Below are 144,179 nucleotides of genomic sequence, written 5' to 3'. Positions count from 1 at the left end.
TTTAGGCAGTTAGCCAATTAGCTTCTGATAGGCTAAATGGAGTCAATTGGAGGTGTATGTGGATGTATTTTAAAGCCTACCATCAAACTCAGTGCCTCTTTGCTTGACATCATGGGAAAATCAAAAGAAATCAGCCAAAACCTCAGAAACAAAAAAACAAAACAATTGTGGATCTCCACAAGTAGGAACATCCTTAGGAACAATTTCCAAATGCCTGAAGGTACCACATTAATCTGTACAAACAATAGTACGCAAGTATAAACACCATGGTACCACGCAGCCATCATACCGATCAGGAAGGAGACGTTTTCTGTCTCCTAGAGATGAGTGTAATTTGCAAAAAGTGCAAATCAATCCCAGAACAACAGCAAAGGTTGTGAAGATGCTGGAGGAAACAAGTAGACAAGTATCTATATCCACAGTAAAACGAGTCCTATATCGACATAACCTGAAAGGCTGCTCAGCAAGGAAGAAGCCACTGCTCCAAAACTGCCATAAAAAAGCCACACTACAATTTGCAAGTGCACATGGGGACAAAGATCTTACTTTTTGGAGAAATGTCCTCTGGTCTGATGAAACAAAATAGATGGCATCATGAGGAAGGAAAATTATGTGGATGTATTGAAGCAACATCTCAAGACATCAGCCAAAAAGTTAAAGCTTGGTCGCAAATGGGTCTTCCAAATGGACAATGACCCCAAGGATTCCTCCAAAGTTGTGGCAAAATGGCTTAAAGACAACAAAGTCAAGGTATTAGAGTGGCCATCACAAAGCCCTGACTCAGTCCGATAGAAAATGTGTGGGCAGAACTGAAAAAGCGTGTGCGAGTAAGGAGGCCTACAAACCTAACTCAGTTACACCAGTTCTGTCTGGAGGAATGGGCCAAAAGTCCAGCAACTTATTGTGACAAGCTTGTAGAAGGCTACCCAAAACGTTTGATCCAAGCTGAACAATTTAAAGACAATGCCACCAAATACTAACAAAGTGTATGTAAACTTCTGACCCACTGGGAATGTGTTGAAAGAAATAAAAGCTGAAATAAATCATTATCTCTTCTATTATTCTAACATTTCACAGTCTTAAAATATAGTGATCCTAACTGACCTAAGACAGGGAATGTTTTCTACGATTAAATGTCAGAACTTGTGAAAAACTGAGTTTAAATGTATTTGGCTAAGGTGTATGTAAACTTCTGACTTCAACGAGATATATATATATATATATATATATATATATATATATATATATATATATATATACGTAAATGTATTGCATTTAATAAATGAATAAAATTAAATATGTCTGCCAATACACATTAATTTGTCCACAAATTCAGTGTATTCCTTCATGTCTTCGAGTCTGAAGTGACTTTCTTTGTGCAGCAGCTGCATCAAGTTGTTGAAGTTCAGACTTCAATGAAATGAGAGGGAGGGGCGGTATTTGTTCAGTGCACATCGCTCGGGAACGCGCATCAGCAGCCGCTGAGCTCAGGACGCGCGCTTTCCGTTGCCGCTCGTTCTTTGTCCTCCATTGCAGCTGGTATTCGCAGCTCCGCCGCACAGCGCAGGCCCGAAGTAGCGCAGCCGCTCTGAGGTTAGTGCCCTACCGCGCAATCTCCAGCCATTTCAGCCCCGGCGCAGCCGCACCAAACAACCCGGCAGCGTTTGCATTTCACACACTCGCACGCACGGATGCAGATCGCGACGACGCGAAGCATAACATGGTCTGCTATCGCCGGCATTTGCCTGGATGGCATTTATTTATTTACCCGGTTCGACTTGGGGCAAAAAGAATAATGGCGCAGATGCAGGCCTTTGGCCTAGAGAAATTAAATGTGCATTCATTGCAACAGAATCGCTGTAGGTTTGTTCAGATGCTAAATAGCATTGCAGAGCTTGATAGCTTCTGTTTATGTGTTTAATTGAGAAATTAAAGTGAATGTATGCCTAATATCACATAGAAACGTTAGTGTTATCGATCGGTCGTAATCGGAAAATAATGTCGTGTTAATATGGCTTTATACACACAACGGTTCCACTTAAAATGAACCGGTTTTCATTTGAGCTAAAAGATAATATTTTTGCACATTATCAGCGTTTAATACCGTGGCGTGTATGAAAGAGTAATTTAACAGTTTGTGGGCATGTTTAATATTTGTATTGCCCGCTCTTTACACACATATTTTACACAGTTTGAAAATAACCGCCATTTGCGTGTCTGTTATTTATGCTGGACTATACTGCTCTATATAGACTGTTTGGTGTTGCATGGGATTCATACTTAACTTTATGACGGGTTTAGTAATCGTGAAGATAGCTTTTTCGTGTTTGTGAGTGGTTTTGGTGAACATTATATCAAATGTACCTCAGTGTCAGCCGTCGAACTGAAATGATGATGCGCGAGCTGGGTTATTTATCCTTACAGATGATGTACAGTGCGACATCAACCTCCATATTTCTTTTTCTTTTTTCCAGCGTGGGACAATTTCAAAAGTCTGTCTTCATTTAATGTCAAACACTCTGAAGTAAATGTAATCCACTCACTGCTTGCTGTCTGATACAGTTATTACAGTGTCTTTTTATTCAGTAAAAGTTAAAAAGGCCCTCCTTTTTGTGTCATTTAGTTTTTTTGTTTGTTTGTTCAAGATTTCATTGTCTGCGTTAAATCTTGTAAATACATTTTCTACATTATTGCACATTGCAAAATGACTAATCTGTGTAGGCCTACCAAATGCATATGCTGTCACTTAAAGAAATATTCTGGGTTCAGTACAAGTACAGGTTCAATTGACTGTAATTGTGGCATAATATTGATCACCACAAAATTCATTTTGACTCGTCCCTCCTTTTATTAAAAAAAAAAAAAAAAAAGCACTAATCTGGGTTACAGTGTAACACATGCAATGGAAGTGAATGGGGCCAATATGTAAACGTTAAAATACTGTTTCACAAGTATAGCCACAAGACATAAACAGTATGTATGCCTATGTGTGTTAACATGAGTTCAGTGTGATAGAAATTGCTTACAAACCTTTTCTATTTAAAGTTACAGTACTGTGTAGAAGTTTTAGGCACTTAAGGTGTTTCACAAAAACATTTGTCTTAAAATTTGGTTATTCATATCTTCAGCTTTAGTGTGTCAATAGGAAATATAAATGTAAGACTCGCAAACATTACTTTTGCAAATAGAAAAGGTTAGAATAGAAGAACAGGGAGCTCTGCAATAGATGTCATGGCCCCCACAAAACCCCCCAGTGAACACCGTGTCAGTCTGAGATAAAGAGACAGAATCAATTGAGACAGCCTAAATATATAGAAGAACTGTGGCAAATTCTCCAAGAAGCTTGGAACATCCTATCTGCCAACAACCAAGAAAAACTGTGTCCATGTTTACCTAGGAGAATTGGTGCTGTTTTGAAGGCAAAGGTGGTCACACCAAATATTGATTTAGCTTGTTTGTTTACTGGACTTTGTATGATGTTAATTGATAAATGAAAACTATTTATGGCATTATTTTTGAAGACATCCTCACTATGCAACATTTTTCACAAGTGCCTAAAACTTTAGCACAGGACTGTATATCCAGTTTTACAACTTTGTTGCCATGATCACGTGACACCATAAACCCTAAAATTATTATTTTAAAAAACTACATCTAGAAAAATACATCTGTTTTAATAATTAATGTAAGGGATTTTTATAAAATTATACGCTTTACGTTTCTTCCTTTAATCCCTCCAAAAATTGGCCCCATTCACTTCCATTGTAAGTGCTTCACTGTAACCTTGATTTTTGCTTTTTACAAAGAAATGGAGGGACAAGTTGAAATGAATTTTTGTGGTATACAATATTATGCCACAAATGCTGTCGATTGAGCTCAGCTTGAATAAAACCCGGAATATTGCTTTAATGAATATTTATTATTTACATGTCATGTTCCGTGAAAACTGAAACACTCAAAAAGGTTCAGTACAGTACTATAATTGTTAGTGGCCTCTAGTGGAGAGATGTTATAATATGAACTTTACAAAAAAACCAAAAAAAAATACATGAAGTGCAATTTTGAAAACAGGTCACATAGGAACACAAGTACACTAATTTCTAAGTTTTGCACCATATTAATAAGTTGGCCCATCTATAAGCCCTTTTCCAGTTTTTTACCGTTTGAAATGATAGCAGATGTTTTGTGCAATTAACTACCAACACATTACACTGTACTAATAGATTACCTTGTTTGACTCATTGACTGTCATTCAGGTTTAATAGCAAGCTGTTTGTCACTTTTAGACATCTTTTTAACCCTTTAAATAGAATTAGGAGACACTTGGAGGACTGTTTGCTAGTAAAAGCTAAATAAGGCTGGTATAATAAGACAGTTATTGTTATGTCAACTTTTTAAACGACTCTTCAGGTGTTTTCAAAATATGTGACTCTCATTTACATGATTTTAAATATATGAGCTACTTGCTTGTCAAGTATGTGCGTGCTATTGTATTTGTGTGTGTTTCAGTGTGTTGGGGAGAAACTGTACTGGATGATGGAAGACCACACGGTGCATCAAACAGAGCACATGACCACCATCGAGGCCCACGCCGTCTCTCAGCAGGTCGGGCAGGTGCACGTTGCCACGTACACGGAGCACGGCATGCTAAGCGCTGATGAGGATTCGCCCTCCTCACCCGATGACGATGCTTATGATGACTCTGACATCCTCAATTCAACTGGGACAGACGAGGTCACCGCACACCTGGCAGCTGCAGGTAGGTTCCTAACCAAACTGTAGTTGTATACTCACCTTCTTCCAAAATTTTCGACAGATAGTTATCAAATTGACCACCAGATGGCACACTTAAACCATGTAAATACTTGGGTTGGTTGTGAATGTTTGTACATTTCCAATGAGAACTGTGGTCCTTTGATTCATCCTAAACAGCTGATTTGATGCCCTTCATTCTTTTTCAGGACCTGTTGGCATGGCAGCAGCCGCTGCCGTGGCAACTGGGAAGAAACGTAAACGGCCGCACATCTTTGAGTCAAACCCCTCAATCCGTAAAAGACAACAAACTCGCCTGCTTAGGTGAGCCATATTCTTAGTATTGTTAACTGGTCTCTTTGTATTGACCTTATTATGGATTGTATAACTCTGTGAATATTATTGGCAGCTTTGGTCAATCTAGGTCTATGTCTTTGTATTTTATTAAAAAAAAAAATATCCTTGCTGTGTTTGCAGGAAGCTGAGAGCTACTCTAGATGAGTACACAACACGAGTTGGCCAGCAGGCTATTGTTTTGTGCATCTCTCCCTCTAAACCAAACCCTGTATTTAGAGTGTTTGGAGCCGCTCCACTCGAGAATGTGGTGAGTATTTGTGAGTTTATGTTTTTCTTTACATTTATATCTCTAATTCTCATTTAAAGGGACAGTTCACCCAAAAGTAAAAATTCTGCCATCTTTTACACACCCTCATGTGGTTCCAAACCTGTATGACTTTCTTTCCTCTGTGGAACACAGAAAATACATTTTAGACAGGAGGTTAGCCTCTGTCATTATTCACTTTCATTAAATAAAAAAAAAAATTAAAAAAAAAGATACAATGAAAGTAAATGGTGACTGAGGCTAACATTCTGTCATCTTTAAAGGCCCCTGCACACTTGTGGAGAAGTAGTTCATTGTTCAGGCACGGTCACACATACCTTCTCATGGCGAAATTCTGCGGGCGAAGATGCTGTGGGCGGACGTTAAGCGCATACGACATTAGGGATGCACAATATATCGCCGACCATATCGGTATCTGCCTATAAATGTGAATTTTAAAGTTATTGGTTATCGGTCCGATAAGAAAATTTGCCTGATTTATTAAAGCCGATAAATTATGGATTTTTTAGGCACATGCTACTCACCATGTGAGTTTTGATTGGTGCCTTCTGGCTTTGCTTTAGAGGATCATAGTGGATCTGAGTAAACAATCCATTATACAGTATTTATTTATGTCACATGCCTTTTGTTTCTTTTTTTATGTTGAAACATATTGTGTTTACAGTGAGTTTGAGACTTGTTTGCACTCCTTAGATTTGCCTTTTCACAGGTTTGAATCAAGTGCAATGCACTGTACAGTATTTATAAAAGTAGCTCACTCATCAAATTAATTTTAAATTGCAGAGTCTTTATGCTTAAAAAAAAAAAAAGAAAAAAGTTGGCCAAAGGAATGTAAAATTTCTTTATTTAACTTGTTCAAAGTAGGCTACATTTGGTTTCCTTGTTTTCTGCAATTGAAGTTGATATAAAATAAAAACAGTAATCCAGTTTACATGATTGAAGTGCTCCAGATATGGCTTTACAAGGTGAGCCTTTTGTTTTTGTAATCAGAGACACAAAATGTAGATTTATTTCCAGATATAGATTTATCTGCAAATATATCGGTTATCGGCCTCCAAATACACATATCGCATTGGCCAAAATTTCCATTTTGGTGCATCCCCATGTGAAACCAGCAAAAATATAATTGTCAAGCAGCCTTTTTTAATGCTGCACTTTATACTCAGTGAGACTTAAGAAACTAAAATGAAATCCTTGTCCATTGTGGATATTCAGTGTAGCTGTGCACGAAGGACACAGAGGTCACCCGCCAAACCAAGCAACTTCTTATTGGTCAACGCGGTGATTTCGCCTGTCAAAGTTCACCTGTCAAAGTTCACCAAACTTGAACTTGAGGTGAAATCACCCACCATGCTTCATGGGGAGGCGTTTAGGTACATTTAAATATGAGGACGTTCAAGACTACATGTAAAACATAAGCTTATATGACATTAAAATGTGTTATCAGTGACTTCATGCCTCATTCTATGAGTAGAATTCACATGAGATCAGTAAAAGTAGCTGTTTTAACTACTCAGTGATAATTTAAAGTAATGTATATGCACTAGATAATGTGTAATTTGTTTACATTTTGAATTCATGGAGCGAATGCGCTAACACACTATATGCGGCTAATATATGTGCCGGTGTTCTGATGAAGTCTGTTCCCCCTATGTTTCCCCTTAGGTTAGTGTTCCCCATAGCACCGTTAAACATAGGGGGAAGAGACTCTGACACTAACCTTAAGGGGAAACATAGGGGGAACAGATTTCAACAGTGCAGTTGAACATTAAACATAGGGGGAACAGACTTCGACACTAACCTTAAGGGGAAACATAGGGGGAAAAGACTTCGACACTAACCTTAATGGGAAACATAGGGGGAACAGACTTTGACACTAACCTTAAGGGGAACAGAGTTTGACAGCGCCATTAACATTAAACATGGGCCTGGGTAGCTCAGTGGTAAAAGACGCTGGCTACCACCCCTGGAGTTCGCTAGTTCAAATCCTAGGGCATACTGAGTGACTCCTGCCAGGTCTCCTAAGCAACCAAATTGGCCCGGTTGCTAGGGAGGGTAGAGTCACATGGGGTAACCTCCTTACGGTCGCTATAATGTGGTTCGTTCTCGGTGGGGCACGTGGTGAGTTGAGCGCAGATTGCGTGAAGCCTCCACACGGCTATGTCTCCGTGGCAACACGCTCAATAAGCCACGTGATAAGATGCGCGGGTTGATTGTCTCAGACGCGGAGGCAACTGGGATTCATCCTCCACCACCCGGATTGAGGCAAATCACTACGTGACCACAAGGACTTAAAAAAAAAAAGCACTGGGAATTGGGCATTCCAAATTGGGTGAAAAAAAAAAAACATTAAATATGGGGGAACGGACTTCGACACTAACCTTAAGGGGAAACATAGAGGGAACAGATTTCGACACTAACCTTAAGGGGAAACATAGGGGGAACTGACTTCGACAGTGCCGTTAAATATTAAACATAGGGGGAACAGACTTCGACACTAACCTTAATGGGAAACATAGGGGGAACAGACTTTGACCCTAACCTTAAGGGGAAACATAGGGGGAACAGACTTCGACACTAACATAAGGGGAAACATAGGGGGAGCAGAGTTCGACAGCACCGTTGAACATTAAACATAGGGGGACGGACTTTGACACTAACCTTAAGGGGAAACATAGGGGGAACAAACTTTGACACTAACCATGAAGGGAAACATAGTGGGAGTAGTGTTCGACAGCACCATTAAACATAGAGGGAACAGATTTCGACACTAACCTTAAGAGGAAACATAGGGGGAACAGAATTCGACAGCGCCGTTAAACATTAAACATAAGGGGAACAGACTTCGACACTAACCTTCATGGGAAACATAGGGGAAACAGACTTTGACACTAACCTTAAGGGGAAACAGACTTCGACACTAACCTTAAGGGGAAACATAGGGGAAACAGACTTCGACACTAACCTTAAGGGGAAACATAGGGGAACAGAATTCAACAGCGCCGTTAAACTTTAAACATAGGGGGAACAGACTTCGACACTAACCATAAGGGGAAACATGGGGGAACAGATTTCGCAATTAACCTTAATGGGAAACATAGGGAGAACAGACTTCGACATTAACCTTAATGGGAAACATAGGGGGAACAGAGTTCGACACTAACCATGAAGGGAAACATAGAGGGAACAGATTTTGACGCTATCCTTAAGGGGAAACATAGGGGGAACAGACTTCGAAACTAACATAAGGGGAACTGAATTCGACAGCGCCATTAAACATTAAACATAGCGGGAACAGACTTCGACATTAACCTTAATGGGAAACATAGGGGAAACAGACTTCGACATTAACCTTGAAGGGAAACATAGGGGGAGCAGTGTTCGACAGCGCCATTAAACATAGAGGGAACAGACTTCGACACTAACCTTAAGGGGAAACATAGGAGGAACAGACTTTGGCATAGGGGAAACATAGGGGGAACTGACTTCGATACTAACCTTAAGGGGAAACATGGGGGAACAGACTTTGGCATAGGGGGAGCAGACTTTCGACACAACACCTGTTACACTCTGTTATTGTAATTTATTTATGAAGACAGTGATACTACTGTAAAAAGAGTGTTAATGGGTAGAATAAAGACAAAAGAATGATAATGGGCATCTTACTATGGGCAGATGTGTGAATAGCTTTCGGTTGCAGATGGCGTATAGTGAAGCAGCATATTAAACAACAGTGAGAATGAGCACTTGAGTAGATTTGATTTCCTTTGTAGACTAATTAAGCAAAAAAAAATAAAACATTTGCATGTGATTGTCTTGGGAAAAGTTTTTTTGCGAACAATCGTACAGATGTAGGTAAATTTGCACCAGCTCACTAAAAAGTGCATATTGGTGTGTTCATGTCACCTGCATATAACTGTATATCTGTATATAAACTATTCTAACAACATTATTGCTCTATTGTATATTTCTCTTTTTTCATTTGTTATTTCTTTTTTATAATTTTTATGTCACTATATATAAATGTTTAAATGTGATATGTTTGTATGCATGTATATACGGTTGCATTTGCACTGGAAGCTTCTGTCACCATGACAAATTCCTTGTGTGTGTATGCATACTTGGCAATAAATCTCATTCTGATCCTGATCTAAACTGCTGAATGGGAATTAGCTGTTGCCTCAAAGTAGGTGGAGCTCCAGGTCACACCTACCAATGACGTGGACAAATGGCAGTAAGAAGGTGTTTAGCAGCGGGGAAAACGTTTTCCTGAAAGTTCGCCCTGGCAAGCTGTCACAAACCACTGAAACGAATGCAAAAATGCCTTCTTTTTGGACAGATTTTGTTCTAATTGATGTCAAACCCGTACGTTCTTCGATTTCGTAGAAGTGTTCAGGGGCATCGAGGCTAACAGTCTCCCTAACAATCTTTTGTGTTCTACAGAAGAAAGGAAGTCTGGTTTAAAACAACATGAGTGAATGATGACAGAATTGTCATTTTGTGGTGAACTATCCCTTTAAGTGCAGTGTCTCTAATATTTAAACACTGTTTTGGCCTGTCCTTTTTTCTGTCATGTGATTAGGTGAGGAAATACAAGAGCATGATTCTGGAGGATTTAGAGAATGCTCTGGCTGAACATGCACCCCCTGGTGGTGGAGAACTTGGCTCTGAACTTCCTCCACTCACCATTGATGGCATACCAGTGTCTGTGGACAAGATGACACAGGTAGGCACCAGGTGGCACTATGAGGCAAGGATGCATTATTTGATGTTTTTGTATCTTTTCCGTTGTTAAAACAATGCTTGTGGTGCAGTACTAAACAGAAATAAAAGTAATCAAACTGTAATCCGACCTATTCTTTTTACATCAAAAGCTGAAATATGCTACTTCTGCTTCATGTGAATAGAACTGGAGGGCGAGGGGGATAGAAAATTATTTTATTCTTATTATTTAAATTAACATTGAAAATAATTTAGTGCAAGAAGTCAGTAAATTAAGCTGCCATAAGGTTTCTGTGTTGGAGAATTTAAGAATCATGCAAGTTGAACTGTTAATAATAGCTTAAAGGGTAATAGTGGACATGTGCAAGATTTCGGAAATTGTTAAAGAGAATTTTAAAATAGTGTTTTCCAGGCCTTAAAAGTAGTGGAAATTTAAATAGTAAAAATAGGTTTTTACTTGTATAATTTTTCTAGTTACATTCTGCTCTGAAACATTTCAACACTTGAATATTGCTCTTGATTAGAGATTGTGTCAAGAAAAACAATTATGTCAAATTTTTTTTTCAGTTAAATGAAATAAATATGTTCAAATAATATGCCCTCATTTAAATAAAATTGCACCTTGAAAACAACTCCAAGGCCCCTTAACTGATAAGTTCATTTCTGACACTACCCACTAGGATAGCTTATTGTAACTTGGAGAAGTTCTTCTTTATTTTTTTTTTTGAAGTTATATGGCACTATAACCAATGTATTTACCATCTCACCCATTGCTCATCGCCCCTCATGGTGTTTGGGGGCGGATTGCAGATAGCTGATGTCCCTCAGGATAGACACCTTGCTTAGTTTGTGGCAGCTGCAGGCAGGTTTGTGCAGGGATCATCAGGTGAGGCTTGTGCGTGCAAGTAATTATCCGGCACATCGTGGCCGAGCACAGAGCTTTCTGATTGGCTCCCAGGTGGATTAAGAGCAGAGCAGGGGGAGGGAACGGGCGGCTGAGCGGTGTGTTTGAGGCGTGAGATTCCTCTTAATACCTTTGCTGCATAATTAGGCCATCTGCATAAACACAAGGAAGAGCCTGCTTCGCATGATGCTGTTGTAGGCAGTCTGTTGCATGGACTTTAAACAGAGTACTTAACATCAGTATTTATTTAGTTTAGTCATTTTACGTTTAAGCAGTTGCCATTAATTATTTTTGTACAATTATGTTTTAAATTTTAATTAATTGGATAAATAATATAATTGTATAGATATATTATAAAAAGGTAATTATAAATACTTTGATTAAATTATGGAAATTAATATCTTGAAGTTGTGTAAAGTCAGGAAAATTTCTATAGTAAATATATTTTTTATAGTTGTCCGGATTTTTATTTTTTTATTTTTTTGGGGCAAAAATATTTTTTTGGCTAAAAATTGCTCTTTGTGAGTGCAATCTCAATTCAGAGGATTAAAAAAAAAAAAGTATCCAGTAATAATGAACAACAATCTTTTTTTATTTTTTTATTTGACATTTGATCATGTTAAAAGTTCATTGACAAAAAGGTTTTGGATCCCGCTAATTGTGTTTTATGTTTTAATTAATTGTCATTTGGTTATATCAAAACTTTTTTTATCCCTTGCGCTAAAATCCTTCTTCACTGGCCCTCTGCCATGTTGTCGTCTGTTACTGTCCAATACCAGACTGACAGGAAGTTTGTTAATATGTTTGTGACAGAGAGATTGGGAGGGAGGTGCTCTTTTGGGAACTGATTTATTCCTCCCAAGCCAAATTTTGCTTGTGATGTCGAGGTGAACAGACGTTGCTACAGTGCACTGGGAAGTACAATCCCTGGCTTGGCCATGGAATTATCAAGGGCACCGAGTACACTGTACTAAACTCCACCCTCAACCTGAGGATGGGCCTGTCTCTGGGCTAGTGGTCTGCCCCATACAACTCAACTTGGGTCTAAAACCTGATATTAAAAAGATAAACACAAAATGATTACAGTGCTTTTAAGGCAGAACTGCATTGAAATTCATCAAACATTCTATTTTAATTCTAATTGTTTTTCTTCCCCACAATTTTCAGCAATTTATTCAGCTAGAATCTCTTATAGACTCCTTTCAGACTTTGTTTTGTATGTATTTTCGGTATTAGGAACACTATATTTAGTTATGTAAAGTAACACTAAAAATATCTGATTGACTTGCATTGTTATAATGTACCCCATTTAAAAACGAACCGAAACCAACATGACCTCATTGTAATGTTTGTGTTCTTTATTGCTGTTATATCAAAGATAGGTGCTCAGTGATTATGGACCAACCAGCATAAAAGTAAACTATTTTTTTCTGCATAAACTACTGTATATTTTAGAGTTAGACTGTCTGATGGGTTTGTTTTATTAGAGATTAGGAAATCTTATAGAGTCCTTCCTCAGTCCTCTCCATCTATTGCAGTCAGACTGCACTGGAGCCTTACCCATAGATTGGTCTTCAAATAGAAATCTAATAGACTACTTTTAGAAGCTATATGTGTGTTCAAGGAAGAGTAAAAAATCAGTGGCTTGCTGTTTTTAAACTCATTTTCACATGCATTTTTCCAGAGGGCACAGTGCTCTCTACCACTCCCAGTCTAAAATCACCTGCAGTTATTGTTTGTGTATTCACTCTTTGTTCCTTTGTAGGCCCAGCTCAGAGCGTTCATTCCAGAAATGCTGAAGTATTCTACAGGCCGTGGGAAGCCTGGCTGGGGGAAAGAGAGCTGTAAACCCATCTGGTGGCCAGAGGACATTCCCTGGGCCAACGTGCGTAGTGACGTCCGGACAGAGGAGCAAAAACAGAGGGTAATGTTGACAGAAAGGGTGCTCTCACTAAGGCTTGTTGATACATTTCAGATTTATTTTTCAGGGTTTGACAATAATAAATTTTTATTGATATATTTACAATTGAAGTCAGAAGTTTATATACACTTAGGTTGAAGTCATTAAAACTCATTTTTACCACTCCACAGATTTCATATTAGCAAACTATAGTTTTGGCAAGTTGTTTAGGACATCTACTTTGTGTATGGCATGAGTAATTTTTCTAGCAATTGTTTACAGACAGATTGTTTCACTTTTAATTGACTATCACAATCCCAGTGGATCAGAAGTTTACATACACTAAGTTAACTGTGCCTTTAAGCAGCTTGGAAAATTCCAGAAAATTATGTCAAGCCTTTAGGCAATTAGCAAATTATCTTCTGATATGCTAATTGGAGTCAATTGGAGGTGTACCTTTGGATGTATTTTAAGGCCTACCTTCAAACTCAGTGCCTCTTTGCTTGACATCATGGTCAAATCAAAAGAAATCAGCCAAGACCTCAGAAAAACAATTGTGGACCTCCAGAAGTCTGGTTCATCCTTGGGAGCAATTTCCAAACACCTGAAGGTACTACGTTCATCTGTAAAAACAATAGTATGCAATTATAAACACCATGGGACCATGCAGCCATCACACCGCACAGGAAGGAGACACATTCTGTCTCCTAAAGATGAACATTGTTTTATGCGAAAAGTGCAAATCAATCCCAGAACAACACCAAAGGACCTTGTTAAGATGCTGGAGGAAACAGGTAGGCAAGTATCTATATCCACAGTAAAACGAGTCCTATATCGACATAATCTGAAAGGCTGCTCAGCAAGGAAGAAGCCACTGCTCCAAATCTGCCATAAAAAAAGCCAGATTACAGTTTGCAAGTGCACATGAGGACAAAGATCTTACTTTCTGGAGAAATGTCCTCTGGTCTGATGAAACAAAATTGGAACTTTTTGGCCATAATGACCATCGTTATGTTTGGAGGAAAAAGGGTGAGGCTTGCAAGCCGAAGAACACCATCCCAACTGTGAAGCATGGGGGTGGCAGCATCATGCTGTGGGGGTGCTTTGCTGCCAGAGGGACTGGTGTACTTCACAAAATAGATGGCATCATGAGAAAGTTTGGTCACAAATGGGTCTTCCAAATGGACAATGACCAAAATGGCTTAAGGACAACAAAGTCAAGGTATTGGAGTGGCCATCACAAAGCCCTGACCTCAATCCGATAGAAAATATGTGGGCAGAACTGAAAAAGTGTGTGCGGGCAAGGAGGCCTACAAACCTGACTCAGTTACACCAGTTCTGTCAGGAGAAATGGGCCAAAAGTCCAGCAACTTATTGTGAGAAGCTTGTGGAAGGCTACCCAAAATGTTTGACCCAAGTTAAACAATTTACAGGCAATGCTACCAAATACTAACAAAGTGTATGTAAACTTCTGACCCACTGGGAATGTGATGAAGGAAATAAAAGCTGAAATCATTCTCTACTATTATTCTGACATTTCACATTCTTAAATTAAAGTAGTGATCCTAACTGACCTTAGAGGGAATGTTTTCTACGATTAAATGTCAGGAATTGTGAAAAACTGAGTTTAAATGTATTTGGCCAAGGTGTATGTAAACTTCTGACTTTAACTGTATGTATTTGCTCTGAAATGGCTTAAAAGAATGTTTTCTTTTCCCAATAAAAACCATCATCAACCAAACAACTATTAGAACCAAGTAGGTCAGATTTTTAATGCAAGAAGTAATTTACAGGATCAAATTTAGTTAAAATAATAAAGGCATGTTTTTCACTAAATTAACACAAGAAAGAATGATTTTTAATATGTAATATTTAATATAAATTTAAATGAATTTATATAATAAAACTTAATGAACAGCAATATTTAGCTACATATATATTTACTAAAACATTAATATATTAAATAAAAAAAACTTTATTTTGAGTGATGGCTCTAATGAATCGTCAAATCACAGTTTTCAAGGATTTTGAAATGGACGGTTTGAACTGAATCATGGAAATTGAAATGAAGTATGTATAACCCAGAGACATACTGAAACATCTTTCTTAACATTCATTCTAAGACAAGGAATGTGAGATGTTAATGCAAGCGCAAAAATCACTGCAATATTCGAAACGTTGTTTAAAGGTGCACTAAGTACGTTTTTTACATGTTAAGACACGAATAGCATTTTTTTAGAAAATGATGTATAATTATACTTGCAACAAAACCCGAGTCAACAGTGTAGTCCAGAGTGATTGTATGGTATTGATAAAGAGGAATGTAATCAACCAGACAGTCTGAGCAGAATGAGTGCAAGTGGACAGATAAAATGTCCAAATAAGAGGTCCCTGCTGGAGTCATGAAACAAACCGCTTTGACCTGCAGCTCTCACAGATAAGCGGCGCGACATCGAACAGCAAGCGTCAGCACAAGGCAGTTTTCAGCCAGGGCAGAGAGCTCGCGAGTCGCGGCTGCACAGTCTAGCGTGCAACAACATGTGAAAATTTGTTTGGATTGGATACGAGAATGTCCATTATAGGGATGTGTGTATTATGAGACGGATAAAAACACAGACAAAAAATAACAAAACAGAGGATAAACAAATTGTGTGTAAAGCAGCAGCATTTGGTAAACAAACTTCTAGTATTCAGGACGAGGGGTGTCAGTAGAGAGTCCAAAACCACAAGTACTACTGGGACTGACAGGACGAGTAAGAGCCAGCAAAAATCTTACTTAGTGCACCTTTCATTTTTAATTGACAGCTACATCACTACAAATATACATGAATATTTAATTTCGCCCAGCCCTTTCACATATGTAGTAAGAATGCAGATTTGGACCACGATTAAGTCACACCATAATTTTGCCTATTATTCACAAAATTGCAGCTGAATTGAAACAAATGAGCTAAAGATTGCATTATATTGACTTATTTAGGGTTTATTTCCATTGGAAACAGGTGTCATGGACGCAAGCCCTGAGGACTATCGTGAAGAACTGCTACAAGCAGCATGGGAGAGAGGACCTGCTCTATGCCTTTGAGGACCAGGTCACCACACAACAAGTTGCAACACACAGCATTGCGCACCTGGTGCCATCACAGACCGTGGTGCAGACGATCAGCAATCCTGATGGAACTGTCTCGCTCATACAGGTGAGCTCAGATCCCTGCTGTGGAAACAGCTACACAGTTGTTTTATTGCATACTACCATTCTACTCATACTATTTCTGCCATAGACACATATGTAGTATGTGTAGTATGCCATTCCGAATTCAGCCTCAGACAACTCAAACTATACCGTAAGCTTTAAAAATCAAGTTTATTGGGTATAGTTTGTATTTATTAATCAAGTGTTTTATCTAATATCTAAAAGCACATTTTAAACAATATATATAGATTTTCTTGAAAAAAATAAATGTAAAATAAATGTTGACTCTATTTGCTTTAATGCACAATCCTGGTCTTAATGTGCATAATTGTTGCGCAATTGTTGCATATAATTCCAAAGAGCAAGGTTTGTCGTCTTAATCTTCTATCAAAATGTAATTTTTCAACTCTGCCCTGTCATATAAAGACCAATCAAATATTATATCCAATCAATTCCTGATAGATAAAATCATGTACTGTTCTACTTTTGTTTATCTCATTTTAAAGGGATAGTTCACACAAAAATAAAAATTCCCTCATCATTTACTCATTCTCATGCTATCTCAGATGTGTATGACTTTTTCTTATGCAGAACAAAGATTTTTTGAAAAATATCTCAGTTCTGTTGGTCCTTACAATGTAAGTGAATCGTGACCAGACCTTTGAAGCTCCAAAAGTCACTTAAAGGCAGTATAAAAGTAATTCATATGACTCTAGTGGTTAAATCCATGTCTACAGATGCAATATAATAGGTGTGAGGGAGAAACAGATCAATATTTAAGTCCTTTTTAAGTCCAGATTGTGAAAGTGAAGATTTATAATAAAAGTAAAAGATTTTGTCAATCAATTAAATTTTTTTAATCAAATTAATTACATGGTGTCCCGATTAATTAATCGCAATTAATCACATATATAATTATTTGCTGAGAAAGCCCCTCAAATAACAATAATTAAAATGATGAAATAATTATAAATAGTTATCTTTAAATATTTACAAATAATGAATATATATATATATATATATATATATATATATATATATATATATATATATATTCTAAAAAAAATCAGATAATTAAAATGCATTACATTATTGTGGCAGAGGAGTTAAGCATTGATAAGACAATACCAAAAGCGGCTTTAGAATCCAATGTATTGTTTATTTGCATATTATTGAACATAAGCCAATCATTGGCATACAGTTCACAGAAATCCATTTTGCATGTGAATTTGTCAGTCAGAGATTTATTATGAGGGCTTGTCTAAGGACCCATCAATGTACACTTGCATCAGATGGATGCTTTTGGAATGTCTCACTTTGGTTGCGTCGTGTCATAAACATACAATTTTTAGGTCGCTGTGTCAAGTTAAACTTAGTTTAATACTTAGAAGAACACGTCTCAAGATCCCTTAGTTTGGATTTGCGCTCCATCAAGATGTGTTTTGAATGCAAGAATGCACCCTCGTGTTGTACTGTCTGCTGCAGGGTTGTTTTGTTCTCTGTATAAGCTGTGCGTTGCCTTTACAGCTGAAGTTTCGCCTACTGCACCCTGAAGAAAACAGGTGGTACTTCAAGCTTGAATTTCACAGGAATCTTCCTTATTACAGTCCAGGGACATGATTAATTGCATTAATTTTTTTAACGCATTATTTTTTATCAAATTTATCTCACTGAATTAACGTGTTAAATCGACAGCCCTAGTAAATATTGATCTGTTTCTCACCCACATATATCATATCACTTCTGAAGAGTCATATAGATTACTTTTATGCTGCCTTTATGTGATTTTTGGAGCTTCAAGTTCTGGTCACAATTCAGTTGCATAGTGTGGCTCTACAGAGCTGAGATATTCTTTTAAAAATCTTTGTTTGTGTTCCACAACAGAAAGAAAGTCATACACATCTGGGATGGCATGTGAGTGAGTAAATAATGAGAGAATTTTAACTTTTGGGTGAACTATCGCTTTAAATCCTATTGCACAGAAAAGTCACATTATGGAATTAAAAGGGGTTGTGAATGTGTTTGATCCATGTAAAAGTGTTTTTGTTGAATCTCTTTATATCCCTGTGATGAAATGCTTTATTAATCAACAGGTTGGCACTGGAGCCACAGTAGCAACACTGGCAGATGCATCAGAGCTGCCAGGTACCGTGACAGTCGCCCAGGTGAATTACTCCACAGTGACGGATGGAGAGGTAACATCAACACACAGGGAAACACATAAACTGAGTGTACACTTTCTAGTCTGAATATTCAATCGACATACATACAGCATGATCACTAGATAGTGTGCTGTACTACGGGTCATAACTCTGTTCATATCCATTCTTCTTTTTCTCTTTGAGGTGGAGCAAAATTGGGCCACAATACAGGGTGGTGAGATGACCATCCAGTCCACGCAAGCATCCGAGGCCACACAGGCTGTGGCCTCCTTAGCCGAAGCTGCAGTTGCTGCATCGCAAGAGATCCAGCCTGGGGCAACGGTTACCATGGCGCTCAACAGGTACTCATGGGAAGTAATTGGGTTGGAGAAAGAGTGAGAGAGAGAAAATACTGAAGCACAGCAGCCTTTAGTTCAGTCCCAGACACAGGTACATGTCCCTGGGGTCTTGTTAAGAGGCTCACCTAAGTCCACTCTCCTGTTTATCACAAGCTGGTAGCAGCAGCAGCAGCCTAGAAACACAGCACTGTGGGAACAATTGGTTTATGCAACATTCCCACAACAATTAGGCAGTGGAGGCATTGTTTTGTGCTCACAGCAGCAGTGTTCATAAAGCATTAAATCTACTGTCAGTTTGCTGAGCACAGTAAGAACTAGGAACGTGCAAAACTACATTTTCAAAATCGATTAGTCGGTGGGTTGCCTGAATGACTAGTTGGCTGGTTTTGGGTTAACCTGACCCAGATCGAATGCATATTCTTGCATTCAGAAAACAACTACTGTAGACAGAACGCAATGGAATGGGACAATTGTACACTGAAAAAGCAGAGTGAGATGCGATGGAATGGCCAGACATGTTCATCTGTATGCATAGATCATTTAAAAAATATCTGTAACGTTTTAGTGCAAAAAATGGGGACCTACAGACTATGCATTATAACCTGCAATTTGAAGTCTGACAGTCATTTTCTTGACAGTTTTGGTTAAAGATGGTGAAATAAGGCACTATTACAAAAGCAGTGTTTTTATGACTGTAGCATCAATGCTTTAAGGGGGATGAATTTATAGAGGTAACATCTCAGACGGTTTTGGCATGCTAAAGCCCTCTCAGAGAAGTCTTGTCTCTTAATTGATCCCCTTTAAGAGGTCATGACATGCCTTTTTTATTATTTTAATATGGTTCACTTATAATATTAGTTTTTTTGCACAAATAAAGCAGTAATATATTTTAAAAAATGACCATTTTCCACCCTTATTCTGACCCTCTGTCAGAAACACTCGGTTTTGGTGTTGCTTCTCCTTTAAGACTTGACATAAAACGCCTACTGTTATGATTGGCTCTGCTCTTGACTGACCTGTTCTCCCCTTGCCATCTCACTGCTCACCACTACTGGGCAGGGCTAAGTAATAAGGTAAAGTAGGCGTTGATGTGTTGTGGAGGCGGTCAGATGCAACCACAGTGTCTACCACAGTGTGACATCAAAATGTGTAGGAAGTAGGGAACGAGTCGTTTTGGCAGCTTGGTTTCAACAAATTTTCTTTTTGCAGTGAGGAAGGCGTTTTGAGTTCTGAAACTTTCAGTATGTTTTTATAGTACAATGACCTCTTATATGTTAAAAGATCAAGATAAATGTGAATCCTCATGTCATGACCCCTTTAAAGTGCCCCTGCATAAAATATCATCGGTAACACTTTACAATAAGGTTCAGTTTGTTATCATTTGTTAACAACATTAGTAAACATGAATTAACAATACTTTTAACAAAGATTAATGAATGTTGTAATGTTCATTTCAACATATACTAATACATATTTTTATATTCAAAAGCTGTATTTGTTAACAGAGTTGTTTTATTAGGACCATCATTTGTAGGCCATGTACCCATTATCATTCCTTAATTTACTGATTTCCTGCACTAGGGGGCAATAAACACCAGTCTGTCTATCAAATGCTGGATAAAACCTTTGTAAAGTATTGTGTGATTATGCAACCTGTGCTAATATAAGATGTGTTTATTGCCTCAGGCTAATGTGTTTGTGTGTTTGTGTTGCAGTGAAGCAGCAGCTCACGCAGTGGCGACATTAGCAGAAGCGACTCTTCAGGGCGGAGGGCAGATCGTGCTAGCAGGAGAGACAGCGGCGGCAGTCGGAGCTTTAACGGGAGTTCAGGATGCCAGTGGTACAAAATCTTGCTCTATCACACACATACACTCTACATTCACAGTGGTGTTCCACCAATGCATTCACACACTAGCAAACAAGCGCAACCTATTCATCCTATATAACCATGCCATTATCTCTCTATCAAAAACACACATGCACACACCTGACTTATGTATAATACCAAACCTGTGGAGGTATTTTGTACACAGTTAAAGCACGCCCATACTTGATGATATATTATGAAATCGTTTTATTCTGTAAACAATAAACAGGAAAGTTTGACGTATTTATGACGAAACATCCCTTTCGTCATCATGAATGTCACGTCTCGTATAGGTGTGTGCACATATGTGTAAGGTAATGTGTGAGGAAGTCTGTGGAGGTCTTCTGTAATCCCCAGGGTGTTTGTGGGACAGATGGTGTGTGTGTGTGTGACCCATGTCAGCCTCTACACTTTTCTCTAATCCTCACTTTGCCTCAACCACTAAGCGCTCTGCATATGCACAGCACACTCTAGTACTCTATATCTCTATGTCACACTGTAGGACGTCAACTTCCCAGAAGTATTTTTACCATATTTTAACCCATCGATCTACGCACGTAACAACTTATACATTTTTTGTTTTGTGCTAATTGCATTCAGTAATGGTAGAATTCAAAATTGATCTGCTACAGGCTGGTCTGATAATATGTCACCTTTTCCCAGTTATATATCCTACCTAGTGTCCTGGCTTTCCCCGGTGACCAAACCGAAGCCCCTCCCCCTCTTAACCCCCAAGGAACCCTCTTGAAGGGCTTTGATCCTCTCTATTATCAGTGCAGAGTCTAATCACTGAGCCAGCTGTCAGCACCGGGAAGCCCTGTGTATGAAACACACACACACTCGCATGAACTTAATAGAATAGACAGGAGCGCGGGGTGTATTTTAAACATAAAAGCTGATTAGCAAGCATTAAAACTACATTTAAAGAAATGGACATCAGCTTTCCACCATCTTGGTAAAACAAAATGAGCACTGCTACTTCACCACCAAAATACTAGTGATACTTTGAAACAAAATTATATTGCGATATTATAAGCAATATAATAATATTACAATGTTTGTTTTGTTTAGTGTGTTACGATCTTTTGTGTTTTACGCATTAAGTGCTTACTGTCCTGCATTTAGCCCTAGAATTTGTGTAGATAGAACATAGTTATGTCAGTGTTTCTAAAAAACGTCATGAGGGAATAGCGTACCTTGGTTGAAGTGTGTAATCATACAAAAACACTTGCAGTCTAGCTGTACGGAGGATCTGTACGTACATCTTTACAAATGAAACAAGTTATAGCTTGTATTCTTTTCTCATTCTATGTTTGCACTTTGGTCAAATAATATAACACTGTACTGACTTCATCTAGAAAGGTTACTAGAGGATGCTGGGATTGAGTACGCTCTGTTTCCCTCATACGTAAACAAGCAGGCTGCGCAATTAAACCTAATTTATGCTTCAGCTCGGGGAGCCTGGTTAGAGCGTAGTCAACAAAAGACACTTGATAGGTTGCCAGCGTTTATTGACCTTATTCAATCAGTGAAGTGGCAGTGCAGGCGCAGCTTTGAAGTGGGTAGTCTGAGGTTGTCGTGACTTATTTACGTTTCCTGGTCCAGTGCCCCTCTTTCCCTCCGTAAGCCTGGTAGAAACCCTCGATGTCAGAGTGATAGAGGGTTAGTAGGCACTTCACCCAAAAAGCAATGCTTCAGGTGCTCCCCGTCAATTATTGAGACAAGATGTGATTGCAAGAAATCAAAGCATTTAGACAGATTCACTTGTACCTGCCAGGCAGGCTCACGATGTGGAGTGTGTGTAGGAACTGTTTTTTATTTGTTCTTTTTAAGGGGTAAGTCTCGGTAGTCACTGTTCACCCCAAAACGAAAAAATAAATAAATAAACAAAATATATATATATATATATATATATATATATATATATATATATATATATATATATGTTTATAATATATATAAAAACACTTTATAAAAAGGTTGTATTTATTAACATTAGTTAACATGAACTAACAATGAACAATTCTTTTTCAGCATATATTAATCCTGGTTAATGTTAATTTCAACATTTACTTTAAATTAATATAATTTAAATTTAAAATTGTACACAGTATATGTTAACATTAGTTAATGCATTATGAACTAACAATAACAATTCAATCAACATTAATAAAGATAAATGCATGCTGTAAAAATAGTTAATTTTAGTTCATGATGCCAAATGCATTTACTAATGTTAACAAATAGAATCTTATTGTAAAGTGTAAAAAAAAAGAAAAATCTGAAACCCATCCAAATGAATACCTTCAACAACTTGTTTCCATCACACACACACCAATATATATAGACGGATCAAAGTCTGGAGATCATGTGTCGACTGCATATGTGATCAATCACCAAAAAAGTGGAATAAGGATCCCCAATCAGAGTTAAATTTTTACAGCAGAGGCCAACGCTATTATTCTAGCACTGGGTCACATTAAGACAACACAACAGAGAAATTTCTTAATAATAACAGATTCAAAATCATGTCTTCAAGCACTTGCATCACTCAAAAATGACCACCCAGCCCTTGTAAATATTCTAACCAAATTGTCAGCTCTGGAGGCACAGCATTTTAAAATTTACTTTTGCTGGGTACCTGGCCATTGTGGAATCCTAGGAAATGAACGAGCAGACTCTGCTGCTAAAGAAGCACTTTCTACAGATCTTAAAAAATGCTCCATACCACCTCAGATCTGAAACCTACCATACTCTCTTACATCAACAAATGGCAGACTGAATGGGATCAATGCACTACAGACAAAATGCATGAAATCAACCCTGTAGTGGGCAAAAGATGTATCTTTAATTTCAGGAATCGCTGGGATCAGATCATTTACACCAGGTGCCGAATAGGACATTCCAGACTCGCATATAAGTTTTTAATATCAAGATCCACCATTATCCACCACATGTCAGAATTCAATATCTTTTAAGCATATTTTAGTGGATTGTGCTAGTTTTATTTCTTTTAGAAATTTATTTTACTCAGCAAAAACTTTTGAAGAGATTTTTAACCAAGTCAACCCTGAGTCAGTTTTAGAGTTCTTATCGAAAATATATTTTAAAAACCTTATTTAGGTTTTTAATTACCTTTTAACATATTTTTACATGTTTTACGCCATGAAAATAGCCATGGAAGCTGGCATGGCATAAAATCACTAACTATTGTAAAGCGTTACTGATTTATTCATTTCATTTATTTATACATTTTTGCATTAAGAAAATGAAGCCTGTTTTTTGTACCATTTTTGCATTTAGACATAATCAAGACAATTATGACAACTAAGCACAACCACACTGCCACATCCCCCCTCCCCATCACCCCCCCCCCCCAATCTCACTGCTTTTATACATTTATTTTTTTATTATTAAAATTAGCAACAAGAAAAAAAATATTTAATACAGTAAATACTATAATAATGGATAAATACTTTTAATTGTTTTTACTTATTTTAATTTTATTTTTTTTTTGCATTACAGTAATGAGAATGATTTCGCATTATATAAGGCTACTGTGAATTGGGCGAAGGGAGTTTAAATGTGCTTAATTGTCATGAAAAGAATTTCATAATGCAAAAAATCATAATGGTCTCTAAAAAGTAGCTTTTTTGTTTTTATTTATTCTGATTTTGGTTTGAAAGAGGACCCTGCCATGATCTTGACAGGTTTCATAAGATTCCCCCTTAAGTTGATGTAAGAGTTCTGGGGCTATCGGATAAAATGTTTAACATTTTCCCATGCCCATTTAAGTCAAAACTGATCTATTTCTGTGTTACGCTGAGATTAAAGGGAAAATTTTGCTTGGGGGGGTAGGTTGTGTCTGCACAGGGAGGAGAAACAAAGCATCTGACTGGCAAAACGGTGGATTTGGTTGAAATATGAGACATTGCTTTGGACTTTGGGACAGAGTTGTACCATTGTGACTCGAAGACTCTTCAGTAGTTTTGGAGCCCTTACGAAAATAAAGTTTTCTGGCAAATCCCTATGGCAAAGTCTGGTGAACATTTCCAGGGAGTTTGGCAGGAGCTTACTACTGTATGAAGGCACCATTTCTTTTCAATAAGTATTAATAAACATGTAATTATTGTGGCCTGTGGAAACACACCAATAGTCATAAGACTAACTTCATGGGTTAACCTACCTTCCACTTTGACCATATGAGTTTGTGGCCAGGACAGATTGGCCACCCCCAATACACTCCATGTGACTGCAGCAGTAATCCAGGCTGCCCTGCTCACAGCTGGGCATGGAAAGACAGAGAGATAGAATGAGAAAGAGACAGGGGTACACTTAGAGAGAGAGAGAGCGAAACAGAAGCTGGGAGCGGTCGCCTCAATCACTCCATTGTTCCGCATTGCAGTGTGATGCAGTAGCCCTGCCCTTGGCCTCTATCTAGAGCCAGCCCTCTCTATTTAGTGCACAGACTCGAAACACGCAGTCTACATGGCCACTCGGCTCAACGTCCAGCCCACAGTCTTGTCTGACTACAAAAGTGTCCTACGCTCCCCTTCCTCCAGCTGTCTCAGATGACAAGCTGTGTGCTGCTAATCACGGCTGATGTGTGTCCCAAACCACTAGAACATCTTCAGGGGGTGCCTTGTATGCTGGTGACATCACGATTGTAACTGCTTTGATTTGGGTGTATGATGCATGTTAAGCATCCCCAACGATTGGAATAGGAAAAGAAATTCAAGCCCCAAAGCAAAAATGCTACCTAAAGTGACAAGGTTGCCCCAGATGTGTATAATGGGGAGACAAAAGATGCCCCAATAGTAAATTCTCTATTTAAAAAAAAATATTTTATCTAACATTTGATGTATTTCATAATATTCTGTCTACCCTGACTAGTTATTGATTAAAAATGGCTGAAAAGAAAACGCTCTCAATAACTTAAAAAAAAAAAAATTAAACTGTGATTCTTATGTTCTGTAAATATTATATATTATAAATATAATTTGTAAATATATTTAAAATTATTATTATTATTATTTTATAATATTATTCTATATTTGTGTATCAGTTGACATAAGTGGGTGACATACTGTGTGTTTTTATATGGTTAGAATATAAATATGTTATGAATGTAAAAAAATGCCCCCTGAAATCAATTCCAGGGGTCAAATATTGGCTGTTAAAATACACTGGTTTGGACCAATAGAAGAAAACACATATTTCTCAACATCTGATTTCTCATTGCAGGTCTCGTCCAGATTCCAGTCAGCATGTATCAGACTGTCGTCACCAGTTTGGCGCAGGGAAATCGACCTGTTCAGGTCGCAATGGCTCCCGTAGCCACACGCATTGACAATACGGTAACGCTTGACGGACAGGCAGTGGAGGTGGTGACCCTAGAACAGTGACATACACTGCCCCTGCAGATGTATGGGACAGGAAGTTCTACAAATACATAAAGGAATTAGCTGCTGGAATATATTGTAAAAAATTATATTTTAACCTGTTAACACATCTGCAGGGGTCAGAAGGTTTTTTTCTGGCTGGGGCGGGGCGGGGGGGGGGGGTTAACCTTGTAAAAAAATGCATTGTCTTGTTTATTTTTTTGCTATAGTGTTGTTAAATTTATTAAAATTAGTTCATTTTTAGCTGAAGTTTGATAAATGTTCTATTGTAAAAGATACTTAGAATAATGGACTAATTATTCCTCTACAATTACAGCAAAAAACATCTACATTTTCGCCTTCAAGATCTTAGTGGCATAATTTGTTTTCTGCCTCCATTGTGGTTCTTTTCTCCCCATTTCTCCCCATATAAGGCATTAGTTAAGTGTGCTCTACCTTTCTCTCACAATGTCACTGACACATTTTTTCAGTTTTCATCTAGGTGTATATATTGTGACCCATCTTGTGCCACAATTTTAGTATTAGCCCTTGACTACTGAGATAGAAATGCATGGTTTTTGATTTGTCTTTTTTGTCAGACTGTATAATGTAGAATTTTCATTGAATGCAATTCACTTTAACTATCAGTATAAAAAATAAAATTCTATGATCTTGACTGATTATGTGGATGAGAGCACCGTTTCCTGTCAGTACAGAATTGCTCTGAAATGTGAACTCTGTCACTCAGCGCAATCTATTGTCTTTCATTGAATTGTACTATTAATAGTGGACTATAAATGTTGACTTACCAATGACAAGGCGGAAGATGTAGCTCTCCATATCGTACTTTTTATACTTCGGAAAATAAACACAACTTTACATTTTCAAGGCATATAAGCATTTTGTAAACTTATCCTACATATTATTGAACTGCTTGGGAACGTGTTTTATTTATTTGTATTTATTTTTTCATTAATGTTTTTGTTTAGACGTGCTCATATCCTTGATATCACACACACAAAGGACATATTGTAAGTTATGTCAAGATTTTGAAGTCGACAGAGAGAGATTTCTGGTGGCATTGCATATGCTGCAAATTAACAACTAAAAACTCTTTCTCTGTTTTTGTTATATTGTATCTACAATGCAACCAAATATAAATTTTATGGTACTGTTTGGCAAAAACAGAGTTTTCATGTCAGATCACCTGTATGTAAATGTAATTGTTTCCTGCTCTTGGACAGTTACAATTTTTATATGCCTGTAAGATCACATCAAAAGTCAACCTTTTTATGTAAAAGTTGTAAAATAAGGTTTGATGAAACCAAACTTTCCTATGTTGCTTGTGAAAATGGTGGTGACATTGTTTGGCACTACATGTCAGCGTTTGTCTTTCCCTTTTTATCCACTCTTTGAAATAAAATGGTAACTTCACAAACTGTAATGGAAATTCTGTCCTCATTCAACTATGAATGTAAGCTTTAAAAGAATATTCCAGATTCAATACAAGTTAAGCTCAATCAACAGCATTTGTGGCATGATGTTGATTACCACACAAATTAATTTCAACTCATCCCTCCTTTTCTTAAAAAAAAAATCAGGGTTACAGTGAGGCACTTACAATGGGAGTGAATGGGGCCAATCTGTAAACAATAAATACTCGCTGTTTCAAAAGATAGTCACAAGATGTAAATAATATGCATGTTAACATATTATTTAACGACTATTTCTTTTGGTTGGTCAAATTGAGAATCTTATCTTTTAAAAACTATTACAGAAAAACAATTACTATTGATATATGAAGAATAATAAAGGTAATTAAAGCAATGAACTAAATAAAGGCCAGGTTGATCAAAATCGCTAAGAAGATTGTAATTGTAGTATTCAGATGCCACCCGTCTTCTGTCAAGGTCACTAGTCTTTGGCCACTTGTTTTTATGAAGTTTAGTAATCCCATCATGAAAACTCACTGACCTCTTTATAAAACACATGGTCATATCCGCACCCCACCTCCAGCCTGACGATGGATGGGCTCTTGTTGCATCATAAGCCCTGATCCCTCCCTCCTGGCTAAAACCTGGATTTAAGGCCTGTGTCCTTCTGCTGGGGGAGGAGGAGGGACACACACTAATCCATCAGGCATCCCACATATCCCAGCATCCACTTCCAGATTATCAGTGCCGAACAGCCCGATCAGAGAGAAATATCAAGCATGCAACTGTCTAATCTCCCACAGCAGAACACTTCCTTTCTTAACTGGCCACAGCGAGAGGGCTGTGGAGATGTTAAGGGAAGCGTGAGAGAGTGAGCTACTGAGTCAATTTGTGAAAATAATGTGTGTTTGAGGGCCAAAGTTTTGACAATATCCTCAGAAATATAATGAAACTTTTAATAACTGACTTGTGATTTGAAGTGGCCCTCACTATTTGAAAAGCTCATAATTGGGCCATTTCATGTTTTGCTTCAAATCTAATAATGTCAAGGTTTCTGTAAGAGGTTTAGGGGTAGGGTATGTTATGGTGAATATCATTATTTTAGGTCCTTACTAATAAAGCTTCTCAGGACTGTGTGTGTTGATGGTTTCCAGGTCATAGTGGCAGCTGGCAGGAGATGCTCAGAGCACGCGTGCGTCACTCGTGAGCTCCAGATTAAGGGACTCTTTATTAGCACGCTTTCTGAGAATCTCCCCGCGCCCCGCCCTCATCCTGGCCAAGTGCTCGGCCAATCTGTTCCTCTCTCTGTGTTCACAGGACAGTGTTCAGACTGAGCTCTAATCCAAACACATAACCACAATTCTAACTCAACATTTCAGTGTTACGTACCCAGTTTAAGAGTGATGTAATTTGTAAAACCACTGGCAAGTTTATGCTGACCTTATACATTTATGCTTTTATCCCAAAATGACTTCTAGTGCGTTCATCGAACCCATGAGCTTTGCATTGCTAGCCTAGCACCATGCTCCACCAATTGTTGCATATAATATACAATTAATTAGTAATTACTATACCTTAATGAATTCAAACCAACCAGGCCAAAGTTACCTGTAAAGTTAACTTTTATTATTTATGAGGGTTGCCATCAGCTCAGACAACAGTAAATGGCCGTCTGTTGGTGTTGCGTCATCCGGGAAGTATGGGGCAGAGGTATTGATTGTGTTAAGGAGAGGATATGGCTCTGACAGGGCTGAAGTCTCCAGTCTCTGCGGGGGGCTCGTTCCTCCAGCCTGGAGCTGCACAAACTCTGACTGGGGCAGAGCTTTAATCTCTACTAATCGTATCTTAATACACACTACATCCCTCTGGCCCTCTCTCTTACACACACACATATGCGTGCAAGCAAGCAGTTGCTCTGAACTAATGGATTATCTCCTCTCCTATACCCAGCACCCTACCTAATAGCCAAGATGCTATTTGTATAAGTCTATCTATCTATACATCCATCCATCCATCAAGGGCGTAACCAAATATTCAATATCCAAACCTATCTTGCTCAAAAACTATTCTGAATTTTAGGGTTACATGTCCTTTAGATAAATAGATTTACATTTATTCGTTTAACAGATGCTTTTAAATGAGGAACATAAGCAATTTGTTATACAAAAGTCAACAATATCTTCAGTATCACACTGCTAAGTTCTCACAGTGGCTGGAGTAGTAAATAAGCTAGTGCAGAAGAAAGAGACAGACAAGGATTTATTTTTTATTTTTATTATTGTTAAATAGTAAGTGCATTTAGTGTGTATTGGTTAAGTGCTCGTGGAACAGATGTGTTTTCAGCTGGTTCTTGCTGAGATGTGGAGGTTGAAAGCTCATTCCACCACAGAGGAACAAAGAGAGTGAATGATTGTGAAATGGATTTTTTGCAACTGGACCACCAGGCACCGCTCGTTCATTGACCACAGAGAGCGAGTTGGGACATAGACCTGGAGGAGTGAATTGAAGTAAGAGGGTGCTGTTCCATTGGCTGTCCTGAAGGCCAGAGTCAAAGCCTTGAATTTGATGAAGGCAGCTACTGGCAGCCAGTGGAATGAAATCAAGAGTGGGGTGACGTGAGCCCTCTCTAGTTGACTGAAGACCAGGCGTGCTGCAGCGTTCTGGACCATCTGCAGTGGTTTAATCATGCTAGTTGGGAGACCAGCTAAGAGGGCATTACAGTAGTCCAGTCTTGAAATGACCAGAGCTTGGATCAGGAGATGTGTAGCATATTCAGACAGGAAAGGTCTGATTTGTAAAGCACGAAACTGCAAGACCGGGCATTTAGAGAGGTTGTGTTTAACAGACAATAGATACACACGTATATATTCTATACACAGATACTTAAGCAGGTGATGTATTGTTATTAGTCACCATCGACATTATCACTTTTGTACGTTGATGATGTTCTCATCATCACATGCACCTCGATTCTCCTCGGCACCAGACAGTGCGCAAGAGAGATGGACCTTAATCTCATTCCACTAATGCTCTCTTTATATTAGAGTACAGACCAACCTCTGTCTCAGCTATGCTTGCGCTCTCTCTCTCTCGCCCTCCTAACCAGGGATTACTCACTGAATGGGAGAGAGAGGTAGAGAGGTGTAGTTGGTACAGAGGAGGGGGCCTGAAAAATGCTGTGTAACCCGACCCATCCAGCCCACCTGGAGAAGGCCCACATGGACAGAGATTTCCCACAAAGCAATTACTGCAGCCGAAGTTTCGGCAGGAATCTGACACAATGTGCCTTTCTTCTCCCGCTCGCGTATTTACATTGGATTTTCTGAAACAGTCAGGTAAACACATGAAAACCCAGGTGAAGAGCAGAGTGTGAGTTACTAAAGATCCCATGTTGGTTCAATGGTTCTAACATTTTTTCCCATCCTGTTTCCTGTCTCCACTCTTAATGTTTCCTTAAATACTACTTATAAAAAGAAATAAAAATGAATATAAAGGTTAATTTCCTCAAAGTGATTCGGTTACTGTGAATGTCGGGGAGTTTAGAGAAAGGTTTGATCCAGGTAAAATGAACCATGGTTTTACTAAAGTAATATTGTAGTAACAATTTTTTTTTTTTTTTTTTTGGAAGAAACCATAGTTTTATTGCAATTAACCATGGTGTTACTACAGTTATATGGTGTTAATATAGTAACCATGGTGTAATTATGTGGTTACCATGGTGATATTATGGTTACTGTAGTAAAATCATGGTTTATTGTATGTAAGGGAAGTTTAGGGTTAGGTTTAGGGGTAGGAGTTGGTTGTCTGTGGGACTCTAAATAAACACAATAAACATGTTATAGTGATGCCCCTGTACTGTATGTTAGTATTCAATTAGATGTACAAATATTATCTGTCACTATTGGCACTGGGGTGCAAATAGCATCTAACACTATTTGCACTTAGTGAAAAGAAGATGCTTTTGGTTGCTATTTACACTTTTTTTCACTTCGCATATTTTTTATGTCATTGAATCTTCTGCCCAGGTTCAAATTCAGAAGCCATGTTCATGCCATAACAGTACCATTCATTCATCAATCATTCAATAACAGATGTAAAGAGAATGAATGGCACTAGGAAAAACATAGTACTTCAATGATGGCCAGTGTTTTCATATTGTCATTCATTCTGTATGAATAGATTGATGCAAAAGGAGATAAAGAGGACTTAATCCACCAATCTGCTCCTCAACTACATTAGCAGCCCCTGACCCAGATACAGGGCTGGCTTCTCCATTTACCATAAAAAACACAAGCTGTTTCACACAAATACCACACCACTGAGTTCTCTCTGGTTTTCAAACAAATATTTTTATTCATTCACTGTAAAAATAAATATGGACATGTTGGCCTCATGAAACGTTGATGGCTTATAATACACATTCAATGCTTCATTTTGGAAAAAACAGCTTGCATGCTGAATAAAGGGAGATAAAGCTTCCTTGACTTTACATTACAGCTCCCTTACCAAAATACACCGACTGACCTCATATTGTGAGGTTGGGGGAAATGCAAAAATATTATGAGATTCAAAGTGGCACTAAAATCAAAACCAAACATGGCAGACCATTGTCATTCAACAGCTCATATCCAAGATTGAAGCATCAGGAGCTTTGAGACTGTGGTGTGCAGGGGGAATATTTAAATTTCAGCCCGACCTGCACTACTCTCAGTCACTCACTCAAGGGTGGAACATCGTGGCGGAGTCTGCGGCATCACTGAAACGCAGTCAGCGTTCTAAATGTGTTCTGAATCCTTCTTCTTATCAACCATGACTGTATTATGAACCAATTCATAGCTTAGAGTTGCTTCACAGTGGAGATTTTCTCAGGTAGTAGTTGGCAAGTCTAGAACCACCGGATCTGTCTACCTCACCAGTGTGAGTTCTACCATTGCCAAATACCGTCGGAGAATGTTCGAGTCTGTCCTTGTACTCCCAAGAAGAGGAGACAAGGGCCTTTTCCTTGTCAGATGCCACAATAATATGTTGCATTTTGTATTACAGTCCAAAGAGATTTAAAAGAGTGATTTAATGTGAAATTTTGTGAATTCTGAAGGAATTAAGAAAATAATAAACATCTTAATTAGGTCAGAAAAATACAATAAAGCTCAAGCAAACAGCTCATACTAAGGGAATAAATAGGCATAAAATTAGGCCTCTAGAAAGAAGAAAACCCAATGGCACACCATTTTAGCCTCCAGTATAGCATTACATAAAAAGATAGCAAACTGTTTGTGGAAAAAAAAAACATTTGAAAGCACATATGATTTATTGATCGATGAAGATGCAGTTGCGTCTAAGAGACACAGCTAGATACTTTTCTTTATGTCCTCTACTATGATGCTTCACGGTGTCTGATGCAGACAAACCATTTTAGTGTCATAATGTGTCCATGTTTATATGCACAAATCGTCTTTGTGCAAAAACCACATCAGATTACTATGGGATTCCACTGCAGTGATAGGAAGATTTCCAAACAAAGAACTCCAAGATTATTAAATTTTTGGCTTCCCACAGCAAAGGTCACTTCTTATGCTACATGGCAGAAGAACTGAAAATAGATCATGACTTGCCAAAGCTGTCTGATTAGAATCAATCAAGCTGACGGTCTGCTGTATGTCCTTTAGCTACATGTACAGGGTTGAATTTAGCGGCATTTCTATCTTGTCCCATATTGGCACTACACATAATTGCTCAAAGTATATATAAAAAAGCAAAAATGTGCTAGTGCCAAAACAGGCAAAGAAGAGGGATAAAAGAGCATCAGAGGGTTTTGAGTCTGTGCCTACTTCCACCAGAGAAAGAAACATTGGCCTAAGTGATCGATAGAGAGAGGGAGGAGGGACATGTGTCCTCATGTGGTTCTTTCTCTGCTCTGTTTATGGCCCTTTGGTAATTCACTGATAGTGTGCTTTCACAGTGAATTCTACCAGTGCCATACACAGAACAGGAGTCTGTTAGTTTCAACCCAATGATCTCCAAGGCCAGAAAGCTGAAGACATCAGCCAGCTCAAGACTACCTGCAACCTCCAGCAACACCATTGACAGAGCAAGAGAGTATTGGGGGGGGGGGGGGGGAGGTCAAGGAGGTTGAGAATAACCATTATTCCTACAGGGACAGAGAGGGAGAGAAAAAGACAGAGAATGTGAAAAAGAAAGGAAACACAAAAGTGCATCACAGGAGAATCAAAGAGACAGCGTGCCAAGTAGGATGTGATGCAGTACATCAAAACCCTATTTAATGATGAAAAATGTTGAATCAGTAGAGGGAAAGATTGGATAACAGAGCATCATTGTGAGTCCACTTCATTGTCAATAAAAGCGCTCCTAATTCTTCTTAACTCATATAATTTCTTCTTTTCTGTGGAACTCTGTGGATTTTATTGTAAAGTCCATTGCTAATGCAAAGAATAAAGATTAAAAAAATCAATTACAGTGAAGGACTTTCAAGGCCTTTGATGTCTTTGGATGTTTTTCCAAGCTATTTCTTCTGCTGGGTCGTCGAGGAAGCACATTTGGTTCTATGGTTATCGCAAGATACGTTTACAGAATCTCCATTATCCCAATGGCTTGATCAAACTTGGTCAAACGCTGGTAAAGAAATTGGTTCTGGAAATATCAGTGGTTTCTTCACAGTAAATTTTGGATCACTACAGCCCCTTACAAATACACAAAAATGCTGACATTATCCTGATTTGTGTGCTCAACCAGACATTTTAATTAGCCGATGAGGAGATTATCCAAAGTTATAATAATACGTAATAATGTGCTTTATGCTGAGGGTGGCACAGCATGGGCAATCATATGAGCTTACATCTCTTTAAGAACTGAACAGCCTCTTCTTAGATTATCTTTTCAGATTATGAAAAAAGCAAAAGCTTTCACAAAAGTTCTGGATTTATAAAAAAAATAAAAAAAATAAAGGATGATCCCTTTACAGTGAAATAGAATATACCCACTGTAGTTTGAGGGAGCAACACTTATGTCGATGCATGACAGTCCACATGGGGATTCATCTCTCAGTGTAATCAAAAAACAATATGAAAAAATGTTTCCTTCCAAACACAGCAGACAATTGTTGAGAAAATAAAGCCTGCAGAAGGAGATCCATCAGCTTCAGCTAAGAAAGATTTGAGAACAGCGAAAGGCCTGAACATCAACCAGACTGGTCTAAAACTCCCACTGAATAAAGTGACAAGGGAGGGTTGCTGGGTTTACTTGACTTGAGCAAAAAATTAATAAAAACATTTTATCTACATTACTAACACAGATCACCTGAGAGCTTGATGCTTTTGATACCCCATATCTTTCCCTCTCTCTCTTGCCTCTGCACCACACAGATTCAGGTTATATGCCATCTGCCATGGCAGAAGCCACCAGACCTAGAGCACCCTCCTCCCCAAGGCGAACCCTGCAGCCCCACCCAGGAGGGCCCTGAAACAGCTATTAGCTCCTGCTCCCTCTGCTTCTGCAGGAGATGGAGGCCAGATTGATTCCAGCTCAAAAATGATGTCTAAAGTGATTTTTCAGACGCCCAAATGGCTCCCGGAGCAGGACTCTTTTTGCAATTTCCTGGAATAATCAATACCTCTAAAAAGCCATGCTGAAAAGGCAGCATAGTCAAATTGGTCTGGCTCGTTTTTGTTTCCCCCACCCCTGGATAATAATGAAAGATACATTTCTAATATGATAACATAATAACAGCTTAATGGTCTATTTCTGTTGCTTGCCTCTCCACAAAGCATAATTAAAATGGAAACCAAGAGCTGAAAAAGTTTTAAGCAAAATGCCATCACCCTCGCACAAGGGCTTACTAAAACCACAGTGCCAAAGGCAAAGCCTTATAAATAATCCTAAAGAGGTAAAAACATTTACTTTAAAACAAATGCTCAATATCTGTTAACCTCCATAGTTATCTGTAACCTGACCAAATGGGTAAGGTTTATAGAAAACAACAAATTATATTACTGTGTGTGTTTAGAATAAACTGTAAGTTATTATTCATGTCATTATTGTTATTATTATTATTAGCCTGTTTAATACAAATTTTTGGAGTATTGTCTGATATAAACAATCAACATTGACTTAAAGAAAACTTATTTTAAGGCATTATTTCTATAACTTTCTATTTTTCGTTTAAGGAAACCCAAGATCATTCAGATTTTAGAGACTGATCTTGAATCCAGTGATTTTAACCCTACATGGTATTATGCCTGCACTGCGTCAAATTCTTGCCCTATTGTTTTTGCCTTGAAAACAGTGTTATCGAAGTAAAACCTTTTTTTTTTTTAAATGGTTTGAAGACATTCGTCTTATCATTTTTATCATCACTAATAGCAGCACCGGTGTTCGTTGGTCACCTTTCGTTAAACTCAATGACAGTCTCAAAGCCACCTGGTTAATCGCATTTGTCTAATTACCGAGTATCTCCTCGAAGTTCAGTTATTTTAGGAGAGATTTGGCCAGACCAGTTCAGTCTCCCCAAAAAGGACACCACCCGGGGCGACTTGTGCTTCTTCAAGGTGATTGAAGGCAAAACAATCATTGTGTATAGCTTGCTGACAGACTGATTATGAAAAAAATAAATAAAATAAAACTATTATATTCTGGGAAAATGTGTGTGTATATATATATAATATATATACACACACATTTTCCCAGAATATAATAGTTTTATTTTATTTATTTTTTTCATAATCAGTATATATATATATATGTGTGTGTGTGTGTGTGTGTGTGTGTGTGTGTGTGTATTTATAGCGTATATAAATTGTGCAGTAGTCAGTATAAAGTGTTGCTCCTGAGAAATCCAAGTAATCTAATTCATTTTTCAAGTTGGCTTAAGGTTTAGCAATTTAGCAAAAAATAGCAGTGTAATTATTTTAAAATAAAGTGTTATAAAATAAATATCGGGTATCAATATAAATAACATAACCAGGCATCTTGCGGTTGATTGTGAATTGTTTCGACTTTTTCAAGTGAGATTGTCAGAATAACAATTTACCAGCTAAACAAATCTCTTTAAGCCTATGCAAATGATGCAGGCCTAGTGTCTATCAACTAAAAAAGAAAGAAGGAAGACAATAACATTGTTATTCCTGTTAGATTTAGCCAGAACCCTAAACAAGGTGTTTATCCTGCCCTTTAGGCTACAATGGGATGCTGCGAATGCATTTTCACGCACGCGCATTACTTTTGAATAGAAACTAATTAGTGAACAGCTGAAAAGCATAAGCATTAAACTACATTCATAAAAATAAAAATAAAAAAATAATAAAAAAACGTTATCACTTTTGGTGCCTTAACAGTAACAGAGAATGCATTCAAATGTTAATGCGCAGGTAGCATTTCAAAAAGAGCACAGTAGCTGATATACACAGGCTATTATAAAAAGTCTCAAATTTGCATTTGTTTTCAAACAATTATTTAGGACCTTACCTGATGCGTCCGTCTCAAAATCCTAATAAGCTACTTTTTTCAGACTCAGTTTCTTCCTTCAGGGTTTCTTTTTTTTTTTTTTTTTTTCGGACACTCACACACACACACCAAAAAAAAAAAAAAAAAAAAAAAAAAAAGCGCTTTATACGTAACCAAAATCTAAAAGTCGGATTTATCTCCCATATAAGTATAGATTCGAAGTACGCGATTGCTATGTGAAAAACTACTTGACTTTTCCCAAAACATGCCACGCCAGACTAATAAGTCGCCTCCACCGAGCTTCTGCTGTTTTTAAAATCATGAGTGACTCACATAAATAGGAACAGGGATTTATCAAGCTCCTCGCCGCGTAATCGTGGATTTTTTCAATGAAACAAAGAAGTCAAAGCGTCGTCACTGACTTCCTGAGTATCAAATAACAAATGCAGCCCTGTTTTCCCTCTCTTACATATTCTCTCTCTCTCTCTCTCTCTCTCTCTCCTCTATTCAAACGCCTATCTCTTTTCCACCTGGAGAGTCGCTGTATACCTGTGCGACGGTCTGGCGGCTCCAGGTGCTCAAACAACTTCCCAGATTTTCAGCTTTTCTCTTCTCAACACACAGGCAAAATAAAACGTCGCTATATGCACAGAAGGTACCCCGCTTGTTTAGACTGCAACAGTGAGGATTTGCCAATGGAAAAGATAATTAGTTGGTAAGCATCTTACCCCAGTGCCGAAAGAATAATCCAACCCTCCTCTTGTCTTGTACATTTTGCGATGTCACTAACTCAGGTGCTTTTTTTTTTCCTTTTAGGGTGGAGCCGACGGGAGGCGAGGCCACCTTAAACGCAATCTGTTTGAGCTCTACTGCAGTCTAAGCATACAGCTGTCACTGAGTTACTTGATCTTCGGATTAAAAGATTTCAAACCCGAATTATTCCGGAGACGTCTTCGTTTTTTATTTTATCACATATAAATGATGATGCGTACACCTTTTTATAGGACATCACTTTATAGCCTATTTGTATAAGCTTGGGGATATAACTTGGTGTCGTGAATGGCTTTCGTTTGGCAAGGGCATTAAAGAAGCATTATTTGAATAAAACTTCTTGTTCCAGATGGCATTGCTATTTCTTTGATTTAAACAGTGTATTTGAACTTTGTGTAGCTCATATGCTTACCTTATATGACCTTATTCAGAGTACCGCCATATTTATTTTTTGACGGGAATGAAAACGAGGCTGTGAAGGAAAAAATGGGTCTCTTCAATGAGTTGTATACTGTAGTTTAAATTTGTGTGTGTGTGAAATGTGTGTGTGTGTGAAATTGTTATTTCAGTAGACAAATAAATAAATAAAAATAAAAATCCAGAAATGTCCAGTGTGAAAATTGGGTATTCCATCCTCACAGCCTCGTTTTCATACCCGTCAAAAATTAAGGAACTTATTATGGCATAAGGCCTAAAGGCCTACATTTAAAAAGAATAGAAAAGGTTTAAACTCTTCGACTACATATATTATATAGGCCTACCTGATATAGGCTATATAGCCTTTTTGCTTTTATGTATATTGCACAAAAAAAAAAAAAAAAATTCAATTTGTCCTTCAGTTTAGCAAGCATAAGGCCGCAGACTCACACAAACATATCTTAGTTTAAATGTGACGTGTTGTGTCAACAGAGGGCCAAGACAAGTGTTTACCTGTATACCTGCAGACAAAAGGAGCTCGGCCTCTATTGAGAGAGAGAGAGAGAGAGAGAGAGAGAGAGAGAGAGAGAGAGAGAGAGAGAGAAGTTAAATTTCTTCTCTATGCAGATGATCTGGTGCTGCTGTCAGCTACTGCACAGGGGATACAGCAGCACTTGGACCTGCTGGAGAACTACTATCAGAACTGGGCTCTGACAGTCAATTTGAAAAAAAAATAAAAAAATAAATTAGGATCTTCCAGAAAAAAAAAGCCAGATTATAGGAAACCAGATACACATTCACTCTGTGAAACACTGCAATAGAACACACCCTACACTACGACTACCTCTGTCTAAAAAAAAGTGCTTCAGGGGGTTTTGGACTGGCAGTGAATGCACTAAAAGAGAAAGCTAAGAGCATTCTATGCTATTAAGGGCAAATTCACCCAAATAGACATTCCTGGAACAATTTGGTGTAAAATCATTGATAGTATTATCATGCCTATTGTTCTGTATGGATGTGAGGTTTGGGGTCCACTCTGTCTGGCAGATTACTCTAGATGGGACAAACACCACATAGAATCCCTGCATGCAGAATTCTGTAGAAACATTCTAAGAGTTCAGAGAAGAACACCTACTAATGCATGCCGGGCTGAACTAGGCAGATACCCCCTAAATATACATATTGATAAACGACCCCTCAAATTCTGGACACACCTAAATTCAAGTTCCCCTAACACACTGCAACATGAAGCCCTTAAAACCCAAGAGCTGAAGCCTAAATCCAGTCCCCTTTGTCAGCTGGCTCTGAAACTCACAAACCCACTAACAACTAACAAACAGCAGTTTTAGACCAGCACTGCTGAACAAAACCAAATCAGAATAAACCAAATCATAAAAGAAAGCAAAAATTCATATTTGGACCATTGGGAAAATGAAAGTCCCAAACCCCCCCCCCCCATCTGATAGGATCAGATGACATCATCCAGATGGCCAGTAATGAACAGGCGTTCAAAGGCACCATTTCATCTGCACTATATGCCTGCAGGCCATACCAGCTATAAGCATCCTTTTACATAACGCTCCTGCTTCAGCCTTATGCTCTGCAGGTTACTTGAACATTTCAAAAAATATTCTCTCGTAACCCTACATATTATGGCATGCTGTTATAGATTTTAAGGCACCATTTGTATCAGTAGAGAACCATAAACCTACCCTCCAATTCTGTTAATTTTACAAATAAAATGTTAATAGACCTATGTATACCTGCGTCGATCTATTTCTAATTCCTGTTTCTTTGGCCTGTGTAATAATCTAGGCGTATAGGCCTACCTGTCTGTGTGTGGCTCCAAGGGAGGCATAACCTAAATGTCAGCTGACGGAATTGCAGCAGTCAATCCTGAATCACAACTGTTATAAAATGATCTGAAGTTGAGCTAGTATTTTACGCATTACCCCATGTAGGCGTCACTGCAGACAGCATCGCTCCATCCTCGATGACGACAGGACATCTTTAGACCAGCCGCAGTGCAGTCAGTGCATCACAAGCCAAATACTTCACTGAGGGTGCAAGTGATGCTGCCCTCCATTGGATCGCTCTTCAAATATATACCGATCCACGTTACCCACGTAACCCCCGAGTCCACTTACCTGCTGTTGATAACGGAAGCCTATACCGACACCTCAGTGGAAAAAAACCGGCTCCATATTTTCAACTTATGCCAGTGGCGTAAGTCTGGCGGCTCTGGTTACATCTTTTCAAACCCAATAGCCATGGTGAAATCTATCCCCGGGCTCTTTGTTGTCCAGTCAGCCCTGGTCGAGTCCTCCCCTCACCCGTCCACTCTTCACCTGATTAACTTCTGGAGAAGTCGAAACACGAGCCACAGATCACCTGTGCGAGGGCCACATATTAGAAGCCTGGTGAAGCTCTTGAATATTTAAAACAGGCCTAGTCATTTCGTTGTAGGCTATCTGTCGGTCCCGGTTCCGTATGACGTTTCAGCTCTCCCCACCTGCCAGCAGCGGGTATCGGGTGTAACCGGGCCGCTCTTCTGGCACACTGGCCCTCATCTAATGATACCTGATACGGGCGCGCGGAACAAAGAGCGCGCGGAAAGAGTCTGAGGCCTTTGCGCGCGTGGTGGAATAGTTTACTGATGACCAACAGAGCATTTGATGTATTGATAAACATTAACACACTGCATAAACCTCGTCTATATTGGGGTATTTATGACTAAATCAGCACATGCACACTGCATAGTCCATTTCAAAGTGCCATCGTGTCACTGGAACACTTTTCAAGCCACTGTTTGCGGTTACATTTTGTATAGTTTTGATAACCAGTTCATGCTAAATAGATTTTTATCTAGTGAAGGCCTATGATTAATCCAGAGTCCAGAGTGTGTTTTTTATCAAGAAAGCTAATTATTCTGCATTCTGTTTCACATGAAAAAAGGCTATATAATTAGAACTGTTAAATAATTTGAGAAAATGCGTTTAAATTGAGGTATTTTTATGATCCAGTTAATCATATTAACTACTTAAAAATGTATAGAAGTGTAGGAATTTGAAAAGTTTTCGAAATATTTAATAATCAATTTTATAGGCATAATTTACACTAGATTTATGTAAGTCTATTTCTTTTTTATTCGTTATTTTATTTTATTTTTAAATGTAGGCTACTGTAAAAACAACAGATTACACATTTTTTTTACTCATAGATGGTGTTAATAATAATAATAGAGTCTGATAATACGACTGCTATAAACAGGGAAACAGTTAATATATCAGAGGTCATATTATTTATGCCCGGTTTTGCAACCCTGTAATCCGTACTATACCGGATTAGAGCGGAAATGATTCATCTTAGTAAAATAGAAAAGCGTTCTAATGCATTCAAGATGAGCCATACACCATAACAATAGCCTAAAAGCGTTGTAATTGTACCATTGTTTTGAATATATTTTCACAATTTGAATAATAGACGATTTCTTGGAACCAAAATATTATTCTAAAGAGCCGATTGAAAAAAATAAAATGTAAATAAATACATGCATAGACTACACAATAGTAAAAAAAAAAAAAAAAAAAAAAGATTATATATATATATATATATATATATATATATATATATATAAATATATACATATATAATGTACTTCAACACACCGGGGCTACAACACATTTTATTCCACTATTATTTGAGAAGAATATTTCGGAGCACCACGTTGCGAAATGCTTTAAAACAAGTTGCAACAGTAAGCGCGCAAGAATGTTCATTGCTGACTATCTAAAGCCTCATTTTTATCATTCTGTTTGGAATGTGATGTGGAAAGAAATCGAAATGCTGTTAATAAAGACTGCACGGAGCTGTAATATAGCTGTTTTTGCTGATTTGAGATGGTCCTGTTTCAGTCTCTCACATAAGAATGGAAATAGACGTTATTTAAAAAATAGTCGAAGAAGCGAAGAAAACGAAGAAAAGAGGCAGACTGGTTTATAAAGAAGTTGCCCTCTATGCACATTATTCTTATTAGATTTGTTGAGAAAGGATCTTGCAAGTAATCAAGGCAAAGTAAAGTTACTGTCTTTTAAAGAGAGAAATTATAACAAAATTGCTATTTTATTATTTTACTATTTAATGTCCTGGCATGGAGTTTATGTCCTCCATCTTCTCATCACCTTCCGTTCATCAGTAACATTTGACTAAGTCGGCATTATAAGTCTCTATGGAGACAGTGAGTCAGATCGTCTGCTATTTGCGCCTTTATTTCAGGCGTTTTTAATCAGACGGTCATCCATTAATAACGGAATTGGGCTGGTTTAGTAACCAAGTCTTCGACATGAGAGGCGCTCAGTCAGTCGAGATCCACCGTCTCACATGTCAGCACCAGGATAACATTTTACAGGAGGAGTTTAAAAGAAAATAAGGATATTTCATTTCTTTCTTTCTTTTGTTTTATTTTATTCCACTGTACAAAGATGAGGTCATATTGGCCTATTTGTATGTCCCTCAGCCAGCTTGTCATATGATGATTTGATAGAACAAATGATAATTGTGGGTGTATCTACCAACTCATTTCACTGATGAGAGTTAAAAAGGACAAAAAGGTGATTAGATGGATACCTAGTATGGATATCTATCCACTGATAAATACTACATTATGTTTTATCATTACAAAGCCACAGTCTTAAAGATATATTAATATAATTTCTAAATAATAAAATAATAATTGACCTTGGGAAGCACTTTATGAAGCACTTTCCATACCTTTTTGTATGTCTTTCCTTTGTTCATCCAAAAATGTAAATTATATCAGCATTTACTCACACTCTCGTTGTTCCAAACCTAAATGTTTTTTTGTGTGTTTTTTTTTTCATGGAAGGAGATATAGGCAGAATTTTAACCTCAGTCACCATTTACTTTCACTAAGTAATTTTCAGTGAAAGTGAATGGAATGGTGACTGGGGCTAATGCTGCCTTCCAGAAGACTTGGGAAGCTCCTACCTCATGTCACGCATTCAAGTGGGAAACAAAATACGGAAGAAGTCAAACTTAATAAAATACACAGTGAAAGTCAGCAAAAGCTCTTTTTCTGTTGTGCTAATAAACTAACATATATGTATCTAACATATAATTAATACATTTGCATAAAAAAAGCCGTAAAAGTCATTAGTTGACTGTTTTTACAACAAATATTATTGAAATAAAGTACATAAGTTAAAATAATATTGCAAAATCGTTGGTTTCCATAATCTTTCATGTAGACACGGCCCTTCCATCTTCCCAACTCTGAAACTCGGGTATCATCTCGAATTTTGAGCTTCCCACTTGTAAATACGACTTCGCTTAGTCATTCATGTTCTCGGAACTCGTAATTACGATATTTCCGACTCCACTTGAAAGACGCATTATATTCTGCCTGACATCTGTCTAGTGCTTCACGAAAAAAAGTCTTGGTTTGGAAGTTATGATGACAGATGACCAACCCAGTCTCATGAAAATTCATACATATTTTACGAGTTGGCTTTTTCGCATGATTTCATACGAGTTCATTCGTATAACTTTGTACTATTTCATCACGTGCAAATGCACGGATTTCTAATGCAGAAGTAAGCGCAAGTTTCACACATGAGGCGTTAAGGACATGCTTATTAATATTATGCCCTTACCCAAACCTCTTATCCAAGCCAAACAGATCAGTAGAGTGTGTAAACATGACAGGAAGCTGTTGTATGAGAGAAGCAAGTAATTAGATGGAATCAATGTCCAGCAACGTCACTGTCTGTAGTGAAAGTCATACGAATTCATATGAGTGCAGTCGTAAAATAACATACGAATTAGACAAATTTAGAAAAGTTGTATGAATCCATACGATTTCGCCGTGAGAGTGTGTTGCAGATGCCAGAATTTTTATTTTTGTGTGAACTGTCCCTTTAATTGTGCTTCTGTGTACATCACCCCAATACATTGCCTAATAAACACTGTAAGTGAAAATGATGGCGATATTAACAAATATAAAACAGGGCTAATGGTATCAAGCTTCAACTGTGAGTCCAGTGAACCTCAGGGACTGGTCACATGACAGTATAGCTCTGATTCTAGCCAATAACAGCAGCTGCTTGGGGCTGGGCATTACATCATATATGCCTGTAGACCTCTTGACCATCGCACTGCAGATAAAGCCTTCTAAATATTTCATTGAGGAGCTCATATTTCTCCAGAACTGGAGGTCAGGTCTTTAGAAAGAACTGGCATTCACGCTGCCACATCTCAGCCCAAGTCTCATTCTCCTTGAATAGGGAAAGATTCTGCCTCAGTGAAAATGCTGAAGAAGGATCTTTCACCTGTGGTTATTGGAAAGGTCAATATGAGAGTGAAGAAGCGGTAAAACAGGAAAGGAAGCTGTATTCAGAGGCACAGAGGAGGACATTTATCTAGAGAATGACAGAATGGAAATTAGCAGATAAAGGGGATAGAGGTAGAAGGCAAAGCCAGGGAGTGCAGATGAAAATTAGCCTGTATGGCTAAATCTGGCACATTTACATGATGGACATAAGTGCTCATGTTAATGTGCATTGTCCCTTTAAAATAAATAAATAATAATAATAAAAGGTGAGATAGAGTAAGGCATGTAGGATTCAAGGATTAAATGTGGTCCAAAGAAACAAGAGTATCACACAGTCACAGCTGCTAAATTTCACTCAGAGCCTGGGTTAGATAACCACTGGAAACTATTATAATCAAAAAAGAAAAGACAAATTGCATACTTTAATTTCACCTCGTTTTCCTAAAACCCGAAAGAACAAGATAGGACAGATTGGTGCGTGACTGAGACATTTTTGATAGAAAGGATTAAATGGCCGTATGTTACCAAAACGGTTTCCTCCCTTGTAAGAAGGAGATCTCCCCCTACAGTCCACCAAGTGTACTACAGTTTAATTGTAATTCTTTGTGTAGCTGGAGGGACAGCTGTTGGTGAATGAGTCTCCATGTAACATTTAGGAATCATTAGTAATGTAATACATTTGATAGAATAAATATTTAAGAAATCAGACGACCCAAGTTAGCTACCATCTATTAAATTATTCTGATAACTGGAGATCAGTCTTTCCCAACACTGTGGTGGAATTTTGGCCCACTCTTCTTTGCAGAACTGCTTTAGTTCAGCCACATTGGAGGATTTTCGAGCACAAACTGCCCTTTTAAGGTCCTGCCACAGCATCTCAATCAGGTTCAAGTCAGGACTTTGACTAGACCACTCCAACACTTTAATTTATCTTCTTTGAGCCATTCAGAGTTGGACTTACTCCTATGCTTTGGATCACTGTCTTACTGCATAACCTGTTGTGCTTGAGCTTCAACTCAAAGACTGATGACCGGATGTTCTCCTTTAGGATTTTTTTGGTAGAGACCAGAATTTACATTTCCCTCAATTACTGCAAGTCACCATGGTCCTGAAGCAGCAAAGCATCCCCACACCATCACACTACCACCACCATGCTTGACCGTAGGTATGATGTTCTTTTTGTGGAATTCTGTGTTTGATTTACGCCAGATGTAACGGGACCCCTGTCTTCCAAACAGTTCCACTTTCAACTCATCAGTCCACAGAACATTCTCCCAAAATGTTTGAGGATCATCAAGGTGTGTTTTGGCAAAATTCAGACAAACCTTCATTTTCTTCTGGGTTAGCAGTGGTTTTCGCCTTGCCACTCTTCCATGGATGCCATTTTTGGCCAGTGTCTTTCTGATAGTGGAGCCATGAACAGAGACCTTGATTGATGTGAGAGGGCCCTGCAGTTCCTTGGATGTTGTCCTTGGCTTTTCTGTGACTTCCTGGATGAGTCATCGCTGTACTCTTGGAGGAATTTTGGAAGGTCAGCCACTTCTGGGAAGGTTCACTACTGTGCCAAGTTTTCTCCATTTGGAGATAATGGCTCTCACTGTGGTTCTTTGGAGTCCCAGAGCCTTTGAAATAGCTTTGTAACCCTTCCCAGATTGATGTATTTGAATCACCTTTTTCCTCATCATTTCTGGAATTTCTTTCAACCTTGGTACAGGATAACTTCATGCTGCTGAAAAAGTTCTATTTAGGTGTCGATTTGATTGAACAGGGCTGGTAGTAATCAGGCCTGGGTGTGTCTAGTTCAGCTGATCCCCATTATTAATTCAGTTTCATTGATTTGGGGATTTATTAACTACGGGCAAATACTTTTTCACACAGGCCCAGATGGTATTGGTTAACTTTTTTGCTTCAGTGAATAACATTATCATTTAAAAACTGTATTTTGTGTTTACTCAGATTACCTTTGTTTTATGTTAGATTTTGTTTGAATTTTGTAAATAATTTAGTATGAGGTATACTCAAAAACAGAAAAAATCATGATGGGGCAAATACTTTTTCACAGCACTGTGTGTGTGTGTGTGTGTGTGTGTGTGTGTGTATATATATAGCCCATATATGCAGTACTTTAACTGTAATATGCTGTATACTGCTTTATGCAGTTTATTGTTTTTAAATGGCCTTCGGCACAACCTTCCTTATGTCTCCAGTACATTGTGCTTTATGGTTTAATACAATGTGATGTATAATACCAATTTTGCCAACACAAATGTGAGTCTAATGCAGAAGACTTCTAGTGTTTTTGCTAAAAACTGTTAATACAAATCTTAGATAATAGTCTTTAAAGGAAAGCGTTCAATACAAGCTCAATCAATTGTGTTTGTTGCATAATGTTGATTACCACACAAATTAATTTCGACTTGTACCTCGTTTATATATATATATATATATATATATATATATATATATATATATATATATATATAAATTTGCAGTTACAGTGAGGCGCTCACAATGGAAGAGAAAGGGGGCCAGCCCATAAACATTCAAATACACACGGTTTCAGTTTAGTAGGCACACGACGTAAACATGATTTTAGTGCGATAAAATCACTTGCAAACCTTGTGTGTAAAGTTATTTCCAATAGCTATTACAACTTTGCTGTCATGACGACATAATGCCGGTAAATCCTTGATTTTATCACACTAAAAAAAAAAAAGTCTTGTGCCTATACTTTTGAAACAATTAGTATTTTAATGTTTAAAGACTGTCCCCTTTTACTTCCACTGTAAGACTCTTACTGTTCTGACATTTTTTGAGGGACGAGTGAAATGTTTTTGTGTTAATCAACCTTATGCCACAAATGTTGTCGATTGCGCCTAACTTGTATTGAACCCTGAATTCCTTGAAAGGGATAGTTCACCCAAAAATGAAAATTATCTCATAATTTACTCACCCTCATGATATCCCAGATGTGTATGACTTACTTTCTTCTGCTAAACACAAACAAAGATTTTTAGAAGAATATCTCAGCTCTGTAGGTCCATACAATTCAAGTGAATGGTGACCAGATCTTTGAAGCTCCAAAAAGCACATAAAGGCAGCATTAAAGTAATCCATACAACTCCACTGTTCTAATCCATGTCTTCTGAAGCGATAGGTGTGGGTGAGAAACAGATCAATATTTAAATCCATTTTACTATAAATGTTCCTCCCTGTCCTGTAGGTGGCAATATGCACGAAGAATGTGAATCGACAAAAACAAAAGAAGAACTCTTAGGAGAGAAAACAGTGCTTTAAAGAGGGCCAGAGAATGGACATTCAAAGAAAAAAACAAACAGACCTAAATATTGATCCGTTTCTCACTCACACCTATCATATCACTTCTGAAGACATGGATTTTACCACTGCCGTTGTATGGATTACTTTTATGCTGCCTCTCTGTACTATTTGTAGCTTCAAAGTTCTGGCCACCATTCACTTGCATTGAACTGACCAACAGAGCCAAGATATTCTTCTAAAAATCTTCATTTGTGTTCAGCAGAAGAAAGAAAGCCATACACATCTGTAATGGATTGAGGGTGAGTAAGTGATGAAAGCATTTTAATTTTTGGGTGAACTATTCCTTTAACATGCTATTCTCTCCACTTTGTCTACATTCATAGGCCAATATAATCCACATACCACTGTTTTGTGTTACTTGCCTGCCATCTAGTGGAGGAACAGAGTAACACCATCATAGAAAGAAGGTTGCAAAGACCAACTTGAGGTGGTCTTCTTACTTTCAACAAGCCAAACTAGAGCTTGTGAGGAGATCTTGGGAGTCCAGTGCTTATATATTTGATATGCCAATATTATAGCAGTACAACATATTTGTATAATATTTAAAATAAATAAATAAATAAATAAATAAAATAAAAAAAAAACAAAAAGAAAGAAAAAGCAAAGCAGATTGTACACATATTTAATATTTTATTAAAAAAGAAGTTTACAGTTTACTGTACACAGCTATTTAAGAGATTATAATCCTATAGATAAAGAGCATTTGTCCTTTGTGACAGGCATGCCCACTTCACAATGCAAAAAGAAAAGAAAAAATGGCAAAAAATAAAAGAGAAAGATTAATGGATAAGGAAAGAAAAGAAAAGGGGCAAATTACCATAATACCTGGGATTTAAAAAAAAAAACAAAAAAAAAAACAAAAAACAAAAAAACGTGTGTATTTTTCTTTTTATCAGCGTATCACACACTAGGCACTAAATACAGATACTATTAAAAAAAAAAAAATCCATGCTGTGTGCCCACATAAGCCCCATGTCTGAGCACCCTCTTGAAGCGCAGGTATAAGGGACTAAGGGAGTGGACAGCCAGGACTGAACTAGACTCGACTCTACACCAGAGGCATGCAAAGTGCACTGGAGAGCTCTTGGCAACACAAATGCAAGAGGAAACGTGATGCCATTGGCCGAGAGGGCCAGCAGGGACAGCCCCTGAGGCCACGGTACCGGAAGACAGATCTCTATTCTTCCTTTCTCTCAGGCAACAAACAGCTGGATACCTTGACATTATTAACTGCTATCCCCTGTATGTGTATGTGAGTGTTTGTGTGTGCACATATGTAAGCATTGGGGGCTTAAGGGTGCAAAACAAAGGACACACTGTAATTATGTATTCCACCCCACCCACTAAACTAACAACAGAAAAACTCCCTCCCGAGAGCACCCTCCAATCCCAAACACCTGTCCAGATACCCTCAACATACTGCATATGTTACCTGCTCCAAATGGGTACCTCTTTTTATTGACATGGGGAGAAAGGAATCCAAAAATTTGTAAAAGGAAAAATAAATTCACAACAATTTCAATGTAATTTCTAATTAAACTTGTAAATGGAAGCACACTTATACATTTGTTTATTTGAGATTCTCAAATTCTTTAGTCATTTTACTCTTTGACATGACAGATAAAAACAAAGAAAAAAAATATTTTAACTAAATTTCCACATTTAGTCCCTCGCATTACACTTCAGGGGGCAAAAATAAAACTGAAATGAAAGCGGAGTTTGTCAGCTCGTCTGGCCCACACATAGGGTGTGTTGCTATACATGGCAAAATGTTTACCATGGCAACCAAACCACAGCCGAGAAACATTTTTGTTTCTGAGACATAAGGGAGAGAAAGCTGTGTTGCATGTAAAACAAAGCCATTTCTACACGTCATGCTGCCACATTTATAAAATATACCTCTCCCTCAGACTCTGAGACACAGGTGCATATAAACTTACACCTATCTCCTATATCTCTCACACAAATACCCCTCTTCTTTAGAAAATATAAAACCCCATCAACAGAGTCAGACTTGAGAGAGAGGAAAATATTTTAAACGGAGATTTTCTCCATTGCACTATACGGCCAATTCTTGACTCGGGCTAAAACTCACCAAAATTCTTTTGCCCATAAAGCACTGATTTAATTAGAAAAAAAAAAGAAAAAAAAAAGCCACTCCGCAGGATAAATATAGGCAGCTCAGGAATTTTGAACAGAAAAACCTTCCCTCTTCAGCATGGCATACATCAAATGGACTTTGACCCTGTTTTATTTAAATTGGACAATGAATGAATTTGCAAGGTCACTCTGTTGTCAGAATGAGAGAATTAGTGAGAATACTGAAACACACACACACACAAACCAAATCTGGTTCTTAATGTTTCATACCAACATGCCACTGATGATATCTGCAGGTGCTTGATGAAATTCAAAGCTCTTTAAACAGAAGATATCTGCCCTGTTTTTACATCATCTCAGCAAAAAAAATCCACCCCATGTTAGTAAATGTTACTCACTCCTCCCCTAAAACCACATATTGTTCCTTGTGTGCCCTAATCGATCAAGGCAGATCTAACCAAATCTAATCCGTCGGATAAAATCTGTCTTCAGACAAGCAGGATTACATAACCTAAATCCATATGAACATCTACTTTGATTTCACCACCCAGTAAACTAACTAGATCTACATGAGGTCAAACAACAGCTATCATAGTTAGGCACAAGCAATAGGAAAGATGACGAACTCTACAAATGTTAGAAAAAAAATCATTTCTCTTTAACATTTCTTCTAGGCTAGACCAACAAAGTCCTGCACAACTCCACTTCTGCATCATACCACAATGTACAAAAAGATGCATGTAAATAAGGAGTTAAAAAGAGAGAGGGTGCGAGACAGGGAGGGACCAAAATAGTAAAAGACAAAAGACTTTCATACAATATTATTACAAAATAAAAGTGGGAGAAGCCAGGTAGAGCAACAGACAATACTGTTCCTCTGGTTTCTTTAGGAAAATCTTTAGAAAATAAAGATTTGCGCTCCATTCTTGGTCATTTTGTGATCACCGTGGAAGTTCAGATGGCATAGAGTCATAGAATCCAGCCACGTTTCGAAGTGTAGGACTTCCACAACCAGGGACAACTGCCAAAAAGTTTTGAGCCAGTGGAGAAGTTGTGAGCTTCTGTTGAATCTCTGTGCGCTAGCCTCTACATCTACATCCTCTTTAAAGGACGCCAAAGTCATGATTTTGGAATTTAAAGGGAGTTTAACAGATATTGTCTGCAGTAAACACGCTGGAGCGCTACCGTTGGCTTGACTGGTTAGCAGAAATTGTGCAGCGTTCTGTAAAATCCTGATGATCATTTCAACAAACAGCATGGAAACATCTGCATTTCCCTCCCAAGGTGAGACCCAAATAAAAAATTTAAATGAAGACAAGAAAAAGGAGGACAGAAATCTGGGAAAAGGGGGTCATAAAATGGATCCTGAATCTGCCATTCCTCTTTTGACGCTTGCATCTTAATTTATTTTTTTTTAAAACACAGCTTTTAAAGAGAAAACAATCAAAAATAAACAAACGGGACAACCAGGGAAGCAACGATAATTCAAAATGACTTGTATGGGAATGATCGAAAAGATTCGATCAAATCGCTGAGGAGGGAGGAAATGAGAAGTGTGTCTGGCAAAATGCGTCCAATTGCATCCTGAAGACAAGCTGAAGACTGTCCTTGCAAAAGGTCTAAGCTGAGGGGACTCATATTAGAGTGAGACCAGACCCCTCGGTTGTCTCTGGTACGTTAGTAACATCACAAGGGGAAAATGGGCACCCCCACATAAATAACAGCCTTGGCATCAGTAGGCCCCTGTTTATAGTCCAGTCAGTCTGCGTTGGAAAAGGTGGATTAGGGAGGTGATGACATGCATTCCAGCTACGCAGCTACCAACGTAGAATCAAGGGGGGAAACACTACAAGCCTTTCTTTTGGTGGGGTGATGGAGAGAGCGAGTGAGAGAGTGAAAGAGAGAAATAAAACAAACACCAAGAAGTAGAGACAGCACACCTAAAGAGGGTGCCTTATTCATCGTCAACGCTAGATATCCATAAAAATCCTGGTTTAGTAATAATAACGATAAAAAAAAAAAAATCACCTTGTTTAAATATGAATCTTTTATAGTCTGCTTCGCATGGTTAGGAAATCATATAGTCTCTGTGGTAAAGGGGAGGAACTGTCGCCCTTAACTACAACTCCATGTCCTGAGCTTCATCCTCTGAAAAGTCAGACATGGAGCTTTCTGAAGAGGAGTCACCTGCTCCTTCCTCCTGCTCTTTCAGAGCCTCCTCTGTTGCATATTTCTGGATGTATTCTGGATAGAAAGACAGAGAGAGGTGGGAAAATATATGGAGTCAGACACAGGAAGTGGATACTTCTGTTACCAAAAAAACTTCTGTATAACAGAAATATTATATCATTTACCTAGGCTATGTTTAGAATGGAATACTAACGTATTGCTTACTGCATTCTAAATACTGTATACTATACTATTATAAAATATACAGTACCGCTGCCCCCTATACGCATATTACGCAATCTGCGTAGGCCACCAACTCCCTTTGGGGGCACCAGAAACTCCACCGGCTGCCTTTGCTTGCACGTTATACGTTATTCAAGGACCCGGTAGCAGCTGGTAAAGGTGTTTAAAAGGAATGTGAAATCGGGGAAATGGGCAAATATCAATGCTTGCCCATCGTTTTTTGCTTAAATGGTTTATGACCTTACCCTGATAAAGGAAAACCATTTAAAGCGGTTACATGACCTTACAGTTTGTCGACTTAAGCATAATCAGTGTGAGATCATATATGTAAACATGCTCACTGTTGTCAAATGACCTCGTTATGTTTGTTACGTGACCTTATTAAATGCATGTTAAAAATTCAGCGGTGGTATCTAGTTATATCGTAAATATAAATGGTGATTTTACGTTTTTAATTAAATTTGAGTTAAACATGTCTTAACTTTTGGCAGTCCAATCAAATAATGAGTCATGAAAGAGATGTAAAAAAACAAAAAAGAAACAAATCACGGCTGATAATCCTTTCATTTTATTCATCACGCTGTAAATAAAAAGGTCAAGCCAAGTCCATAACATCATGGGATAAAGGTCATATGCAAACAATGTTTGAAATGTTTAGCAACACATACCATGCTCACACAGTGTGCTCTGGATGTATCTTGCACATTTTGGCAAATGTAATACTGTAGGTCAACCGGGTATGCCACGAATGCAGAAAATGTACAGTCTACTGTAGATAATGCATACAACAAAAATAGTATGAGTGGTATACTATTCCAAACATAGCCCTAGACTCAAACGCACACTTTTTGGAGCAGAAGGCATCTCTGTGTGATGATCTGAAACATGGTGACAGATAAAAACCAAAAGGCCGGATGGAGGTTAAAGCAGAAGAACAGGGAGTCAATCGACGCTCTTCGAGTCACCTTTGATTTTCTGTTTGTAGTCCTCTGGCCGGTGCAGGTACATGGCTGCCGCATCCCCGTTCAGAGGGTCGATGGGGTTCGGGTAGGCCAGCAACTGTGGCAAAAACGACTCGAAGATATTGGTGAGATCTGTGAGGAGAGAGAATGGGAGCAGAGGCTTTAATACAGGACCAGAGGTCTTGTGTTACAAGCCCAACGTGCAGCACAAAATGGAGGATTTGTGGTGAGTGACATGATTATGGCCTAATCTCCCTTTCAGTGTGGGGGCGCTAGTCATAGATCTCCCTTCCTTTCTCTCTCTCTCTCTCTCTCTCATAGGCAGTACTGTATGTTCAAGCTGTCACACTTCTGTGGACAATGGCACAAAGCAGCTGAGTACATCTATACCAAGTTAGGGATAATGTACAGTCAGCCGCAAACGGCCATTATCGCAAAATAAACACAGACTGTGAGATCAGGGCCCTGCTACTTTTACATGGCTGTTTACCAGATAAATAAATAAATGGACATTAAATATAATTTTTATGAGTTGAAATTGCTGTATTCCACAAGAAGAAATAAACCGCAGTGATCTGAAAGAAATATAATCTAGTGCAGCTATGTAGGAAATCGGTTGTCTGGGACAATGGTCAAATAAACAGTTTATTATACAAAAATATTTGACCGCTGTGTGCTGCATCAGGTCAATGGTCAAGTCGGTATTTAGGACAAATTGTAATTTTTACATCATCAGAGAAAGGAACAGAGAGGCAGAGAGTGAGTGTGACATCTGCACAAAAACACAGCGGAGGTGTGAATGGATAGATGGATGATTGCTGGCAGACTGGGGCTGTTTAAGTGTGACTGTCAGGTGAGCTGATGCTGTTTTCTGACCTTGCAGGTATTAGCTCATTCAGAGCGGTTAAGAGGATTACAGCGCACCACTATCCTAGGGACCGGAGATTTTATTGTATTCCTCAAGTGACATCAATGCAAGCTTCCTGCAGGCCTGCACTAACATAAAGGTAGTGCATGCATAGTGACTACGTACCATATAGAGCGGTCCATGTCTGGTTAATCACATCTAAACAAACGGTCCCTGACCTGGAAATAAGAGTGTTTGCATTAGACACATCTAGATGTGAACCTTTAAAATCTAGAGCTGTATAGGTGCTGTAGGAAACTTCAAGCATTTCGCTAACTTCAACCACATGCAAACCAGAGCAGGCAAAATGATTCAAAGGCAGAGAGCACTTCTGATTGGCTAGTGTTCTGATTGACCATAAAAGCGCAGGCCACTCCCCTCTTTTTTCCAAAGAGACAGATGTGCCTTGACAAGCACTTGTACATCACCCAGAAGTCTATTTGAAATGTGTGTTTTTACATCTGGTAGACGTATTTCTTAGATTGTTTGCTCATCTGCAATACGTCCTTGAGACGTTTCTTCTCGGATGTCAAAAGTACAAATCAGCAGATTTCTTGAAATGTTTATTAGTTAGAGCGTATGTAAATCTGCTCTTTTTAGGATGTTTATTAGATGTTAATTAGGATGCGATGCTTTCCAGATAAAATGCTCTTAAACAGACATCTCGGAGACGTACGTGTGCTATCTGGGTGATTTTTTTCAGGACACCTATTTCAGTGATATCTGTCAGGTAAAAGGGACATTTTAAGTGTGCTGTTCCAGAAAAAGAATAATAATAATTAACTTACAGGACCTTTCATAATCAACAAGGCAGCTCTACTTTTTACCCATTATTTTGCATAGAACACAATATGACCACTTAAAGGAATATTCCGTGTTCAATACATGTTAAGCTCAGTCGACAGCATTTGTGGCATCATGTTGATAACCACAAAAATTAATTTAATCTTGTCACTCCTTTTCTTTAAAAAAGCAAAAATCTGTGTTGTAGTGAGGTACTTCAATGGAAGTGAATGGGGTCCAATTTTTGAACATTAAAATACTCAGTTTCAAAAGTATAGCCACAAGACATAAACAATATGCAGGGTAACATGATTTTAGTGTGATAAAAGCACTTACTAATTTTCTGTGTAGTTATAGCTAATTTTACAACTTCGTTGCCATGATGATGTAATGTCAACAAACCCTAAAACCCTAAAATGACTCTAAAAATGACGATTTAAACAACTTTACAGCTCAAATAATACATGAGTTAACAGAAGAATGAATGCAAATGCTTTCAAAAAATTATAAGCTTCAAATTTCTGCTTTTAAACCCTACAGAAATTGTCCCCTTACACTTCCCTTGTAAGTGCCTCACTGTAAAAAAAAAACAAATTTTTTTTTTTTTTTTTTTTTAAAAGAGGGATGAGTTGAAATTAATTTGTGGAAATCAACATTATGCCACAAATGCTGTCGATTGAGTTTAACTTTTATTGAACCCGGAATATTCCTTTAACTAATATGAGATCATTTTTAGAGGTTATGACAAGAAAGGGCACAGGTCTATTCACATTGAGTGCAAATTTGTTGTGCGAAAAGACAACACAACCCATTTGGACCAAAAAGTCTCCTTGACTTGAAAAAGCATAACTTTTAGACTACTATTATAATCATTACACTGTAATGTAATGTGAAACTGCAAGTGAAAATGAAATGTGTATCAATAGAAAAATGTTATTATGCATTAAAGCATGTGAATGACCGTAGCGCGTTTCATTTTTGTGCGGATATGCACATTTTTCTCAGAGACTGGAAAAAATTCATGTTATGCTCAGTGTGAATAGACCTTAAAAATATGATTTTTTATTTATTTTTATACTCAAAACCCCTCTAAAGAGACACTAATGTAATTAAACCACAATCCTGGGTATTTTTATCCTATTTCATAAAAATGTGACTTACGCTTCATCGATGTTTGGATGAAAAATCTTATTCATAAACCCTGCAGAGAGGAAAGATGTGAGTGAGATCACGGACAGAAATAATAGCATTTGATTTCACAACACTGGCTGTGCTCAATATTTTCTCCATCACACCAGCCTTACAGCAACTATTCAGCATTACCTCACATCAAAATATGTGCTTATTCCACCTTACACTTCTAAAGTGTGACTGTTTGAATGTGCTCTGCCCATCATTGAATGACAGCACTAATTAGTGTGGCTTCAGTAAAGTACTCTGCTGAAAATGGCCCTTTGAGATCCGCATGTAGTAACACATTACCTATAGATGGAGATTTGAAGGGGTATTTGTCTGGAAGATCTACTCGCACCTTCCACACGCCTCCTTCATACGGTGCTGAAAGAGACAAATGACCGTTGAAGATATAACCCACATCTACTACTCGCATGTAAGAAAGGCTTTGAAAAGACTAGCATTACTGCCTACATACATCTCTAAATGACTAAGCGCAAAGGTCTTTGTATTCAAAAGTGACAGTGTGTGGGTGTAACAGTAATACTTAATTAGCTAATTATGAATTGCATGTTTAAAGGTACACACTCATGGGTGTGTATAAATGTGTATAGGGGAAGTTTTGCTGTTGCAGTTGACATGGTCTCATCGGGGCATGGTGCAATGTGTGCTCACTCCAAGAATAGTCTCTGCAATTTGACCCTGTGTGGCCAGCAACTCTAACTAGGAAATGTGAAGCATAGCTGTAGAGGTTGTGGTTAAGACCTGTATCTACCAGTTAAAATGAAAAGCAAGGGAAGACCCTTAAAGATTAAATAATATGACAATGCACCGACTGGGTGAATCTCATGATCTCGTATGTGTCATATTTCCCCACAAAATCAAAAGAAACTAAACAGGAAATTATATTTTGCTTAAAGAAAATGAATCCTTTTTTAAAGACCATTTTGTGACATTATAGGTCACAATTAAGCACATTTCTCCCTGAAATCTTATTAGCATTATGCAAACAAAAAATCCTTATCATTACTGAAAAGTGAAAATATATATATATACAGTATATACACCAATCAGCCACAACATTCAAACCACCTGCCTAATATTGTGTAGGTCCCCCTCGTGCCGCCAAAACACTGCCAACCCGCATCTCAGAATAGCATTTTTGAGATGCTATTCTTCTCACCACAATTGTACAGAGCGGTTATCTGAGTTACCGTAGACTCTGTCAGTTCGAACCAGTCTGGCCATTCTCTGTTGACCTCTCTCTTCAACAAGGCATTTCCATCCACAGAACTGCCCTGTTTTTTGTTTTTGGCACCATTCTGAGTAAATTCTAGAGACTGTTGTGTGTGGAAATCCCAGGAGATCAGCACTTACAGAAATACTCAAACCAGCCCATCTGGCACCAACAATTATCCATGCGATTATCTAATCAGCCAATCGTGTGGCAGCAGTGCATAAAATCAAGCAGGTAGGGGTCAGAAGCTTCAGTTAATGTTCACAACAACCATCAGAATGGGGGGAAAATGTGATCTCAGTGATTTGGAGCATGGCATGATTGTTGGTACCAGATGGGCTGGTTGGAGTATTTCTGTAACTGCTGATCTCCTGGGATTTCCACACACAATAGTCTCTAGAATTTACTCAGAATGGTGCCAAAAACAAAAAAACATCCAGTGAGCGGCAGTTCTGTGGATGGAAATGCCTTGTTGAAGAAAGAGTCAACAGAGAACGGCCAGACTGATTAGAACTGACACAGTCTATGGTAACTCAGATAACCGCTCTGTACAATTGTGGTGAGAAGAATATAATCTCAGAATGCTATTCTGAGATGCGGGTTGGTTCTGTTTTGGCGGCACGAGGGGGACCTATACAATATTAGGTAGGTGATTTTAATGCTGTGGCTGATCGGTGTATATATATATAATTTAAATTATGTATCCATCATAGTAGTATTTGTTGTAAACCCTTTAATTTATGATTATTTGATAATAGAATATCATTGTATTACAGGAATATTTTAACAAATACTGTAGTACAGTAATGAGAATCATCATTGAGTATAATGCAAATTGCAGAAAAACTCAAAAGTAACACATTTAGATGCATTAAAATCATTTGCAATAATGTAACAGTGGAAAAAAATCTTAATTGGTCCTAAAAGTAGAAATTAAGTAGACTTAATTTCCTCTGATTGTATCTATTCTGATTTAAGATTTTTTGGAGAAATGCAATCTCGACATTTTCATGAGATATTCACCCAACTGTTTGAAGCTATTGTAAGCAAATAAAAAAAATAAAAAAATAAAAATAAAAAGAAATAAAAACAACTTACTTCCTTGTGGTCCATAAAACTTCACTACAAATTCGTTGAGTCCACTTAGGATTGTGACTTCATGTTTACTCTCGATGCTAAACAGAGGGTGTTAAGGCAAACTCAGGAATTATTTTAGAAACTAAACCAATGAACAACGCAAAAACAAGCAATAAATCCGCAATTCTATTTTAGACAAAGCATCATAAAAAGGGCAAAGTGGAAAAGTTGAATGAATTTAAATCTGTGCCAAATGAGATTGAACGATGAACTTAAAGTAATAAATAACCTCAAGTTATGAAGGGCAGGACAGAAAAAGTTATTTACCCAGTAGGTCACAATACAACTAGCCAGGACTCACTGAAACAGGGTTTCAACCTACAAAAGGAACAGATCAATCAAAGGATTTCCAAAGTTCTTGTCACACAACCAAGATACTCACTTGGGCTTTGTCCTTTGACCATCAATAATTATTAAGAGGTTCAGTTCAACAGATCCGATTGCAAAAAGTCTTTGGGTCTCACTCACACCTCTTTGGCTGATACCCCCCCAACACACACACACACACAGAGAGAGAGAGAGAGAGAGGGCATCAGGGCAACTCAATACGACACTCCTGTCATTAGCTATGGCTGTCAGTCTGTCACTTCTCATATTGCCAGCACAGAGAGCTGCTGCCAGACCCTCACTGAGTAAGACAATACATGCTTACCACCACCAAGAACGTGACGGAGATCTGATGCTCCATATACACTCGCACACAGTTCGGCATCTCTGCTTGAACACAACATGCATCTAAAACAAATTGTTATCAAGCAGACTAAACCACTGTCATGTGTTTTTTTTTTAATTTTTTTTTTTTTTATTAAAGGAGTTATCCAATGACGCTATCTTTGTGTACATTATATATGTTTGTGTACATATGTTGTGTAGGCTTTCATGACCGTACACCGGACTGCCTCATAAAGGTAAACATGTTTACGCTGTGTTGGAACCGTGATGTGTCCTGTGGCTTGGTGAGACTTTAACCAGTTGAGTGCTAGTCTCAAGGGTGTCTGTATCAAATCATGATTTGTCGCACTCCAGGGAAATGGGGCTGTCAATTTCATGTGGTGGTCTTAAAGCATCTGGTGTGAGAGACTGCGTGGCTTCCGGAAGAGGCGTGGAAGCAGCTCTCTTTATCAGATTTTTGCTCGTTCTGGCTTTTCGACACCAGAGTCTCAAGTTACATGAACTTAATGACTGTATTCATGCAGAGATTTCTCCCAAAGAAATCTGACACTGAGGAGTCACTGAATTCTATATCACAAAGAGGTACTGAAAAATCACTTTCTGTATTCTCTTGGAACCAATATTTAAACTTGAATATTTAGGTGTTGAAGGACAGTTAATGAACGGACCAGGTGTTATATGAGGCTAGGAGTTCACACTTCCAAAAAAGGAGATCTCCTCCAAAAAACGAAGAAATAAATTTAATATTTAATTTTTTTTGTTTTTTTTTACATAAATCAATTTTCAAAGAAATAGACTTTTCAAACTATGTATAAATATTTATGTTTAAAAATGCAGTTAAATGTAACAAAATACTAAATCTAAAATACTAAATACTAATTATGAACTAACAATAAACAATGATTTTTCAGAGCATCCTGGTTGATGCTTCTTCACAAATATAGCATTGTTTTAGTATATGTAGAAATTAACACTAACCGAAAATAATGATTGCTGTAAAAGTATTGTTCACTGTAATTTCATGTTAACTAATAATTTTAAAATGCAACTTAAAATGTAAAATTAAGTTCATTGTTTGCTCCCACACAACTGTCCAATGACATTTTTAACCTGACAGGGAAATTGTTTACATTTAATAGTTGCATCAAAAAATGATTGGTATCACTTTACAATAAGGTTGTATTCATGAACATTAATAAACTACAATAGTTAAACTATTTTTTCAGCACTTACTAATTTTGGTTAAACTTGTTAATCTAATACATTTACAAATGATATCAAATATAACCTTACTGTAAAGTGTTACCACATGATTAATATGTAATTGTTACCTTTACATTTTAAACATTATCAAATTTAATCTATTTAAGTCCATTTATTCAACCATTTAAAGTGATTTATTTTTAATTTTTAATTGATAAATTGTATACTGAAAATTTAATATTTTGTTAAAGGAATGTTCCGGGTTCAATACAAGTTAAGCTCAAATCGACAGCAATTGTGGCATAATATTGATTACCACAAAAATTATTTTTGACTTGCTCCTCCTTGATTTGCCCCTCCAATCAATATTATGCCACAAATGCTGTCAATTAAGCTTAACTTGTATTGAACCCGGAACATTCCTTTAAGTGGCACTTCACAGAAGCATTTGAGAGACCTGAAAGACTGATTGTGTTAGCTGCATCTGGTTTTTACTCTGTTCTTCAGTTGCCTCTCTCTGCAGCTGTGGTCATGGAGGGGTTAAACATCAAGGGTTTATTTTTGTCTGTGAAGCATATTTGTCTGCAGAGGCAGAAAGAATAGTGGAAGCACCCAGGAAGAGCGTGTTTCTGCACAATGCCTTAATGGTTTTACACTTACTGATTCAAATCTGAACAAGGTAACCTTGTCATTAGCTGATGTCACCCAACACAGAGACAGATGGCATAAACAAACACAATCCTCAAGATCGGACTGATGACTTTTGTGTAATAACCTCAATTTTTCAAAGGTTTGTTTCTTTAACACATGAGATAAGATTCCAATTAGGAATGCTGCTGTCTGGCAGCCCGTACATGTTGCTCTCGACTAGACTCGGAAGATAAAAGAGAAGTGTGCGAGTGTGTGTGTATGTGTGTGTGTGTGTGTGTGTGTGTGAATCCCCAGCAACCTGTTAAAGAATCTGTGCCCAGCGCTGTTATCATGAGACCTCCAGTAGAGAAGCACCACACTGTGCCGTCTGGCTGTGCTCAATGACACATGGTACTTATTTTTGCCTGTATTTTGAGGCCGATTTGGATAGACACAAAAGCAGTCGCTCATGCATATACAGGCACACACTTGAAAAGCATGCTATAGGGGTTTTTCTCTATTCTTCATGTCTTTGAGGCACCTTTATGGTCTGGCCTAATGTTTCCTCCCATCACAAGGACTGCACAGGAAAAGAGGGATTAATTCTTTCAATACAGGAGGAAAAGTACAGGTCATATTCTGCTCCACCTTCATATAATTTCCTCCACCCTTTGATCAGATCTCTTAATTTGTACACAAGGATACTACGTCCTCCATCATTCTTTGTCTGCTGCGCATTTCTCCTCCGAGGCAGTGGTGACACAGATTTAAAATAGATCGCAATTAGCGGTCCATAAATCCTGTACATATTAAAGGAATAGTTCTTTTATCAAACCACCCTCATGCTGCTCCAAGCCCATGTGATATTTTCTTACATGGAACACTAAAAGAGATATTTATTAGAATGTCCAAGCTGCTCTTTTGCATACATCAAAGCCCAAACGTACCATAAATATGGTCAATGTTATTTGTACACTAGATTCCAAGTCTACTGCAACCTTAAAACAGCTTTGTGTGAGGAACAGGCCAAAATTTAAGTCATTATTTCCTGAAAATATTGCCCACTACCGTAATTCTTAAATCTCATTTACGCATCCATAAATTCAAACTTGGTGCATCGCATAAGGTTTGATGTCAGTGAAGCCAACCGACTGCGACTTTCAGTCTTTTCTGTCCAAGACGGCTTGGAATTTAGTGCACTTGCACTGTATGGAAAAGAGCAGCATGAACATTCTGCCTGACCGTTGTTGGTCCAGGAAAGAAATAAAGTCAAACGTGTTTCGAAAAACATGAGGGTGAGTAAATATTGACAATGTTCATTTCTGGTGATTTTTTTTTTTACCAAACACGCAGGCGAGAAAAATGCTGACAAAACTTCGGAAAGCACCTCTAATGCCGTTCAATACACATAACCTTTAACAGAGCGAAATGTTGCTAAACAAGCGTTTAACTCAAGCCCAAGGCTCAAACCAGCCACTGACAAAGCAATCCAAATGTGTTCACTTCTCACAAGACATTGACTACATTTACAAGGACACCAGAAAGTGGCTTATTGTGAGAAAGTGGGTTATTGCGAGAAAACAGTGTTTCAGTTTACATGCACTGTATAAGCGGCATACTCTTCACTCCCGTACATATGCGGCTCAATCAGTATGCAGCTTTCTCCAGTCCACAGCAACATAATTAACCCACAATGCCTTTGTAAATACCAAACATGGGATCCAAGGAATACTTTGCTATTTTAATCTCCATTGCTCCTCTTTATTTTCAGATATTCCAGAGTTGTTGGTGTGTTTGTTTCCTTAACTTTCTATCACAAACTGCAGCTGAACTGCACTGCAATAGTGGGGTTTCCCACTTACGTAAAACTCTGGGATTTCCCAAATGTACGGGTGCATTTATGCGAATGTGTGGGACAGTTGATATTTTACAATGGTGTGTATAAATGGGTATTGTTTATAGCGTATGTAATTTTCCCACTGTACTCCCAGAAATACTGAATTCTTTCCACTGTGTTGACTTGTTGCTGGGCTCTATCCTATGACGTTTGTTATCCGGTCTGTTCCACGCATGCACACGCTTCAGACCCCCATCAGAACGCGCTTATGCTCTTACATGGCCACATTACCCTTAAAGTAAATCTGCATTCTAGTTTACATGATGTTTCAGAATGCCGCTTTCTGCAAAAACCCTGGAATAAACCGTTTTCTTAAGTGCATGTAAACGTGGTCATTGCCTTAACACCCACCAGTTTTTAACCATCTCCACATTCCCTTCCCCATTCAAAGGATTTGTATGGATTAAGTCATAATCTACAGGAGACCCTTGGGCCGATGTTTCTTGACGTACACATATAATGTCATCTTATGCTATAGGGACTGATCAATTATCTCACTCAGAAGTATCAGACACTTTTAAAGCTGGAGAGTGTTATTTCTATAGCACTAGCATCACAAAACTGCAATAATAATGACAGGTTTCCCAAACACTGCCCGATTTGCTACTGGTTGGACAAGCATATAGTCCCGTCCCAACTCATACCACTGGTTGAGTGAATGTTGCTTGTCTGAGTAAATGGGATTCTAAATTTTTACACCGGAATTGGAGAAATTATTTTAACATCACAATACCCCTGCATTTTGTAGTTCTCCATCAAGCTGTTATTAAATGCAAGAACGCGTCTAAAGTAAATGCCCCTTAACAAATGATGGGGGGGGTAGGTGAACCCAAAATTGGCGTAATTATACTGTGCTTCATGCAACCAGCCAACTAGTAGATTTAAAAAAATAAGTAGGTTTGCACATCCTTACTAGGATCATATCATGGCGTGATTCTCCAATCCGATAAATATTGGAATACAGGCATGCACGAAAACAGACAGGTAAAGTGTCTTCTTGCACAGGTGAACCTGGCATCTACAGCGTTATATCACGCCATGTGTCACAGGGTACAATAATTCCAATTAATCTCTGTGATGAAAGACACAAACGGCAGGTTTGCCACCCCCTGTTCATTCTGTGTTGCCAAGAATGAAAACAGGGGACAAACATCTATTGCCAAGGAACAACAGCAAAGCAGCATGTTCTTCCTTCAGACAGTTTCATTCATCAGAGACAAATACGAAGAGCAGATATTCTTGTTCTGCTGACATCTTATGCTAAAAGCTGGCCTTGGGGTGCAGGCAAAATGTTTACCCACTACCAACAGGGTGGAAAACACAGTCTGCTTGTTAGCTCCACATTACTTACAGATAATTAAAGACAATACATCACCGTCCTTTCACAGACCTGTTCTGTTTCTGAGTGTCTATATAAGAGCGTTGTGGTCTAAACCATTCAAGTTGATGCCAAGGGCTTTGGACGTTCTGTCTAGAACGTTTGTAATCTGTAACCCACTTAGACACACCTCAGTCCACCTACAGTGTCAAAAACCTGGTGGAGCTCATGGCAAACATATATAAAACAGTAAAGACAGGCTCAAGTCCTCCTAAAATCCAAATAAGCAAAACAGGAACTTGTAATGACTATTTTTGTTTAAACCTCATATTAAATGTAAAAAAGCGCCAAACAGCGAACACTTTTTTAGCAGGCTTGGATTTCGCAAGTATTTTCAATGAAGAATTCCAAGCCTTGAACCATGCCAAGCAGCTGCATGATAAATAACAACATTACAATATTTGAAATACAGCAAAAAAAGTATTCGAAAATAAAAAAAAAAACACAAAAGGTACAAGACTGTGTCCTCATGAGGGAATACATTTTTGATGCACCAAAGCTACAACAACATACTACATTTAACCATCATTAGGCAAGTATGTGTCTAACTAGCCACGGTCACACTAAGCTTTTAGCATGCTAAATTATTTCGGACACCGCAACAGCCAAGATTTTATGTCACCCTGTAGTAGTGCTGGGCAATATGGCCAAAAATATTATCACAATATTTTTTTCATATCGTTCAATATTGATATTTATTACAACATACATTTCATACCATTAATGGGTGAGGAAATACATTCCACATGTTTGTTAGACCTCAAGAATGAATTAAACATAACTTGTAACTCCAGATGGTAAACTGGTTATAAAGTATATTCGGTTTAGGATTTAATCCTACATAAAGTGCGTGACCTCTTTTCGATGACATTTCGCCAATTTCATCATCTTCAGCAGATGTTTGACTTACTTGTGACGGTCCACACTCCAGCTCAGTATGTCGGAGTTGCTTTTGTGTTCAGTCGATAGCTGTATATTGTCCTCTAGATGTAGAACATTGGCTAAATATCGGAAACTACTAAGTTTATCGATATTAAACATTTATTTTTTCCAATATATTTCCATGGCGTTTTATCACCCAACCCTACCCTGGAGGGCTTATGTTTTTAATAAATAAATAAATCACAAATAACAAACTGTTATATTTAAAATGTTAAAATATACCAATCTACTCACTTTCCTGCAACTATAAAAACTCGATCTTCTATTAGTCACACGTATTCTAGTCATCCGAATTCGCAGGTGTGACTTTGAAATTTAGTATGCAGCAGAATGCAAAATTTCTTCTCTTTCCGGTCTCCTGCATTTGGATGTGTTTGAATGGAAGTGAATGGAATGTGAAATGTAGTTTCACCATGGCTTAATGCTAGTTAAACTAAGCTATCTACCTAGCAAGCCTCCACTACCCTGCAAAAATCGAACAAGTCTGCTTATCGCAATACCGGTTTCCATGGTATCTGCACCTTCTCTCATTGGTGAATCCAAAGCGTAGTGTAGTACTAATCTGTCAAATTCTGAAATTAAATGCATTTGTTGAATCATGTTGAAATTATACTAACTAAGGGCTTCTACAGAACCACATACCATCAATTAAACTCAAAGCTCATGGTAGAACTGTTTTAAAAGGTTTATATTATACATTTATTGCTAAAAACCACAAATTATCCATGGATAAAATAAAGTTTGAAAAAGGCCCTTTTGTGAAAAGACGGCAAGAATTTCTCTCTCTTGCTGTCATTCACTCACAGACACACACACACACACACCATTTTTCTCAAGTTGGGCAGATGAAAGACAGGAAGTGTGGTAGTTTTTAGTCTGCTCATCACACTAAGAGGAAGTACACCAGTTCACTGACGGAGAGACAGAGAAGAGGCACCTTTAATTTTAAGTTTCCATTCAACCAGTTATCGAATATGGGCCACAATTTGCATCTGGTTAAAGAGTGCTAAAAAGGCTGACGTCAAACCTGACATGAAGCCATCTATGGCCATGCCAGTATCCCTAAAACAACTTCCTAGCCCAGTGTAACCTCACACCCTTGCCCAGTTGCCTGGCTCAATGAATTGCTGTGTACTCTGCTCTACTCTGGAATACAGTTATGCTATGTGTGCAGACTACCTCTAATGTCCCAGTGAAGCCACATGCCTGAGGATTCTAGAATTGTTCTAGAACCAGGAGTTCTAGATAGGTAGAACTATGCATTCCTACAGCTGATTACCATGACCTCACCAGCGTAACAACTGCCACAGCAAACGGATATCCCTGTAACACAGCAACATTTTCAACAAAGGACACCAGTCAGGAAAGTTACCCCATCACACACAAACGCACAGATAAATATGCCATTACGGCTCTAATTTATTCTCTAATTAATTGCCACTCATTTGGTCAGCAGGCTGGGACAGGGCTAATGGTCTTCATCTCTCCTGGATGTCTGCCATAAACCAGACCAGAAGCATCCTTCTGCTTGGACACGGCACTGATGTGATGTCACATTACACATAATATCACAACACATATACAAACAGTTATGAATGCAAACATCTGTGCTAAGGTATGTGGGTCTGTTCTTGATGCTGGTACTGTACTGTCCTACAAAGCCAAAATACAATAACTACCCCAATGCTTCGTTTTCTTTTTTTTTTTTTTTACTGTCCAGTCAAATGTGGATATAAAGTAGTCTCTGTTTTCTGTGGATATGAGCAAAATATATGAGTTGAGCCTAACCTGTCTGTTAAAGAGATCCGATTTCAATTATAACTCAATTCTGAGTCTGACAAAGTGTGTAGTTACTGCATTTTGTAATGACAGACTCCAAATATATCTGTTTCGCTTGTATTACGCCTTATAAAGGGGATGCTAAATGTTAGCTAGTCATCAGTGGCCATCCTTGAAATCTGGTTCTGTTGAATAAACATTATGACATAACTTTACATGCGCAAATCACATACATAATGTGCTATGCCAGTATGTCCCATAACTATGCATTTGTTGATCTGAAAGCAAGCAGCAGCTGCTCAGTTATGTGTGTGTGTATGAGAAAGCGGATGAGTGAAGTAGGAGGGGGATCTCGTTCTACCAGTCACCTTCAGTAAAGCACAACTCAAAGCCTTAAGGGCTAAGAGTGTTTACCTGCAAGATTAGCAATCTTGTCCGCACCATCTCTCGTAGTGTCAAGTTTAATAATGGAGAAACCCAGGGCCCGCCCTGGAAGCACAGCAGGAAATCATTACTAGTGAGTCTCACCATTAACATTGAGCAACATTAGAGACACACAAAACTCCAAATCAATCTGAGTTCAATAGTCACAGTAACGAGCTTCAGATATAAGGAATCTAAAACAACTTAAAAAACACAATATATTCGTGTGTAACATTTAAAAATAGATCATCTAAATAGCATTTAAATGAAACCAAGTAAAAGCAATATTATAAAACAGAGTTCTGAGACTAATTTCGGATTGAATGACCCATATTCGAAGCCTATGAATGCATATTTGATATTAACGGATCATGATGCAATACTGGATGGCAACCGTAAATGGCATACAGAAGAATTGTTTATTCCAGTTAATAATAAATGTACATATTTATTGAACATTGGTGTCATCTATCATATTACTGCTGTTTTATAAAATCACTTATAAACTTACCTAAAAGCATTTTTAGGTATGTTTGTTGGAAATAACATAGATAACTAATACTGCTTTTGTTAGCAAAACCAGACAAGTTTTATAAAAAAATAAATAAAAGCCTAATTGTACTTGCACACTAACATACAGAATATTAAAATAGCAACTGGAACTTGCTCTGTCTCATGGATTTGACATCCCTAAATTACATCTTTAATGTTTGTTGATCTCTTTACAGAGAAAGTTTTCTAATGTGGGAATTCAGTGCAATTGGATTCCAGTGGAACTGTGTAATTGATGGAATGTATAAAAGAAGGAACGCCCTTTTAATATACACATTTATGGTTATATTTATAACTGCTAGAAAATCACAACTGATTTTCACTTATAATGTCCAAAATGTGGCCTATAATTATGTGGGATATTTTTGGCCACTTCTATTACGGGGGGAATGGGGCGAGTGTCTTACTCCAGCTATTCCTTTAACGCCATACTGTTATCAGCCATAAATCAGCCTCCGAAGGGCACTTCGAAGGGAGAACAATCATAGTAGCCATGCTGTAAGATAGCTTCAAACAGAATATCCAATAAAAAGGAATTAAAAGCTGAGTTCCGCATAAATGTTATTTTTGAGCCCTACACCTTCCAGCCCTCCAAAGCTCTCAAAGGGGATGGTAGACTTCGAAGGGAACAGGGCATAAGGATGATAACTTCTGAATAAAACACACCCACTGTGTTGTCGTTGATCTTCTTCCCTGCTTTATGTTGTATTCAACTTCCGGGTTAAAGACACGTTGCACTGTACCTCTATTTTTCGGAGCATACGCATAACGGTGAGGCCTATTGCTGATTGATTGAAGAGTATACATGCTCTCGAAACCGATCTACAACTATATTATCAAGGTCTGTTAGTTCAAATTTCACAAAAACCGGACAGGTATCATTTCAGTCGGACTAAAATTACATTTTAAAGACAAATTACTGTTTTTTATTTTAATCTAACTGAAATCAGCCTTTTAAAGTGCATGTAAACACACTCAGTGGGAGCAGGTCTTTACTAAACAGGCTTCTGAATAAAAATATTAGCATGGAGATAACTAAAGACATATGTATATGATCTCTATGTTAACTAGTTGTTCTGTTACCATGAATTGGTGGAAGTGTTGATGGAACTCATGCCAGTGTGTAGGGTCAGAGTCCAGCTGACCTAATGGCATATGTGGCCAAAACAGACACTGACCTCTAAATAAGGGAAGTTTTTGTAAAACAGCACTCAAGTGACATGTGTGTGCCTTTTTACACAGAGTCTAGTTAAAGCAGATTCAAAGCCTGAACTGGAGACAGTTTCAACACAATAATGCTTTCAGTTGGCAATACTGGAGTACAAAAAGCTAGATGCAGTAAGATTATGTTTGCTCATGCTAACAGGATAAGCTTTGGGAGCTTTGAGTCCTTTGGCTCCAATAGGACATAGGTTATTTATTTCAAACCATGTGTATGACTTGTGTGAGGGATAAATGAACATGTACATCTAGTCACCTATGCACTAAAGTGAATGGGATGAGAATGAATGAGTTGTGCACTAAACAGAGTTGGAAGTAACACAACTGATTTGATCATTGATCAGTGCTTATTCTGCAAACAACTTTTATCCAAAATAATAAACACAAATACGTCAATGGTGCATCAGTGATTTGGTGGTTTTGCAGGTGGCTTACATCTTCTGAAAAGTATAAACCTGTTGCAACCTTAAGGACAGGAAATTACATCATGGAGCCTGACATGGCTCACATTTTCTGCAGTTAAAACGGTTTCAGATGTGCATGACTGCAGCAATACCCTCGTACAGAAACCAACATCATGGGACCCAAAAAACCTTCGCTTTTAATCTAATAGTGGCAGCTGACTTCATTACCCTTCTGATTAATTTGATGTAGGATGATTTTTCACTGCAGGGGAAATGAATGGTACTCTAAAAAGAGTTCCTAAAAGTCATTTTCCTATTCAAGACAACCACACAAAAACTGACCACACACATCCACCAAACACATTTTAAACATACTGAAAATTCCAAATGAAAAAAGTTGGCAATTTTTTATTCTACTGCCAAGCTAAGGAATGCCACAAACCCATTTAGCATATCAAAATTCACATACGACACACCGTCAGGGTTGAGAGGACCACAATTTGCCAGGATGAGAAACCGAAGTATTATTCTAATATACTGTAGTGCGAAATCTAAATCTGTTTTGATTTAGGCTAAACTGTACGAAAGCAGCTAACTTCCCCTCCAACATCACAGGTTTCTTATTCCGAAAGGAATGTTGCAATCTGAAGCAGTCTGTTAATTTAGGATGAAAACTATTATCCCAGAGGCCTGAACGAAGCCAGTGAATACTGATGGAGCAAATTAGACTAGGAAAGTAAAGCCTCAAAACATTTTACATCTCAATGCCTGTCTGAACCCACAGTTCAAAGGCATTGAAATACAAATGGAAATGCCCTCTCGTTTATAAAACTGCAAACTGTACAATCCCACGTATGACCCAAATATGATTTGCGTGCATGTGTTGTGTAATTTAAACAAACAAAGGCATTCAATTTTGTGTGTACAGTTCAATTGCATTTCCACAAAGAGCAGAAAATTCAGAAAATTAACAAGTATTTAAATAGATTATTCTGAAAGGAAAATTCTGTCATCATTTACTTCATTATTGGGTGACCTATCCCTTTAATATTAGCATTTTTGATTTAGAGTATATCTAAAGTTTGCTGTCAAAATTGCATGCACTAAAGGGGAAAGTTATGTTTGCAAATGCAAGTTTGAAGTGTGTTGAAGAACGTGCATAAACAGAGTGTGACTTTACAAATTGTACAACATTAACATATTTCATGCTAATGACTCACTGGATGTTTTTTGTACCATTCCAAGTAAACTTTAGAGACTGTTGCACTTAAAAAAAAATCCAAGGAGATCAGCAGTTACAGAAATACTCAAACCAGCTCATCTGGCACCAACAATCATGCCACGGTCGAAATCACTGAGATCACATTTTTCCCCATTCTGATGGCTGATGTAAACATTAACTGAAGCTCCTGACCCATATCTAAATGATTTTATGCACTGCACTGCTGCCACATGATTGGCTGATCAGATAATCGCATGAATAAATAGGTGTTCAGGTGTTCCTAATAAAGTGCTCGGTGAGTGTATATTCTGTATATATATACACATACACATATTTCTCAAACATATTCAGAAAAAATAACATGCCAATCAATAATCAATATATCAACTTTTTCTTTATTCCTTAAATACTGTATAATATATATATATATATATATATATATATATACACACATACACACACACACACACACACACACACACAAACACACACACAGTTGTGAATCTAGTCACCATACACACAAACGTTACAAAGGTTTTTGTACATTCTCAAGAATGAACAAAGTGACGTTGATGAGTTTGCAGGTTAGTGTATGAAACTAGTGTAACTGCGCAAACTGAACGATTAGAAATGGCAACATTGCCAAAGCAAAAAAAGACATTCTTACAACTGAAAATACAATGTGTAGGCTACAAGAAAGATACAGTGTATATGTATCTTTCTTGTAGCCTACACATTGTATTTTCAGTTGTAAGAATGTCTTTTTTTGCTTTGTAATATATCATCCAGTGATGGCTTGAGTAAATAATCTATATACAGTGCATCCGGAAAGTATTCACAGCGCTTCACTTTTTCCACATTTTGTTATGTTACAGCCTTATTCCAAAATGGATTAAATTCATTACAAAATTCTACAAACAATACCCCATAATGACAACGTGAAAGAAGTTTGTTTGAAATCTTTGCAAATTTATTAAAAATAAAAAAATGAAACAAAATCACATGTACATAAGTATTCACAGCCTTTGCCATGACACTCAAAATTGAGCTCAGGTGCATCCTGTTTCCACTGATCATCCTTGAGATGTTTCTACAACTTGATTGGAGTCCACCTGTGGTAAATTCAGTTGATTGGACATGATTTGGAAAGGCACCCACCTGTCTATATAAGATCCCACAGTTAACAGTGCATGTCAGAGCACAAACCAAGCCATGAAGTCCAAGGAATTGTCTGTAGACCTCCGAGACAGGATTGTATCGAGGCACAGATCTGGGGAAGGGTACAGAAAACTTTCTGCAGCATTGAAGGTCCCAATGAGCACAGTGGCCTCCATCATCCGTAAATGGAAGAAGTTTGGAACCACCAGGACTCTTCCTAGAGCTGGCCGCCTGGCCAAACTGAGCAATCGGGTGAGAAGGGCCTTAGTCAGGGAGGTGACCAAGAACCCGACGGTCACTCTGACAGAGCTCCAGCATTTCTCTGTGGAGAGAGGAGAACCTTCCAGAAGAACAACCATCTCTGCAGCACTCCACCAATCAGGCCTGTATGGTAGAGTGGCCAGACAGAAGCCACTCCTCAGTAAAAGGCACATGACAGCCCGCCTGGAGTTTGCCAAAAGGTACCTGAAGGACTCTCAGACCATGAGAAACAAAGATTGAACTCTTTGGCCTGAATGACAAGCGTCATGTCTGGAGGAAACCAGGCACCGCTCATCACCTGGCCAATACCATCCCTGCAGTGAAGCATGGTGGTGGCAGCATCATGCTGTGGGGATGTTTTTCAGTGGCAGGAACTGGGAGACTAATCAGGATCGAGGGAAAGATGAATGCAGCAATGCACAGAGACATCCTTGATGAAAACCTGCTCCAGAGTGCTCTGGACCTCAGACTGGGGCGAAGGTTCATCTTCCAACAGGACAATGACCCTAAGCACACAGCCAAGATAACAAAGGAGTGGCTATGGGACAACTCTATGAATGTTTTGAGTGGCCCAGCCAGAGCCCAGACTTGAACCCAACTGAACATCTCTGGAGAGATCTGAAAATGGCTGTGCACCGACGCTCCCCATCCAACCTGATGGAGCTTGAGAGGTCCTGCAAAGAAGAATGGGAGAAACTGCCCAAAAATTGGTGTGCCAAGCTTGTAGCATCATACTCAAAAAGACTTGAGGCTGTAATTGGTGCCAAAGGTGCTTCAACAAAGTATTGAGCAAAGGCTGTGAATACTTACAGGTGCATCTCAATAAATTAGAATGTCGTGGAAAAGTTCATTTATTTCAGTAATTCAACTCAAATTGTGAAACTCGTGTATTAAATAAATTCAATGCACACAGACTGAAGTAGTTTAAGTCTTTGGTTCTTTTAATTGTGATGATTTTGGCTCACATTTAACAAAAACCCACCAATTCACTATCTCAAAAAATTAGAATATATCATAAGACCAATAAAAAAAAACATTTTTAGTGAATTGTTGGCCTTCTGGAAAGTATGTTCATTTACTGTATATGTACTCAATACATGGTAGGGGCTCCTTTTGCTTTAATTACTGCCTCAATTTGGCGTGGCATGGAGGTGATCAGTTTGTGGCACTGCTGAGGTGGTATGGAAGCCCAAGTTTCTTTGACAGTGGCCTTCAGCTCATCTGCATTTTTTGGTCTCTTGTTTCTCATTTTCCTCTTGACAATACCCCATAGATTCTCTATGGGGTTCAAGTCTGGTGAGTTTGCTGGCCAGTCAAGCACACCAACACCATGGTCATTTAACCAACTTTTGGTGCTTTTGGCAGTGTGGGCAGGTGCCAAATCCTGCTGGAAAATGAAATCAGCATCTTTAAAAAGCTGGTCAGCAGAAGGAAGCCTGAAGTGCTCAAAAATTTCTTGGTAAACGGGTGCAGTGACTTTGGTTTCAAAAAACACAATGGACCAACATCAGCAGATGACATTGCACCCCAAATCATCACAGACTGTGGAAACTTAACACTGGACTTCAAGCAACTTGGGCTATGAGCTTCTCCACCCTTCCTCCAGACTCTAGGACCTTGGTTTCCAAATGAAATACAAAACTTGCGCTCATCTGAAAAGAGGACTTTGGAACACTGGGCAACAGTCCAGTTCTTCTTCTCCTTAGCCCAGGTAAGATGCCTCTGACGTTGTCTGTGGTTCAGGAGTGGCTTGACAAGAGGAATACGACAACTGTAGCCAAATTCCTTGACATGTCTGTGTGTGGTGGCTCTTGATGCCTTGACCCCAGCCTCAGTCCATTCCTTGTGAAGTTCACCCAAATTCTTGAATTGATTTTGCTTGACAATCCTCATAAGGCTGCGGTTCTCTCGGTTGGTTGTGCATCTTTTTCTTCCACACTTTTTCCCTTCCACTCAACTTTGTTAACATGCTTGGATACAGCACTCTGTGAACAGCCAGCTTCTTTGGCAATGAATGTTTGTGGCTTACCCTCCTTGTGAAGGGTGTCAATGATTGTCTTCTGGACAACTGTCAGATCAGCAGTCTTCCCCATGATTGTGTAGCCTAGTGAACCAAACTGAGAGACCATTTTGAAGGCTCAGGTAACCTTTGCAGGTGTTTTGAGTTGATTAGCTGATTGGCATGTCACCATATTCTAATTTTTTGAGATAGTGAATTGGTGGGTTTTTGTTAAATGTGAGCCAAAATTACCACAATTAAAAGAACCAGAGACTTAAACTACTTCAGTCTGTGTGCATTGAATTTATTTAATACACGAGTTTCACAATTTGAGTTGAATTACTGAAATAAATGAACTTTTCCACGACATTCTAATTTATTGAGATGCACCTGTATGTACATGTGATATTTTTTCCTTTTTTTATTTAATAAATTTGCAAAGATTTCAAACAATCTTCTTTCACGTTGTCATTATGGGGTATTGTTTGTAGAATTTTGAGGAAAATAATGAATTTAATCCAATTTGGAATAAGGCTGTAACATAACAAAATGTGGAAAAAGTGAAGCGCTGTGAATATTTTCTGGATGCACTGTACTTTGATAATGATATGGGTCGAATTTATTGAAAAACTATACAAAGTTGTGCTCCGTGGTGCTCAAAAATTTTGAGCAGGCTCCAGAGTTGTAGCTGGACGCAGCTGACAGACGGTTCAACACAATCATTCCACAGCATCTGATTGGAAAGCTGAACCTGCTGGGCCTGGACACCTCCCTCTGCAACTGGATTCTGGACTTCCAGAGTGGGAGACCTCAGTCAGTCCGGATCGGGAACAGCATCTCCACCGCCACCACACTGAGCACTGGGGACCCCCTGGGCTGTGTGCTCAGTCCACTGCTGTTCACTTTGCTGACTCATGACTGTGCAGCAATGCACAGCTCGAACCACATCATCAAGTTCGCCGATGACACGACCGTGGTGGGTCTCATCAGCAAGAACGATGAGACAGCATACAGAGAGGAAGTGCAGCAGCTGATGGACTGGTGCAGTGCAAACAACCTGTCTCTGAATGTGGACAAAACAAAAGAGACAGTTGTTGACTTCAGGAGAGCACAGAGTGACCACTCTCCGCTGAACATCGACGGAGAACCTCAACTGGTCCCTCAACACCAGGCCCATTACCAAGAAAGCCCAGCAGCATCTCTACTTTCTTCGAAGGTTGAGAAAAGCACACCTCCCACCCCCCATCCTCACCACATTCTATAGAGGGACTACTGAGAGCATCCTGAGCAGCTGCATCACTGCCTGGTTTGGGACTTGCACCATTTCGGACCGCAAAGCCCTGCTGAGGATAGTGAGGACAGCTGAGAAGATCATCGGGGTCTCTATTCCCTCCATCAAAGACATTTACACCACACGCTGCATCCGCAAAGCAACCAGCATTGTGGATGAACCCACACACCCCTGCCATCTGGCGAGAGGTACCGAAGCATACTGAAGCAACAAGACTGTGTAACAGCTTCTTCCCCCAAGCCATCAGACTCCTCAATCTTCAGAGACTGGACTGACACACACACACACACACACACACACACACACACACACACACACACACACACCCTGTACACCATCCAACTTTTGCACATGTCCAGAGTTGCACTTAATTCATTGTCACTTTATACCTGGCTGCTACCTCAATAACTGCTATGTCCATAGAACACTATTTCATAGTATGTTATGTTTACATTCGGCATTTTTAGAAAGTGTCATATTTTTGCACTACTCAGATTAGAAATGTGTACTGGTCGGCGCTGCACTGTCTCTCACTGTCTCTTACTGTGTCTATTGTCCTGTTCCCTTTTTAGTAATTATTGTACTGTCCTGTACTTTTTGCACACGTTTGCACGTACACTTTATGTAGGAATGTGTAGGTCTTATTCAGTCTGTGTAGTCTCATGTGGTTCTGCGTTTGTCCTATGTTGTTTTATGTAGCACCATGGTCCTGGAGGAACGTTGTCTCGTTTCGCTGTGAACTGTACTAACCGTATATGGTTGAACGACAATAAAAAACCAATTGAACTTGAATGGCAGCCCCGTTGTGTGTGTAGATTTAATTATTTATTTTTTTAAATACTTATGTACATTGAAAATCATCAGGAATTTTTTTTTTATTGTTGATGCGTGAAAAAGGCATTGATCCAAGCCTAATATATACACAAACACCCACTTTGTGTGTTTTAGTCTATAAAGGATGATGACTTAAGAAGTTTTCTTGTTATAACAGAGGTACTAACTACGATAATGACCTAGGGGTGGGCAATATACCGGTAGACATGATAAACTGGTAGAAATTTGGCAACCGGTATACATTTTGGATATTTAACTTTATTGTGGTTACGCAAAACTGCCACCATGTGACAAGAAATGTGCACCTCATTCTATTTACGCAACACGTAAGCGGTACACATTCTGTCTGGGAAATGGAGGAGGAAGAAGAAGTGGCTTTATGTGAGACTGAGAGAATTGAAGAAACAGGGTTTTTCAGGTACGGACCATTTTTCAGTGGCCGCCCAAGCTAAATTTTGGGCCGCCGGAGCAAATTCAATGACATTAATTTCACGTTCTGTATATGCTTCTCATCAGACACATGCAGCTATGTTTAACGTGATTTTCGCACATGCTATCTCTGAAGCATGAAAGTGCACGCGAGTCTAGCAGGCTTCCAAATTGGGCTCCACAGACACTTGCGCTACTCAATCCGGGTTCTCTCTTTCACTGAACAAACTTAAAAACATTCGTGACTCATTTGAATTCTACTGAGTTTATAGTTTGTTTTTTCCCTTAAAGTGCTATGGAGGAAGTCAAACGTCTCAAACAGTGAGAGAGCCTGACATTCTAACCAACACTGACGAGGAAAACAGCTAAAACAATGTGTCATATGCCAACAATTTTGTCATCTGTCATGCAGATTTTTTAAACTACACATTATCACCCTTTATAAAATTCAGTTTGAATGATATTACATATTAGAAAACAAACCAGCTTTTCTTTCAGATATTCAAATATTGTCTACAGAGATGACTTAAACCATTAAGAGCCTAATGAAGTGTTTTATAATAATAATAATACTAGTCAACAACATCAGACTGAAATGTGAAATTTAACATTGTGGTAAGGTTGATTACCACTTTTTGAATACCACCAACTGTTTTTTTACTACTCTATGTTTTTCAAGTTCCAAATAAAGAGAAAAGTATATAAGAGGAAGCAGTTTTTATTTATAAAGTATTTAATTCAATGACTGGATTTTTTATAGCAATTACAATATGGTTATTTAATATATAAACCAATTTATTTATTTAAAAATGTAACTATATTGTGATATATATCATTATAGGGATATAACATTTGTGATATAAGATTTAGGTAATATCGCCCACCCCTATAATGACCCAACAAGTATGATCAGCCCGTAATAACAGCCTTTTTGTCCTTTTGATTTCAATGGGTGCATTTTCTCTTTCAAACGATGAGACTTGCTGACATTTATATTTCAAAATAAAGAAAAGTAAGATCAGAAGCCAGATCTGTGTTTACTAGCTGCTCCAAGCAGGTTTCCCTGGGGTACAAAAGGGCAGGGTCCATCAGCATGCAACACACCATGGCTCAAGCGAGCATATCACCTCAAACATCCTACAGCGGACCGATAAAGCGCCCTGTGCACTTAACTGATTACACCACGACTCGCAGTCTCACACAAATGCAATACTTCAAACTTCTCCGTCAAATAAGAGAGACTGAGCTTGACATACCCATGCTCTAATTAGGCATTGCTTAAGCAAGACATTTCAATACAGGTCACAGAGGTAGTCATATACATCAAAGATCATCTGATTATCTAGTTGAACAGTAGTGAACATCAGTTTATCTCTGGCATTTAGATGTTAACATTGTGTGGTTTGAACTGTTGTAAAACACGGTTCATCTATTCTCAAAAGGAAGCATGCGCAGCCCAAAAATCATCAGACAAAGAGAGGAACTTGGAGTCCATCAGTTTTTCAGCTGAGGTTGGCCATGCGTGCAGGAAACTGTAGTGGTATTGTGGGATTACTGAGGGCCTCAAATCTCCCACTGTCAAGGGGCAGACGCATCCGCAACCCTACCATTTACCATCACTGTCCATCAAACTCACTGTAACAATACTTTCATCTTCATTTAGACTGGCCAACAGATATATTAAGCACACATACATCAATGCTAGGGACAGACACTGGAAATAGCCACAGTAAATGTACACTTAAAGGGATAGTCCACCCAAAAACGAAAATTCTCTCATTATTTACTCACCCTCATGATATCCCAGGTGTGTATGACTTACTTTCTTCACCAGAACACATTTGAAGAAATATAGAAAAATATCTTAGCTCAGTAGGTCCTTAAAATGCAAATAAATGGAGATTTCTCTTTTGAAGCTCAAAAAAAAAAAAAAAAACACAGACAGTAAGCATAAACGTCACCCATATGACACCAGCTGTTAAATGAATGTCTTCCAAAGAGACACGATCACTTTTGGTGCGAAAAAGATAAATATTTAAGTACTTTTTAAAATCTAAATCATGCTTCCGCTCAGGAGCGGTACACGCGTAATTGCATTGGCATTTGAAACAAGCGAGAACTGAGTCACATGCGTCACAGCCGGAAGAGCAGTGCTGTTTACAAGTGAGGAGGAGGAACGCTGTACAGTAGCTTGGTTGGTTTTGGTTTAGATCTGTATTGATCTGTTACTTTACTCACAATGGTGCGTTTGTGTGCTTTTCCTGGATGTCTCAACCGAGTGGAGAAAATGAGATTATGTCGGTATCATGACAACGTGAATACATCACAAGAGAGACCGCTTAGATTCCACTCTCTCGTGAAGTTTACCCTCACATTGGATTATAGTTAAAAAGTACTTAAACATTTATCTTTTTCCGCACCAAACGTGATCTTATCGCTTTTAAAACTTTAATTAACCGCTGGAGTCGTATCGATGATGTTTATGCTGACCGTCGGTGATTTTGGAGCTTCAAACTAGAAATCTCCATTCACTTGCATTTTAAGGACCTACTGAGCTAAGATATTTTTCTATTTTTCATCAAATGTGTTCTGGTGAAGAAAGTCATACACACCTGGAATATCATGAAGGTGAGTAAAAAAAATTAGAGAATTTTTATTTTTGGGTGAACTATCCCTTTAAGACAATGAGACTTGTCCCATTTTGAAAAAAATTAAATTAGCCTTTATAGAAAACCAATTTATACCATGTAATTTGCAGAGCTCAACAAAAAGGATGCCAGATCTTTGGACCAGTTGATGGAACTGTCACTTGCCCAATTGGACTAGTGCTGCCTTGTCAGTACATCTTACATCACTGATCATGCACATGTTTTTATGCCTTACAAACTAAAACATTTGGTTGTCTCTGATGTAATGAACATTGCAGTGGAATGTTGATCCCCAAAGTAACATAATCCAGATGGCTAACACAGTTGAGGATTTATCAAAATTGCAAAAATGAGTGCATTTACATGGATTTTTGATAAAATCATATGGATTTTTTTAGTTAACTAAAAAAAAAAAGAAATCTGGTGCTAGTAAAAATGTTAGCAGGGAAAATAAAAAATCTGAATAACTGGTTCATTCAGGCCAGCAGAAAAAGTCCTTACTGCTGAGCAATGTTTTGTACCTTTTCTTGTAATTAAGGCAGCACAATTAATCAAAAAAATAATCGAAATTACAATTACGGCTGCTGCAATTAACTAATTGTGAAAAGTGTCAATTACAGCATTCCATTTAAATTTTCAGTGGTTGAGCATTGTAACCATTGTAACTTCGCAGACATGTTTGCTGAGTACATAAGCCTATCGATAATGGCGCAACAAAACTAGAACGCTCCCAAGTAACACTGATAATTAAGGAACAAAGTTCTATGCTTGTTTTTGGATATGTAGTTTACATAAAATAATATGGATTGTAATTTGCCCCCCACAAAAAATGAATTGAATGTAAATTATATTAATCAAAATGAATAATCGTGATAACAATATCAAGGGAAATAATCAACAATTATGCTGATCACCATGCTGATGCTGAACACCAAACATCAGTCCTATTGAGTAATTTCAGTTTAGCATACACACATTATAGGAGAAAAGAGGAGAATGATGGGGAATATGATTCATTAACAGCTGACAGACACGCAATCAGGCACTAACACAGCAGCGGCGAGGTCATAAGACTCCTGCATGGGCATATGAAAGCAGACTGGAGCATTCCGGATGTCAGCTCACACATAAAGAGGCTTTATCACTCCAGATAAAGCCAAGGATTGGCCTTCTACATCAGGGCCTCTACCTCAGCACCACAGGGATCTGACACACACAGGGGGGTATTTCAAATCTCCCTGGTTTTCCTTATTGTATAAGCAAGGGCCCTGGAATACTTTCGCTGCTTCCTGCATCTTCCCTCATCTTTGCCGAACAATGGATCCACTAGGAACTCCTGCTCCGAACTGTTCTATAACATGCAAGCTCAACTCCTCCCCCTTCCTGCAAAGCTACGCACCACATACCGTACATGGTGCTGAAGTGTTATGATGAAACTTGAGGCTGAAAACAGCTGGTATTATGATGGAGTTTCCGAGCCAAGAAGCATTAGAGAAAAGCAGCATTCCTCTTGGCGAGGTGTGATTCAGTGGTGGCTTGCTTCATAGCATTATTATTCAACCAGCAACAGCCTTCCGGGGGGAATATATGAAGCTGAGCTCAGTACCATCAACAAATGCTGTTTACAAACAGTGATGCCTGGGTATCTCAGAGAAGGTGGGATTGCATGACCCTCTTTGTAAGAGTCTAACACTCAATCTCTTTATTTTTCTGTCCAAAATTGCCTTGTTTGCTTGTCTAAAGCAGTTGGATAGAAATACAAAGCATTCCTGAAGGAGACTTGTTTTCCATTCATAATCTGCTACTGTTTCTTAGTAGTCAAGATTAACCGAGAAAGACTCAAATATGAATACAAAGAAATTTACACGAGATCAAGAAATGCTTGCATTTAAACTACACATATGAGAGCTGACAGCAATTACAGTGGCCACCACTGGGACTCTCAAATAGGCCATAAGCGTGCACTTATTTCTTAAACAAATGCTCACAGTGAACGTAGGTTTACAATAATCCTCTGTTGCCTTTTATGATCACATTCAGCACAGAGGTTCCTTGATTACAGATCAACAAGTTGAGCTATGAGAAGAAAGCAAGCACTCATGGTTCTATAGCACTTCTGTTAAGAGCATACCTCCACACACAAAGCTCTAACCCTGTCCATCAAATCAACTCACCATTGAAAGCGAGGTCTTGCCAACTTAAAAACAACTTAACATGGTCTATGAGAAGGCCCCTTTTTCTAAAACAGAGCCTTAATCATACTCGACAACAACAATTTTCCAGCAAGAAGTAATTAGTCTGTTAATACTGAAAGGGAACACTGTGATGTGGCAAAAAAAAAAAAAAAAACAGCCAATCAGAACATTTGATATTTAACAGTGCCCATCCACTTTTTTTTTTTTCCAGCTGTCTTGGTTCCCGAAGTATTTTTTCCCATTAATTTTTTCCTGAGGGATTTGATCAAATCCTTCATAAAAGAGTGCTAAGCCATGAACCAAGCCTGCCAGCACAGAGGTGAATCACAATGTTACAAAATAACAGAACAGGGTCCTGGGTAGCTCAGCGAGTATTGACGCTGACTACCACCCCTGGAGTCGTGAGTTCGAATCCAGGGCGTGCTGAGTGACTCCAGCCAGATCTCCTAAGCAACCAAATTGGGGTAACCTCCTCGTGGTCGCGATTAGGGGTTCTTGCTCTCAATGGGGCGCATGGTAAGTGGTGTGTGGATCGCGGAGAGTAGCATGAGCCTCCACAAGCTGTGAGTTTCCGTGGTGTCATGCACAACGAGCCACGTGATAAAACGCGCGGATTGACTGTCTCTGAAGCGGAGGCAACTGAGACGTCCTCCGCCACCCGGATAGAGGTGAGTAACCATGCCACCACGAGGACCTACTAACTAGTGGGAATTGGGCATTCCAAATTGGGAGATAAGGGGATAAAATTAAAAATAAATAAATAAATAATCCCTAAATATTATAATCCCAGAATATGCTAAATGTACAGATATATACAAAGATATAAAGTATAGGGCTGGGTACTGATACAGATTTCCCAATTTGATTCTATTCCGAATCACAAGGTCTCGATTCGATTCGATTCAATATCGATTCTTATGGGTATATTTCAGTTATTTTGTCCACTTTGCTTACATATGAAAGAAATTCTCTACCAGCTAATGGTGTTAATTACACAGGGGACCTTCTAACTAGGTACATTATGAAAATATTAATTTAATAATTACATTTTGTTCATTTATCATCATTTGCATATTTTAGCTTTTTAAAAATAAACAAATCCATGTATTACAACAATAAATATAATATATATATATATATATACACACACACATATATATACACACACACTACCGGTCAAAAGTTTTGAAACACTTGACCGAAATGTTTCTCATGATCTTAAAAATCTTTTGATCTGAAGGCGTATGGTTAAAAGTTTGAAATTAGTTTTGTAGACAAAAATATAATTGTGCCACCATATTAATAGATTTCATTATAAATCTAAAATTTAATTTAAAAAAAAAAGGTTTTTGAAATTGATGACTTAATAATACAGAAAAGCAGCCAATAAGTGCCCAACATAGATGGGAACTCCTTCAATACTGTTTAAAAAGCATCCCAGGGTGATACCTCAAGAAGTTGGTTGAGAAAATGTCATGAGTACATGTCTGCAAATTCTAGGCAATGGGTGACTACTTTGAAGATGCTAAAATATAACACAGTTTTGATTTATTTTGGATTTTGTTTAGTCACAACATAATTCCCATAGTTCCATTTATGTTATTCCATCATTTTGATGACTTTACTATTATTCTAAAATGTGAAAAAAAACAAACAAAAAAATTATTATAAAGAATAAGTGTTTCAAAACTTTTGACCGGTAGTGAGTGAGTGTGTGTGTGTGTGTGTATATATATATATATATATTTTACATTTTTATTGTTTACATGCATAATTTGAACTATTTACAAGTATTTAAACTGATTTGTTGAATACATGCTAAAAGCCAGTACTGTGTCTTTAAGAAAACCAGCTGTTCTGTAAACAGTGTTTGTAAATAAGTGCATGTTAACAACAGAGGACTCAAATGGATTTAACTCATCCGTGCTATGCATCATTAAAAATGTTTGTTTTTTGTCGTTTTTGATCAACAACTGGCTGTAAAAGAACAAAGCGGGTATTAAGAGAGACATTATTCAATGACAAACTGACTGCATGAATCTCATCTTTGGACGTGCATGGAAAAAGTCAAACCACTCTCAACACTGTGCTGAACATATTCCCCACTATACTACACAATCACTGGTGAATGAAATCTGAACATTTACCAGCCAGTGGCTAATCATGGACATTTTAGTCGCACAACCTGAAATTTGGAGAAAAGCATGTTATGGATTAAACTGTGTCAGCCCTCATTCACAAATGAACATATAACATCCGCAACAACACCTACATTTGCTCCATGGTAATTAAAGCTAATAACTGAACGGTAATTAATTTATGTATTGATTCACATCAGAGTAAATAAACAGTTCACAGCATTAAAATGAGTGTGTTATGAGACATTATAAACAGCTCTGTTCACTTACGCTAATGTTATTAGATGTGTAATTGCTTTTAAATAAAGTTTTTCTCTTTTCAAGTGATGGTGAACCAGAATCAAGGCAAACGATAATTACAGTCTCCACAGTTTTTAATCAAATTACTGTGTAATTTAACAATTTCTCTTACAAAAAACTTCAGATAAATAAGCATTACAATGTCACTCTTCATACCAGCCCACATAAAAATATTATCCATTCCGTTTATGAGAAATATTTTGCCAAAAACCGGGTCCTTCACGGCAATCTCCCATTCGTTCCAATGGGGAGTTCTGCGGAGCTTGTCAGACCGAGCAACTGTAACCAAGGTGGGCGGACCTTAGCGAAGGGTCAATTCTCTCCATTTTGGATCAGTTCCCCTTCACAATCATGGGTAGTGTAATTCTTCACCAGAAATTATGCTATTAAACACTATCTTTAAATGATGATGAAATAACGTGGACTGATGGCTTCAACAGCAGCACATACCAATGATTAAACAACCTTGGAGCTCACAGTAGGTCTGTCTTTACAGTTATATATTATTGTTAAAAATCTATTCCCTTATGGAGAAAATTAATGGGATTTTTACTTCCGTAACGAGACTATTGAGCTTCATTTACAGCTATATGGAGAAAGATTTGAAACCCAAAACAGTTGAAACCAATCAACTGACAAAATGTCCTATCACGTTTGTGGCTGGTTAGGACAAAAACTAAGATTAACACAGAACAGACAAGCTTTTATTGCATCGCGGCTGGTTAGTACACAGCTAAATTTTTCAATGGGGACACTGACTACATGAAACTGTACTATTAGAATAAAACTTAATCACTTTAAAGCAAGGCTAAATTTCAATGCTAACAACTTGATTCTAATCAATGTAGGTCAAAATAAAACATGGTGAAATCTTATTGCTGAAGGTTTCATAAGAATAAATCATTACTCATATGGTAAACTGACCTCGTTAACGACTGATGTGTATCAAAGTCAGTGAAATTGGTATGAAGTGAGCATTTCTGTTTAATTTGGTCAGCTAACTAGATCAAGAAGTGGTTTGGCAATATGAGGAAAAAAAAACACGAGATAAGATCCAGTGGAGCTCAGTCCATGCTGATTATATCAGGAGGCCTTTGAGGTCCAGATAAATAAATTCACAAGACTACATCCCTCAGTGGACAAGCTAAATGATAAGTGGAACAGACGGTACACAACATATTGACATTATTCTATTCCATTCTGCTCTGTCAAAACCAACAGCCAGCTCTGACCTGTTTGAGCATGTTTCAGAGGTATCTGCTGATGTCAAAGATGGGTCATCATATCTCTCTCTTGAGCTTAGGAGGTGCTTAAGACAGATCTGTGAGGTCATTCTGACATTCATTTCATGAATTCCCAGTTGAGCATACTCCAGATCTGCAGCTCTCTGGTGCCTGCAGCAAATTACCAAGCATGGATCGCAGTGTCTGATCATCAGACCAATACTCTTTAACAGGCCCTATTACCTTTACTGTCCTTCGTAAAGTGGTATGAATTTCAGGTTCTAGTTACACAAAGAGGGAGAATGCAGTGATGACTCACATAGCTAGCAAAACCAATGCAGCAAACAATAACAACACAGGGAAAACTCCAACAGACCCGGCCCACATCCCAGTTGCAAACATTTGTCCCAAGCAACAGGAGGCACTCTGTAAGCCTGCTCCCAGTTGTCACATGCTTGTCGGTCTCCTCTTAAAGGATTGGGTTTTGCAAACGCTTTAAGCAATATGGAAATTTACCAGTCTACTACCCACCAAAGTTGTGTCATAACTGTCCCAGACCTGTACACAAATACTTGCATGATTGAAAAATTATTTAAATCAATTAATTTCCACTAATGTCTGTGATGGTGCAGAACTGTAAAATGAATGTTCATTTGCAAAGGCGGTCTGAACAAAAAAAGCTGTGGCGTCCAGCTGACCAAAATAACACAGTAAGCCAAATTACATCATTATTGTATTTATCTTGGTGTGTGTATGTCTGTGCATTCCTCCCCCAAACTTCATTGTATTACTTTGGGAGGAACCTACTTGGTCACACCTGCTTGGAGGAGTCTACACACATGCCCTTGCCATCAGCTGTTTTTAGTAATTAAAACCATTCACCTTTAACCTCCACCCCAGCCCTGATCACTAACTAGGAAATAATGTCACTCAACTGTTTAGTCCCGCCCACCTGCAGCTTCCGGGTAGTAACAGACTAGCCAATCAAAAGGCAAGTTCCTACTGCTGAAGACAAAAACATAACTAGACAGTCCAAGTGCCTTTCAGGATTTTTCAAACATTTCATGTAACGTTTTACAACCGACCTGTTATATATACACCTGGTCATTATCATACACAATATAGAAATAACATGAAATTAACTCACAAATCGGAGTATAAGTTTTGAGTCGCGTGAGTGCAATCTGAAACACAAAAACTTTCCTGATCTTTAAAGCAAACAAATCAATTATTTTGTTCGACACAAGACGACATTAACGTGGGCAAACGTGGAAAACTCGAGTCACAGATGTTTACAAAAATTAATTAATAAATAAAAACACACAACTGCGAGTTCTAGATGCTTAGACAAAAACAAATACCGAACAAAACACTGACAGCACAGGCAAACCACACTCCGAATAAAAGGCATGGTTACACACAAAATAACCATGCCACATTTGACCCGGATGGGGCAAGAGTGGACGAAAAACAAATCGACAAAACTTTTGTTGTGTGTCAGTCGTGTCATGTAAAAGTAATGGGATTCTTATGGACTGGGTGACATGGAGACAAATAATACCCACACCCAAGGACTGTACAAACAACGTAACCTAGCCTCTTCTCATGTCAAATGCGTTAAAATAAGAAAAAGAGAGGAATAAATTATTTCGTCAACACATTTAACCCCAAACGAGAACATTCGACCTTAAACAAAAGCCAGAAAAACAAGATGGATCCTCGATGCAAGAAAGAAAAACATTTGTACAGACATAATTATATTGCATACGAGGGTTATACAGTGACATTAAATCTGAAGTTTAGGTCATTTCTGATCTGTTATTATTTAAAGTGCATTGCTGGATTATAACTGAGCGTCGTCTTACTGTGTCTTTATTTGTTATTTTTTAAATCAACAATCTGTACATGCAGACCTCCAATGTTTCGTTATGTATAAAGAGCTAGAAAGGCTTACGCATGTCTATTTTGAGCAATAATCGCTGACAAAAACAATCAAGAAATAAATAAATAACTCTGTGATGTTGGTTATGCTAGCTCGCTAGCAGGCCAAATCTATTAACCGTAACATTCACTATTTTGAGCGAAAACTAGTCTGTTTTAGTCAGCCATCATTTCAATATAGATATTTGAATGTTATCTGCACAAGAAACGTATTTAAATCCAGCGGATGCCCAGAGTTAATGTGGATTTGACAGCAGTAAATGAGAGACAAGCGACGACGAAAACACTGAGGACACAGAGCCATATTTCTGCTATAAATAATCCTCAACATTTCTGCCTTTGAGCACTGACAACGTACAAATCCCATCGAGTAAAATCAGATTTGAACGTTGAGTTTGTGAGTTATGTTATTCGAGACCTGAATGCCTATGTTCGCTTTGTTGCTGGTAGCACTGACAACCATCAAAACACTTTTGTTGTCAAAAGCTGATCACCATCCAATAAACGCTTTTACTGGATTTGACAACTGTTTTTCAAACCAGAAAAGCACGCAGAACGGTTTAAATACAGTAAGAGGTGTGTTTTCGGCCGGTTGTAACCAATATTGGAGGTATTTTAGGACTATAGCGTTACAGTATTTGTGTTGTTTATATTTCAAAGGATACAGTTTCACCACGTCGGTGTCCATTCGTCTTTTGCCCGGACTTGGAGACGACATCTTTGACTCCTCTTTTAGATGACCAAAGCTCAAATTTTCAGCGTCTGATTCTCGATCCCTTGGCCTCTATCGGAACTGTATATTTTTGAACATTGGCATACGGCGAGCTGTCGGTTCGAGTTATTTTTCGCCTTCCACTTTCTGTCCGCTGCGGATAGTGCTAGTAGTCCTCTGGTCGCACCGCTATCGCGCTCGCTCTCTCTCTCTCTCTCTCTCTCTCTCTCTCTACAGATGTCTATCCCTCCGCGATGACGTCATATCGACGCGACGAAAGGTGTCTCTCCTCCCCCCACGGTCTTTCAGGTTATGTCATAGAAAACGGACGCCTCGGTTTTGTAGTCTCGACCTATGAAATTATAGTTCTTGTCTACAATTACCGTTGGACCACTGATCCATTTGACATGACAGTTGAAAGTATTAGTTGACTTCTTTAGTACAGTCAGATGTGTTTTTTTCCTACGCATTGTTTACCAGTGGCTCCATATTTCTAATGGTCAGTACTGGATACTATATGTGTGAAAAGATGTCTTTCCATATATATATATATATTTTCATAGGAACTTACAATAATATTGCATTTTGCAAGTGTTTAAGCTGCAAGAGTCAAAGGTAAATAAAAAAAAAAAAAAAAAAATGGAGTATCCCTTTAAGACAATGTGGAACTGAAGAAGTACATTGTGAAAACCAGTAAAAGGAATATGTTTTTATTTTTCACACTCAGATCAGAATTACAGTACATGCATGATGCAGGGTACTACAGATGGCAAAAGAAACTGGTCCAAAACCAAAGCTATTTAAATGGGCTGTCTTTTCGAATCATGGCACATCTATTTAAGCTGGCATGTGGACAAAAGACAGTTTAAGAATGGTGTTTGGCGCAATCACACTTATGGAAGTCAATGTCATACAACTACTTCAACAATGCAGAAAAGCACACAAAAATCTTCAAACACTATTTCTCCTTGGCTAAACTATAATCTGAAAAATGTCCAGTGATGATGCAACTAGCATTTCTTCCAGTGTGGGTCTAGGCGCTTCACTAAAGCTTCCCTAAATATAGGCCAGTTCTGACCCTATAAAACCCCATGCCTAGTGAAGAGGCAAGGACTATTTGGCAGTCCCTGTGAGGTAAGGCATGCCAACCACTGGTCAGTTGATGTCCATAGGCCAACTGTGGTTTAGAGTTTTGATACCACCACCACCACCAGGACAAGCCCTAATTTGAAAACAGTGTGCTAAAGTTTTAATTTATCAGAAGAACTGTGCCAGGCTTTCCTGCTCCAGGGCAAGGTCAGTCAGCGCAGGTTGCTTGATCCATGTGGATTTACTGTCCTTTTCCCTACCGAATCCAATACTGTAAACAAGACTCACAAGATCAAGAATCACTCTGATATGAAATCACTGTCATTATAACAAAGGACAGCGAACCAGGATAAATTCACTAGGGCTTTCCAGTCCTCCGTTCAAGAACACCGACTTACTGGGATGGGGAAGATACCTGCCATTGTCGGAATATGGAGAATACCCTTTTCGATTTGTCATGAGGACCCTGGAGGAAACAAAGACAGGCGATAGCACCTGAAATTAGAATAATTTGCTTGGGCAGTACTTACTTAGACAGTTATACATTAAAATGCACTCTATGTCCAACAGGAACAGATATAACTGCAGTCAAAAATTACCTCTTTATCTTGCAAGTACTAACCGATAAGGCTTTCATACTGTAATATTGTATTTGGTTCACCTGAGATGTACTGGCTCCTACTGGACTGATGCTCCTTTTCAAAGACAAGAAGAGGGTCATTGCGGCTTTCCAGCCAGGTTGTGGGAGCTCTGCTTCACAGCCTACAAAGACAGAGCCATCCAGATTCCACTTCTCTTGTCCCAAACACACCCAAGGACACCAGTCCCTGTGCTGGGCTACTGGGTCAAACACATTCCTGTGCAAGGGCCCCTCCTGAAACACCCACAACAAAAAAGCTTCAATGCTTACATGTGGTACTTTGAGAAAGAGGTATGATTCATTCAGTATTTCCATTGTAAAAAACTAAACTTGACCGTCATTAAAACAGCGGACAATTTTAAAGACGGTGATAACAATGGTATCAGACCACAAGCATTTTTTTTTTAGCAATATGGGTGTCATCTGATAATTGTACATGAAATAATGTCTATGTAATATTTATGTAATTATTCCTATGAGCCTAATTTCAAGCCCAACTTCTCACTACTGCTTACTAAAAACTGAGGTAAATGGTAAGGAGCAATGGAGATGATACATAAACAGTCTATGTTAGTCCTTACAGGGCCACTGGCAGAGGAGAGACGTGGGCGTTTTGTCTTTCGCTGTGGGCTAGAGGGCACGTCCACCACCAGGTTCTCTCCCTGGCCCCTCCTGCGGGTCATGGGTCTTTTGCCTCTGGACAGGGGGCTGGGTAGCTCCTCATGAGGGATAGGGGAGTCCCTACTTCTGGTGCGGGGAACCAGTGGGGATGGGGTGTTTTCCGTCTATATGCAAAAGCCAAGCAAAAACCATGCAAAATGTTAATTTATATTATTAGGGTTGAGGTTCATCAACTTACAGTATTTAACTGACTTTATGGGCACTTTGTGTTATATTTATATGGAAAGTTTATGGACTCAAACAGGACAAATTAAATAGTGGTCACTGAGTGTATATCTGCTTTATTAGGTACACCTGTACACCTATTTATTCATGTGATTATCTAATCAGCCAATTGTGAGGCAGCAGTGCAATGCATAAAATACCGCAGATATGGGTCAGGAGCTTCAGGTAATGTTCACGTCAACCATCAGAAAATGTGATCTCAGTGATTTAGACTGTGGCATAATTTTTAGTGCCATGAGTATTTCTGTAACTGCTGACCTCCTGGGATTTTCACACACAACAGTCTCTACAGTTTACTCTGAAAAAAAAAAACAAAAAAAAAATCCAGTGAGCGACCGTTCTAAGGATGGAAACGCCTTGTTGATGAGCGAGGTCAACAGAGAATGGCCAGACTGGTTCGAGCTGTCAGAAAGGCTACAGTAACACAGATAACCCCTCTGTTCAATTGTAGTGAGCAGAATAGCATCTCAGAATGCACAAAACATTGAACCTTGAGGCAGATGGGCTACAACAGAGGAGGATCAAATCGGGTTCCAATTCTGTCAGTCAAGAACAGAAAGCTGAGGCTGCAATGGACCAGGCTGTTTTTCCACTCTTTAACCTACGTGGTCTTCTGCTGTTGTAGCCCATTTGCCCCAAGGTTTGACATGTTGTGCATGCTGAGATGCTATTCTGCTCACTAAAAATGTACAGAGGGGTTATCTGAGTTACCGTAGCCTTTCTGTCAGCTCGAACCAGTCTGACCATTCTTCGTTGACCTCTCTCATCAACAAGGTGTTTCCGTCCTTAGAACTGCCACTGACTGGCTGTTTTTTGTTTTTGGCACCATTCTGAGTAAACTCTAGAGACTGTTGTGCGTGAAAATCCCAGGAGATCAGCAGTTATAGAAATATTCCAACCAGCCCATCTGGCTCCAACAATCATGCCATGGTCAAAGTCACTGAGATCAAATTTGTTCCCCATTCTGATGGTTGATGTGAACATAAACTAAAGATCCTGACCCATATCTGCATGATTTTATGCATTGCACTGCTGCCACACGATTGGCAGATTATATAAATCGCATTAATAAGTAAGTGCACAGATGTTCCTAATAAAGTGGTCACTGAGAGTATAACTTAATTAAGGCCCCTGCACACTTACTACAACATCGAAAAACAAACAGATGTGAGGGTATTTAGAACAAAATCTGGCCAAAACAAAGGTGTTTTTGAGATCATTTTGGTGGTTCGAAACAGCCCAACAGGGCGAACATTCAGGTAAACTTTGTACTGGCTGCTAAACACCTTCTTACTGTCATTGGTTCATGTCATTGGTAGGAGTGACCTGGAGCTCCACCTACTCTGAGGCCAACAGCTAATTCCCATTCAGTCAGTTAAGATCAGTCAACTGAACACACTGGTGTGCTGAGTTAATAACTTGCTGGCGCAAACTTACCTACTATCTGTATGATTGTTCGTGTTGAGACATTTTCCAAGAACATGTCATGTAATTTTATTTTCATTAATTAGTCTACAAAAGGAATCAAATCTACTTGAATACTCCGAAGTGCCATTCAGTCATGTGCCATCTGCAGTCAAACCATTAAATAAACCCACCCAAAGATATGCCTATCAACATTTTGTCTGTATTCTACCCATTAACACTCTTTTATACACTCATTTATGCAGTAGTATCAGTGTCATCATAAAATACAATAACAGTGTAATCGGCACATATTATGGCAGCATATAGCACCTTAGCAACATGAATGTACAAGGTAAACATGACAAATTACACATTATCTAGTGCATTTACTGTATATTACTTTAAGTCATCCTTGAATAGTTATTACAGCTATTTTTAATGATATCATGTAAATTCTACTCATAGAATGAGGCATGAAGTCATTTTATTTCATATTAGTTGATGTTTTACATGTAGTCTTGAGTGTCCTCTAAACGCCCATCAGCGTGGCGGGTGTCTGAATTTTTGCAAACAGTATGTCGTTGCTCAGCTGTTTCAAATTTATTTTTGGGTGAAGAATGGAGAAGCACTTTGCCGTGAGAGTGCTGGGACCTTAAGTCAAACAAATGCAACCAAGACTAACCTGCTCGGAGCGAGTGGTGTCCTGACTACGCAGCTTCATGCGAGATGGAGTGGGGGACTGGGATGGTGAGGGGGGAGTCCCCTTCTCCCCACCTGTGCATTGAGATGTAGTCAAAGTGATGGAAGATGTTGGAGACTGTGGAGGGTTTTCGCCCTCTCCTAAAACACTCTCCATTTGAAAGAAGTTCCACAGCCCCACTTTTCTCATGCAGCATGAACAGGTGAGGATGGGCAGATTCATAGCATGGAGGGCTGGGCTAAAGGGGAGCACAGCAAAATGTGACATGTATTCCACTTTATAAAAGTATGAGGTTTGTGACATCAAAATGCTGATTGTTCTTCAAAGACTATCCATTCAACTGGTTGTTGTTTTTTACCTGGCTGCCCAACCACAAAGGGCTACAATGCATGCTGCCACTTGTACAGAGAGTGGATCCGATGAGGCCTTTGTGGGAGAACCTCCCAGCTTCACTTGCTCATCTTCAATCAGCTGTAGGAGGACACTTATAACATCTTCAGTCAATGTCTAAGTAAGAATAAGAGTAACATTCAGAGATTGAACCAAGAAAAAATTATGAATGCATGAAAGAATTTTCACATGCTAATTATTTGAAACAAATCATTCTTGGACTTTTCTTTAAAAATGGTTCATGAAGGAACACGTCATACCATAGCTTTGAGCTGCTCTGGCTTCATAGCAGGCAGCTGCTGTTCTAGAAGACACACACTTTTGAACCGGTCTAGAAAGGCACTAAGTAGTACTGTAGGCTCCTTAATAGGAACCATCCAGAACCGATCTGCAAAAAAAAAAAAAAGCCTTGCAATTTCTGATTAAGGAAACTTACAGACACAAAGCAATCAGAAAAGTGCTCGAGAACTTCTTAAAATACCTGGACATGGATAATCTGGCCATGAACAGAATTTCTCATGTTGCGTTTGAAGTTGCTGTAGCAACTCTGAAATCCGTCCCTCATCTGAAAGTGTAAATTAGATGACAAAAAGAGATTTGGGTATATGAGCAAATCCAAAAAATTTGCTTGACTCTAGAATAAAAACTCACATTTCTGGAAGTCCAAGGTGGCTTGGATGGATGCACAGAGGAAAGCCTGGCAACTAGAACACTTCAGCATGTCACTGTCTACATTGATCCAGCCATACTGTGCACATCTCAATGGTGAGAGAGCATTTGGCTTTCCAGCCCATTTTAGACTGTGCTTATGTTAAGGACATATTTTAAAACACATACAGAGAATAACCACAGAATCAGAAACATGCGTTTTGCACATGCAATCAATTTCTGCAGAGGTTTTTGGTCTTCCATGCCATTTAATATATGGTTAATTTAAAACAACTGAATGTGATGAAACTACATGAAGAAACAAGTTGTTTTCAATCAATTTAAGATGGAAGACAAAATGGTTATTGGTACAACTCTAGACACTGACATCTAGATGGTTTTTTTTCCAGACAGCAAAGCATCTGAATAAAAGGATATCGAGTACGACTCCACTCTGTTGAAAAATGCTTCTTTGTTTGCCGCCTCACAAGGGGCTTTGCCAAGGCCATTTGGAGACAATGTGTTTGGATCCTGCTGTGAACTAAGATATAAAGAATATCAACCTAGTACTAAACATTACATACTTGCAATGTTCCATGCGAAACATTAGCCTAATACACATTTTCCAGACATAAAAATACCCCAGTTTGAAACTGCACCATTGCATTATATACCATATATATATATATATATATATATATATATATATATATATATATATATTTTTTATTTTTTTTTTATGGGAACAAAACATGCATTATAAGCTGTAGATGTGGTTAATGTACAGATGCATGCATGCACGCGATCAGTGTTATTTAGGCAAACAAATTGCATAATGTGCAGTGTATTTACACTAGCTAATTAAGCTGATGGGGAACTGCTACATACATGTAATTCTTTATGCATAGGCAACATGCATTAGTTCACCAACATGTGCAAATCATTCATCCGTTTCCAGTTAAACTCGCCTTATGCTGTTACCGCCCCTAACCTGCTTTCTTCCCGCCGCACACACTCAATTCTTCGCAACTTCTCTCTCAGTTTAGTGAAGCTCTTACCAATTTAACACGTTGTCTTCCGAGGCAATCCCTTCATTGAGAAGTTCTCGTACTTTCAGAGGCGACACGAGAGGAGATTTGCTTTGTTTTTCACCGTTTTCTGGGCGATTTGCACGGCTGCCGAGCGCCGCCATGTTCGGTGTCTGCCTCTAAACCCTCCCGATGGAAGATATAAATTATCAACATTTTTTGCACAGTTCCGCCCCCTCCCTTCAAAAATATACAATGGTTACCGTAGTAACTTGTAATTAACCCAGAATATTCCTTTAACTGTAGTACCATGAGTAAATGTGTAAAATGGATGTCTGACACAATGGAGATTTAAAGTGATATTCCGGGTTCAATACAAGTTAATGTTCAATTAACAGTTTTTGTGGCATAATGTTGATAACCACAAAAATTTATTTAGACTTTTAAAAAAAGAAAAAAATCTGGGTTAGAGTGAAGCACTTACAATGCAAGTGAATGGGGCCAGTCTATAGAAGTTAAAATATTCACTGTTTATAGTAGCCACAAGATGTAAACATACAGTATATTCATGTTATATGCAACTATATGTGTTTTAGTGTGATAAAAATCGCTTACTAACCTTTCCTGTGTAATGTTATATCCAATTTTACTGCTTCGTTTCCATGACGATGTAATGGCATAATCCCTAAAACACTGGCATAAATTATGATTTAAACAACTTTACATCTCAAATAAAGTTTTAACAGAATAATTAATGTAAGTGCTTTTTAAAATTATAAGCTTCACAATTCTGCTTTTAAACCCTCCAGAAATTGGCCCCATTCACTTCCATTGTGAGTACCTCACTGTAACCTCGATTTTTCCTTTTTGAAAGAAAAAGAAGGGTCGAGTTGAAATTATTTTTTGTGGTAATCAACATTATGCCACAAATGCTGTCGATTGAGCTTAACTTGAACTGAACCCGGAATATTCCTTTAAGAAGAGGAAAAAAAACACATGGCGAAATGTTCTTTTCACCATTCAGTGCAACTTTTCTGCACTATTAAACTAAAACTATCAGTTATTGTGAAAAGGTTTTGCATTCACAAGTGCTCCCTCAAATATATCTGATATAATTTTATAATTATAATATAACCTTATTATTATTTTCCAGGTCAATTTTCAAATTTGAAAAAAGTGCATGTACTACACAGTGTATTTGGGTAGTCTCATTGTAAATAATATTATTGAAATATGAAGACTAATGTGATTTAGAGTTACCCAGAAGAATATATATATATATATATAATTGGAGAACTGTTTCTTAGTTAATCACACATTCATGAGTATGAGATCTTCAACAGACTGCTGTTAATTTAGAAGCAACAAAACAGATCACAGCTCTAAAAGACATGTAAAATAAAGCAATTAGTAGAAATAAAGAAATTATAGATTTGTGATCTAGTTTTTTTGATACTGGCCATTTCAGGCCATTTTTTTAGAATTTCAAACTAATTAATCAAATATGCATAAATAACAGCAACTCATAACTGCCAGCATGTATTTTAGTTGGCTCCGTGCTTGAGCTATAAAAGACTTTTATTTTGAAGTGTGTTGGTATAAAGAATGTTTAATTGATCTTTTTCACACTCCGGGTTTTGGAACGCGGAAGTAAACGTTTGCAGTGTAAACTTCAACAGCGGTGAATGGGAGATAACAGCAAATATTATTTTCTCTCACCCATTTGCTCCGAGACCAAAAATAAAAAATCTACTATTACGTTTGAATGACTTTCCAGAAGATAAAAAATTAGAGAGCGGTGGATTAAGACCCTAAAATTGGAGAAGATGCCAAATTTACTGTCACTCTCTCTGCAGCTGTAATAGAAACCCCCTCGCAGCTGTGGTAATTAATTTTTTTAAAAACTAATTCCAGGGTAATTTAACACAAAGCATAATGTTTTAAATTTACACTCAATATTTAAAAAATTATCATATACATTTCTTTTGCGAGATTTACGCTGATAAATTAGACGGAAATGCGTCATCACAGTCTGTGAAAAAGGTCTATTATGTCTGATTATTTTCATAGCTTGTGATTTTTGTGGCCATCTTGAAGGTTTTCACCAGCGTTTCTGCCTTCACATTCATTTAATAGGAGACCCGGTCAGGTCAGTGTATTTCGTGTAAACGGCTCTTTCCGGGGACAATGGGCTGAGTGATGCTCTGTTTTGCGCCTGTATCTGCCGCATGAAGCCCCGTTGACTCTGAGCGCGTGTAGGTGGATGATTTCAGCGTGATTTTTGTAGAGATGTCTGCCGCAGAAGGAGCGCACAGCCCGGACAGACTCAATCAGTTTGAGCGGCTGTCTGGAAGGCCTCCGCTGAGAGCTGCAGGTCAGTGGGGATTCTGTTAACAGGTTGAATTAAGCACAAAATAACAAAAAAATTTTTAATTTTTTTTTTTTAATAAATGTCGCGTGTTGCACAGATATTTTGGAATTCGCATCGTGCGCTGTTAGCATCTGGCGTTAGCCTGTGTCGCTAATGGCTATGATTTGCTAACAAACTTTTCAGGTTCACGTGTATTAAATGTTAATTTATCATATATTGTGCTTTGTAAATAAAAGTGTGCGTTGTAGTCGCTCTTTGATGTTGGTTTTGAACGAAGATATTTACTGTTATCCAAAATTGGGCAATAAATAAATACTGTTAGCTTGTGGATGAAGCTTGACAACTTAATTTACATTTATCAACAACTGTCTTGATGTCTGTATAATGATTTTAATACATTTAATAAGTTATAGCTGTGTTCATTCAGTGTCTTTGAAAATGAAATAGTTGCTCTGCTTGTCATTTGATATTTAGGTTTCTCTTTTCTCATTAACAAGACTATTTTTATATACAGCAAATGAGTCATTCTATGAAACGGGCGCCATTTGTGTCCGCAACATTTGATGAGATGCATAAGGCACAAAAAATGTCCCAAAGTGTGTTTCCAAAGCTTAAAGTTATTAAATCAAGTGTTCTTGTTAACAGATATATGATAAAAAAAAATACTATTCTTAAAGAGTAACATACTATTTTTAATCATTTTTCATTAGTACATAGCCAATTTCACATGTCCATGTTGACCAATATGACATTTGCATCTAAAATATCACCAAATAAGTTATATATTTTTTTTCAAACATTTATTATTTTCAGGATTATATGTGTGTCCCTGTTTACATAAGATATATTTATTCAAAATAAACCTTATATTTTTGTAAATATTTTATGATTTGTGCGCGTCCCTCAGTTTGACTTAACACCCCGTCACACTAACTTGTTTTATCTATAAATAATGTACTGTTGCTTTAAATGACATCACAAAGCGGAAGTGACATCATTTGAGCCTTGTAGCCACCAAGAACAAAAGCAGGCAGGTACTGACATTCTTGTACACTGTTTATTTGTTGCTTTTTCACGTTAGGCAGGGTCCGTCAAGCTCAAACCAACCACCCCGTCATGCAAAATAGATATGGAAAACAGTTTTTTTATTAAAAAAATTTACATTATTAATGCAAAGAAAATTATATTTCAGATTGAATGCATTTAAGCTAGGTGAGGAACTTGACCATTTTGGCATGAAATTTACCACCCCGTCACATGTTTTATTGTGACGTGGTGGTAAGGGATGTGATGGGGTAGTTCTGCTTCCCGTTTGAATGCGAGGATGTGTGAAATCAAGGATTCTAATATAGGCTAATCAATTTATTTTCCGTTAACTTAACCCTGTTTGGTTCACTCACTCACTCACTCTCTGTGTTTAATGAAGAATGTTATATTTTATAACATTTGCAGATAGATCTGTCTCCATCATGGCTCCATTAAGCGCTGCTGAGAGACAACGGCGATGCCGTGCACGTCGGGATGCTGATCCTGAGAGTAGGCAAAAATATCTAGAGAGTGAGCGTCAGAGATGGAGACGGGATGTAGTGCAAGGAAAACAGAAGAAGATTAGTGATCTAAGTGAGCGAGGGAAGCATCAGCTGCGTAAAAAGTGAAGGAAGCAGAACAAAAAGAGAAAGCAGAGGCTAGGAAGCACAGTCTGGACACCTTTCCTCTGAGTCCAGATCCTGTCCAAGAGTCAAAGCAGCAGTTAGGATCTTCAAGGTCAGGGTAGTGCGCAGTTAGGATTATAAATAAATGGACAATTGAAAAACTAAAGAACCGCTAGAGAAGGAAAGAAAACCCGCTGACAAATACAGAAAAAGATATAAGCGCTGAAATAAGAATGACTCTCCTCGTTCAAAATTAAATGCATTAACTAAGACAGGCAGAGTAAGCTCCAAAATCAGAAAAACACTACTCTATCATGAAGCCTTGATTGAAGACATAAAGAATAAGTACTGTAAAGCAAGAAAAAGAAAAACAACTAATAGCAAAGGTAACAGCGGGGAGGATTGTGAAGAAGGACAGGCTATGAGGATTTGCCGAAAATGCCCTTGGATTTTCAAAGAAGCGTCGCAGTGTTCAGAGTGAAGACCTCTTTTCCACCAACAGAAATCCCACAAACAGGTTCATTGCTGCTTTCAAGTCCAAAGTCAAAACCTTCTTCACCCGAGATGACAACAGTCGGTTAACGACTGGACGAAAACAAACAATTACCAGAAACAAGGTGAAGAAGCCGAAAAGGTTTCTGGTTGACACAATGAAAAATCTTCACAAAATATTTCTCACTGAAAACACAAACAACATATCATACTCCCTTTTCTGTAAGCTTCACCCATTTTGGGTTGTATATCCCACTCTCTCTGAACGGAACACATGTGCAAGATCCATGAAAATCTCTGATTTGTCATTGAGAAGCTGCATAATTTGAGGCTCACAGATACTTCAGATCTCGAGAGTTTGACTAAAATGATAACCTGTGACACCTCCAGGAAAATGTGCATGTATGATGAGTGCAAGGAATGCAAAGACAAGACTGTTCAGCTCTCCAGATTTGATGGCTCAGCAAAGGTTGCATTCAACACTCAATGGGCCACAGCAGAGAAAGCAAGGGAAGATGCGAGGGAGGGTCCTACCACTGTTAAGATCACAGTGAAGAAAACAATGGAGGACACAAGACAATCTTGTGAAGTTATTCCACACTCTTCTTCATAAATCAAAAGACACACATTCAACATAAATCAACAGTACTCCTACTGCAGAGAGTTGAAAAAGAACCTGTCAAAAATGGAGGCAGTGATCCACATTGACTTCTCTGAAAATTACACATGCAAATACAGCTCAGAGATTCAAGCTGTCCACTTTGGCTCCTTGCACCAACAAGCAACTCTGCACACTGGTGTTTTGTACATAGGCGGTGAAAAGAGCCCATCTGTTTTAGCACAGTGTCACCCTCCAAACACAAAACCCCCCCAGCTATATGGGAACACATGAATCCGGTGCTGAATTATCTACTAGCCACATACCCACATGTATCTGTTCTACACTTTCTGAGTGATGGACCATGTACTCAATACAAACAGAAAGGGAATTTCTTCCTTTTCAGCACGGAGCTCGCAAGACGAGGTCTGAAAGGTGGAACATAGAACTTTTTTGAGGCAAGCCATGGCAAGGGGGCCCCTGACGGTGTTGGGGGAACCTTGAAAAGAACAGCGGACAAGCTGGTGACCAACGATATAAGGCCCTCACAGAAACATCTACAACTGTTAAGTTGTTTTATGTAGCATCTGAAGCAGTGGAGCAGACAATGGTAAAGATGCCAGGCCAGATTCCACCAGTGCCATCCACAATGAAAACCCACCAAGTGGTCACATTCACTCCAGGAGAAATCCTTTACCGGGAAGTTAGTTGCATGTGCTCCGCAAAAGCAGCTGAGATGTCAGTGCTTCACCACACAGCATTTCATTTTTAACAAGACAGCCCAAAAGGTGCCAACAGAAGCAATTGCTTGGGAAAGTGAAGATCTCATTGGGAAGTGGTGCGTGCTTAAATACGACAATGACCTTTATCCTGGGATCCAGATGAAACACATGCCCTTGTAAAATGTATGTACCATTTTGGTGCCAACAGGTTCTTCTGGCCTCCAAGAGATGACTTCCTGTGGTATCTCTTTGATGATGTGCTCGAAATCATTCAAGCACCACAGCCTGTGACATCCCGCCACATGGAAATCCAGAGGGATGTGTGGATGCGACTCTCCCAGTCACTGTTATGATGCTCTTTTCAGTTTTTCAGAGCATGACCAAAGTTTTCCATTACATCTCCAATTTTAATGTTTCCCCTCCCCCAGTTTTTATAAAGTTTAAAACCAGCAGATCATATAGAGAAACACTTTGTCCATACCACCCTGTCATAGTGAACCACCCCGCCACATCAGTTACCACCCCGTAACAGGGTCATTTTGTTAAAATTTTATGGAAATGAAATGTTACATAAATTAATGTTGAATGATGTTCTTGTTGTGTGGACTAATCAAATAAATGTAACTTTATTTGTATTTTTTAAGTGAATTCGTTTTTTCTGTACAAACAATGAGGCCACTGAAATGTCGAATTCATATTTCAAGATTAAAAATCTAAGAATACATTTTTTTTTATTAAATTACAGACTTTCTATTGATGGTTTCCAAAAAAGGGAAATTTTACTATTAGGAAAACATTAGATTTTAAAAATCTATTTCTTGTTTTACTACTCTAATGGTGTACATATTGTCCGTAACGGGGTGGTACAAGAAAGGCTCCCTTGCCTGAATAAAAAGGATAATATTAATAAGGATTTTGTGCCTGAGGTGGAAAAATATGTTTTTTGGAGGATTAACATATCTTTCAAGTTGTGAGTTAAAAAAAAAAGTTTATTTTTAATGAAAATTTTGAAAATTGCAAAGTGGAAATGGCACCCCTTTCGTAGAATGACTCAAATGCATCAGTTATCAAAGTGATGTAGTAATGCTGAGATATGTTGAGTGATGGAAGTTCTGTTTAGAATACAATAAATTGAAGATCTTCAACTGTTATAGTGAAACAGTGGCACTGTAGGCTAATTGTTAAAAACGTTTTATATACAGTATGTGTTGATGGTGCTTGAGCTGTCTGCCATTGGTTTCCAGTTCTGCTTCAAAATGTAATTATTTGTTCCATTCTGAATCAACAGACCTGTTTGCAGTAATCTTGTGTTTGCTGCATAGTGGTCTAATTAAACCTCTAGTTAAATACAAATAGATTTGAGAGTGGTTTAATTTACTTAGCTAGATAAGATAAAAAATGAGTTCTGTTTTAATGTTAGGGTAAATGATTTGAAATGCACACCACCAGTAAAATTAATGGATGTTTTTACATAGAATAACTCCTTGCTCAGCTTGGTTTATAGTTCAGGGATGTGTTTCACTTGCCTGTTTGTTTGGAATGTAATAGCATCACAGACCAGCATGTGGGTTAATTAAACGCCCCATGGGTAAATAAAAGCCCTGCTCTGTCGCAATGTAGTCTTGGTCAACTCAAGTCATATTGCTCTTTTATTCCTGAAGTAAACTGAAAAAAGTTTGAAGTGGGTTTTACTAAAAAAAAAAAGAACAAAAAAAAAACAACGGGGGCCTTGGTAGCTCAGCGAGTATTGACGCTGACTACCACCCCTGGAGTCACGAGTTCGAATCTAGGGTGTGCTGAGTGACTCCAACCAGATCTCCTAAGCAACCAAGTTGGCCCGGTTGCTAGGGAGGGTAGAGTCACATGGGGTAACCTGCTCGTGGTCACGATTAGTGGCTCTCGCTCTCACTGGGGTGCGTGGTAAGTTGTGCGTGGATCGCGGAGAATAGCATGAGCCTCCACATGCTGTGAGTCTCTGCAGTGTCATGCACAACGAGCCACATGATAAGATGCGTGGATTGACTGTCTCAGAAGCGTAGGCAACAGGGACATGTCCTCCGTCACACGGATTGAGGTGAGTAAACGTGCCACCACGAGGACCTACTAAGTAGTGGGAATTGGCCATTCCAAATTGGGGAGAAAGGGGGATAAAATAAAATAAAACAACAACCAGGAAACCATTTCCATGCAGAAATTGCTAGTAAATTTAACGGATCATATTTTCAAGTTAAGGCTACACGCAATTATTGTTGACTTTAATTAGAAAATCTCAAGTAAAATTTACTCTTTGTATATTTTACTGGATTAAGCCTTGCTTTTAAAAGTGTACTAGCATTTCATTTCACAAAACAAGAAGTTACCAAACGTAAAATCAACAATAAAAACTGTGTAAATCAACCATGCAAGCTCATTAATTATTCAAGCCTGCTGCATGCTGGAAACACCAGCTTCGAAAAGTTAAGTAAAATTGACTTGTTTCATTTACCTGTGAAATTTATTAAAATTAGCAAATAATTATGACAAGGTTTTTTACTTCAGGATTGAAACATGATGATGCATTGTGCAGATAACAGACAATTGTAAATAGCCTAAAATTGACTTATAAGCATTATTTTTTACATGTTTCAATTGAGTACATATGTAGAATTTTCCTGTTTCAAGTTCATGCTTTAGCTAACTTAGTCAGTGTAGAAAGGTCTTAATCTTTCCAGCTAAATTTACTTCACAAAATCATTTTTTTCCCAGTGTAGTAAGACAGCCTGTGGTGATGATTTTTTTTTCTCACTGTTGTGTGTAAAAAACAGCTGTAAAACTGATGTACACCTGCCACATTAGGACATTAATGATATTCACACCACCCATAATTTAGCCTTCAGCTCAAGCCATCTGTATCCTCCTTCCTGTTTATATATGTTGAGTGATTAAAGGCCTGTTTATACAGTACTTGCGTGAAATCCACAATGAATAGGATTTCCATGATCTAGAGAAGTTCTCTTAACTAGCAGCATATTTGTTTCATGTCTTTACAAAAATGCAACATGATAAATGGTATGCAAAGTTGGTCCTAAACGTGTTTTGGAGCTACTGGGTATCATACACATGTATAATGCGTACTTCTCATGCAGCTCGTCGATCTTGCCCAAATGGCAACACCATCCTTTACCGGTTCTATATAGGAAGAGCTGGTTTATCATTTATTCACAGTAATGGACATCAAAAGAGCCCTCAGATAATGTTTTGCATTTTTGAGAATCTCATGTAACCATGTGACCTGCTTTTCATTTGGTGCAATATTAATATCTGCTGTCATGACCTCCCGTATGTTTTAATTTCTTTATTGGACATCTTTAAATGTGCCTTTTGAAGGAGTTTACTGACTAAGTTTACCACTGAAGTTCTGGCTTTATTCAAGGGGTGGCAGATCATCGTTTGCAGGCTGTGTAACAAAACTGAAGTATGTTAAACCAAAGCAAACAAGCTGTCAGTGTGATTTTTCAATTGTTTCCAAGCATTGAATCAAGACATGTTGAGAGATACCCTAATTATACTTTTGCATTTGCTTCAGAAAGGGTCATTTATCCATTTATAGTTGCTAATTTCTGTATATGACGATAACATTTTTGACCTTGTTTTAGGGTATGTAAATCTAAAAGATCCCCCGATGCATCATGTATAATTTGATCCAAAACTCATCTTCGCCATCAGTTTATTTTAACAGTGCATAAATTGCAAGGTCTTAATTAGTGGTGCACCGATCAGGAAATTTGAGGCCAATACTGATCTGTGGGTTTTTTTTTTTTTTTTATAAACACTAAGTTCGGCCGATACAGATTTTTTCTTAAAGTGCCCTTTGCCACTCTTTTGCAAGTTATATGCTGCAGTTATATTTTTATGCCCCTCAAATTAAAATTATGGTAACACTACAAAAAGGTTCCATTTGTTAACATTATTTAACATATACTAATACATTTTTAAAGTCAAAAGTTGTATTAGTTAATGCACAATGAACTAACAATGAACAATTGTATTTTTATTAACTAACATTATGATTAATAAATGCTCTAAAATGTTATTGTTCATTGTTTGTTCATGATACCTAATGCATTAATGTTTATGAATGGAACCTTTTTATAAAGTTACCAAAATTACATTAAACTTGTGAATTGCTAACATTTATTTGTTTTGAAACTGTTATTAATATTCTGTTGTCAATATCAAAAGGTCATTGTGACATACTGGTAAGCAATAAAAACTATGAGAGCATCACACACAGCAGAGATACGTTCAAAAATAAATATATATCCATTACAAGCTCTAAAACTGCTCCAGTGAGAGATCATTAATATCTATGATTTGTTTAATATCTATCTTTGTTGTATTGCTAACACATCACTAATTATTAAGCAGATGTGTGAAGACGTGGTGCCGTTATGGTTAAAATGTAATTGCTGTTATTAGTGGTATTGTGACCAACATTAATCTGATTTAAATTGGGATCCTCACAGAATAGCGCTGGGATGAGTGACCGATGAGATATTGAGAGCACCTGGAGGGCACGCATGTTTGATTGACATCGTGACTGAGCATATTGAAGGGAGTGAAGCTGAAAGTGTTCATGATTGCTCAGTCTCTATCGCTCAACACACCATCTGATTGTCACGACTCACATTACATCACATATATGCATGTTTATTTGTTGTTTAATTCGTTTTTATACCCGTTAGCAGCCTCTTTATCCTCTTCCAGCTCACTGTGCAACGAGTCAGAATAACTACTGAAATGACTAGAAAATGGGCAACTTAACATTCATACACGTGTAATTCTTACACATTTTTAAAACCAAAACAGCGTATTCATGTGAATTGCATCATGTCTGAACGTTTAATTTCGTGAATGCTTAGAATTGCCAACAATTCACCCTCCAAAGTCCACTCTGTCATGCTTCAAGGGTTGAGCAAGTGCTCATTCATTAGAATAGCAGTGTATTAGGGGTGTGTGGCAGGGCGGAGGGCGGGCCCGGGTCTGATTAAGCCCGAGAGGGATAAAGCCGACCGGAGACGGCAGTGTGACAGAGAGAGAGTTACGGACAGCTGTCTGACACCTGTTTATGTTTGTGTCTTTTTGGTTATTAAAATATTATTTATATTGTTAAGTCGGGGGATGCAGGAGCCCGGCCGCCTGAGAACGGAGGAACGGCCGCCGACCACGAGGAGAGGAGGGGCTCCTAACCGAAAAATTCTATATCAATATTTATGCGTTGTATCGATAACATTGGATCGTTACATCCCTACAATGTGTGTGTGATTCCCTGCGTGCTGCAAAAAAGATCAGCTCTAAATCTAGGCTCGATCGGCCGATGGCGATCATGGATTTAAGACAAATATTGGCCGATTTCGATCAGTGGCCGATGGATCAGTACACCCCTAGTCTGAATATAGAGTTTTGTGTTTTTCTGTTCACATACACCTCAGCTTTCTTGTCATTCCTGGTTGTGTTTTTTGTTCTGTGTGGGCTCCTTTGCACATGTACATGTTTTTCATTACATGCAATAGCATTTAGTTCCAAAGGCAATTTATGCTTATTTGTTTTAAGATAATCCATGTAGATCATGTGCAGATTAGGGCTGTTATGTATTTGTGGTCATTTGAATGGTTCTTTTGAATTGAGATTAATGTGTTCCATGACTGTTGCACAAATTACTGTAGGATGTGCTGAAGTGCATAAGGAATTGCAGAGGTTAAGGAGTTTTGTGCATAGAAAATGATACACCACCTTACCCAATTGTTCATTAGTTTTCATTATTTCAAAAAACCCCTGTGACCATCTGAATACCATCTGTCAGTGATGGTAAAGGTGTTTGTCCAGTGTTTGTGTGTGTGTGTTTATTTCTTTATTTTGCCATTGTCCTTTTGTTGTTGCTGTTATTTTTTTGTCTGTCTGACTGCGGTAATTGTGGTAACAGGCTCTAAGAAGAGAGTTTGCTGGCTACAAGCTCGAAGAATCCTCGGCCAACCCTGTCCCAGTCTTCGGATCCCTAACAGGTTTTTAAGAGAAGGTGGGTAATAGGCTTGTCCGCCTTTTGAACCTAAAAAAGAAAAAGCAAAGAGATCCCACAAATCTAGACCACAGCCTGTGGGGTCAAATTTGAAATTGCACCCCCCCCCCGCCATGCTGTCGCCAGACTCCCAACCCCTCTCTTCAAAACCCCTCTTCTTCACTGTAGTGCAAAAGAACACCGCTCTTTCGCCTGGGCTTTTTCAGCTAAACTTTCATTGGGGCAAAGCTGGGGCAGGGCAGCTTGGGAGCTACAAAAAAGGAAAGCATGCACCAAAGTCATCACACTGTTGCTCCCAAATCAATTTAATAAGTTAATTCATTAAATCAATCAATCAATCAAATTGCTTTGGGAGCAACAGTGTGCCTACTTTGGGATATTTTCTAGTCGTGCACCTGCATCAAACCATTTTTTGAAGTGCATTTTTTCCATGATTTCTGACCCAAAAAAAGGAAAGGCTAAAGTTTTTGTCTAGTTGTGTGTGTGTGTGTGTGTGTGTGTGTGTGTGTGTGTGTGTGTGTGTGTGAGTAATGTTTTTTGATTCCTTTTGTTTCATTTATTTGTCTCAGTATTTTTATTTCCCTCCCATCTTTGTTAGTTCATCACTGCGATTTCTCACTCGGGTGTAGCGTCTGGGTTCCAAGGCAAATTCTGTGCCAGGAAATTTGCAAGGGTGAGGCTGCTGGCTTGCACGTGATGTGAGAGTATGTTCAGTGATTTTATACCCGTTAGCAGCCTCTTTATCCTCTTCCTGCTTACTGTGCAATGAGTCAGAATAACTACTGAAATGACTCTAGAAAATGGGCAACTTAACATTCATACACGTGTAATTCTTACACATTTTTAAAACCAAAACCGCGTATTCATGTGAATTGCATCATGTCTGAACATTTAATTTCGTGAATGCTTGGAATTGCCAACAATTCACCCTCTAAAGTCCACTCTGTCTTGCTTCAAGGGCTGAGCAAGTGCTTATTCATTAGAGTAGCAGTGTATTAGAGGTGTGTGGCAGGGCGGAGGGTGGGGCCGGGTCGTGATTCCGCACACCCGGCCCCTAATAAGGCTGATTAATCCCAAGAGGGATAAAGCCGACTGGAGACGGCAGCGTGACAGAGAGAGTATTACGGACAGCTGTCCGACACCTGTTTATGTTTGTGTCTTTTTGGTTATTAAAATATTATTTATATTGTTAAGCCGGGGGATGGAGGAGCCTGGCCGCCTGAGAATGGAGGAACGGCCGCCGACCACGAGGAGAGGAGGGGCTCCTAACCGACCGCCTAGAGCGGTCAGGGCCACTGCCAGAGACGGAGGAGACCCCTACCATCCACCGAAAATGTGGCGGGGCATTCCATCCACCAGGGCCGGAGACTGCCTCCGATCCGCCCGGGGAGGTGCGGCTGTCGTCCACCAGAGGGTGGAGGAGTGGCCGAGGACCAGGCTATGGCGTATCGGAGAACCGGCGAGTAAATAATATTTTTTTTTCTCTCCCGGTGCCTCTCCGCGTTGGCCTTTCACTCTCTTTTAAATATTATTATAGTTTTTTTTTTGGTACGATCCCTGTTACAGGGTGTAGGTATTACACGGAGGCAGTCTTTGTTATTATTGTTTCCCTCCCCTTGTCCCCTCCCTGATCCAGGTAGATGGGGATGACCTGCTGCCAGACGGGGCGGAAGGTATGCCCCCCCCCAGGGAAAGAGGTGGGGGGATGTATGTCATGCCGGGGGCTCCCCGGCCTGAGAGAACGAGGGAGGAATGTGGCAGGGCGGAGGGCGGGGCCAGGTCGTGATTCCGCACACCCGGCCCCTAATAAGGCTGATTAAGCCTGAGAGGGATAAAGCCGACCGGAGACGGCAGTGCGACAGAGAGTGAGTTGCGGACAGCAGTCCGACACCTGTTTATGTTTGTCTTCTTGGTTATTAAAATATTATTTATATTGTTAAGCCGGTTCTCGCCACCTCCTTTCCATTGAACTATGTTACAGGGTGTAAATTGGACGTTTCATCGCGATACGATCTTATATCGATTCTCTTGGCCTGCGATACGATATTTGCTGATATGTCAAAGTCTGCCGCAATAACATTTCTATTTGATTCGATTCCGTGCCTTGCGATCAATATTCCGGTATTATGTGCCTATTTTACACAATCAATTAAAAAAATGTTTCCCTCAAATGCAACCAAAATATAATTTGAATATTTTATTGAGCTCTCTGAAAAGTGCAAATTTAGTATCCACATTGGGATATCCACAACAAAAGGTTCTTCAAATACTGAAAAAAATGACACCGATAATAATATAAAAAATGTCACACACAAGTGATCATCAATTGTTTGATTACAGATTATTTTTCAGTTTAATCCTATTCAAAGTACTTATATACCCATGACTTGTTTCCAACTTTCTGTGCTATCCACGGTTTTCTTGGCTGCAACTTCCACAGTTGTAATGTTAGTAAGGGTGTTGATGTGTAGATGTGTAAAGTCTTATAACCACGGTTGAGGAGTAATGGAATACATGTAACGGGATTACGTATTTAAAATACAAAATATAAGTAACTATTCCACTACAGTTTAAATCATTGGTAATTAGAATACAGTTACATTTAAAAAGTATTTTGATTACTGAAGAGATTTCTAAGCATTTTATTTCATTTGTTTCATTTAATATTTAGTCCTTTTCAGATGGAAAAATGTATACATATAAATGATGTGATCCAAAGTGCATTTGAACAGCGGTGAAACACTTTCTTATGAAGTGTTACATTCATACGAGCAGACAGAGAAGTACGTTTGAAGTAAGTTTGGAGCAGAAGAAATAGAAATAAACCTTGTGTAAATTGTCAGCTTTATACTAAGCTAAAATGCTATTTCTAGCCATTTTACATGCACATGTTACCAGGCACGATCATATTTGTTTATCAAGAAAATTCACATTGGATCATTATTTTTTTTCTAGTATGACCTTTGCTATTAGGGCAAAAATCGTATTCTTGATAAAAATCATATTCTAGGAACAACACTGCATAAGATTTTTAGGTTTTCAGAGAATGTATTTTTAACATGTGTATTTTGTCTTACTGTACTGGCAGAGTTTTTATAGTCAAAACAAGTGAAAAAATCTACCAGTGCTGAAGTAATCCAAAGTATTTAGAATACGTTATTTACCTTAAGTAATTAACAGAATACGTTACAAATTACATTTTACAGCATGTATTCTGTAATCTGTAGTGGAATACATTTAAAAAGTAACCCTCACAACCCTGTTTATAACTGATGCTGGAGCTGAGCAGCAGGTGATTTCTCTTTCCCTCATTAGTGCTGTTCAGAATGTCAGTGTTATCAAGACGTTTCACATTATGGTTGAACTGCTCCATAGTACTTTTAAATAGTAAATTCTCTTGTAAGATTAAAATGGGTTGCATGCGCAACGATATCAATGGAAGCCCGAATTAATTGCTCATGTGAGCCACACTGCTTAAGGAGCGCCCAGCTGATGTGCTCACACTGGTCCTGTCACTGGTCTGGAGCTCGGGTTTCGCGGGAAGCCCGGTTGACGTGCGCGCACGGATAGCAGAATGCAGTTTGGCTTCAAAGACCCCACGCACATCCATGTCCCACATGAAAAGTGTATTTAGTGCTCATAAAGTGAAATGAATTTAATAAGGTTGCTTCATCGCCTGACGGAAATGCGTAGGAATGTCGCTGACATGAGAGAATTAAAATAAAGGTACATCTTAAAAAAAAAATTCTATATCGATATTTATGCGTTGTATCGATAACATTGGATCATTACATCCCAACAATGTATGTGTGATTCCCTGCGTGCTGCAAAAAAGATCGGCTCTAAATCTAGGCTCGATCGGCCTATGGCAATCACGGATTTAAGACAAATATCGGCCGATTTCGATCTGTGGCCAATGGATCAGTACACCCCTAGTCTGAATATAGAGTTTTGTGTTTTTCTGTTCACATACAGTTGCTGGTCATATAATTAGAATATCATCAAAAAGTTGATTTATTTCACTAATTCCATTCAAAAAGTGAAACTTGTATATTATATTCATTCATTACACACAGACTGATATATTTCAAATGTTTATTTCTTTTAATTTTGATATTATAACTGACAACTAAGGAAAATCCCAAATTCAGTATCTCAGAAAATTAGAATATTGTGAAAAGGTTCAATATTGAAGACACCTGGTGCCACACTCTAATCAGCTAATTAACTCAAAACACCTGCAAAGGCCTTTAAATGGTCTCTCAGTCTAGTTCTGTACGCTACACAATCATGGGGAAGACTGCTGACTTGACAGTTGTCCAAAAGACGACCATTGACACGTTGCACAAGGAGGGCAAGACACAAAATGTCATTGCAAAAGAGGCTGGCTGTTCACAGAGCTCTGTGTCCAAGCACATTAATAGAGAGGCGAAGGGAAGGAAAAGATGTGGTAGAAAAAAGTGTACAAGCAATAGGGATAACCGCACCCTGGAGAGGATTGTGAAACAAAACCCATTCAAAAATGTGGGGGAGAACCACTACACACAGACGTATGCAAGACATGGGTTTCAGCTGTCGCATTCCTTGTGTCAAGCCACTCTTGAACAATAGACAGCGTCTGAAGCGTCTCGCCTGGGCTAAAGACAAAAAGGACTGGACTGCTGCTGAGTGGTCCAAAGTTATGTTCTCTGATGAAAGTAAATTTTGCATTTCCTTTGGAAATCAGGGTCTCAGAGTCTGGAGGAAGAGAGGAGAGGCACACAATCCACGTTGCTTGAGGTCCAGTGTAAAGTTTCCACAGTCAGTGATGGTTTGGGGTGCCATGTCATCTGCTGGTGTTGGTCCACTGTGTTTTCTGAGGTCCAAGGTCAACGCAGCCGTATACCAGGAAATTTTAGAGCACTTCATGCTTCCTGCTGCTGACCAACTTTATGGAGATGCAGATTTCATTTTCCAACAGGACTTGGCACCTGCACACAGTGCCAAAGCAACCAGTATCTGGTTTAAGGACCATGGTATCCCTGTTCTTAATTGGCCAGCAAACTCGCCTGACCTTAACCCCATAGAAAATCTATGGGGTATTGTGAAGAGGAAGATGCGATTATGCCAGACCCAACAATGCAGAAGAGCTGAAGGCCACTATCAGAGCAACCTGGGCTCTCATAACACCTGAGCAGTGCCACAGACTGATCGACTCCATGCCACGCCGCATTGCTGCAGTAATTCAGGCAAAAGGAGCCCCAACTAAGTATTGAGTGCTGTACATGCTTTTCATGTTCATACTTTTCAGTTGGCCAAGATTTCTAAAAATCCTTTCTTTGTATTGGTCTTAAGTAATATTCTAATTTTCTGAGATACTGAATTTGGGATTTTCCTTAGTTGTCAGTTGTAATCATCAAAATTAAAAGAAATAAACATTTGAAATATATCAGTCTGTGTGTAATGAATGAATATAATATACAAGTTTCACTTTTTGAATGGAATTAGTGAAATAAATCAACTTTTTGATGATATTCTAATTATATGACCAGCACCTGTACACCTCAGCTTTCTTGTCATTCCTGGTTGTGTTTTCTGTTCTGTGTGGGCTCCTTTGCACATGTACATGTTTTTCATTACATGCAATAGCATTTAGTTCCAAAGGCAATTTATGCTTATTTGTTTTAAGATAATCCATGTAGATCATGTGCAGATTAGGGCTGTTATGTATTTGTGGTCATTTGAATGGTTCTTTTGAATTGAGATTAATGTGTTCCATGACTGTTGCACAAATTACTGTAGGATGTGCTGAAGTGCATAAGGAATTGCAGAGGTTCAGGAGTTTTGTGCATAGAAAATGATACACCACCTTACCCAATTGTTCATTAGTTTTCATTATTTCAAAAAACCCCTGTGACCATCTGAATACCATCTGTCAGTGATGGTAAAGGTGTTTGTCCAGTGTTTGTGTGTGTGTGTTTATTTCTTTATTTTGCCATTGTCCTTTTGTTGTTGCTGTTATTTTTTTGTCTGTCTGACTGCGGTAATTGTGGTAACAGGCTCTAAGAAGAGAGTTTGCTGGCTACAAGCTCGAAGAATCCTCGGCCAACCCTGTCCCAGTCTTCGGATCCCTAACAGGTTTTTAAGAGAAGGTGGGTAATAGGCTTGTCCGCCTTTTGAACCTAAAAAAGAAAAAGCAAAGAGAGCCCACAAATCTAGACCACAGCCTGTGGGGTCAAATTTGAAATTGCACGCCCCCCCCCACCGCCATGCTGTCCCCAGACTCCCCACCCCTCTCTTCAAAACCTCTCTTCTTCACTGTAGTGCAAAAAGAACACCGCTCTTTCGCCTGGGCTTTTTCAGCTGAACTTTCATTGGGGCAAAGCTGGGGCAGGACGGCTTGGGTGCTACAAAAAAGGAAAGCATGCACCAATGTCATCACACTGTTGCTCCCATATCAATTTAATAAGTGAATTCATTAAATCAATCAATTAAATTGATTTGGGAGCAACAGTGTGCCTACTTTGGGATATTTTCTTGTCGTGCACCTGCATCAAAAAAACTTTTGAGGTGCATTTTTTCCATGATTTCTGACCAAAAAAAAGGAAAGGCTAAAGTTTTTGTCTAGTTGTGTGTGAGTAATGTTTTTTTAATTCCTTTTGTTTCATTTATTTGTCTCAGTATTTTTATTCCCTCCCATCTTCGTTAGTTCATCACTGCGATTTCTCACTCAGGTGCAGCGTCTGGGTTCCAAGGCAAATTCTGTGCCAGGAAATTTGCAAGGGTGAGGCTGCTGGCTTGCACGTGATGTGAGAGTGTGTTCATTGATCTTTGGAATGGGCAGATCAATTATTTTCAAAGATTCAATAGCAAAATTAATGGCTCAACCTCAAGATCTTTTTAAAGCTTTGTAGATTTACCAACCTCACAGTAAAGTACTTGTTAGGGGTACAAGTCTTCTGTTCAGTTTTGTCTTAAATGTTTAATACTGCTGCCTCATCTACCTTTATTATAACTGTGAAATTACAATATAGTTTATATTTAATCCTACAGGTGATTTCTGAAGAACTCAGATGTGCCTTATGTCTCCTTCCTTTTACAGAACCGTGGATGCATGAATATTAATGAGATTTTCTTGCTAAATTAGAATATTGTTCCAGAAGCAAAGATTGGATCTTACTTTTTCCCCATATTAAATCTTCCTTTTTACCTTTCGAAAGATAACCTGGCATAATATGGACTGTTCTGATCTTCACCACTTCTGTCTAGCTGTGTATCTTTCTTGTCTCATCATCAACATGCTGCTGTCTGTTTCTATAGGTCATAGAGCCCCTCCGGCCCGGAGCGGCCATCGCTGTGTGGCTGACAACACCAATCTCTATGTGTTTGGAGGGTACAACCCTGACTACGATGAATCAGGTGGCTCAGAGAATGAAGACTATCCACTGTTCAGGGAGCTGTGGAGGTTCCACTTTGCTACTGGGACTTGGCAACAAATCCGCACAGAGGGCTTCATGCCCACCGAGCTGGCCTCAATGTCTGGTAATATGAAACTAAATTGCACAATTTGATCTTTTAATTATATTTTTTAATAGAGGTCAACCGATAACTAAGCTGGTGGAAAAGGTAAATATAAGGTAAAGGAAAAGATAACAATTAATCAGCTGATATACAGTGCGTTCAGAAAGTATTCACACCCCTTAATTTTTTTTCACATTTTGTTATGTTGCAGCTTTATTCTAAAATGCTTTATTTTTTCACATCAGACTACACTCCATACCCAATAACGACAAAGCAAAAACCAGATTTTTGATAACTTTGCAAATTTATTAAAAAGAGAAAACTGAAATATCACATTGACATAAATATTCAGACCCTTTGCTATGACTCTTGAAATTCAGCTCAAGTTCATCCCATTTCTCTGGATTATCTTTGAGATGTTTCTACACTTTGATTGGAGTCCACCTGTGGAAAATTCCATTGATTGGACATGATTTGGAAAGGCACACACCTGTCTATATAAGGTCTCACAGCTGAAAATGCACATTGGGGCAGATCTGGGGAATTCTACAAAAAATCTTTGACTGTATTGAAGGTTCCCAAGAGCACAGTGGCCTCCATAATTCTTAAATGGACGAAGTTTGGAACGGCCAGGACTCTTCCTAGAGCTGGCCGCCTGGCCCAACTGAGCAGTCGGATGGAGAAGGGCCTTTGTAAGAGAGGTGACCAAGAACCCAGTGGTCACTCTGTTTGAGCTCCAGAGATCATGTGTGGAGATGGGAGAAACATACAGAAGGACAACTATCACTGCAACACTCCACCGATTTAGGCTTTATGGCAGAGTGGGCATACGGAAGCCTCTCCTCAGTGCAAGACACAAAAAAGCACCTAAAGGACTCAGACTGTGAGAAACAAGATTCTCTGGTCTGATGAAACGAAGATTGAACTGTTTGGCCTCAATTCCAAGCGTCTTGTCTGGAGGAAACCAGGCACTGCTCATCACCTGTGCAATACCATCCCAACTGTGAAGCATGGTGGTGGTAGCATCATGCTGTAGGGATATTTTTCAGCAGCAGGGACTGGGGGACTGGTCAGAGTTGAAGGAATGCTGAATGCAGCAAAATACAGTGACATCCTTAATGAAAACCTGCTCCAGAGTGCTCAGGACCTCAGACTGGGACAAATGTTCACCTTCCAAAAGGACAATGACCCTAAGCACACCGCCGAGATAATGCAAGAGTGGTTTAGGGACAACTCTATGAATGTCTTTGAGTGGCCCTGCCAGAGCCCAGACTTGAACCCAAATGAACATCTCTGGAGAGACCTGAAAATGGCTGTCCACCGACAGCCTCCATGACAGAGCTTGAGAGGATCTACAGAGAAAAAAGGCAGAAAATCCCCAAATCCAGGTGTGCAAAGCTTGTCGCATCATACGCAAAAAGACTGTAATCGCTGCCAAAGGTGCTTCAACTAATTACTGAGTTAAGGGTCTGAATACTTTTGTCAATGTGATATTTTTTTTTTCTTTTAATTAAAGTTGCAAAGTTATCAAAAATCTGGGTTTTTCTTCAAAATTATGTGGTATGGAGTTTAGATTGATGTGAAAAAATAATATTTTAAAGCATTTAATCATAAGGCTGCAACATAACAAAATGTGAAAAAAATGGAGTCTGAAGCACTTTTACAATTGTCTACAATGTATCACAATATAAACACTGTAAAATAAAAATGGTCATTTTGGCTGATAAATTCTCAGCAGTAATTCATCAACAGTAGATCATCATTCATCAACACTAGCAATTGCTTGTCATAATTGTACAGTATTCCATTAATCCAGTATTATACAAAAACAGATTTTTTCCTTTTGTTTAGGGACACTGTCAGTCGTCAACAAACACAACAATGAAGGTTATTTAAATAAACATTCGATAATATCTATATTTCATATGTGTCTTTTTAATAACATCTCATATTAATAATTGTGCATTAATCCATAAACAGTGACATGACACTTGGCTCTGTTACAGTGCTCTATAAATATTCACCAAATTAAGCCTTTTATAGCCTATACTGTATATTTACCAGATGAAGGGTTTTGTATGTATATTGATAGAGGAACATGGAGGGATAAAAAAAAAAACTATTGGCAAATATCGCCGTTCATCATTGCAGATAACTGTTATAGCTATAAAATGCAAGTATTGGCACCGAATTATCGGTAAAACCAATATATTGTTCGACCTCTATTTTTGGGCCTTTAACACTTGTGTATTAACAAGGCATGACACGAAGAAGCTTCAAGCAATTATCTCTTCCATTCTAATGTGGTTTTGTTTAAACCAGCAAAGACATTTTGTTGGTTTCTTTTTTTCTTTTTCTTTTTTGTGGATAGCTCCGCCAACAGTGAAATCTCTTTGGTCCCCAATTCAATCCACTTTACATCACTGTTTATTAAACATCAAGTATGTTCCACTGGCTGTCTCTTTGTGCAGTGTTTTACGGAAGACAGAAAAATTACTTGACACTGGCAACTTGTTGGGTCACAACTAGTTAGGACATTGTGTATAAAAAGGGGAATGCTTTATTATTTGGGTTTATGATCTATTTATAATAATTAAAAATAGATGAAAATTTAGATAAAATATAAAGTTTAAAAATGCATTGCAATCCAGTTATGATTCTTTTATGCATAAACCAAAGCATCTTTTCCTTTTTCTCATAGTAGACCATAATGTTGTATGGTAATGTGTTGGTACTGTTTGACGATAGATGTGTTGAAAGGCTGCACATCTGTTTCCAGTAAGACAAGTATTTTAAATACCTCCACTGACCACCATCTGTGTGCGTCACACAGCTGTTTTGCATGGAAACAACCTGCTTGTGTTTGGCGGTACTGGAATCCCGTTCGGTGAGAACAATGGAAATGACGTTCATGTCTGCAATGTTAAATACAAACGATGGTCCCTCCTCAACTGCAGGGGCAAGAAACCTAATCGAATATATGGACAGGTAAAAGTTGAGCACATTTTTTGATATAACCTTTTGAATGATAACCGGTTAATAATAAAAAGTACAAGTCATCTGATGTGTTCTCGTAAACATGCTCCAATTCTTTGATTGATTGTGGTGTCCCTGTTTTTGTGCTTCGTAGGCGATGGCCATAATCAATGGCTTCTTGTACGTATTTGGAGGTACAACAGGTTACATCTACAGCACTGATCTCCACAGGCTGGATCTGACAACACGAGAGTGGATTCACTTGAAACCCAACAACCCTCCAGATGACCTACCCGAGGAGCGGTGAGTGACCTGATCTTTGGCTTGTGGTTCGCTAAAGTTAAATGATGGGCAAAGTATGAGAGAAGGATGTGAACTCCAGCTGCAAAGCTATTTCACTTAGTCACATTGGGTAAATGCAACAGCTGTCACGCTATAATGACTAAAAGCCATTCTATGTGTGCTGAAATTTAAATCTAGAGCTGATATGACAAACGTCCCTACTACATTTGTTTCCCACAGATACAGACATGAGATAGCCCATGATGGACAGAGAATATACATCCTTGGAGGGGGAACCTCCTGGACTTCCTACCCATTAGACAAGGTACAGTTGACGGTATACCTCCTAGCAGTGTGTACTTGTATAGTGAAATTATTTTCTTTTTCTTTTTTTACTTTAAGTTATTACTCATTTCCAATGTTTTCATCAGATACATGCTTATAACCTTGAAACAAATTCCTGGGAAGAAATCACAACAAAGCCTCACGAAAGAATAGGTTAGTAATTAAATTCTTTAGTATATAGACATCCGAGAGAATGGAAAAATCAAACATTCTGCATTATGCTGTTCTTCAGCAGTGCTTTTATTTTTTTTTTCAGGATTTCCAGCCCCTCGTAGATGTCATAGTTGTGTGCAGATTAAAAATAGTAAGTAGTGATTGATATTAACGTTGACTTTAAGATGGTCACTCTGTTTGCCAACACAGATACCACAGTCTTTTTGCCAGCACACTTTTCTTATAGAGCTCATTACGTTTTTGCTTTGGTTCTTTGTGGCAGATGTATTTATATGTGGAGGATACAATGGTGAAGTAATACTGGATGATCTGTGGAAGATCAACCTGCAGACATTCCAGTGGAATAAACTACCTGCAGTGATGCCTGAACCTGCCTACTTCCACTGTGCTGCTGTTACCCCGGTCAGTTCACATAAATCGTTAGAGCATTTAACAATTTATTCTGCAGGTAGTGAAATATCAGGGAATTTTAAAACAGATTTCCTAGGCCTTATAAAACTTGATAATGGAAGTTAATAAAATCTTAAGTCATAGAAAAGTAATGTAAAATTTAGTTCATAAAAAAAATTATAGCTATGCACAGCTTTACACTCTTTCACCGGCTAGAAAAAATCTCCAGTAATTACAAACATCTGGAAAAATCAAGGAAATTCATTGGGTCAAATGGTGTGGGAACCCTGTGTTTGGAAGAACAACTTGTCCTTCTGCTTTCAGGCTGGTTGCATGTACATCCACGGTGGCGTGGTGAACATCCATGAGAATAAGCGGACTGGTTCCTTGTTTAAGATCTGGCTGGTGGTGCCCAGTCTGCTGGAGCTGTGCTGGGAGCGTCTGCTCAAAGCCTTCCCACACCTGGCCCAACTCACCCCGATACAGCTGCTAAACTTAGGCCTTACCCAGGAACTCATTGAACGTTTGAAATGAAGACAAGGGTCTGCGAGTGCTTGTGTATATCCTTTTTTTTTTTTTTTTTTTTTTTTTTTTTGGTGGAGCTGATGGTGGACAGTATGACACTTGAGCCAACATGCAGACAGAAATAACATGATGGATTCTATGGAAGCCCATCAACACAGCCCGCCTTAAAACCAAAAACTATGCCTTTTGGGGGTTTTTTCACGAATGCATCATTTTAATGATTTCAAAAATATAAAACATTAATATCCAATAGAGAGAAGGTTCTTTTCTCAAACACTATGGGTCAGTGACCTTAATTTTTGATTTTATTTTTTCCTTTCATGAGATTGTAATGTTATTTATTGGCCTTCTGTAGTGGTATGGGGGGCTTGTTGAGTTGTTTTTACTGATGTATTATTATTCTGTTTCTTTTCTCTTCAATCTAAGAGTCATTTCATTTTTATGAATCACCATGAAAGTTCACCACAGCATGAATATCATTCAATTGGCAGTGATGAAATTGGGCTTTAATCCACTTCAATTTCTGGACAACTGCACGGTTCGCTGAACTCGGGATTACGATTCAAGGTTTTACGTTACCGATTCGAGAAAATGGTGCAAAATCAGTGCTGAACGAGTGTTTCAAAGTTGAATGTTTTAGCAGTATAACAAACATTTCTAATGGTGAGTTTGACGTTGAAGTTTTCTGTGAGATTGTTGATTTTTAGGTTCTTCAGATGCTGTTGCTCAGAGTTGCAGATATTTCTGCATTTAATGCACAAGACCAATGTTTAAACAAGGCTGTACAAAGTCATAGCAGAGCTGTTTCCATGTTTCTCTCAGCCACTCAGTTTTGTAAACCAATCGTTACATCACTGTGAACAAGGTGCTCTTTAATTTACTTTTAATGCTTTTACTGAAATAAAATGTACTGCTTGTTTTTCCTTAAACTGATCATCCCTCATCCAAATTTTTTTATTATTATATTTGGCATATTGAAGCCAACAGCAGACACTCATTTAATTGATCTAGTGCCTTTCCAAGCAAGACCTTATAATGTGCTAAATTGATCAGTGATATAAAGCCTTGCTAGATGCACTTTATTATTATTTAATTTACATTCTGCTCCTGGACAAGCTGACCTGAATAAAAAAGGTGCACACTTTTTCATCAAGCTTTCCAGCACTTAATACATTTAGTAAATTATTTAACAGTTCATGCCTGGTCAGCACAGTGCAAATAATATTGACACATCTTTTAGGCCTTTGTGTATATCTGTACAGTTTAGAAAAAAAAACGGATAAACTCCCTATGGATTAGCAATAATGTAGCCGAGCATCTCTTTACTATGCTGACCTGTTACAACGATCAATCCCTGAATTCTAAACAGCACTGCTTGAATTGCCAAATACAGTATCTTGATCTCAAGAGTTGATGCATTTTGGCTTGTTGGGTTACTTAACTTTATGGTCAGTTCTACGAACTTCCACATTTTATGGCCATTTAACTACATTATTAGGCACCAGCAATTGATGTAGTTGAGTAACAATGTTAAAGGTTCATAATTGCGATTCTATTTCTACACCCTCCGCATCCTTATATAGTAATTGCTAGTTGCTGCCTTTTTCTGTTTCTGTCATGTTTTCAAAGTAGCTTATCTCTAGCATATTAGAGGTCACATACATGCCCATAAGATGTGCCTGTCTACACACCTTGCTCTTTTATTTCTGCATGGCTGGATCCCTGTTTGCATGGGTCAAGACTAAGGGTGCTTTGTCATACAGGCAATGTGCAGACCATGATACTACAGAACAGCTGTATATTTCAGTCTGTATCGATTGATAAGAGCCCCTACATTTCTGTATTTTTGAGACGAGGAGTCTCATTGGACTTCAGTTCCTCAGTTGTTCAGCAAATGTTTCAAAAGGTACTCAGTTTTGTTTTTATTGCTGAATTAAACTTGTTCAAACTGGTGTTGTTTTAATTTTTTTACAATATACAGTGGGTCCCAAAAGAGATGGGATTCAAAATCAAATTTAAGCATTTTTTTTTTTTTTTACACACTTAGAAGGCATGATGTAAAATGAATAATTATAAGATTCTGCACTATTTCTAACAAAATGTCAAATGAGCAAATTTGTTACATTAACCATGTTAAATTGTTTGTTCAAAATGTTAAGATTTCCACACAGGATGCTCTTTCCAACATTCTTAAATCATGGTGGGATTACATGGATTATCAGGTTTTGCATAAATTTGTAATTGTGTAAGACATACCAAATACGAAAGAAAACCTCCAATTTATACTATTCAACTCAGCATTTCATGCTAATAATATAATTTATGGTAAAATAAAGTTGAAGAATTATATAGAATCTATATCAAATATGGCCACACATTTAACTTCATAAGTTAATGAGAGGAATACTAAATTTATTTCATCATGATAGGTTGTTACATAAATTTTCTTATGTGTCACATGGAATATACATATAGTGAAATTGCTCTTAGCTTAAGTGTAATCAAGCTCACAAATAAGAGCTCAGACTTCTTGTGCTGGGAAAAAAAAAATAAAAATAAGAACCGTACAGTATATGAGAAACACAATTTACAGACATTTCAACAATAAAAGATAAGGAATAGGATTAACTCAATTTTTCTCAGCAACCAAGGGGAGCAGGTGCAAAAAAGTACAAGGCCAGGAGAATGAGGTAAACAACCACCAGAGCTGTCCCTGTGCAAGAACACAAAAATCAACTTGTATATCAGTTCATGCCACAGACAGTAAGGATTTAGTGTTGTAGCATGTACAATTTTAAGCAACAAAGAAAACATGTCAACCACAAACCTATGACATCAATAAACAATACTACAGTAACTTCTCTCAAATCAAGCAATGTACATTATGAAAATGGGTACAGGTTAGTAAATCGTTGATATATTTTTTACCCTGAAAATAGTCAGACTTTCCATCCATAAATATGTAGTTGACCAGAATAACACTGAAGATGCTTGCCCAGAGGTGTAAATCACTGAATATGAGGACGAATCCAACATCCTTATGAGAAACAGAAAGATGTCAAGCAAATTCTGAACTACACTGCAGAACTAAGTTGATAGCGCTTGTGTTATTTTGAGTTTTACTTACATAAAAAGCATTGAATAAGATCAGCAGAGGTATTTGTAGCATGCACACTTGAACTGCAATGCAACTTCCCACTTCCAGGCTAGATAATAAAAATAAAAAATCATGTTAGATGCACATCTAGGTCACATAATAAAACAGTTCTATTTTAACCGTAAATGCCTGAGACTGATGTTGTTCTGAAGAGCAAACTGGACCCCATTGACTATCTCAGGAAGCTCTGGCACCATGGCTAACACAGTAACTCCAATAAAATACTGTGACAAGAAAACACAGTTTAAGACAAGATCTGTGTGTTTGAAGCATTTCATGTACTTATGTAAAATATAAATACAGAGAAGTATTTAAGTAAAGCACATTTGAAAAGTGAAATACTAAGGCTTAAATGATATACAGTACATGATGACAAATGATCGGAGATGAACATGTATATAACAGTTTTACCTGCGAGACACTGGAGTTAGAAATGATTGGCTTGATGTGCTCAGTGCTGAGATCAGCGCACGCTGCCATCAGTAATGTCGCCAAAATGAGCACCACCAGAGCCCTCATTCTCGACCAGTGAACCACTGCACCATGATCACTCATAACTGGTGCACAGATAAAGATCAAGACATTAAATACAGAAAAAAACTAAAGCTGGTTACCACATGACATAGTAAATACATAGTAAATGCCTGCTTGTTGATGCGCACCATGGCAGTGGCCATCACTGACATGGATGTCATAAATATGCGAATGAGTTTTCAGGGTGAAGATCAGACCAATGAGATAAGCAGCAGGTAACAGGACAGAGATAGTGTACACTAAAGGCCTGAAAACATATGATTGGATGAGACAGTGATTTATTTGTTTAAATGTCTTTATGCAGTAAAAACAAGTGTGTTTCAGGACTCACTCGATGTGACTCAAAAAAAGAGGTCGGTTGTTTTCGCTCTGTAGGGAAATGTCAACAATATTTTGCTTTGCATCATAAGACAAACATTCTTTAAAAACTTTTCAATAGTCTTAAATTGCTTTATGAAGTAAAATGCATACCAGGTCATAATGGCAATTGTTACATACGAAGGGCTTTGAGGTGTTACCAGGTGAATTGTTACAGCCCTCACATATAAAGTTTCCATAAGCCTTTGAAAACAGCGTGGGGGCAAAAACACCTGTGATCAGACAAAGAGGTCAAAGATCAAACATTCTTTCAACTCATTGCTCATTCTAGTGCACATTCACACTGACTGAAATGATGAGAACAAAGGTGGATTACGGAAATTAAAGGGATAGTTCACCCCAAAATAAAAATTCTCTCACCCCAATGCCATCCCAGATGTGTATGACTTTATATCTTCTGTTGAACACAAACACAGATTTTTAGAAGAATATTTCAGCTCTGTAGGTCCATACAATGCAAGTAAATGGTGACCAAAACTTTGAAACTCCAAAAGCATATAAAGGCAGCATAAAAGTAATCCAAACGACTCAAGTGGTTAAATCTATATCTTCAGAAGCAGTATGATAGGTGTGGGTGAGAAACAAATCAATATTTAAGTTCTTTTTTACTATCAACCTCCACTTTCACATTGTTCTTTTGTTTTTGGCAATTCGCATTCTTCGTGAATACTGCCACCTACTGGGCAGAGAGGAGAATTTACAGTAAAAAAGGACTTAAATATTCATTTGTTTCTCACTCACACCTATCATATCACTTCTGAAGATATTGATTTGACCACTATCATATGGATTACTTTTATGCTGCCTTTATGTGCTTGTTGGAGCTTCAAAAATTTTGAACCCATTCACTTGCATTGTATGGACCTACATAGCTGAAATATTCTTCTAAAAATCTTTGTGTTCAGCGGAAGAAAGAAAGTCATACGCATCTGAGATGGCACGAGGGTGAGAAAATAAGAATTTTCATTTTTGGGTGAACTTTCCCTTTAGGTGAATAAGCTCAAATCTTTACTTTTAGCAAAATTGAACAAAACAGTCATGCACAAACTTGCATATTACAACAAAAGTGATGCATTTAAATAATTCAAAGATAAACTGCCCCATAAATAATAGAGAAAAGAGTTTCAAAAACCTATTAACAATAACCAGCAAAATCTATAATTTAGCATTTGCTAAATGACCTAATGTCAATTCCAGTACATGGCAGTAGAAAGATGCTAACCAATGCTAATTCCATTAACAAAGGTGATTTTTTTTGTTATTGTTGGCTACTGTTTTGAATGTTTTCTGAAACTTTTGTTACAACAGAAGTTGCAAAATATTGTTGTGCAAAGTAAAAATTGTTAAATCCATGTCTGTAGTACCTCCCCATAATATTCTAACCTTTACTTAAGTACTGCAAAGCACATAGGTGACCGTTTTCTAGTGTTGCAAACTGGTTTTCTCACCTCCCACTGATATGAAGAGCAGGGCTGAACTCACACCTGCTGACCTGCTGTTGAACCTCTGCTCTCTGTGCTTACAGCCCCCGATGATCATACAGATCCCCTACAACACACTCACCCATTACGGGCAAATCAGAGAAAGAGACAGAATATAGCTCAGGTTAGGGAAATTGTTTAATGTACAACATGTGTGTGTGTGTGTGGCCGTAACCAGAACAGAAAGACAAGTGTGAGTGCAACACACAATACACAAACACTCGCTCTCACAGGTATGAAGAGGATGCAGCCCAGCAAGGTGCCGGTTAGTGCAGATTTGACGATCTCTGCGTAGCACCTATTTCCTGCGCGGTGGCCCTGCAGCAAAGCTGTGATGTAGAAAGCCATCTCCGTAATGGACCCAAAGGTGGCGTTTACAACCGCACCCACTGCGAAGTTACTCTGTGCTGAAATACTACAGAGAAAACGACATTTTACATTTACATTTCATTGCAATTTAAGGTTATTTATTAATATTGATTACTATAAAAAAAACATGTGTAATTAAAATGTTCCAGACTTAGATGAAATTTGCTCTATAGCAGTGGTTCTCAACCTTTTTGACTCCAAGGCCCCCTACTGTCCAAGACCATATTTGAAGGCCCCATCACCCGAAACTAGACGTGTCTGATTAAAATAATCAATCATGGACATTTTTGTTTCAGAAAGAGTCTGTTTATCATTTGTGGGCATACATCTTAAAGTATTTTTTAGCACTTTAAGTTGGATTATTTAAATTATTTTAATATTTCTTATTTTAAATTAATTCCAGGTGGTCCCGGCCCCCTGGTTGAGAACCACTGCTCTATAGACCTTATTCACGTAAGTGCCATCTTTGATTTTTAACGGGAATGACAATGAGGCTGTGAGGGATAGACTAACAGTCTCTTCAATGGTCTGTACTGCAGTTTAAAGTGTTTTTGGATCGTTCCGTGGACAAAACATTGATAAAATATCTGTTCAAGAACATTCAGTATACAAAGAACTCCAGACAACATGAGTTGTGGGAAATCAGATGTGATCTAGGAGCTTTATACAGCTTTATACCGTTCGTGCCATTGAAGAGATAAGTCTATCCTTCAGCCTCATTGTCATTCCCATTAAAAATCAAAGATGGTGCTAGCGTGAATAAGGTCATCTACATCTACAACTGACGCCGAACAATATCTTATTGTTTTATTTCACTGAACTACGTTATATTTAAGAATTGTTGATTAATCAAAGCAAAATGTGCATTTGTGCCCAAAACAACAGCAAATTCACTCCATAAAAGCAATTTTACCTTGCTATTCCCATTCCAATGTAATAAGACAAAGGGATAATAGAGCTCACTGCTGTGGCAAACTTTGTCTCGGAGCTCACATAATAATTGTCTTTGTCCACATAGCCAATCACCAGAGTGATGATAACCAGCGGCAGCAGGTCTGAATAAGGATTTTTTTTAAAGACTTAAACAGTAATAGGAAACAAACAAACAAACAAAAATGTATCTGCAATAAAGCATTATAAGAGGTATTTATTAGTAAGAGTACCACAAACTTTTATCTGAAATGTGAAGAACCATCTGAGCTCGGTTTAAAAATGGCACTTGTTATAAAGGATACTGACAGCAAACACATTGATTCCATCCACAGTGTATTTGTAGTAATACCAGTTGAAGGCATTATAACAGCAAAGCAGGACTCTGGTCTCACAGCCTTGTGGCTAAAGAATAAACATTTTGACAAACATTACAGTACAGCCTTATATAGTTGCATATTAGGTTACAAAGGTGCTCTAGAATGGAGTAGTAACATCAAATATACTTAACATTTAAATTTAGAGAGAGGTTTACATCCATATAAATGAATATACTGTATAAATAAAAATAAAGATCAGTGCTCACCTTTGTCACTGTGCGAACTTTAACTTCTTCCGGTGGCATGAGCAGGATTGTGCCCAAGGTCCTGGAATTCATCTTTGAAACAGGGATGGTGAAAACTATCATCCATGACAGGAAGATGGCCAGGAAATGAATCACAGCCAGCAGGGGGTATCCAAGCACCAGCCAAACATACGTGCTTAGACGACACTAATTTTAAGAACATATTAGGAATATATACTAATTTATAGGGGTATATATGTTCACTGATTTCCTGAAGGTTCATCTTAAGTAATTTGAAGCTTATAAAATATTAGTCATTTGTTTAAACTACCAACTCAGCAGATCTTGCAAACTGATTTATAATTAACCTTATTCACGTTAGCACCATCTTTGGGGAATGACAATGAGGCTGTGAGGGATAGACTTACCATCTCTTCAATGGCACAAACAGTATAAAGCTGTACAAAGCTCCTAGATCACATCTGATTTTCCACAACTCCTGTTGTCTTTATATACTGAATGTTCTTGGACAGATATTTTATCAATGTTTTGTCCACGGAACGATCCAAAAACACTTTAAACTGCAGTACAGACCATTGAAGAGACTGTTAGTCTAGCCCTTACAGCCTCATTGTCATTCCCATTAAAAATCAAAGATGGCACTAGCTTGAATAAGGTCTATATTGGTCAAGCAGCTTGATGCTGATAGCCTCACCCAGTAACGTGTCTGCATGGGTGGTGTAGTAGTCACAGGTATTTCTGTGATGATGGTAGGAGCGGAGCGCAGCAGAGGTGTAGACTCTTTCACCTCTGAGGAATCCTTAACCTCGTCCACTTCCTCTGGAATGGCCTCGCAGTGGGGGAATTTTATACAACATTTCCTCACCAGGCTACTGCTCTGAAGGACAAAATGTGAAATTGTGCATTCACAAGAGAGAAATCACGTTCTGATTTGAAAGTGATAAAAAAGGCTCAAGACAATTTTTGAACTCAGCGGTTTAAATTAGAGCAAAATATGTTTTGAAACATAACAGAATCATACAGTATGGATGGATGAGTGACATTTCCTCATTCGACGAACCTTAGGGAACTGTGAACATTTTGTATCCCTTACCTTTTGTAATGCTTTTCCAAACGGCCATAAGAAATAACCTGACAACTGGAAACAGAGTCTTCCTATCACAAAGAATGAGATAACAGATTCAGGGAAGGCCACATGATCATAGTGAATTTAAAATTTGATAATAACAATAATGTCAAAAGTACCCTGAAAGATATCTGACATACCATATGGGACCCCAGCAATGGAGCAAAACATCAGTAGACTGACCAAGAAGTAAAATAAGGAGATCCACCAGCCAAAGAGTAACACATATACAACATTCCCAGCAGTGACTAGAGATCCTTTGAACAGATGAGATCAAAACACAAACTTCACATAAGAGTACACAAAATACAGTACTGTTAATAGACTACAGTGGCTCCAAAAAGCATTTGTACACTTCAGTCACACTTACAAATGTATGAATGTCATTGTATTAGATAAGAAAATCTAAAACAAATTATGAGACCTTTTCTCAGAACAATCTTTTCTGAACCACTTAATTAAGGTCATTTTGAATGGATGCAAGCCAGTTCCCCTCAAGTTCATAAAGGTGTCCTAGCAGAGTAACCACAGTAGTTGATGAACATGTTCCAAAAACGTTTGGCAACCAGAAAGTGTCTAAATTTTGAACAGCATCTAGTTTATACGGTTCATTTATTTTCATATCTTTTTAAGTGTGGCTTACGTGTACAAATATGTTTGATGCCACTATATCTAAATTTCTTTTGGTTTTTCACAAACCTGAATGATGTTTGATGTAGTTGAGCTCGGAATAAAGCTCCTTCACCACATCGGATCGGTCCTCAATGGGTCGCTCAGTTACATGACTCTTCCATTTCCTGAAACCAAACTGGCATACAAACACAAACAAATAAATTGAAACATCTCTAATTATTCCAAGAATTTGTGGCCTTTTTCTGTTTCTCTCTCAAAACAGACTGTTAATGCAGGGTGGAATTTTTAATGAGCATATTTACACACCCTGTAGTTGTTGGCAAGTTTATGTGCCTCCACCTCGTTTTCTGCTCGGATGGTTGTTCGAATACTCGCTTCCTGCCAAACGTCATCAGTGCACCGTGAGTGCTGGGAATGCCCTGAAAAGAACAACTTCATCAGTAAGCATAAAATGAGAAAAGCACCCAGTGTTTGTGCTGAAACGGATCTTCAATCACAACTTGTAAGTGTTAGACCGCTTCATTTATACCTTGCAATTGGTTAAAAAGAATACAAATAGGGTACAAAATGGGGCCTACATGCAAATCTCTTAAACAAAAAAACAACAAACGATTTTTTCCTTAAAATGGTAAGTGACAAGAGGTGATAACCTTCAGACAATATTGATCATAACCTTTAGGAGGTCATACCAAATATTATAAGACATGAGCCAAATTATTGCCCATTCATTTTATATAAGGTTTGCAATTTTGCTACTCTCTTACAAAATTTTGGGACGCGTCTAAAAAAAGCTAGGTTAATTTTACTTTGCATATAGTTTACCGTATCTAACTTATTGTATGTTTCAAACAAAATTAGACTGTTAAAGTTTGTGTGGATAAACTTTGATGTCGACTTGACAAAGGCTGGTCTCAAAAAGTTCTAAAAACATTAATCAGACAGAGACAGACAGTAATAAGCAGATTAAAGTCCTTGTGTGTGTTTACATTCGAATTTTTGGACAGTTGGAGTTTGAATTGAACGAGCATTCCATTGGCCTGTTTGAACGTTCCATCAATGTAATACTATTGGGAATTTTTGATTGCCTGGTTCGGGGAAACTGCAAGTCAGATAAGTTCAAGCAGTCTGAAGGTCTATGCCAAGTTTGGTGGACATACCTTGAAAGTTGTAGGAAAAGTGTAATTATTTTGGCTTTTACTCTGAACCAAGTCTGTATAATAACAGTATGTTGGCTTTGCCAACAAACCAAACCACTCAAATTTGTTCCTTGACTAATTTATAAAAGTAACAGGACCCCAAATTGTACCCTATTCGTAGAAAGTGCCAATTATATTTCTAACATGTAACTTACACATGCTTCTCAAGAGTGGACAGTCAAAGGAAAGACTCACTGTGGGCAGACACACATTTTGGGGTGTAAGGTCCGAAATACTGGGAGGTACACGGGGAGGGAGTATCAGCAATCTCATGGTATGCACCAGCCACACACAGTCTGTCACACTGGGAGCTACAGCGGCGACCTTTGGGGTCATGGTCCCAGATGGGCTCTAAAGGTCAGACAGAGAAAGAAACCCATGTCTTGGTGGATTTAGAGAGTTCTCATGCTCATTTGAGGTCTTTGGTTGAGTCCCCAACGAATCAGTGTGGAACTAACACAAGACTCCTGATGGTCACATGAACGTCAGTCTACCACAAAACATCAGGGGTGTGAATCTGCTGTGTCTGATTGCATTTTTAATGGATATCATGGCCTAAGACTCAGAAACATCTACAAAGAAACAACTAAATCCAGTAGTTATTTACTACCATATTTTAACATGAGAAATCAAATGTTACTTGGGATGTTGACATGACACGTCAAGCAGTGACAGCAGTGTCCTGGAGTGCGACATGCTGTGCTTCACATAAAACTATTTTAAACAACCTTTTTTATTCTTAAATCACTATACATGAGGTTATATGACCTCATATTTATTGAGAGACTAGAAGTACAATATTTGTATGTTTTAAAATTCATTTGTCACTCCACAGAACTAATTAAGTGAACTGCAGTAAGGAGTTGTGAAAATAATTGTTGATTATTTACAGCATGCAAATATACAGTATAAACATTCCCTTAAACACAGGCTATGGCCTATTTAAATTTTAACCTAAAATCTTAATGTTAAAAAAATATACGTGTGTGTGTGTGTGTGTGTGTATGTATATATATATATATATATATATATATATATATATATATATATATGTCCATGTTAATTGTCAACAAGACTTATGAATTGTTACACATTTTACAATAAAAATTGAAATTGCTGGTAGTTTAAAGGTCACAAAATAAGCATTATGCACAAACTAATATTTGTCAATGATCTCTAATTTTAATAACTTACATTTTTAACAAAACTCTAAATCGTTTCTATAGATAAGGGAAGGCACTGATGCCAGAGGAAACAAACAATTCAACATACAAACAAAACTCAAAACAGTCATAGTTTATGCAAAATGCGTACGGTCAAGTGTTTGACACTCTTAATTAGTGCAACATCAAATACTCAATAAAATACTCGCCTGAACACTCAGTGGACCGTCGCCGTCGACTCTCCACATCAGCGGACATCGTGTGTTTGATGTGTGCCATCCCTGCTGCAGCCGCACGCTTCTCTACCACGAGTTCATCCTTTAGACACGTCCTGTGCGTGCCACCGACGAGAAGGGTATAGCTGCAGGCATTGCTTCAAAAAGGGGCGGTCGCTCCAAACCGCCATAGTAGATATAGGGACCCCTAACCTAACCCTTTCCCCAACCTTAACCGTAAATGGAAGTGACGCCCCCTTTTGGAGTTGGTGCAGCCCCCTTTTGGAATAAACACGCCCCTTTTGGAGTAAATCCCTCCCCCTTTTGGAGATTCCGCCCCCTCACGGGTACGTGGTTGTCAGCGCTTCTTTTTTTTTTTTTGGGGTTCAATAAATAAATAAACAAATAAAATATGAAAAAATTAAATACTTCAGTAGAGAGCCTTTTTTAAAACAATATACATATAAAACAAATATTTATAAGCAAATAAAATATAAATATGTATAATTGTATTATTTATTATGTACAATTTTATTATGAAATATTAGTTTATAATCAAATTACTATAATTTTCTATCTATCTATCTATCTATCTATCTATCTAATGGATTTAATAGATAGTAATATCTTACATTTACATATTGTTCTGCTGAATTCATGGGATTCATTTGAGAATAAACCATAACACAGACACAATAAACTTATTTTTTGTTTTATTTGTATAAACTATTTACAAAATATGACCACTCTTTTAAAACACTGCCAGCTATCAACTGATCAGAGGTTATGAAGATTCAGCTCTGTAGTAAATCGGTACAGAAATAACAAAGAGAGAAAGATACGAGTTTTTAGAAGTTTTATAATATGTACTTAGTGACGTCTTTAAACCCGATATAGTCTGATGTAACATGGGGTAATGGACCATCTATTTTTTTAATTTTTTTTGTTGTTGATGAAAACAGCCTTGTAACTTTTAACATTTTAATAATTTGAATCCTTTTCATTTCAACACAAAGTATTCATTCATGATGGTATTTCAATACTTACATATTCGGTCTGAGACTGATAGGCATGAAAACAGCAAGATTACACTCACAGACACACATGTGAAAATACTGACAAAAAATGTTTTGTGTTGGCACTAACAGAACACTTTTTAATGAAGAAATACTCACTCTTATGTTGGAATTAAAGCAACAGTGATGTGAAAAATATAATTGTAGTCACAGCACAAGCATCTTCATTAAACCCTTTCTTGAAATACATTCTTGAAGGACAGCTTTAATTTGTCTATAAAATGCTGCACAGATGCCATATTGATAATATTGCCATGGATATTAACAAAGACCTAAGACAAATTGAAAAAGAAAAAAAATAATATAGTATAAAAGAACTTAACATCTCAAAAAACACACAACAAGAAACAAAAACATGAAATCTCCATATGTGCATTACACAAAACTTGCAAAAACCAAACATCACTCGAAAGGGTGTAAGAAACAAAACTATGATATCTAAAATATGTACATTATGACAACATAAAAAAGACCGGTGGATAAACAATCTAATGTACAAAAATAGTATTTTTTTCATAGCACTGTACAGACATTACTGTCAATGGAAATCTTTTGTAACCATTGGCATTTTCACCTTACAATCAACTCATTTCTAATAATATCTTATTTTAAATGAACAAGAACAATACCCTTTACATTCCCTTATTCTTTGAATGAAAGAGGTGGACTTGTTTGTGATTGCACCAGGCAATTTAAATTAAAGTAACAATAACAGCTATGAATAAATTCTCTTTTTTGCAAAGTACCACCACTTCTGTCAGTTCCTTTTCTTTAGGTCTAAAGAAGTGTGGCCAAGGTCATAGTAGGTGGGTTTCAACAAGGTCCAGTAACGATATGATCTGTTATAGTGGGAATAAAACAAGTTAGCCTACAGATGATTTTTCTCCAAATCATCATCCAAACAACAGATGATACACATTGCTTTTTCACTATGGGGATGTGTGTATTTTTTTTTAAATACTTTCTCCTATCCCAGCTAATATGCAGAGACTTTAAATAAGCCATATCGTAGGTTGATTTCCCTGAAAAGTGTAAACACTGTGGCTCTGTAGTGCTTTCAAAACATTGCTGTTTGTTTGAGCATCCTGACCAGAAGGACACAGCAACATTGACTCAACCAATGGCATGAGTTTGAGGCGGGACGACCTGTTTTAACCAATGGAAGATGGAAAGAGTAATGTGGAAACAGTCATTAGTTTTGCAAATCTGTTTGGTGACTATAGTGCCTCAGACATTACACACTTCACTTTTAAGGCAAGATCAGAAATTGTCTGGCCCCATGACACACTAATGTGTTTAATACATGTTGTCAAAATGATGTCATCGTAGCCCAGCTAACAAACAGAAGAAATTGGCACCACAGAACAATGCAGAATCATACATGGCATGAAAGCCCCAAGTTGCCAATGTCTGAACACATAAATATCTGGCTTCTTAATAAAGTAAAATCAAATAACTGATTGCAATTCATAGTCTGTGTTCCAAAATACCATAATTGGTTCTTGAAAAAGCAATATCCTTTAAGAAAATTGGAGCCAGCAAAGTTATAATCCAACAAGGCAGATTTTCGCTTTTGCAAATTGAGCACCAACCACTCTTAAAAATCAAGAGTCTGCGTCCATTAACTCAGCCTCCATAAGATTGGTTCTGGAGTGTATTGGTACACCCATCCTGCCATCCGTTCGTGGCACAATCTCAGTCCTACCAGCATCCATTATACAAGGCTCCAGGCCAAAGTGCCGGAAAACTCTATTAGCTTGCCATGATGACTGTTGGAAGCGTCTCGAGTCGTCTTGCATGCTGTCCCTTAGCATCAAGGGATTGGCAAGCGGAAGGCTAGAGGGTTTTTTGTGTGATTTGGAGGGAAGGTATCCCAGCCCACCGTACCTCCTCTCCTGGTAGGGAAGCGGACAGGAAGGCCTGAAATCTGGATAGGCCCCAGGAAGTACGTCCTGTTCTTCCTGGTGTTGTCGCTGCTGATCCCACAGGTTAGCCACCAGACTCCGGTGACCGGGCAGCTTTGGGAGGCGTGGCACCGCACTAGCGCCAAACTCCCTGCGAGGGTAGGAAGGATTCCCTTCATCCACTGTAGGACGCACCTCCTTCTTTCTCTTTTTCTTCTTCTTTCTTTTCATCATTTCAGGAGAAATCTCAGCTTCAACCATCCAGAGCATATTTCTCTCTTCTGGTGGTGGAACTGTAGGGAGAAATGCATGATATTAAATGATTTTAAAAATGTCATGAGTTCATTTTAGCTACTACTCTACCTACTTTTAGTAGTACATTGATTATTTATTATCACTTAACATTAAACAATTGTCGGCTTATTAAGCATAATCTGTTTGATTTAAGACTGTACATGTAAATGTGTGTCACTGTACAGTGTAAAAGCGGCTATAAATGGAAGACACCAATCACATTTCATTATGCAAATAAATATAAGAAAGAACACCAATCACAATTCAGTATGAAAATATTACCATGATGTCATCACTGTCAGTTAGATTTTGAATGCAAAACACTCTTTTAATGTACATCAATGAGCGATTTTCAAACTTCAACCTTAAATTTCTTAAAATATTACATTTTTAAAAAACAAAAGAAGGAGGTTAGGGGTTTAGAAAAGCCATAACCACAATGTTGGAGAAATATAAATAAAGTGCTGCTTTTAATTATTGTTTAATAATGTTGTGGCTCTAAATTGGAAGTAGGGTGCCAACCAGATGTTCCAGTGGGCGTCACTGAGATGTCTTGTGGTAAGATTGCCCCTCTTCTAGCCACCATCTTAGTCACATGTTGAGCCCATGCAGAAGACATTTCCATGGATGGCTCATTCAGATCAAAGTTGATACCAGCTGTGCAAGAGTAAAAAAAAAAAAAAAATCAAACATCAATATTCGTTACTTCTGTCTTCATTAGGGAGCTAAACATATTTTAAGCTCCAGTTTGTCCGGTTTCTTTTCACATTATAATTTTAAGTACTCTTTGGTCCAGACATTTACTCTATATGTTTAGGTGGATATGCTTACCCACAGGTCCCTCATGAGAGACAGTGTGCATGCTGAAGGACAGCTCTTTCTCTGGATCCTTCTGCAGTTCTTTTCTCTTTGAGAACGCCTTTGCGATCATTTTACTCTTCTTGATGCGCTTCGGCTCATCATCACTACGTCCAATGATTCTTGGATTGAAGGACAATACATAATATCACACTTATTATAATTTTTTCTGAAACTTAATGTCAATATTACATCATAAAAAGAATACATTTAAGATAAAAATAAATATTTGGCTCTGCATGCTAGTTACCTACCTGCACCAGGTGCGTTTCCATATAAGTATAGTGGCCTTTGTCCAAACCCATGTGCTCATTGCAATGCCTGTGCCAAACATTGAGAAGAGGTTGATCTTCTCCACCAGCAGACTGGGCCTGTTCTTGATGGCACACTCTGGAATAGGCTTGTTGGTCTGGTGAGCTATGGTGACGTTAGCTTCACATCTGGATTAAAACATTTTATCTTTTAAATAACAGTGCTAGTAGCCATCTATGGTTTTACAATCACAAAATCTAAAAAATGTAAAGTAGTTCAGGCAACAGTACATTCATACACGCAGTTATATCAGGTTTTTGCGTAGTCTTCATCTTGCATAGTCTTCATCTGAAGGAGCATGTTTGCATCTTCAACTCAAAAGCCAGTTGTGGTCTGACTAACGTGTATACATGCGGAATGGTACAATTCAGTCAGACTAGGACAATTTCAGTCGGACTAAAGTGTTTACATGACATTTCTATAAGACTACTAATTGTTATAGTCCAAGTGAAATCAAACTTTTTAAAGTGCATGTAATTGTACTGACCGTTACCGTCAATAAAAATGTTAGAAAATGCTTTCAGTTAAAAAATCTGGATAGAAGGAAAAGGACTCACAGTACATATTCCCTGAAGCTTTTCTCCCACTCGGCTTGATTGAAAAAGTCATAGAAATGGCAGCCAAATGTAATTAAAACAAAACCAAAGGCCAAGAATCCAAATATACCTGAGAAAAAGAGAGAGACCTTGAAAGACAGACTCTATTGGGACATAAAAATTAATTCTTAAATTAATGAATTTTAAATATAACATTTGAAGATTTGAAAAAAAAAAAAAAAAACAATCCCAAACTTACCAAGCCTTAGCATGGTCTCATTGATTTTACTAGCAGCTTTTTCACTAAGCAGGCCCGGGTGGTTACTCTTAATGGAAAACAATGTCATAACCCCTGGAAAACCAAAGCCTTGGATCAGTCCACACTGTCCTATACATTTACTTTCATACCATGCACAACTTGTCTCTCTTACCTCTTATCAGGAAATAGCCGCCAACAACAAGAACCACCCCAATGGGAGCCAGAACAAACCCAGCACGATATCTGTAGTTCTTATAGCCGACAAAGCAAATGCCACTAACAGAATCGCCATCCACCTACAGAATATTTAACAGTGTCAAACTAACCATCGAGAATACTGTGATTTCAAATGTTCTAGAAGAAAGAGACCTATAATGGGTTTGACCAATACTAGCTGGAAATAATGTGTTCACAGGTAAAGTGACTTGCTCATATAATATATGGTTTGCATAAACTTTTTATAGATTTTTTTATGCAACTCAAGAGAGAAATGCATAGAATTTGAAGCTTAATAGTAAGACATACAGTTAAAATAAATATAAAAATATATTGCTGACCATTTACACTGCAACATTTTTTTTGACAATTTAGATCACAAAACACTTTTTATAAATATACTACCATATATAATAATCATACATTATTTTTAACATTATGAAAATATTCATAATGCTTATAATGTTTTTTTGTTGTTGTAGCATCGTGAATATTTGTTTATCATTGTGTCAAAAAGCAAAAAATAAAACAATATTTAAAATTTGACTCTGCTTATCGATTATCAGACACTTCAACAAAAAAATGATCAGTATCAGTTGTAAAAGTGCAATATTGATTGATCTCTAGACATAAGCAACCTTACCTCCGCAATGGCCAGTATGGCAACTGTCAGTACGAAAGGAATAGACCACGTGACCAGGTGGAAATAAGAGGTTTTTCCCGACAGAGGCTGGTGGGTGGTGCCCAAAGCTTTGAACGATGCGTGCCAGGCATAGGTGAGCATAACAAACCAAATGACCCCAGACATAAGAGAGTAATACACAATGACGAAGATAATCACACATGATAGTGTCTCAGTGGACCTGGAGAAAAATAAGCCATGGAAAACACCATTATTCATTCTAATTAATCTGAAAAATGTGTCATAATACTTATCATTTCCATACTTAGTGTTTAGTCTTATTACTTTTCTTGGCTATCAAATGTGTCTGTCAGTCCATATGTGTAATATACAATGTTGACAATGATATACTGTAATCTGACCTCTTGGTAGGTGGATTTTCCGCTGGCTTCATCATACTTACGATGGCTCTCCAAGCCGCATGGTGTTGTCGCTTTTGCACACGATCTCCTTGCGGGCTCCATCCATGAACTGAGCGAGCCATCCAATACTTCCGATAAAGAAACACGCGTTGACATAAAACAGGATTACAGCAGGGTAACGGTTGGAATTCTTCCAGTCGGCAAGAAATGTGGCCTGTGGGAAATAGTACGTAGAAATATACAAATTTAAAGACTGCAGCCTAAGCTTGAGCTACTTTCTAAAGACAGTGCAAACATAGCTGAGCTACAGAAAGTGGTATAACTATCTTAAACGTCCTATCTCTTTGTACATTGGCTGAATTGGTTCAGGTCAGTTCAAATCTATGTAACTTTGTGTATGTAGTGTGAGCAGCTTTTAATTAAATAAAGAGAAAAAAGGAAGGAGGGCCAGTCAAATGTAGAGAAACCTCCTTTCTTTACAGACCATTTTCAAAGAGACATGCATATACTATACATGAAGGAGAACACTCAATTAACCCCTTTAATGCATACCTCGGGTCTTTAGTGACCCTGGACCCCATTTTACCCCTGTACCTCATCATGTTTTGGAGTCCACATCTCTTCACATCACTTTTTTTTTAGCTTCCATAAATCATATTTCAATTTCATATCTATATGCATTTATTCTATTCACTTATTTTTATTCTTTATTCTATTTTTCATTATTTCTATCTTGTTGTTGTATTGTTTGTGCACTGGAAGCTTCTGTCACCAAGTCAAATTCCTTGTATGTGTAAGCATACTTGGCAATAAAGCTCACTCTGATTCTGACTGAAACACCCATGCATTTAAGGGTTAACTCTTTAGAAAAACTAAACTAGAAAAATATATATTCACTATAGAAATTTCAGAATTTTCCATGACTTTTAATATTTTATTAATTTCCACAACTTATCCAGGCCTGGAAGACCCTATTCTAAAATACCCTCATATTTCCAGGTTTTCCAAAACTGTGGGATCCCTAATGTCATCTGTTCACCTACCAGTGTGAAGAAGGTACAGAGGAGAGTAAGGGAGCCAAAGATGGCGATGTAGCTGTGCATGTCAGAGTGCTCGTCCTCTGTAAACAAGGGATTATTGCACTGTATCCCACAGCCCTCCACATCCTTGTACCAGCTTGCCTGGATATCAGTTTTGACCAAAGGAGCCTCACACTGTCCTGATATATTGAACTTGATCTTCTGAACCTCATTCTAAGAGATAAAGTCAATGCAGTCACATTTTAGGCAAAACCAAACCAAACTTTTGGACATACGAAAATGGATGCCATTTTTGTTAGCACTGTAACGTTTATGTCTTATCTGTACATTGTCATACCTGGCAACCTTTAGGGAAGTTTTCCTTATTTTCACACTTGAGGAAGCTTGGCCAGCCCCTCTCCTGCTCAACGATACTGCAAGGTTTGCGTGTAGCTTGGCACAGGTGTTGGCTGGGCAGTTCCACCTTTCCATTCTCACACTTTGGCATGTAAACAGCACACAGCAATGGCTGAATGACGGCCCAACAGCGAGGTGCATTTCTCAGCCCTGGATTGGGAGAGAGTACACATTAATCATTACTGTCTGCCCAAATGGCATTTAATTCCCATTGGTTGACTAGTTATGATAATGCAGTTCATGCATCTGGTGTATATTGAAGAGATATAATGCTGTTATTTTTACAAGGTGTGAATGTGATAGGAAATGGGTGGATTGCTCTTTATGGGGTGCTTGTGAAAATTAAGAACAGGATGACTTCCCATTATAACTAATGTTAAAGTCATTTAAGACTGTGCTGTACTATTTACTATCAATAAATGTGCTTAAAATGAAATTCAAGTTTGTTAAATCTGTGGAAGGAGTAAGCTATTTAATGTTCTCTCTAACTTTCCCTTGACTACAACCTATATGCTTGTGAGCAGCATGTGCAACACCTTGTGTTGAGCAATATAGGCCTATTTTGGGTATTAATTAAAATTATGTTTTGAGCTTTATTGTGCAATGCAAAAGAGAAAACAAAAACAATAAACTAAAAAATCCTTAATGATGGCAGGGGACTAAAGTTAAAAGTAACTGAAAGAACTGCATTGGCTCCAATGGAGAACAGGCCAGTTCTAATTGGTCTTGAAAAGGCATTTTTATTATTTTATACCACAAACAGTAACTCACCAGACCACATGGCCAGTTTCTCAAATGCCTCCTCCTGAGTTTCTGAATCTTCGGCCAGAATCAGAGACGTGTGCGTATAAGGCAAAGGTGACCCCAGACACGTATTGTATTTCAACACTTCGCAAGATGTCGTTTTCTTACAAAAGTCGTTGAATACAGTTTCATTTGTGCGTAAGATGACCGCCTGAACGACCGTGGAGGTGGCTGCACAGATCCAAAGCATCCAAAAACATCCAACAATGGAGCAGAGGCGCTTGGAGGACATCTTGGAGACGCGACAATGTAACGATGTTTCATCAAAGGTTTCCAAATAAACTTTCTCCACTCGTGGGTTATGCGCGCAAAGGTTTCAAATAAAAACGTATATAGCCAAAGTGCCGATACTTCCTAGATTCTTGATGGAACATTTTTTCCATCAAAAGAAATGTCTTTTCGTCCGATTCCAAAGTTTGTATGCCTCTTTTCTGGCCTACAAACTATTGAAAAGCTCTTCATCGTACAAAAGCTGCGCGCAAAAGTTCTGCGAAAAGTTGGTAAAAACATCCAACGCACAATTAAACTCAGCAGAGTTTTTCTCTAAAGTAAAAGTTGAAAGAAACCAAACAGAGAGTGCACTGACCATCCCCCACTTTTCTGATGGAGAGAAAAAAATCTCGCCTTGTAAAGTCTGGGACTGTAACTTGATCCCGGGGCTGCGCGCTCCATCCCCTTGAGCGCGCCCACTTTCCCTCAGTTTATGGCAAAACCGAAGTGAGAGAAATGCTGTCAAAACTCATCTGCTCATCGGATGGGTCGGACGCAGCTGACCTGAGATCCAGTCGTGCTAAATGTCTTTCACTCACTCAAGAATCCGTTTTTTTCTCTGCCTCTGGTATGTACATGGAGGGGGTGTACACACACTCACACACTAAAAAAACTTCTGCTCCACTCCCATCCCCCTCATGCAGGAGGAAAACAATCCTTGCCAGCATACAGTAGAACTCATATTTACATGCTCCTCTCATACCTGCCCTGATGTCTCATCTGATAATTTACCCTCTGCCTTTTTGTTGACACTTGCCTATCTTTCTCTTACATCTTAAAATATAGAAGACTCGTTTGAAAGTGCATACATTTCTAAGAGTAAGCTTCTTCAATGATGATGAACCTTTTTATGTGAAGCAGCAGGGCAGATACAAAGATGCAATCTTTGGGGATGCATTTTGATCTTGGTTGTCTTTGATCATTGTTGTCTCTCATTGGACCGGAAGGGGGGTGTCAGAAGTTTCTGGGGGGCACAAGGAAAATTACAGCATGCAGATAATTTTTCTAGATGTATTTTCTAGATATGAAAAGTGGTGTAAATCTCATTTCAACCTGAGGGGTGGGGAACCACAAGTATTTGTTTGGTTATTTACCATATTTATTGGAATATTTGATGCTTTCCCAGTGGTACATTTATTTATTTAGTATACACTTTTACCCAAAGCAACTTGCATATGAGAAAACCCACAAGCAATATATAGTATTATAGTGAATCAGAATATTGCTAGTAGTGAAGTGAAAGTAAAACTGCAGAATAGAAAAAAGAAAAGCATATATATATATATATATATACACACACATACACAGGGTTGGGAGGGTTACTTTTGAAATGTATTCCACTACAGATTACAGAATACATGCTGTAAAATGTAATTTGTAACGTATTCCGTTAGATTACTCAAGGTCAGTAACGTAATCTAAATACTTTGGATTACTTCTTCAGCACTGGTAGATTTTTTCACTTGTTTTGACTATAAAAACTCTGCCAGTACAGTAAGACAAAATACACATGTTAAAAATACATTCTCTGAAAAACCTAAATATCTTATGCAGTGTTGTTTCTAAAACAAGATAAATAAAATTAATCTTGTTTTAAGGATTTTTAGATATTTTTACAAGAAAACAATAAAAAAATTATGATCAAGAATACGATTTTTGCCCTAATATCAAAGGTCTTACTAGAAAAAAGAAATTATGATCTAACATGAATTTTCTTGATAAACAAATATAATCGTGCCTGGTAACATGTGCATGTAAAATGGCTAGAAATAGCATTTTAGCTTAGCGTAAAACTGACAATTTACACAAGGTTTATTTCTATTTCTTCTGCTCCAAACTTACTTCAAACTTCTCTGTCTGCTTGTATGAATGTAACACATCATAAGAAAGTGTTTCACCGCTGTTCAAATGCACTTTGGATTGTATCATTTATATGTATAAATGTTTTCCATCTGAAAGGACTAAATATTAAATGAAACAAATGACAATAAAATGCTAAGTAATCTCTTCAGTAATCAAAATAATTTTTGAATGTAACTGTATTCTAAATACCAATGATTTAAATTGTAACTGTAGTGGAATACAGTTACTTATATTTTGTATTTTAAATACGTAATCCCGTTATATGTATTCTGTTACTCCCCAACCCTGTATATATATATATATATATATATATATATATATATATATATATATATATATATATATATATATACTGGTGGCCAAAAGTTTGGAATAATGTACAGATTTGGCTGTTTCAGAAGGAAATTGGTACTTTAATTCACCAAAGTGGCATTCATCTGATCACAAAGTATAGTCAGGACATTACTGATGTGAAAAACAGCACCATCACTATTTGAAAAAAGTTTTTTTGATCAAATCTAGACAGGCCCCATTTCCAGCAGCCATCACTCCAACACCTTATCCTTGAATAATCATGCTAAATTGCTAATTTGGTACTAGAAAATCACTTACCATTATATCAAACACAGCTGAAAGCTATTTGGTTCGTAAAATAAAGCTTAACACTGTCTTTGTGTTAGTTTTTGAGTTGCCACAGTGTGCAATAGACTGGCATGTCTTACGGCCAATATTAGGTCAAAAATGGCAAAAAAGAAACAGCTTTCTCTAGAAACTCGTCAGTCAATCATTGTTTTGAGGAATGAAGGCTATACAATGCTTGAAACTGCCAAAAAACTGAAGATTTCCTATAAAGGTGTATACTACAGTCTTCAAAGACAAAGGACAACTGGCTCTAACAAGGACAGAAAGAGATGTGGAAGGCCAGATGTACAACTAAACAAGAGGATAAGTACATCAGAGTCTCTAGTTTGAGAAACAGATGCCTCACATGTCCTCAACTGAAAGCTTCTTTGAATTCTGCCCGCTCAACACCAGTTTCATGTACAACAGTAAAGAGAAGATTCAGGCGTGCAGGCTTTATGGAAAGAATTGCAAAGAAAAAGCCACTTTTGAAACAGAAAAACAAAAAGAAAAGGTGTATATAGAGTGGGCAAAGAAACAGGCATTGGACAACAGCCTTGCTGAAAGTTATGGATCTTTCAGCAAGGCTGGAATCGGGCAGATTTGTCTTTGTGAAGGATGCATGAATCAAGCCACGTACAAGGTTATCCTGGAAGAAAACTTGCTTCCTTCTGCTCTGACAATGTTCCCCAACTCTGAGGATTGTTTTTTTTCCAGCAGGACAATGCTCCATGCCACACAGCCAGGTCAATCAAGGTGTGGATGGAGGACCACCGGATTAAGACCCTGTAATGGCCAGCCCAATCTCCAGACCTGAACCCCATTGAAAACCTCTGGAATGTGATCAAGAGGAAGATGGATGGCCACTAGCCATCAAACAAAGCTGAGCTGCTTGAATTTTTGCACCAGGAGTGGCATAAAGTCACCCAACAGCAATGTGAAAGACTGGTAGAGAGCATCCCACAACGCATTAAAGCTGTGATTGAAAATCAGGCTTATTCCACCAAGTATTTATTTCTGATCTCTTCCTAAGTTAAAACATTAGTATTGTGTTGTTTAAAAATGAATATGAACTTGTTTTCTTTGCATTATTTGAGGTCTGAAAACACTGCATCTTTTTTGTTATTTTGACCAGTTGTCATTTTCTGCAAATAGATGCTCTAAATGACAATATTGTTATTTGGAATTTGAGAGAAATGTTGTCAGTGCTTTACAGAATTAAAGAAAAATGTTCATTTTACTCAAACACATACCTATAAATAGTAAATCCAGAGAAACTGATCATTTTGCAGTGGTCTCTTAATTTTTTCCAGAGCTGTATATATACTGTAAATAAATTAATAATTAATAATTGGGGGGATTTTGAATACACAGCATATAGATTTTCTCGCCCAAATATAATGTTTGATAAGGTCAAACTATTCCTCCTGGTGTGTACTGCATTTAGTGAGTTTTTATGTGTGTTATTTGCCATTAGGGCAATTTGTGGTGTATTTACACCGATTGTGATTGATGACTGTGCTCATCTCATTTATTCGTCTCACATCGTTTTTTTTATTTTTTTTATTTTTGTTATCTTATTCCCATGGGGACAGCAGAATGTTCAAATTTGGCAGTTGCCATGGAGAATAAATGGGATTCTCAAGGGAGGGGAATAAACTTTGTGAAGTTTGGTGTATCGGATTTAGGCAGCAGACATGTTGGTCTCAATGCGGTTGGTAAACTACGCTCTGTGTAGCACAGGGCCTCCTTAAAACCCTGTCTAACATGGCCGCTGTAGAATGAGTCAGAAAGAGGCACAGACCGGGGACCACACACAAACACACACACATGAACAAGCTTCAAATAGACGCAGAGGCTGGCCCAAAAACTCTAACTCCCTCTCTCTCTTACACACACTCATAAAGTCATTTGCTTTCTTATACATTGACAAAAAAATATCTACAGTGTTTTAATATTTCTCCCACTGTCCTTCAACCAACAAATGAAGGTGTCAGGTACATTGTCTGCATGGATTTCCAAATTAATCTTGGATAAAGCCCTGATGAATTACCAGCTCTCGCCTGTTCTCAATACACTGCACTCTTGATATCTCTGCTGAGTGTACTGCATCTGGTATGCATTTCCTTAGACGTCTATGAATGCTTCTTTGTAATGTGCATTAGAAGTTTACTACTAATAAAAAAACCTGAGCATCCATGTACAAAGTGTTTGTTTCTAATGCTCACAGTTGTCAGCATACACACTTGGAATGTCCAA

General features: G+C 38.2%; 6 protein-coding genes across 21 annotated transcripts; 2 read left to right on the top strand and 4 right to left on the bottom strand.

Annotated features, from left to right (window-relative positions):
- The first annotated feature begins 1,457 nt into the window (after window positions 1-1,457).
- LOC127436743 (nuclear respiratory factor 1) lies at window positions 1,458-26,005 on the top strand. Of its 2 annotated transcripts, none has more exons than XM_051691068.1 (11): window positions 1,458-1,593; window positions 4,510-4,759; window positions 4,962-5,076; window positions 5,230-5,356; window positions 9,957-10,100; window positions 12,766-12,924; window positions 15,903-16,097; window positions 18,187-18,288; window positions 18,439-18,596; window positions 20,309-20,433; window positions 25,705-26,005. In XM_051691068.1, the coding sequence occupies exons 2-11, from the start codon at window positions 4,534-4,536 to the stop codon at window positions 25,863-25,865; spliced, it is 1,512 nt and encodes a 503-aa protein (XP_051547028.1). In that variant the 5' UTR covers window positions 1,458-1,593; window positions 4,510-4,533; the 3' UTR covers window positions 25,866-26,005. The 2 variants fall into 2 exon arrangements, with proteins under 2 accessions (XP_051547028.1, XP_051547027.1); XM_051691067.1 differs by having other exon boundaries at window positions 9,957-10,124.
- Window positions 26,006-48,216: 22,211 nt separating this feature from the next.
- Window positions 48,217-87,979, bottom strand: LOC127436640 (ubiquitin-conjugating enzyme E2 H). Of its 8 annotated transcripts, XM_051690897.1 has the most exons (11): window positions 86,264-87,716; window positions 86,052-86,121; window positions 67,233-67,307; window positions 66,319-66,362; window positions 58,700-58,795; window positions 58,279-58,355; window positions 56,253-56,327; window positions 55,932-55,971; window positions 54,114-54,166; window positions 53,084-53,212; window positions 48,217-51,950 (listed from the first exon to the last, which is right to left on the bottom strand). In XM_051690897.1, exons 3-11 carry the CDS (start codon window positions 67,260-67,262, stop codon window positions 51,826-51,828), a joined length of 669 nt encoding a protein of 222 aa, XP_051546857.1. In that variant the 5' UTR covers window positions 67,263-67,307; window positions 86,052-86,121; window positions 86,264-87,716; the 3' UTR covers window positions 48,217-51,825. The 8 variants fall into 8 exon arrangements, with proteins under 8 accessions (XP_051546857.1, XP_051546855.1, XP_051546860.1 ...); XM_051690895.1 differs by lacking the exons at window positions 86,052-86,121; window positions 86,264-87,716 and adding an exon at window positions 85,126-85,963; XM_051690900.1 differs by lacking the exons at window positions 58,700-58,795; window positions 66,319-66,362; window positions 67,233-67,307 and adding an exon at window positions 58,585-58,635 and having other exon boundaries at window positions 86,264-87,709.
- Window positions 87,980-88,463: 484 nt separating this feature from the next.
- On the bottom strand, window positions 88,464-94,775 carry LOC127436936 (zinc finger C3HC-type protein 1-like). Its single transcript, XM_051691472.1, has 10 exons — window positions 94,608-94,775; window positions 93,988-94,090; window positions 93,553-93,703; window positions 93,383-93,466; window positions 93,162-93,289; window positions 92,870-93,018; window positions 92,494-92,749; window positions 90,080-90,283; window positions 89,520-89,732; window positions 88,464-89,324 (listed from the first exon to the last, which is right to left on the bottom strand). The coding sequence occupies exons 1-10, from the start codon at window positions 94,739-94,741 to the stop codon at window positions 89,253-89,255; spliced, it is 1,494 nt and encodes a 497-aa protein (XP_051547432.1). The 5' UTR covers window positions 94,742-94,775; the 3' UTR covers window positions 88,464-89,252.
- A 1,452-nt stretch (window positions 94,776-96,227) lies between these two features.
- LOC127436686 (kelch domain-containing protein 10-like) lies at window positions 96,228-120,600 on the top strand. 7 transcript variants are annotated; one of them, XM_051690979.1, is made up of 13 exons: window positions 96,228-96,461; window positions 96,714-96,951; window positions 106,375-106,467; window positions 112,506-112,598; window positions 113,156-113,230; window positions 113,767-113,988; window positions 116,801-116,955; window positions 117,098-117,246; window positions 117,466-117,550; window positions 117,657-117,723; window positions 117,827-117,874; window positions 118,007-118,146; window positions 118,459-120,600. In XM_051690979.1, exons 2-13 carry the CDS (start codon window positions 96,867-96,869, stop codon window positions 118,666-118,668), a joined length of 1,422 nt encoding a protein of 473 aa, XP_051546939.1. In that variant the 5' UTR covers window positions 96,228-96,461; window positions 96,714-96,866; the 3' UTR covers window positions 118,669-120,600. The 7 variants fall into 7 exon arrangements, with proteins under 7 accessions (XP_051546939.1, XP_051546941.1, XP_051546942.1 ...); XM_051690981.1 differs by lacking the exons at window positions 96,228-96,461; window positions 106,375-106,467 and having other exon boundaries at window positions 96,555-96,951; window positions 118,459-120,597; XM_051690982.1 differs by lacking the exons at window positions 96,228-96,461; window positions 112,506-112,598 and having other exon boundaries at window positions 96,555-96,951; window positions 118,459-120,597.
- Window positions 120,601-120,784: 184 nt separating this feature from the next.
- LOC127436685 (uncharacterized) lies at window positions 120,785-130,651 on the bottom strand. Of its 2 annotated transcripts, none has more exons than XM_051690977.1 (20): window positions 130,422-130,651; window positions 129,245-129,400; window positions 128,160-128,272; window positions 127,920-128,028; window positions 127,361-127,477; window positions 127,188-127,249; window positions 126,789-126,971; window positions 126,095-126,280; window positions 125,814-125,913; window positions 125,492-125,633; window positions 124,441-124,624; window positions 124,177-124,276; window positions 122,822-122,940; window positions 122,682-122,719; window positions 122,479-122,597; window positions 122,228-122,373; window positions 121,946-122,040; window positions 121,787-121,865; window positions 121,588-121,696; window positions 120,785-121,372 (listed from the first exon to the last, which is right to left on the bottom strand). In XM_051690977.1, exons 1-20 carry the CDS (start codon window positions 130,489-130,491, stop codon window positions 121,299-121,301), a joined length of 2,301 nt encoding a protein of 766 aa, XP_051546937.1. In that variant the 5' UTR covers window positions 130,492-130,651; the 3' UTR covers window positions 120,785-121,298. The 2 variants fall into 2 exon arrangements, with proteins under 2 accessions (XP_051546937.1, XP_051546938.1); XM_051690978.1 differs by having other exon boundaries at window positions 129,260-129,400.
- Window positions 130,652-131,123: 472 nt separating this feature from the next.
- LOC127436901 (smoothened homolog) lies at window positions 131,124-139,987 on the bottom strand. The gene is made up of 12 exons (XM_051691397.1): window positions 139,134-139,987; window positions 138,304-138,512; window positions 137,970-138,179; window positions 136,968-137,140; window positions 136,526-136,745; window positions 135,839-135,962; window positions 135,667-135,759; window positions 135,429-135,537; window positions 134,814-134,999; window positions 134,533-134,681; window positions 134,224-134,358; window positions 131,124-133,700 (listed from the first exon to the last, which is right to left on the bottom strand). The coding sequence occupies exons 1-12, from the start codon at window positions 139,396-139,398 to the stop codon at window positions 133,108-133,110; spliced, it is 2,466 nt and encodes an 821-aa protein (XP_051547357.1). The 5' UTR covers window positions 139,399-139,987; the 3' UTR covers window positions 131,124-133,107.
- Window positions 139,988-144,179: the final 4,192 nt, after the last annotated feature.

This window comes from Myxocyprinus asiaticus, chromosome 47, assembly GCF_019703515.2.
Source record: "Myxocyprinus asiaticus isolate MX2 ecotype Aquarium Trade chromosome 47, UBuf_Myxa_2, whole genome shotgun sequence".
Taxonomy (NCBI): Eukaryota; Metazoa; Chordata; class Actinopteri; order Cypriniformes; family Catostomidae; genus Myxocyprinus; species Myxocyprinus asiaticus.
The sequence above is the reverse complement of the archived record's forward strand: the minus strand, read 5'-3'. Positions and strand labels throughout refer to the sequence as shown.

Bases quoted from the DNA above. Each gene is read 5' to 3' on its own strand.
- LOC127436743 (XM_051691067.1), top strand. From the start codon at position 4,534: ATGATGGAAGACCACACGGTGCATCAAACAGAGCACATGACCACCATC. The intron at 5,077-5,229 runs GTGAGCCATATT...CTGTGTTTGCAG, and splicing joins CAACAAACTCGCCTGCTTAG to GAAGCTGAGAGCTACTCTAG. The intron at 5,357-9,956 runs GTGAGTATTTGT...TCATGTGATTAG, and splicing joins CCGCTCCACTCGAGAATGTG to GTGAGGAAATACAAGAGCAT.
- LOC127436640 (XM_051690894.1), bottom strand. From the start codon at position 67,355: ATGTTAATGGTGAGACTCACTAGTAATGATTTCCTGCTGTGCTTCCAG. The intron at 66,363-67,232 runs GTAAACACTCTT...GCTGTGTTACAG, and splicing joins CAAGATTGCTAATCTTGCAG to GGATATCCGTTTGCTGTGGC. The intron at 55,972-56,252 runs GTAATGTGTTAC...TCCTCTCTGCAG, and splicing joins CTTCAAATCTCCATCTATAG to GGTTTATGAATAAGATTTTT.
- LOC127436936 (XM_051691472.1), bottom strand. From the start codon at position 94,741: ATGGCGGCGCTCGGCAGCCGTGCAAATCGCCCAGAAAACGGTGAAAAA. The intron at 94,091-94,607 runs GTAAGAGCTTCA...TTTATATCTTAG, and splicing joins GAAGACAACGTGTTAAATTG to TTCACAGCAGGATCCAAACA. The intron at 93,467-93,552 runs GTGAGTTTTTAT...TTACACTTTCAG, and splicing joins CACCTTGGACTTCCAGAAAT to ATGAGGGACGGATTTCAGAG.
- LOC127436686 (XM_051690979.1), top strand. From the start codon at position 96,867: ATGTCTGCCGCAGAAGGAGCGCACAGCCCGGACAGACTCAATCAGTTT. The intron at 96,952-106,374 runs GTCAGTGGGGAT...TTGTGGTAACAG, and splicing joins GCCTCCGCTGAGAGCTGCAG to GCTCTAAGAAGAGAGTTTGC. The intron at 106,468-112,505 runs GTGGGTAATAGG...TTGTGGTAACAG, and splicing joins TAACAGGTTTTTAAGAGAAG to GCTCTAAGAAGAGAGTTTGC.
- LOC127436685 (XM_051690977.1), bottom strand. From the start codon at position 130,491: ATGGCACACATCAAACACACGATGTCCGCTGATGTGGAGAGTCGACGG. The intron at 127,250-127,360 runs GTATGTCAGATA...TCTTTGTGATAG, and splicing joins CATTGCTGGGGTCCCATATG to GAAGACTCTGTTTCCAGTTG. The intron at 125,914-126,094 runs GTGAGCACTGAT...TTTATTCTTTAG, and splicing joins AAGTTCGCACAGTGACAAAG to CCACAAGGCTGTGAGACCAG.
- LOC127436901 (XM_051691397.1), bottom strand. From the start codon at position 139,398: ATGTCCTCCAAGCGCCTCTGCTCCATTGTTGGATGTTTTTGGATGCTT. The intron at 135,538-135,666 runs GTAAGTTTGGGA...TCTTTTTCTCAG, and splicing joins TGAGACCATGCTAAGGCTTG to GTATATTTGGATTCTTGGCC. The intron at 135,000-135,428 runs GTGAGTCCTTTT...GTTTTAATCCAG, and splicing joins AGCTTCAGGGAATATGTACT to ATGTGAAGCTAACGTCACCA.